At 35.8% G+C, this 115,439-nt stretch overlaps 3 protein-coding genes across 5 annotated transcripts; 2 read left to right on the plus strand and 1 right to left on the minus strand.

Annotated features, from left to right (window-relative positions):
- Positions 1 to 23,952: 23,952 nt before the first annotated feature.
- On the minus strand, positions 23,953 to 47,754 carry LOC130654465 (uncharacterized). 2 transcript variants are annotated; one of them, XM_057457051.1, is made up of 17 exons: positions 47,240 to 47,754; positions 36,077 to 36,136; positions 35,879 to 35,990; positions 32,619 to 32,749; positions 32,241 to 32,286; positions 31,479 to 31,622; positions 31,053 to 31,193; positions 30,770 to 30,922; positions 30,445 to 30,513; positions 30,301 to 30,372; positions 29,390 to 29,428; positions 28,566 to 28,604; positions 28,297 to 28,350; positions 28,003 to 28,213; positions 25,549 to 27,240; positions 24,449 to 24,567; positions 23,953 to 24,281 (listed from the first exon to the last, which is right to left on the minus strand). In XM_057457051.1, the coding sequence occupies exons 4-17, from the start codon at positions 32,699 to 32,701 to the stop codon at positions 24,081 to 24,083; spliced, it is 3,063 nt and encodes a 1,020-aa protein (XP_057313034.1). In that variant the 5' UTR covers positions 32,702 to 32,749; positions 35,879 to 35,990; positions 36,077 to 36,136; positions 47,240 to 47,754; the 3' UTR covers positions 23,953 to 24,080. The 2 variants fall into 2 exon arrangements, with proteins under 2 accessions (XP_057313034.1, XP_057313033.1); XM_057457050.1 differs by lacking the exon at positions 47,240 to 47,754 and adding an exon at positions 44,276 to 44,782 and having other exon boundaries at positions 32,619 to 32,774.
- Positions 47,755 to 82,757: 35,003 nt separating this feature from the next.
- Positions 82,758 to 89,439, plus strand: LOC130653796 (RNA polymerase I-specific transcription initiation factor RRN3-like). 2 transcript variants are annotated; one of them, XM_057456307.1, is made up of 3 exons: positions 82,758 to 83,725; positions 84,838 to 85,763; positions 88,150 to 89,439. In XM_057456307.1, the coding sequence occupies exons 2-3, from the start codon at positions 84,867 to 84,869 to the stop codon at positions 88,897 to 88,899; spliced, it is 1,647 nt and encodes a 548-aa protein (XP_057312290.1). In that variant the 5' UTR covers positions 82,758 to 83,725; positions 84,838 to 84,866; the 3' UTR covers positions 88,900 to 89,439. The 2 variants fall into 2 exon arrangements, with proteins under 2 accessions (XP_057312290.1, XP_057312289.1); XM_057456306.1 differs by having other exon boundaries at positions 82,758 to 85,763.
- A 5,897-nt stretch (positions 89,440 to 95,336) lies between these two features.
- LOC130653797 (26S proteasome non-ATPase regulatory subunit 13-like) lies at positions 95,337 to 109,149 on the plus strand. The gene is made up of 16 exons (XM_057456308.1): positions 95,337 to 96,450; positions 98,820 to 98,898; positions 101,446 to 101,480; positions 101,563 to 101,618; positions 101,696 to 101,739; positions 102,664 to 102,750; positions 105,021 to 105,116; positions 105,199 to 105,274; positions 106,027 to 106,106; positions 106,218 to 106,296; positions 106,508 to 106,554; positions 106,802 to 106,864; positions 107,032 to 107,112; positions 108,104 to 108,149; positions 108,490 to 108,560; positions 108,937 to 109,149. Exons 1-16 carry the CDS (start codon positions 96,359 to 96,361, stop codon positions 109,033 to 109,035), a joined length of 1,131 nt encoding a protein of 376 aa, XP_057312291.1. The 5' UTR covers positions 95,337 to 96,358; the 3' UTR covers positions 109,036 to 109,149.
- The last annotated feature ends 6,290 nt before the right edge of the window (positions 109,150 to 115,439 follow it).

Here is a 115,439-nt window from a genome sequence, read left to right on the forward strand (position 1 = left end):
AAATTGACAGTAATGAGATCCACCACATGGATTGGCATTATAGGGCGGAACTTCAATAGAATTGAGGCCATATTTCCGAAAAACAACACTGTTAGGCATGCTCTCAAAAGACACTTTGTGATTGTGTAAAAAATTGACAATAATGGGGACAAACCACATGGATTGGCAGTATAAGGCGCAACGTCAATAGAATTGAGGTCATATTTCAGCAAACAAACATTGCTGGGCAGGCCCTCAAAAGATATTTTTTGTTTGTGTGAAGAATTGACATTAATGTGACTAACCACATGTTTGGAATTATGGGGCGGCACTTCAATAGAATTATAGCCATATTTCCGCAAACAAACACTGTTAGGCATGTCCTCATCAGGTACTTTGTGATTGTGTAAAAAATTGACAATAATGGGACCAGTCACATGAATTGGCTTTATAGGGCGGCACTTCAATAGAATTGGGGTCATACTTCCAAAAAAAAACACCGTTTGGCATGCCCTCATCAGGTACTCTTTGATTGTGTAAAAAATTGACAATAATGGGACCAACCTCATGGATTGCCATTGTAGGGCGGCACTTCAATAGAATTAACGCCATATTTCCGCAAACAAACACTGTTAGGCATGTCCTCATCAGGTACTTTGTGATTGTGTAAAAAATTGACAATAATGGGACCAGTCACATGAATTGGCATTATAGGGCGGCACTTCAATGGAATTGAGGTGATATTACCGAAAAAAAGCACTGTTAGGCATGCCCTCAAAAGATATTCTTCGTTTGTGTGAAAAATTGACAATAATGGGACCAACCACATGGATTGGCATTATAGGGCGGCAATTCATTAGAATTGAGGCCATATTTCCACAAACAAACACTGTTAGGCATGCTCTCATCAGATACTTTGTGATTGTGTAAAAAATTGACAGTAATGAGATCCACCACATGGATTGGCATTATAGGGCGGAACTTCAATAGAATTGAGGCCATATTTCCGAAAAACAACACTGTTAGGCATGCTCTCAAAAGACACTTTGTGATTGTGTAAAAAATTGACAGTAATGAGATCAACCACATGGATTTGCATTATAGGGCGGTACTTCAATAGAATTAAGGCCATATTTTCGTAAAAAAACACTGTTAGGCATGCTCTTAAAAGACACTTTGTGATTGTGTGAAAAAGTGAGAATAATGGGACCAACCACATGAATTGACATTATAAGGCGGCACTTCAATAGAATTAAGGCCAGATTTCCGCTAACAAAACTGTTAGGCATGCCCTCATCAGATACTTTGTGATTGTGTAAAAAATTGACAATAATGGGGACCAACCACATGGATTGACAGTATAAGGCGGAACGTCAATAGAATTGAGGTCCTATTTCAGCAAACAAACATTGCTGGGCATGCCCTCAAAAGATATTTTTTGTTTTGTGAAGAATTGACATTATTGGGAGCAACCACATCGATTGGCATTATAGGGCGTCACTTCAATAGAATTAAGGCCATATTTCCGCAAAACAAACACTGTTAGGCTTGCCCTCAAAAGACACTTTGTGATTGTGTGAAAAATTGAGAATAATGGGACCAACCACATAAATTGGCATTATAGGGCGGCACTTCAATAGAATTAAGGCCATATTTCCGCAAACAAAACTGTTAGGCATGCCCTCATCAGATACTTTGTGATTGTGTAAAAAATGGACAATAATGGGTCCAACCACATGAATTGGCATTATAGGGCGCCACTTCAATAAAAATACGGCCATATTTTCGATAACAAACACTGTTGGGCATGCCCTCATCAGATACTTTGTGATTGTGTAAAATATTGATAATAATGGGTCCAGTCACATTAATTGGCATTATAGGGCAGCACTTCAATAGAATTGAGGTCATACTTCCGCAAAACAAACACTGTTAGGCATGCCCTCATCAGGTACTTTTTGATTGTGTAAAAAATTGACAGTAATGAGATCCACCACATGGATTGGCATTATAGGGCGGAACTTCAATAGAATTGAGGCCATGTTTCCGAAAAACAACACTGTTAGGCATGCTCTCAAAAGACACTTTGTGATTGTGTAAAAAATTGACAGTAATGAGATCAACCACATGGATTTGCATTATAGGGCGGAACTTCAATAGAATTGAGGACATATTTCCGTAAAAAAACACTGTTAGGCATGCTCTTAAAAGACACTTTGTGATTGTGTGAAAAAATGAGAATAATGGGACCAACCACATGAATTCGCATTATAAGGCGGCACTTCAATAGAATTAAGGCCATATTTCCGCAAACAAAACTGTTAGGCATGCCCTCATCAGATACTTTGTGATTGTGTAAAATATTGACAATAATGGGGACCAACCACATGCATTGGCAGTATAAGGCGGAACGTCAATAGAATTGACGTCCTATTTCAGCAAACAAACATTGCTGGGCATGCCCTCAAAAGATATTTTTTGTTTTGTGAAGAATTGACATTATTGGGAGCAACCACATCGATTGGCATTATAGGGCGGCACTTCAATAGAATTAAGGCCATATTTCCGCAAAACAAACACTGTTAGGCTTGCCCTCATCAGATACTTTGTGATTGTATAAAAAATTGACAATAATGGGACCAACCACATTGATTGGGATTATAGGGCGGCACTTGAAAAGAATTGAGGTCATATTTCCGAAAACAAACACTGTTAGGCATGCCCTCATCAGATACTTTTTGATTGTGTAAAAAATGGACAATAATGGGTCCAACCACATGAATTGGCATTATAGGGCGCCACTTCAATAAAAATACGGCCATATTTTCGATAACAAACACTGTTGGGCATGCCCTCATCAGATACTTTGTGATTGTGTAAAATATTGATAATAATGGGTCCAGTCACATAAATTGGCATTATAGGGCGGCACTTCAATAGAATTGAGGTCATACTTCCGCAAAACAAACACTGTTAGGCATGCCCTCATCAGGTACTTTTTGATTGTGTAAAATATTGACAATAATGGGACCAACCACATTGATTGGCATTATAGGGCGGCACTTCAATAGAATTGAGGTCATACTTCCGCAAAACAAACACTGTTAGGCATGCCCTCATCAGGTACTTTTTGATTGTGTAAAATATTGACAATAATGGGACCAACCACATTGATTGGCATTATAGGGCGGCACTTCAATAGAATTGAGGTCATATTTACGAAAAAACACACTGTTAGGCATGCCCTCAAAAGATAGCTTTTGATTGTGTGAAAAATTGACAATAATGGGACCAACCACATGGATTGGCATTATAGGGCGGTTGTTCAATAGAATTAAGGCCATATTTCCACAAACAAACACTGTTAGGCATGCTCTCAAAAGATACTTTGTGATTGTGTAAAAAATTGACAACAATGGGACCAACCACATGGATTGGCATTATAGGGCGGCACTTCAATAGAATTAAGGCGATATTTCTGCAAACAGACACAGTTGGTATGCCTTCGAAAGATACTTTGTGATTGTGTGAAAAATTGACAATAATAGGACCAACCTCATGGTTTGGCATTATAGGGCGGCACTTCAATAGAATTGAGGTCATATTTCCACAAACAAACACTTTTAGGCATGCTTTCAAAAGATACTTTGTGATTGTGAAAAGAGTGGCAATAATGGGTCCAGTCACATAAATTGGCATTATAGCGCGGCCTTAAATAGAATTGAGGTCATATTTCCAAAAAAAAAAAAAAACTGTTAGCCATGCCCTCATCAGATACTTTGTGATTGTGTAAAATATGGAAATAATGGGACCAACCACATGAATTGGGATTATAGGGCGGCACTTCAATAGAATTGAGGTCATATTTCCGCAAACAAACACTGTTAGGCATGCTCTCATCAGATGCTTTGTGATTGTGTAAAAATTGACAGTAATGAGACCTACCACATGAATTGGCAGTATAGGGCGAAACTTCAATAAAATTGAGGCCACATTTCCGAAAAAAAACACTGTTTGGCTTGCTCTCAAAAGACACTTTGTGATTCTGTGAAAAATTGAGAATAATGGGACCAACCACATGAATTGGCATTATAGGGTGGCACTTCAATAGAATTAAGGCTATATTTCCGCAAACAAAACTGTTAGGCATGCTCTCATCAGATGCTTTGTGATTGTGTATCTTATCAGATACTTTGTGATTGTGTAAAAAATTGACAATAATGGGGACCAACCACATGGATTGGCAGTATAGGGCGGAACGTCAATAGAATTGAGGTCCTATTTCAGCAAACAAACACTGCTGGGCATGCCCTCAAAAGATACTTTTTGTTTGAGTGAGGAATTGACATTAATGTGACTAACCACATGGATTGGAATTATGGGGCGGCACTTCAATAGAATTAAGGCCATATTTCCGAAAAAAAACACTGTTACGCATGCTCTCAAAAGACACTTTGTGATTGTGTGAAAAATTGAGAATAATGGGACCAACCACATGAATTGGCATTATAGGGCGGCACTTCAATAGAATTGAGGTCATACTTCCGAAAAAAGACACCGTTAGGCATGCCCTCATCAGGTACTTTTTGATTGTGTAAAAAATTTACAATAATGGGACAAACCACATGGATTGGCATTATAAGGCGGAACGTCAATAGAATTGAGGTCATATTTCAGCAAACAAACATTGCTAGGCATGCCCTCAAAAGATATTTTTTGTTTGTGTGAAGAATTGACATTAATGTGAATAACCACATGTTTGGAATTATGGGGCGGCACTTCAATAGAATTAAGGCCATATTTCCGCAAACAAACACTGTTAGGCATGTCCTCATCAGGTACTTTGTGATTGTGTAAAAAATTGACAATAATGGGACCAGTCACATGAATTGGCTTTATAGGGCGGCACTTCAATAGAATTAACGCCATATTTCCGCAAACAAACACTGTTAGGCATGTCCTCATCAGGTACTTTGTGATTGTGTAAAAAATTGACAATAATGGGACCAGTCACATGAATTGGCATTATAGGGCGGCACTTCAATAGAATTGAGGTGATATTATCGAAAAAAAGCACTGTTAGGCATGCCCTCAAAAGATATTCTTCGTTTGTGTGAAAAATTGACAGTAATGGGACCAACCACATGGATTGGCATTATAGGACGGCAATTCATTAGAATTGAGGCCATATTTCCACAAACAAACACTGTTAGGCATGCTCTCATCAGATACTTTGTAATTGTGTAAAAAATTGACAGTAATGAGATCCACCACATGGATTGGCATTATAGGGCGGAACTTCAATAGAATTGAGGCCATATTTCCGAAAAACAACACTGTTAGGCATGCTCTCAAAAGACACTTTGTGATTGTGTAAAAAATTGACAGTAATGAGATCAACCACATGAATTCGCATTATAAGGCGGCACTTCAATAGAATTAAGGCCATATTTCCGCAAACAAAACTGTTAGGCATGCCCTCATCAGATACTTTGTGATTGTGTAAAATATTGACAATAATGGGGACCAACCACATGCATTGGCAGTATAAGGCGGAACGTCAATAGAATTGACGTCCTATTTCAGCAAACAAACATTGCTGGGCATGCCCTCAAAAGATATTTTTTGTTTTGTGAAGAATTGACATTATTGGGAGCAACCACATCGATTGGCATTATAGGGCGGCACTTCAATAGAATTAAGGCCATATTTCCGCAAAACAAACACTGTTAGGCTTGCCCTCATCAGATACTTTGTGATTGTATAAAAAATTGACAATAATGGGACCAACCACATTGATTGGGATTATAGGGCGGCACTTCAAAAGAATTGAGGTCATATTTCCGAAAACAAACACTGTTAGGCATGCCCTCATCAGATACTTTTTGATTGTGTAAAAAATGGACAATAATGGGTCCAACCACATGAATTGGCATTATAGGGCGCCACTTCAATAAAAATACGGCCATATTTTCGATAACAAACACTGTTGGGCATGCCCTCATCAGATACTTTGTGATTGTGTAAAATATTGATAATAATGGGTCCAGTCACATAAATTGGCATTATAGGGCGGCACTTCAATAGAATTGAGGTCATACTTCCGCAAAACAAACACTGTTAGGCATGCCCTCATCAGGTACTTTTTGATTGTGTAAAATATTGACAATAATGGGACCAACCACATTGATTGGCATTATAGGGCGGCACTTCAATAGAATTGAGGTCATACTTCCGCAAAACAAACACTGTTAGGCATGCCCTCATCAGGTACTTTTTGATTGTGTAAAATATTGACAATAATGGGACCAACCACATTGATTGGCATTATAGGGCGGCACTTCAATAGAATTGAGGTCATATTTACGAAAAAACACACTGTTAGGCATGCCCTCAAAAGATAGCTTTTGATTGTGTGAAAAATTGACAATAATGGGACCAACCACATGGATTGGCATTATAGGGCGGTTGTTCAATAGAATTAAGGCCATATTTCCACAAACAAACACTGTTAGGCATGCTCTCAAAAGATACTTTGTGATTGTGTAAAAAATTGACAACAATGGGACCAACCACATGGATTGGCATTATAGGGCGGCACTTCAATAGAATTAAGGCGATATTTCTGCAAACAGACACAGTTGGTATGCCTTCGAAAGATACTTTGTGATTGTGTGAAAAATTGACAATAATAGGACCAACCTCATGGTTTGACATTATAGGGCGGCACTTCAATAGAATTAAGGCCATATTTCCGCAAAACAAACACTGTTACGCATGCTCTCAAAAGATACTTTATGATTGTGTAAAAAATGGCAATAATGGGTCCAGTCACATGAATCGGCATTATAAGGCGGCACTTCAATAGAATTGATGTCATATTTCCAAAAAAAAACAAAACTGTTAGGCATGCCCTCATCAGATACTTTGTGATTGTGTAAAAAATGGAAATAATGGCACTAACCACATGAATTGGCATTATAAGGCGGCTGTTCAATAGAATTAAGGTCATATTTCCGCAAACAAACACTGTTAGGCACGCTCTCAAAAGACACTTTGTGATTGTGTAAAAAATTGACAATAATGCGACCAACCACATGGATCGGAATTATAGGGCGGCACTTCAATAGAATTGAGGTCATATTTCCACAAACAAACACTTTTAGGCATGCTTTCAAAAGATACTTTGTGATTGTGAAAAGAGTGGCAATAATGGGTCCAGTCACATAAATTGGCATTATAGCGCGGCCTTAAATAGAATTGAGGTCATATTTCCAAAAAAAAAAAGAAACTGTTAGCCATGCCCTCATCAGATACTTTGTGATTGTGTAAAATATGGAAATAATGGGACCAACCACATGAATTGGGATTATAGGGCGGCACTTCAATAGAATTGAGGTCATATTTCCGCAAACAAACACTGTTAGGCATGCTCTCATCAGATGCTTTGTGATTGTGTAAAAAATTGACAGTAATGAGACCTACCACATGAATTGGCAGTATAGGGCGGAACTTCAATAAAATTGAGGCCACATTTCCGAAAAAAAACACTGTTTGGCTTGCTCTCAAAAGACACTTTGTGATTCTGTGAAAAATTGAGAATAATGGGACCAACCACATGAATTGGCATTATAGGGTGGCACTTCAATAGAATTAAGGCTATATTTCCGCAAACAAAACTGTTAGGCATGCTCTCATCAGATGCTTTGTGATTGTGTATCTTATCAGATACTTTGTGATTGTGTAAAAAATTGACAATAATGGGGACCAACCACATGGATTGGCAGTATAGGGCGGAACGTCAATAGAATTGAGGTCCTATTTCAGCAAACAAACACTGCTGGGCATGCCCTCAAAAGATACTTTTTGTTTGAGTGAGGAATTGACATTAATGTGACTAACCACATGGATTGGAATTATGGGGCGGCACTTCAATAGAATTAAGGCCATATTTCCGAAAAAAAACACTGTTACGCATGCTCTCAAAAGACACTTTGTGATTGTGTGAAAAATTGAGAATAATGGGACCAACCACATGAATTGGCATTATAGGGCGGCACTTCAATAGAATTGAGGTCATACTTCCGAAAAAAGACACCGTTAGGCATGCCCTCATCAGGTACTTTTTGATTGTGTAAAAAATTTACAATAATGGGACCAACCTCATGGATTGGCATGATAGGGCGGCTGTTCAATAGAATTAAGGTCATATTTCCGCAAACAAACACTGTTAGGCACGCTCTCAAAAGACACTTTGTGATTGTGTAAAAAATTGACAATAATGGGACCAACCACATGGATCGGAATTATAGGGCGGCACTTCAATAGAATTAAGGCCATATTTCCGCAAACAAAACTGTTAGGCATGCCCTCATCAGATACTTTGTGATTGTGTATCTTATCAGATACTTTGTGATTGTGTAAAAAATTGACAATAATGGGGACAAACCACATGGATTGGCATTATAAGGCGGAACGTCAATAGAATTGAGGTCATATTTCAGCAAACAAACATTGCTAGGCATGCCCTCAAAAGATATTTTTTGTTTGTGTGAAGAATTGACATTAATGTGACTAACCACATGTTTGGAATTATGGGGCGGCACTTCAATAGAATTAAGGCCATATTTCCGCAAACAAACACTGTTAGGCATGTCCTCATCAGGTACTTTGTGATTGTGTAAAAAATTGACAATAATGGGACCAGTCACATGAATTGGCTTTATAGGGCGGCACTTCAAAAGAATTAACGCCATATTTCCGCAAACAAACACTGTTAGGCATGTCCTCATCAGGTACTTTGTGATTGTGTAAAAAATTGACAATAATGGGACCAGTCACATGAATTGGGATTATAGGGCGGCACTTCAATAGAATTGAGGTCCTATTTCAGCAAACAAACACTGCTGGGCATGCCCTCAAAAGATACTTTTTGTTTGAGTGAGGAATTGACATTAATGTGACTAACCACATGGATTGGAATTATGGGGCGGCACTTCAATAGAATTAAGGCCATATTTCCGAAAAAAAACACTGTTACGCATGCTCTCAAAAGACACTTTGTGATTGTGTGAAAAATTGAGAATAATGGGACCAACCACATGAATTGGCATTATAGGGCGGCACTTCAATAGAATTGAGGTCATACTTCCGAAAAAAGACACCGTTAGGCATGCCCTCATCAGGTACTTTTTGATTGTGTAAAAAATTTACAATAATGGGACCAACCTCATGGATTGGCATGATAGGGCGGCTGTTCAATAGAATTAAGGTCATATTTCCGCAAACAAACACTGTTAGGCACGCTCTCAAAAGACACTTTGTGATTGTGTAAAAAATTGACAATAATGGGACCAACCACATGGATCGGAATTATAGGGCGGCACTTCAATAGAATTAAGGCCATATTTCCGCAAACAAAACTGTTAGGCATGCCCTCATCAGATACTTTGTGATTGTGTATCTTATCAGATACTTTGTGATTGTGTAAAAAATTGACAATAATGGGGACAAACCACATGGATTGGCATTATAAGGCGGAACGTCAATAGAATTGAGGTCATATTTCAGCAAACAAACATTGCTAGGCATGCCCTCAAAAGATATTTTTTGTTTGTGTGAAGAATTGACATTAATGTGACTAACCACATGTTTGGAATTATGGGGCGGCACTTCAATAGAATTAAGGCCATATTTCCGCAAACAAACACTGTTAGGCATGTCCTCATCAGGTACTTTGTGATTGTGTAAAAAATTGACAATAATGGGACCAGTCACATGAATTGGCTTTATAGGGCGGCACTTCAAAAGAATTAACGCCATATTTCCGCAAACAAACACTGTTAGGCATGTCCTCATCAGGTACTTTGTGATTGTGTAAAAAATTGACAATAATGGGACCAGTCACATGAATTGGCATTATAGGGCGGCACTTCAATAGAATTGAGGTGATATTATCTAAAAAAAGCACTGTTAGGCATGCCCTCAAAAGATATTCTTCGTTTGTGTGAAAAATTGACAGTAATGGGACCAACCACATGGATTGGCATTATAGGGCGGCAATTCATTAGAATTGAGGCCATATTTCCACAAACAAACACTGTTAGGCATGCTCTCATCAGATACTTTGTAATTGTGTAAAAAATTGACAGTAATGAGATCCACCACATGGATTGGCATTATAGGGCGGAACTTCAATAGAATTGAGGCCATATTTCCGAAAAACAACACTGTTAGGCATGCTCTCAAAAGACACTTTGTGATTGTGTAAAAAATTGACAGTAATGAGATCAACCACATGGATTTGCATTATAGGGCGGAACTTCAATAGAATTGAGGACATATTTCCGTAAAAAAACACTGTTAGGCATGCTCTTAAAAGACACTTTGTGATTGTGTGAAAAAATGAGAATAATGGGACCAACCACATGAATTCGCATTATAAGGCGGCACTTCAATAGAATTAAGGCCATATTTCCGCAAACAAAACTGTTAGGCATGCCCTCATCAGATACTTTGTGATTGTGTAAAATATTGACAATAATGGGGACCAACCACATGCATTGGCAGTATAAGGCGGAACGTCAATAGAATTGACGTCCTATTTCAGCAAACAAACATTGCTGGGCATGCCCTCAAAAGATATTTTTTGTTTTGTGAAGAATTGACATTATTGGGAGCAACCACATCGATTGGCATTATAGGGCGGCACTTCAATAGAATTAAGGCCATATTTCCGCAAAACAAACACTGTTAGGCTTGCCCTCATCAGATACTTTGTGATTGTATAAAAAATTGACAATAATGGGACCAACCACATTGATTGGGATTATAGGGCGGCACTTCAAAAGAATTGAGGTCATATTTCCGAAAACAAACACTGTTAGGCATGCCCTCATCAGATACTTTTTGATTGTGTAAAAAATGGACAATAATGGGTCCAACCACATGAATTGGCATTATAGGGCGCCACTTCAATAAAAATACGGCCATATTTTCGATAACAAACACTGTTGGGCATGCCCTCATCAGATACTTTGTGATTGTGTAAAATATTGATAATAATGGGTCCAGTCACATAAATTGGCATTATAGGGCGGCACTTCAATAGAATTGAGGTCATACTTCCGCAAAACAAACACTGTTAGGCATGCCCTCATCAGGTACTTTTTGATTGTGTAAAATATTGACAATAATGGGACCAACCACATTGATTGGCATTATAGGGCGGCACTTCAATAGAATTGAGGTCATACTTCCGCAAAACAAACACTGTTAGGCATGCCCTCATCAGGTACTTTTTGATTGTGTAAAATATTGACAATAATGGGACCAACCACATTGATTGGCATTATAGGGCGGCACTTCAATAGAATTGAGGTCATATTTACGAAAAAACACACTGTTAGGCATGCCCTCAAAAGATAGCTTTTGATTGTGTGAAAAATTGACAATAATGGGACCAACCACATGGATTGGCATTATAGGGCGGTTGTTCAATAGAATTAAGGCCATATTTCCACAAACAAACACTGTTAGGCATGCTCTCAAAAGATACTTTGTGATTGTGTAAAAAATTGACAACAATGGGACCAACCACATGGATTGGCATTATAGGGCGGCACTTCAATAGAATTAAGGCGATATTTCTGCAAACAGACACAGTTGGTATGCCTTCGAAAGATACTTTGTGATTGTGTGAAAAATTGACAATAATAGGACCAACCTCATGGTTTGGCATTATAGGGCGGCACTTCAATAGAATTAAGGCCATATTTCCGCAAAACAAACACTGTTACGCATGCTCTCAAAAGATACTTTATGATTGTGTAAAAAATGGCAATAATGGGTCCAGTCACATGAATCGGCATTATAAGGCGGCACTTCAATAGAATTAAGGCCATATTTCCGCAAACAAAACTGTTAGGCATGCCCTCATCAGGTACTTTTTGATTGTGTGAAAAATTTACAATAATGGGACCAACCTCATGGATTGGCATGATAGGGCGGCTGTTCAATAGAATTAAGGTCATATTTCCGCAAACAAACACTGTTAGGCACGCTCTCAAAAGACACTTTGTGATTGTGTAAAAAATTGACAATAATGGGACCAACCACATGGATCGGAATTATAGGGCGGCACTTCAATAGAATTAAGGCCATATTTCCGCAAACAAAACTGTTAGGCATGCCCTCATCAGATACTTTGTGATTGTGTATCTTATCAGATACTTTGTGATTGTGTAAAAAATTGACAATAATGGGGACAAACCACATGGATTGGCATTATAAGGCGGAACGTCAATAGAATTGAGGTCATATTTCAGCAAACAAACATTGCTAGGCATGCCCTCAAAAGATATTTTTTGTTTGTGTGAAGAATTGACATTAATGTGACTAACCACATGTTTGGAATTATGGGGCGGCACTTCAATAGAATTAAGGCCATATTTCCGCAAACAAACACTGTTAGGCATGTCCTCATCAGGTACTTTGTGATTGTGTAAAAAATTGACAATAATGGGACCAGTCACATGAATTGGCTTTATAGGGCGGCACTTCAATAGAATTAACGCCATATTTCCGCAAACAAACACTGTTAGGCATGTCCTCATCAGGTACTTTGTGATTGTGTAAAAAATTGACAATAATGGGACCAGTCACATGAATTGGCATTATAGGGCGGCACTTCAATAGAATTGAGGTGATATTATCGAAAAAAAGCACTGTTAGGCATGCCCTCAAAAGATATTCTTCGTTTGTGTGAAAAATTGACAGTAGTGGGACCAACCACATGGATTGGCATTATAGGGCGGCAATTCATTAGAATTGAGGCCATATTTCCACAAACAAACACTGTTAGGCATGCTCTCATCAGATACTTTGTAATTGTGTAAAAAATTGACAGTAATGAGATCCACCACATGGATTGGCATTATAGGGCGGAACTTCAATAGAATTGAGGCCATATTTCCGAAAAACAACACTGTTAGGCATGCTCTCAAAAGACACTTTGTGATTGTGTAAAAAATTGACAGTAATGAGATCAACCACATGGATTTGCATTATAGGGCGGAACTTCAATAGAATTGAGGACATATTTCCGTAAAAAAACACTGTTAGGCATGCTCTTAAAAGACACTTTGTGATTGTGTGAAAAAATGAGAATAATGGGACCAACCACATGAATTCGCATTATAAGGCGGCACTTCAATAGAATTAAGGCCATATTTCCGCAAACAAAACTGTTAGGCATGCCCTCATCAGATACTTTGTGATTGTGTAAAATATTGACAATAATGGGGACCAACCACATGCATTGGCAGTATAAGGCGGAACGTCAATAGAATTGACGTCCTATTTCAGCAAACAAACATTGCTGGGCATGCCCTCAAAAGATATTTTTTGTTTTGTGAAGAATTGACATTATTGGGAGCAACCACATCGATTGGCATTATAGGGCGGCACTTCAATAGAATTAAGGCCATATTTCCGCAAAACAAACACTGTTAGGCTTGCCCTCATCAGATACTTTGTGATTGTATAAAAAATTGACAATAATGGGACCAACCACATTGATTGGGATTATAGGGCGGCACTTCAAAAGAATTGAGGTCATATTTCCGAAAACAAACACTGTTAGGCATGCCCTCATCAGATACTTTTTGATTGTGTAAAAAATGGACAATAATGGGTCCAACCACATGAATTGGCATTATAGGGCGCCACTTCAATAAAAATACGGCCATATTTTCGATAACAAACACTGTTGGGCATGCCCTCATCAGATACTTTGTGATTGTGTAAAATATTGATAATAATGGGTCCAGTCACATAAATTGGCATTATAGGGCGGCACTTCAATAGAATTGAGGTCATACTTCCGCAAAACAAACACTGTTAGGCATGCCCTCATCAGGTACTTTTTGATTGTGTAAAATATTGACAATAATGGGACCAACCACATTGATTGGCATTATAAAGCGGCACTTCAATAGAATTGAGGTCATACTTCCGCAAAACAAACACTGTTAGGCATGCCCTCATCAGGTACTTTTTGATTGTGTAAAATATTGACAATAATGGGACCAACCACATTGATTGGCATTATAGGGCGGCACTTCAATAGAATTGAGGTCATATTTACGAAAAAACACACTGTTAGGCATGCCCTCAAAAGATAGCTTTTGATTGTGTGAAAAATTGACAATAATGGGACCAACCACATGGATTGGCATTATAGGGCGGTTGTTCAATAGAATTAAGGCCATATTTCCACAAACAAACACTGTTAGGCATGCTCTCAAAAGATACTTTGTGATTGTGTAAAAAATTGACAACAATGGGACCAACCACATGGATTGGCATTATAGGGCGGCACTTCAATAGAATTAAGGCGATATTTCTGCAAACAGACACAGTTGGTATGCCTTCGAAAGATACTTTGTGATTGTGTGAAAAATTGACAATAATAGGACCAACCTCATGGTTTGGCATTATAGGGCGGCACTTCAATAGAATTAAGGCCATATTTCCGCAAAACAAACACTGTTACGCATGCTCTCAAAAGATACTTTATGATTGTGTAAAAAATGGCAATAATGGGTCCAGTCACATGAATCGGCATTATAAGGCGGCACTTCAATAGAATTGATGTCATATTTCCAAAAAAAAACAAAACTGTTAGGCATGCCCTCATCAGATACTTTGTGATTGTGTAAAAAATGGAAATAATGGCACCAACCACATGAATTGGCATTATAAGGCGGCTGTTCAATAGAATTAAGGTCATATTTCCGCAAACAAACACTGTTAGGCACGCTCTCAAAAGACACTTTGTGATTGTGTAAAAAATTGACAATAATGCGACCAACCACATGGATCGGAATTATAGGGCGGCACTTCAATAGAATTGAGGTCATATTTCCACAAACAAACACTTTTAGGCATGCTTTCAAAAGATACTTTGTGATTGTGAAAAGAGTGGCAATAATGGGTCCAGTCACATAAATTGGCATTATAGCGCGGCCTTAAATAGAATTGAGGTCATATTTCCAAAAAAAAAAAAAAACTGTTAGCCATGCCCTCATCAGATACTTTGTGATTGTGTAAAATATGGAAATAATGGGACCAACCACATGAATTGGGATTATAGGGCGGCACTTCAATAGAATTGAGGTCATATTTCCGCAAACAAACACTGTTAGGCATGCTCTCATCAGATGCTTTGTGATTGTGTAAAAAATTGACAGTAATGAGACCTACCACATGAATTGGCAGTATAGGGCGGAACTTCAATAAAATTGAGGCCACATTTCCGAAAAAAAACACTGTTTGGCTTGCTCTCAAAAGACACTTTGTGATTCTGTGAAAAATTGAGAATAATGGGACCAACCACATGAATTGGCATTATAGGGTGGCACTTCAATAGAATTAAGGCTATATTTCCGCAAACAAAACTGTTAGGCATGCTCTCATCAGATGCTTTGTGATTGTGTATCTTATCAGATACTTTGTGATTGTGTAAAAAATTGACAATAATGGGGACCAACCACATGGATTGGCAGTATAGGGCGGAACGTCAATAGAATTGAGGTCCTATTTCAGCAAACAAACACTGCTGGGCATGCCCTCAAAAGATACTTTTTGTTTGAGTGAGGAATTGACATTAATGTGACTAACCACATGGATTGGAATTATGGGGCGGCACTTCAATAGAATTAAGGCCATATTTCCGAAAAAAAACACTGTTACGCATGCTCTCAAAAGACACTTTGTGATTGTGTGAAAAATGGAGAATAATGGGACCAACCACATGAATTGGCATTATAGGGCGGCACTTCAATAGAATTGAGGTCATACTTCCGAAAAAAGACACCGTTAGGCATGCCCTCATCAGGTACTTTTTGATTGTGTAAAAAATTTACAATAATGGGACCAACCTCATGGATTGGCATGATAGGGCGGCTGTTCAATAGAATTAAGGTCATATTTCCGCAAACAAACACTGTTAGGCACGCTCTCAAAAGACACTTTGTGATTGTGTAAAAAATTGACAATAATGGGACCAACCACATGGATCGGAATTATAGGGCGGCACTTCAATAGAATTAAGGCCATATTTCCGCAAACAAAACTGTTAGGCATGCCCTCATCAGATACTTTGTGATTGTGTATCTTATCAGATACTTTGTGATTGTGTAAAAAATTGACAATAATGGGGACAAACCACATGAATTGGCATTATAGGGCGCCACTTCAATAAAAATACGGCCATATTTTCGATAACAAACACTGTTGGGCATGCCCTCATCAGATACTTTGTGATTGTGTAAAATATTGATAATAATGGGTCCAGTCACATAAATTGGCATTATAGGGCGGCACTTCAATAGAATTGAGGTCATACTTCCGCAAAACAAACACTGTTAGGCATGCCCTCATCAGGTACTTTTTGATTGTGTAAAATATTGACAATAATGGGACCAACCACATTGATTGGCATTATAGGGCGGCACTTCAATAGAATTGAGGTCATACTTCCGCAAAACAAACACTGTTAGGCATGCCCTCATCAGGTACTTTTTGATTGTGTAAAATATTGACAATAATGGGACCAACCACATTGATTGGCATTATAGGGCGGCACTTCAATAGAATTGAGGTCATATTTACGAAAAAACACACTGTTAGGCATGCCCTCAAAAGATAGCTTTTGATTGTGTGAAAAATTGACAATAATGGGACCAACCACATGGATTGGCATTATAGGGCGGTTGTTCAATAGAATTAAGGCCATATTTCCACAAACAAACACTGTTAGGCATGCTCTCAAAAGATACTTTGTGATTGTGTAAAAAATTGACAACAATGGGACCAACCACATGGATTGGCATTATAGGGCGGCACTTCAATAGAATTAAGGCAATATTTCTGCAAACAGACACAGTTGGTATGCCTTCGAAAGATACTTTGTGATTGTGTGAAAAATTGACAATAATAGGACCAACCTCATGGTTTGGCATTATAGGGCGGCACTTCAATAGAATTAAGGCCATATTTCCGCAAAACAAACACTGTTACGCATGCTCTCAAAAGATACTTTATGATTGTGTAAAAAATGGCAATAATGGGTCCAGTCACATGAATCGGCATTATAAGGCGGCACTTCAATAGAATTGATGTCATATTTCCAAAAAAAAACAAAACTGTTAGGCATGCCCTCATCAGATACTTTGTGATTGTGTAAAAAATGGAAATAATGGCACCAACCACATGAATTGGCATTATAAGGCGGCTGTTCAATAGAATTAAGGTCATATTTCCGCAAACAAACACTGTTAGGCACGCTCTCAAAAGACACTTTGTGATTGTGTAAAAAATTGACAATAATGCGACCAACCACATGGATCGGAATTATAGGGCGGCACTTCAATAGAATTGAGGTCATATTTCCACAAACAAACACTTTTAGGCATGCTTTCAAAAGATACTTTGTGATTGTGAAAAGAGTGGCAATAATGGGTCCAGTCACATAAATTGGCATTATAGCGCGGCCTTAAATAGAATTGAGGTCATATTTCCAAAAAAAAAAAAAAACTGTTAGCCATGCCCTCATCAGATACTTTGTGATTGTGTAAAATATGGAAATAATGGGACCAACCACATGAATTGGGATTATAGGGCGGCACTTCAATAGAATTGAGGTCATATTTCCGCAAACAAACACTGTTAGGCATGCTCTCATCAGATGCTTTGTGATTGTGTAAAAAATTGACAGTAATGAGACCTACCACATGAATTGGCAGTATAGGGCGGAACTTCAATAAAATTGAGGCCACATTTCCGAAAAAAAACACTGTTTGGCTTGCTCTCAAAAGACACTTTGTGATTCTGTGAAAAATTGAGAATAATGGGACCAACCACATGAATTGGCATTATAGGGTGGCACTTCAATAGAATTAAGGCTATATTTCCGCAAACAAAACTGTTAGGCATGCTCTCATCAGATGCTTTGTGATTGTGTATCTTATCAGATACTTTGTGATTGTGTAAAAAATTGACAATAATGGGGACCAACCACATGGATTGGCAGTATAGGGCGGAACGTCAATAGAATTGAGGTCCTATTTCAGCAAACAAACACTGCTGGGCATGCCCTCAAAAGATACTTTTTGTTTGAGTGAGGAATTGACATTAATGTGACTAACCACATGGATTGGAATTATGGGGCGGCACTTCAATAGAATTAAGGCCATATTTCCGCAAACAAACACTGTTAGGCATGTCCTCATCAGGTACTTTGTGATTGTGTAAAAAATTGACAATAATGGGACCAGTCACATGAATTGGCTTTATAGGGCGGCACTTCAATAGAATTGAGGTCATATTACCGAAAAAAAGCACTGTTAGGCATGCCCTCAAAAGATATTCTTCGTTTGTGTGAAAAATTGAGAATAATGGGACCAACCACATGAATTGGCATTATAGGGCGGCAATTCATTAGAATTGAGGCCATATTTCCACAAACAAACACTGTTAGGCATGCTCTCATCAGATACTTTGTGATTGTATAAAAAATTGACAGTAATGAGATCCACCACATGGATTGGCATTATAGGGCGGCACTTCAATAGAATTGAGGCCATATTTCCGAAAAACAACACTGTAAGGCATGCTCTTAAAAGACACTTTGTGATTGTGTGAAAAATTGAGAATAATGGGACCAACCACATGAATTGGCATTATAGGGCGGCACTTCAATAGAATTAAGGCCATATTTCCGCAAACAAAACTGTTAGGCATGCCCTCATCAGATACTTTGTGATTGCGTAAAAAATTGGCAATAATGGGGACAAACCACATGGATTGGCAGGATAAGGCGGAACGTCAATAAAATTGAGGTCATATTTCAGCAAACAAACATTGCTGGGCATGCCCTCAAAAGATATTTTTTGTTTGTGTGAAGAATTGACATTAATGGGACCAACCACATGGATTGGAATTATGGGGCGGCCCTTCAATAGAATTAAGGCCATATTTCTGCAAACAGACACAGTTGGTATGCCGTCGAAAGATACTTTGTGATTGTGTAAAAAATTGACAATAATGGGTCCAGTCACATGAATTGGCATTATAGAGCGGCACTTCAATAGAATTGAGGTCATATTTCTGCAAACAGACACTAGTTGGTATGCCCTCGAAAGATACTTTGTGATTTTGTACGAAATCAGCAATAATGAGAACAAGCTCATCGTTTCACATGGGAGGTTATGTTTCATTAGAATCAAGGCCACCAGCTGTGATCAACCACTATCGGGACACTGCTGCTGAAAGTTACCTTTATTGCATGTACTGACGTGATAGATTGTCACCCAGAAAATAAGTTGAAGAAGAAGCTCTGGGAACTATATTGTTTTCTCCCGTGTCTTTCCTTCCAGTTCTATGCGCAACTTTGTACACAACGATTTTAAACTTTTTTCATTAGGACGACGTTTTATGTGGTCTCATATTAATAATATCATATCACTCATATTCAATATTATATCACTCATCTTAATATAGTCTTAAATTACACATTTAGGACAATATGCAAAATATAGACAACAAGGGGAAAGTTTAAATTTCTATATTTTGCATCATTTTATATTTTTCTTTTCACAAATTTACTTTAGTTTTATCTGTTTATTTATTCTGAACCATTCACATTCAATTATATTTCCATGGTTTAAAAAATTTTTCCTTTAATTTTCTATGTGTAAAAACAGGGCTTAGGGGAATGCCGGGCTGCCCTTCAATGTTGTTATACTATGTACATTTATATAATTTATTTTTTCAAAAGACTTAAACAGGTATTTGCTTTGCTTAATTATAATATCAATCAAGTCCTGTTTTATAAAAGGATAAATCTTTAAAAAATGCTGCAATAGATAAGTTAGTTTGGGAGCAAATCTACATATTCATAAAACAACTAATCCCAATCTGCTTGAATAAAATGCATTTTGCTGCGTGTTATGTTACAATAATAACTTTTATACATACACTAACAATAAAATAACTTTTATTTCTAGAAGCAAAATTGTTCAACATTTACACTAACATTTTGACACAGGTTAACGCTTAAAAAACCAAATTGTTATCCTTTATCTCTTCCACAGACTAATATTTTAACACAGTATATCGTAAAAAAGCAAAATTATTCCCCTTTATCTCTTTCTTGAGACTAATATTTTGAAAATTTCCACATAACAAATCATACTTCGTTAAAGTGCACCATTTCTATCTCCTCCCTCCTCTCTTCTTCCTCCTCTTCAACGCAGGCTCCTCTAAATTGTATAATTAAAGATAGTAGGAGCGTACAACTTATTTGTGTACAAAACAACATAAAACCTTGACCATATGAAAAATGACGCAGATTTACGTGATGCCATCTGTTTCGCTGCGAAGCCATTAATGACGCAGATACTGTATGAGCTGCAGCTAAACGAAAATATTGTTTTATCATTTATGGCTGGTTTGCAAGAAAAAAAATTGCGCCTTTAATCACAACAGGGATTGGAAAAATGAGGTATATGTTGGATAAGGCAAAAAGTAATTTATATCCGGAGTGGTTTACTTCCCCCCTGGGTGTGAAATTATTTAAAGAATGGATCATTTTTTGCGGGAACCAGCAACGAGAGTGAGCTGAAAGTGAGGAAATAACACAAAACATAATGCTATGAAAAAGGTGGGGGAGTTTGTGGGATACAATGTGACTTTTTAAGCTCGTTAACATTGAACTGAAAGCCCGTGAGCGTTTCTTACCTGCAAATACCATACATAGGAAGGCACAGGGAATCGATTTAAATTCTTTGCCTGTGATATAGAGCATGGTGGAAACCACTGTTGCAAAACATCCAACTACAACTCCAATTTGTGTGATGACGTGAACTAAAATACCAGAAAGAGAAAAGTTATAATATATCGAACTTTATAAACGTTGAAAAACACATCCGCGGGAGTTGTTGCCTGATGTAACAGCCGATATCGCTTATTTAACGGCTGATAAATTTCAAAACCCTGAGAATAAGGTTGTGCAAAACATATAGAAGTCATACCAGCTTTTACACCGCCGATTCTCGTGATACATTGACCTTCTGCACAAATTTCAAATATACCAAAATATATGTAACCAGAAAAGTTATGATTAGTGATAATTTCGTATAGCATCCAGCGTTTATCAAGTATTGATACGATTTGAAATGTTATCACCATCATGCACATTATAGATATTGTTATTTTCAAAAACTTTTTTACAGCGTTAGAAACCATGATTTAACTTGGTAGAAAGTTTCTTCTGCATGCTGTGTTTTTCGCGTTAAATTTTTGTATTTTAGAAATTAAATCAACAGGTAGACTGTTGTTCTTACACAATAAAGACATCAAAGTTTTATCATACTTGCAGCACAATTTTTACAGTGGAAACCAGAAAAACAAAACATTGTACGTACGGCATGATCATTTTTTCTAGCCTAGTTAGCTAAGCTTTGTTCGTGGATATCAAAATTCAGTTTCCTCATACGAAAGCTTACATGCAAAAGATGTGTCAGAGCAAATTCCAATTTCTCAGATCAGATCAAACCCCGAATTAAAATAATTACAATAAATACAAAGCCAGCGTGGTCACATCTTACCCTCTGAAATAGTACAAGAATACATGGAATCACAGTCCTGATTTTACTTGCGCACGCATCTAAGTGATTACATAATGCCCGATGCGCGCGCAGAAATGGAGATAAAAATGTAAACAAACTAAGCGGAAAAGTTACCTCCATTTCTGCGCGCGCATGAAAAACACGGCACTATGATTGAGTGTATTAGTTGTATTTGTTTGGACACGTTCAAAACAAAATATAATTTTCGATAATGGTCACGTGAGTTAAGAACAATAGAAATAACCAATCAAGAACCGCGGTCATATGCCGAACGAACCACTGGCTCCCTGTCATTTGTTGGGTCCCTGTTCTTTTGGTGTGGTTGATTCCATCCACCTTGGAATCCAAGTCAAATTCAAGCACGGATTTGGAGAAAGGTGGAACCTTTTTCGCTGTTGGTTGATATTTCCGCCCCTGGCTCGTTTTGTTGATAGTCGCGGCCCCAGTTCTATTCGTTTTTATCGCTTTGGTTGTGAGTAGTAATGATAAACCTTTTTGCTCTTAATATTCCGTATCGGCTTGTTTGGTTGGCATTCGCGGCAACGGCCAAAATTCGCGGCCGCAACGCTAAAATATGCCAAAACTTAGCATGAAACCTTCCGTCGACCCCCGAGCCTAGAATCCGCGCTACGAAGGAGGTCGGTTCCCTGCACCCTAGAATCCAAGCTTGGTAAGCTTTACAGGGAAAGCAGAAAATAACAGCCTAGGCAGGGTTAGGGTTAAGATTAAGTTCAGGTTAAGAACAGTTACGCAAAATGAAAATGAAACAACTCTGGAGGACGTGCAAAGAACTTTACCACTTGGCTTTTTGTAAAGAACCGAACCGTTCTCTTGTTTGAAAAAAGTCGCTGCGGACTGGGATTTAAGTTGTCTTCGACACATGAAATACTGATCCATGTAAAAAGTAAATAAATGAAATAGGAAACAAAAATAAGCAAACTAAGTGACCGTAAATTACCGAATAAGTACTTAATTAAAAATTTCATCTGTTTTTTTCAGGGGGGCGACGCTTATTTTAGCGAAGGGGGCTTATTCGGTCATTTGCAGTTCAGTCAAACCTTGTTCCGAGGGCTTCCAGCCTTTACACGAGAGAACGCAACTATCGCTGGGATCGAGGTTGGGAGAAGGGATAGGTTTCGGACGGTTCGATTCTAAATCAAATAAACTTGAATTATAGGCAAAAAATAAAATAAATAAGCAAACTTAGCCTATCAATAAACCATTTCTCTGCGTTCTCATGGTCTATCAACTTTCGTGGCGGTAAAGCGTATTGCGTGATCCAGACAGAGGAACTAGAACGACAACAATTGTGCTCATTGTTCAGGGAAAGGGTTGCTATTGCACATGCTCCTTATTAGGTCGAGCGCGCAAGAGAAATGCGACAAAAGTGAATAGACCCAGGGGGAACGCAGTAAGTTTGGGGTCGATGAAATAGACTAAAGCAATCTACGGTTAGCGCAATGCATCATGGTCAAAACAACTTTTCCGAGAGGGGAGGAGGGTGCCCCACTTCTCCGCTATCGTTTTCATACCGAAAATTTGCGTCACTAATTTCAAAAGTTAAAAACTTTATTTTCAAAACAAAAAAATTATAGTAGTCAGCATGAATGAACGAATTTCGGAATGTCCTCGTTCTAGAAGAGGGGTGGGGACAAGCTCACCCGTAAATGAAAAAAGCTCTAGGCACGAGTTTGGTAGGGAGCATCTTCGTCTCATTCAGCTAGCATAGGCGACACGGCGACCGGTGAAAAGGTATGTCAATATGTTTATTTATATTGTAATAAATACTCCAAACATTGCACTTGCTTAGGTTTAAAATTAAAACACTTTAAAATTGGAATCTTCATTAAATAATTACCTTTATTACATATGTTTATCGTTACGTTTTGTTTAGCACATGGAAGGTCTACTAGAAGATTTTCTAACTCACGCATTGATTTTCTGTGACCTGATATCCTCTTGATGGCTTTAGTAATATTGCGGTTAAACCAGACAAATTAAAATGCCCACATATAATGGGCATTTTCAGTCTGCGTTGCTAGGGCTATTTCTTCTCGCCGTCCGAGATTGAAATTGACAAATTTTGGAGTTAGCGACAAAGTAGTGAAGCGTTGAAATTTCAACGGTTTTTTTATATTGATACACAGTGTGAACAATACTTTAGGAAACCAGCGTGAATGCTTATTTGGTGCAAGATACATCACTGAAATTAGTCCATACATTGTCCGCAGGGAAGCAAGAATATCGGTACAGTCCGCAGGCAAGCAAGAATATCGGTACAGATAGTAAAAGCAACTAGATGGCAAATAACACAACTAAAATAAAACATAACACAACTAGGATAAAACATAACACAAATAGGATAAAACCGTCCGGGGAAAAAAATTATTAGCAGATTAAAAATAATTTCTATTTTTTTTTTAAATTCCGGATCATGTTGACCACTTTGCATCGAACATTTTTTTCGCCCCTGTCTTGTAAGTGTGGAAATTTTGTAATAGCCGTCAACACGTCATGCTGCGCTGGGTTTGTTAACGATTTTAAATTCTTCTCGAATGCTATTTTAACATCTCTGGTTTCTTGCGCTGACCATAAATTCCATGACTTTGGCTAAAATATATAGCAGATTGTTTTCGTCATAACACAGAAAAAGGCTAAAACGGCATTAATGACGTGGTAGCAAGTTTGTATCGTATGATACGTGTGGAACCAGAAAAAAATAGGAAATTTGAAAACATCTTATCAATCTTATCAAAAGTAACATCAACATTTGTTACCTTTTTCCGTGGTGGAGGCTCAAATAAATCACCGTCTGTAACCATTTCTCCATCTACAACACTTTTGTTACTTCCGGAAGAATCTTTGTTATCATCTGACTCAGACCCTGACTCTGAACCTAAGGCATATTTACGAACATAAATAGACAGAGATTTAGGTAATGGGTAATAAATTTCACGAGTAATTACACGAAATCATGGTAAAAGAGAATTTTTGCGCTTTTAGAATTTCTGTTGTATATTCTATCACATTGACAGGCAATTTCAAGGTATATTTTCTGATGTTTTGGGACACTTTTAACAAACGACCCTTAGATAATTTCACGGAAGAAGCTTGCTGGTCTGCAAATGTTTTTCTGAAAGAGTGTGATTTTAGTTTTAATCACAACAAATAACGACTAACACACCCATTCATTTTAAAAAATACTGCTATAAAAAAAGATCATTTAGTTTAATAAAACGCAAAATATTTCGGTTTTAATAAGAGAGGCACAACTCTAACTGGCTTAAATTTATGAACAACATAGCCTTTGCAGAAATATATAAAAGATTTTACTGTTAAAACGGTGAATTGGTTTTTGCAAAGACGAAAAAAGGTTGTAAAATGATCGAATATCAAAGAAAATGGCAAATTTTACCCGAATTTTTTAGAAAGAACTTTGCAGGCACTTTAAAAACGTGGAATTTTACATTGAAACGATTTTGAAATCTCATCTTCAAAGTTTTGGCTAGTGCCAGTGTGTTAGCCAGAAATGACGATTTTAAATTTCGAGTAAAACAGGGATTATTATTAATTTATTTTAAAACCAGTGGATTACCCTCTTAAAAATATTGGACAGAGCGCAATCTAAAGCTCGATTAATATACAGAAGTTAGAAACAGTCACAGCTTGATTTCTTTTACGAAATAAGAATAATCAATAATTTTCTCACAACTAATTTATATCGCAGAATATCATTGTATTTTACATTTTTCATTACCTGCATTGTAACTGTATTAAAAAGGGGGAAATCAGAGCAAGACAGCTTGTCTTGCTCTGATTTCCCCTTTTTTAATAAAGTTACAAAAAAATTAACAAAAAATTAACAATAATTACTGACCTTTTCGTGGCAATTCTTCAAGTACTCGGTCAATTTTCTTGTTTTTAATTGATTTACCAGTATCAACGGCAGTCAATACCTTAGCTACTTTTGTCAATTCGATAGTGGAGTCTTCTTTTCTATACCACTGAAGATGTGTAGCGTTAGTATGACCCATATGATTAGTCAGCCATGTGAGTTCTCCATCGGTCATGTCTAACAGCTGTAACACTGTGGCCAAATATTTTCTGGTCCTGGTTGGTGTAATTAATTTTGGGTTCACAAGCCCTTTAATTTCTTTGGTAACAGCTTGCAGGGTGTCCCAACCCCGCAAGAAGCTATTCCCACAAGCGAAAAGGTAGTCGTTTTCAGGAGCAATGTTACCAACTTCACGCTTTTCTACTAATATTGTTATTGCCCCATACACTTCTTCAGTAAAAAGCACAGGTACAAGTGCATTTTTAACCTTTTTTTTTCGCTTTCCTTCGATATAACAAAGCTGCAAACGTTCAGCCAGCTTTCTTTCCAATGGATCATCCAATTGTTTAATGTCAGTCGCTCGTTTCCACCGCCCGTCAACTACCGATTGCCAGTGCTTCAATTTCAACTTCGAAACTTCACCGCCTCGTCTCGCATTAAAAGTCATTATTCTTGCTTTGGTAACCCTTACAAGTTTGCGGTAATCACCACCATCAAGCTTTCCAATGTCACTCAAATCGCACAATCTTTTTATTTCTAAGATGCAATGTTCACGAAAGAGCTTTATATCACTTTCTAATGGCAATTCCTCTGGTGCATTTCCCTTAGCAGATTCATAAACCGCCTTGGCATTATTTGAGTATATATTCCAATCTGATTCATACAATTCCAGAAAACGCCTATATTCCTCCAAACGAGTATCACTACCCTCCTTTAATGCCAAGGCCCGTGCCGCCATACATAGTCCTTTTAGGCGATAGCCCAAATGGCAAAAAACATTTGGCTGAGCAACATTTCTTGGTCCTTTGTATCCGGCTAGTTCCTTTGCACATTCTAGTACCTGGTCATAATGCGCAGGTATAATTAAATCACACGATCTCTTGTCTGAGCAACCTACTAGTGACCTGTATTTCAACAGTAATCTTCCAAGTAGGCGTAAGTTGTATCTAATGTCATGATATCTTTCTGATTGTTTAATTTGCAACTGGATGTTGGCATACAGCATCAGTAACTGATCATTTCTAATAACCAGGTGTAACTCATCACGTCTCATAGAAGCCAAAATAATCTGGTGCACGTTAGTGTAAATACCATTGCTCACTTCAGCTGCTAAAAGAGCCCTACTAGAATGAAGCGAGAACTTAACATCGCCACGGCCTCCTTTCATAAAGCAGTTTTTTTCGTGAATGCGAATATACTTCGATGAAAAGAATCCTTTACAATGAATGCAAGGTACATAATCTTGATCCTTGTTGTTACTTTTCTGCCTTACAACCACAATATCTGTTTTGTTTTCTCGTAACGACTCAATATTATGCTCATGATCTCCCTTCCTAATCAACTGAGTCCATGTCTCCTTCCTGGTTTTGTTTTTTGGCGATAATGCCATTGCCGCTTTCACTTCCTCCTCCATTTTATGTACTCTCATAAAGTGTCTAGTAATTTTGTTGGCAATGAGCTGACCACAAAAACAGCAATAGTGCATGATATGATTATCTTTAGTTCGATTGTTACCTAAAAAATACACATATGGTGTAGAACGATAATTATGCGTACTATACCGATTTCAAAGAATTCAGGCAATATTTTCTAATAAAGCCAGAATCTAACGAATTTTTCTCCATAAAACTTTGGCAAATAAAAATATTCAACAGAATCGCTCGATTTTGTCATGCAAAGACTAATCAAGCAATTCTGAGTAATCATGTTTTTTCTTACACGACAACTTCATAATGTAGCGAATTTTTAAAAACTCTGAATGAACAATTTCGTTTTCATTCTACCAAAATAGTGGAAATCCCGAAATGTGAAGGCACTGTAACAACAAATCTTAAAAGAGCTTTTTTGCCCAAAAATCTTATGAGATTAATCTCTTATAATTAATCGAATAGTGTAAACGTTGCTAGCAACTTTTTTTGTCATTGTTTTAAGGTAATGGTACAAGCTTGTTACGGCATATATTATATTCATATATTATTGAGTCGGCAAAATGTTTGCATGATTTAAAAAATAGTACAGGGTCAATATAGCTTGTAACAAATTTAAAATTGTTCTTCACAATAAGTATATACGATTTAGTTACAAATTAACGAGATGCCTAAATATGGACAAACAAAATTTATGAACTTCTTCGCCACCTTACACAAATTATATTTTCACGAAACTAAGTCATCGTTACTAATAATTTGCTAAATTTCCCGAACGAATTTTTTTCACAAAACAAATTTTTGGCCTCCATACATAATGAACTAAGTAGCAGAATCTAATCTAACATACTTTTTTCTTCTAACTCATTTGTCGCTTGTGTTGTAGTAGGCTCTTGAAGGAAGTCACTCTTAACATCATTAACAGCTTCGTGCTCTTGGAGGGAGTCATTAAGAATTTTATTCACTGCCATGTTGATGTTTATTTCGTCGTCACTGTCAGAAAAATTTGGTTGAAAATCTGAATCTTCTGTGTGAGAATAGTCTGAAGATTCCTCATCTTTCTATAAAAGGTTAAGAACAAAGGACACCCAGCTACAAATCTTGTTTTAAAAATTTAATAACGCACGACAAAAGTAAAACTCACTTCAGCAACAGAAACATCAAATCTACTGTCTGCACTTGAATTTTGGATAACGGCCTATAACAATAGAATAGCATATAAATGTGATACCATTTCCAATAACATCCAAACAAATGATAGATATAACCTGTTTAACGAAACAGTGCAACACTGCTCCCTTTTTGTCCCTTTAAAGTTCAAGTTATTGGCGGCAGACTAGAGCATAGGCAGAATATTGCTGTAGTCAAATATGCTTGGTTGTGAAAATATCTGTCAGCACTACCAAAACATACCTGTGCATCGACTTCATGCGGGTCGAAAAATTGTCGGGTCTATAGAAATATAAGCAAAAATTTCAAACAGAGACATAACATCCTGCATAAAAAGAAAATTTCACATTAAATAGAAGATCCAGAGTTTTCAAGTGTCACATATATGGCCTCGCTATAACTGTATATTAATTCCTTTGTGTCTTCAATTCTCAGGTTTCACACAAACTTATCAGGTTTCATAATTAAAGAATTTTTGCAGTGTGGCCTAACCCTAAATTTGATGTATATTATTGTGAATGTCATTGCGCATGCTCACATATATACAAAATAAAAATAGGACATCATACATAAAAATTAAAGAGATCCTACTGTGTCCGAACAAGAGATTGAGAAACCAAAAGCCTCGGTACTAAAAGTATGATACTAAATTTTTTTTGGATATATTTAGCTGCATTTAACCAACTCCGGAAGAAAAAGACAAAGAGTTTGTGCAGTAATTATTAATACTTTAATATTTTTTTCATTTCTTATAATTAAAAACTAATAATTTCCTCGGATTTACCTGTCTGACCAAAAAGCACTCCACTACAAACTATTGTTTTACAAAATTTGAAAACATAAAATGTCAACGTGAGTGCTAAAAAACTTATAAAACATCTATCTTTCTTGTGAGAATCTCTTTTATGGCTGACAACTTATAATAAATACATTATATGGGAATAAACTGTTGGTAAAATTTCACGAAGGATTAAACTTTTACAAATTCGTCTGAAAACGACGACAGTTTCTCACGCAAACACTTTCCTCAATAAATATCTGAAAAATAAAAAAATAAAAATACATACCCTTAAGCGCAACCGATATGTTTTTTTCGGCGGGGAAGGCTAAAAAAAATGCAAAGTCTTTATCAGCTACATGCGTGTATAGATATACTGCAAGACATTTTATCGACAAGAACTATTAATACCTTGTTTGGAGTGCTAGCAAAATCCGAACCCTGGGTTTGGGGGGGGGGGGGGGGTGAAATAAATGCAGGGCTGGAAAAAAATAATTCCCTTTCATTTGTCGAAGGTATAGAATTTGAGCAGTTTTATTTCTTTTCGCTTTTTCTGAACTTAATACACGGTTCAAAAGAAGAAATTTTCACGAGTCAAAAAAATCATGAAATCAAGAACAATAACTTTCACGAATAGCTTCTTTTAAATTTTTTAACAAGAAATAACTTTCGCAAATGATCTTAATAATTTTAAATAAATTTAAAATAAACTTTTGCTATCAAGCTTTTTCAAAAATATTCACAGGGCCTACCTTTCACGATTTTCGCCAAAAGTCGCTAACTTTACATTTGTGAAAGTTTTTTCCCTTAACAAGAAACTTTCTTGAATTTTTCACGATTTTACGATTTCGGCCCAAATCGCGTAAGTTGGGCCCCGGAAAATTTTTTGACAAAGCTTGATAGCGGAAGTTTATTCCTGCGAATATTTATTCATTATACAGCAATTTATTTTGTGGGATAAAAAATTCCTTTTTATCACTTTTATCCTTATTGTTAAACGCTTTGTGTGATAATAGTTAACCAACTCTTTAAATCGATCCAAAATTATGTGGATTTTTATCGTCGTGGACATTTTATGGTAACTTCATATATTATTTCAAAACTCCCTCCCTGAGTATAAAATAATCAACAACAATTGATTGACTTTAGCGTATTCTTTTCCTTAAAAGGTTTCTTCATTTTGAAGTATGTGAAAAATACCTGTTTACAAAGACATCCGTTCAAAACTTCATCGTTTTTATCAATATCAGCATCATTATCTGACATAGCAACCTGAAAAAAAAATTGCTTTTTTTGCAAATTAAAAATTTCAGCACTGTATTGTAATATATTTTGAAAAATTACCTGGTCACCAGTGCCTGGATCCAATTCAATTACAGAATTTTGCACTTGGTAAACAATATGAAAATCCGGCTAAAAACAGTTAACATGTAGGCTGACATAGATACACGATGTTCATAACAATGCAAGGAACTGTTAAGTTCATATTTTAGACTGTATACACATTGCACACAGGGCTTACATGACTACAACAAAGAATCCTGAAATTCTAGAATTAATTTATCTTGCGTTTTTCTTCTTTTGTGATACTCTCTTTGAATGGTATAAAATCTTGAGGATACTACTTGTAAAACTTAAAACAAAAAGAGGAAAGAGGAAAAAAGTATACCTCATCAGTAGACTTCTCGAAATTTGATGAAAATTCTTTTATCTTCACGTCTTTGTGCGCTCGTTTACTGGCGCACATGGCTTTTGTTTTTTGGGTAATCTTTGGTAATTTTGGCACCACTTTATTAACGGTCAATGGTTTGAGAAAGTGAGTCTAACATGAAATTTAGAAAATATGACAAAACAAAAATATGAAAAGGATAATTTTATATTCCCAAAATGCCACTTCAAAATTAACTTTTCAAATATACAACAATGAAAAGATACAAGGTGAAAAAGTATACCTCATCAGTAGACATTTTACAATCTGATGGAAATTCTGTTATCTTTACATCTCTCTGTTCAAGATCTTCTGTACCACTTTCGGTACGTTTTGATAATTTTTGCACAACTTTATTGATGTTCAATGGTTTGAGAAAGTGAGTCTAACAAAAGATGTCGAAAATATGACAAAACGAAAATATGAAAAGGATAACTTTATATATGAATCTCTCTGTACTTGTTCATACTTTTCTTTAGTATTTTCAGTAGGTTTTAGTGTTTTTTCCACAACTTCGTTGGTTATCAATGGTTTAAAAGATACCGTCTAGCATAAGATGTAAAAAATATGACACCTCAAAATTCTTTGATGTTTAATAGCGCAAATGTTCTAATGATTTTATCAGCTCACAAATTCATAAAAATGAAGATATAAGGTGACGAAAGTATACCTTATTAGTTGAATTTTTGAAATCTGATGGAAATTCTGTTATCTTTGCATCTCTCTGTTCCTTAGTCATTTCTTTAGTTATTTTACTACCTTTTGGTGTTTTTTCCACAACTTCATTGATGTTCAATGGTTTGAGACATTCAGCCTAACATAAAATGAAGAACAAAAATGAATAACACATGATAACATAATAAACAGCAAAAAGAGCAAAGAGTTAGGAAATATGTAATGTAAATTCATCACAAAAATGACGTATGCATTAATGCTAGGAGAGTTTTTTCTGTTTTTAAAATACCTTATTCAGTTGGAGTAGAATTATAATATCAGGCTTTGCTTGGATAATAGGCCTTGGATCTGTAAATAATTGGACAACTATTCAACCAACTGTGTTGATGGTGGCAGCCTTAGGATTCAGGGGCCCTAAGTGGAAACACTTCAAACCCTTCAACACATCAGTAAGTTTGAGAAAATAAGTGTATAGTGTCTGCATTTATCTGGCCACTTCAGTGAATAAGCATTGCACACAGGAAATGTATATTAGTAAAGACTTGTGGGCAAAAAATTGCGTGGGTTTGCCATCAATCAGTGTTGTTATCGAGAAAGAAACTGGAATTGTATATTAGGAAAGAGGCCTTCCTACCACTTGCATGGTTAAACCCCACCAGACATCAAATTGGTGTTTAAAAACCACAGGACCAGCATGTATGAACACATATGGTACAAATGGCCGGACAATATAATGGAATTATATTTTGCACTGTACCTTTTTGCGCCAGGGCATATCATCTGGATTTTCTCCATAATCATATCTAAAGTAATACAAATTTCTATGAACTCATTTTCACGCATTTTATGACATTCCTAATTCAAATTTTTATCAATTGCAAGTTTCTGTTTCACATTAGTAATTCAAATTTAGCCTTCAAGTCACTAGTTACAAAATGAACTAAATGCAAAAATTTAAACAGATTTCAAATAGTAAAGGTTGGATTTGATAGCCTGCTAAAAAGCAGAAACTGTGCTCATAGGCAGGCAATTCATTGGGATTTTTATTGGGATTCCAGGCAACAAAAGAAGCAAAACTTCAACTTTTCCAACACACAGTGCTGCCAAAACATCAAAACAAGAATGAAATATATACCTTAACTCGGTGTCTTGTTTTATATCTACTAACGCATACAACGCTATAAAGACTTCCATTTTTTTATTTGTGTATTTCTTCATCACACAATTAGCATACTTAGTAGGTGCATCATTCACAATTCTTCCAATCTGCACAGAATTTGTTGCATCAATACTAAGATAATACATACTAACAAAATTATTCTAATGAAAAAGCCATTCCCTTGCTATATCAAGGAGTAAACTAATTTAGTAAGGAGATTCCCTGCATCAGCTAATTCAATATTTACTGTCTACATTAAGCATGAGGCAATCCCCCACTTCCTGATAGCAAAAACGTTAAACATTGACATTGGCAAAACACTAAATTCTACAATTGTTGCTAACAGGAAATACAACCTATTATTTACGATGAAAGTGAAGCAATTGAAAAATTTATTATAATAATTAAAAGCAACTAAAAGGGGGCCCAAGACCAAATTTTAAAAAAATAATTTGAGGAATAATTTTTGCAAACAGAAAGGAAAGCCTGTCCAAGTGGAAAATCACACTGTCACTATAAGAACAAACTATACGAAAGAACATTCGGCTTGAGAGGACCAAAACTTTAGAAAATGTTAGGAATATTTATGGATTTGTCAATATCAACCTTTAAAAATGACTTGATTCAGAACATATAAAGGCACTTTTTAAATTGAGTGTTCTTTAAAAAAAAACTGTGTTTTCCCTAGTGAGCTTAATATAATGTAAAAAATTGATTTTTTTTTCAGTCTAAAAATAATATGGAAAAATATTGTTAACTTACACAAAGACAAGATAGATAGCCTTAACACAAGAACTTAACATTAACACTCACAAAAAGAAGACGTTTTATTATTTTAATTTATTAAATATTACTGGGACCTTAAAAAATAATAGTAATATATACCAAGATGAATTAATAATGTATATTTGATAATTTGCAAAGTGTATTTTTTACCAGGACCACATAAAAAAATAGGGAAATGGATTTGTCTGGAAATTAATAAAGGATAAGGACAGCTTGTGAAGAAGATGGTTACTGGGACTTTGTAAAATAATAGGTATATATAACGAGATGAATTAATAAAATAAAGTGACAATTTGCAAGGCAAAGATTTTAATGGGACCACATAAAAATAGGCAATGGATTTTTTTAAAAATTGATATAGTATAAGAATAGGTTGTGAAGAAGATGGTGTACTGGGACCTTGTAAAAAGTTTGTATTATATACCAAGATAAATTAATAAAATAAATTGTAAATTAATAGATATATAGCAAGGAGAATTAATAAAGCGAATTGATAATTTGTAAAGTGAATGGTTTAATGGGACCACATAAAAAGAATAGGGAAATGGATTTTTTTTTACAATTGATATAGTATAAGGACAAGCTTTGAAGGTGATGAACTAGAACCTTGTAAACTAATAGTAATATATAACAAAATGAATTAATAACGTGATGTAATACCTTGCAAAGCAAATGGTGTAGTGTGACCCCAAAAAAAGAATAGGGAAATGGATTCGTTAAAAATAGATATAGTTTAAGGAAAAGCTAGAAAAAAGCTAGTGTACTGGGACCTTGTAAAATAATAGTAATATATACCAAGATAAAATAATAGAGTACAGTTATAACTTGCAAAGCGAATGGTGTAACAGAAGCAATAAAAATAATATAGAAATGGATTCGTTCAAAAATTGATTTTACAGCTTGTGAAGAAAATGTTGTAACCTAGCTGGTGAAAAAAGTAGTTTAATTCTAACTTGTCATGTGCTAAAAACACCTATAGCACTATACAGTGGCGTATATCCAGAGGTTAATTCAGGCACATTGCGAGCGAGAAGTGCACAAGTGTTTGAAAATCAGCTGGGGGTGTAGGGGCCGCTGCAAGCTCCCTATCAGGTACAGGGCAAAGCCCCGTTGGGGGACGATTTTTTGGCTAAAATCACATTCTTGTGAGCGACTTTAAGATCCTAAACAACGTCACTAAATTAACGTGTTTAACATTGGATGTATATTACAAGGTTTATATGACAGACACGTATTAGAGTCAGTATCGATGCTAAATGCTATCTCTCCAAACTCTGCCGTATTTTGTTGGATTGCGATTAAACTGACTCATTTGGTACTTTGCCACAGGAAGGCTGACACCCCAAGGGGCCAGCGCAATGCTAAACAAGTGCGCATAATCCAACTCAACTACGAGGGAGTGCACACCCATGTAAGCTAATAAAATTGGCAAAACATGGGAGAGCTTCGACCACCAAGAAACACAGTTTCTCCTTACAGACAAACTAGTATTCCTTTGTCTCTTATATATAAAATAAATCGCAATAATTTTAAGACATTAGCATGCCTAAAAGAGTTTATTCAGGCTTAATGTGATTTGTTATACGGCATTAAATGATTACGGTAAAGGTTTTTTCTTTTATCGATTAAATAAGAAAAACTTTTTTCAACCACTTTTCAATAACCACACCGGTATACCAGCGTCAAAAACCCTATGGATATGCCACTGCTATATATTTGTCAAAAATTCATGCTTTGATAAGATCCCTGAAAGTTTTGTAACAACTGAAAATTACAGAAACGTTAATAAAATGTACAGTACAGTCTGAATGAAAGTCTTTCAGAGAAAATATTTAAACGGCCAAAAATTGAAAAGATCAGGAAACTTATTGTTTAAATAACAATAACCTGCGTGTGACGATGTTAAGAAATACTTTTGTGCCAAGTCTATAGAATTTGTGAACAACAGCAATTAAAAATATAAAATAAAATTTACTGTACATCTTCATTTTTATTTTGAACAAATATATTTTATATTTTAAGAACACAATTAAAATACATTGTTTATTACATACATTGCTTTAAAACAATCTATTTTTGTAAAACTGTAACTTGTGTAAGTAATTGTGATACCAATCTGAAAAGACTAAGGAAAAAAATCAAGATGCACGTTATTGTGGTAACTCCCTCCTTCGTTATGATTATGATACATATCATATATTATATGATGTGAATAATAACTTATTATTTCAATCAATTAAATTATTGTACATAATTTTATTTTCCATTACAACCATATAATACCACCCTTCATGGAAAAAATATTTGTTGAAACACTAATGTTTCTGAAAATGTGAGAAAATTTGTGTCAGTAGAAGTCAAGAAAATGTACTCCCAGTTTCCTAATAGTCGACAACACTTCCCTCGTGTCTCAATATTCCCAGCAACAAAATAAAACAAAGCAGACTCACCAGAATGTTGTATTGTTGGAACTTATTATATTGAAATAAATGTAACACCCAGTTCCGTTTTTAGCATACTCTGCTTCCCTTTTATCAGCCTCATCATTGGATATTCTTTCCCCTGCAAGAAAAACAAAGGAATATACACAGGCTTCCGGTGAGGAATGTCAGGCTCTTCTACAGTAAGTGGATTCAGATATTTTATACCTGCATATTCCAGAATGAAATCACCTTTATGCAGATCTTTTGTAGTAAATACACCAGAACCTAAACAAAATTTTTAATAGTTATAAGAAAGTTAATTATGTGGAATTGTATTGGAACAAGAAGTCGCTCAGCATTCCAACAGGGAGATATTGGCTATTAAATAAAATAAAATAAAACATTTTTTAAAATGAAGAGGTTTGCAGAAAAAGAAGATTTTTAACCTATGCTTCAAGCTTTGTGCATGTTTCTGAATTTTTTTAAACATTTCCGAAAGGGTCCTTTTTGAAAAACAGCCACATGCTTGTTGAATAATAAATCAAAAATGCCTTTGGAAAACATATTTTAATACATTTCTTGTGGTATACACATAAGTACATGCTTTTTTGTAAAAGTAAATAAAATCGATTTAAAAAGATTTAAGAAGAAAATAATGTGAGATTTAATTGACAAAATATATTTTGCACAAATGTAGCCCTTTGGGAAAGTAAGGCCTGGGTCAAATTAAAAATTATTTATTCTGTCACAGAAGGACATCAGAGCATATTTTAAGTTATATCTCAAAATTACTAGGTTATTTAGGTAATTTTTTATGTTGAAACGAATGTAGCTTTTCAAATCCTTTATTTTTCACCACGGTTGTTTTGTGGTTTCGTGTTCTGTACTAATATTGGGTACTAGAATGCTGTGTTATACTGTTTTGGAAACGTTGAGGTTTACACTTGAATTCCTGAGAAATACTGATCCTGATAAATTAAAAACACTTTGGAATTACTCACTGATCCCAGTAGCTTATAAATTAAGAAAAGCTTTTTTAAAAGCTGCCCTTGTGTTAGTATTATCTTAGTTTTATTCATAATGGTCATAGTCAGGTAATCTTCAAAAATTTCATATTAGGCAAATGGAAAAAGTATTTTATTTTGTTTGTCCTTCCATGACAAAGTAACATTTTTAACTGAATTCCTTATGAGAATCTCCGGTAAACAGGTCTGATCATTGCAGTCTTTGACATGAAAATGGAAGAAACAACCATTCAGGTCAAAGAAAATCTAAGCAACTTATTTGATATTTGACTTTTTAATTTTCATTATTTGGTTGACCCATTTTCAATTTGACCCACCTTTGTGACAAAACATAAAAACGATGGTAAATGTGGTTTCTTTAAATTACCCTTTATAGAGACCTTTTCCAAATGCACACAAGTTAAACTTAATAGTCTTGTAAAAACGTATTTTAAAGATAATATATCCATTAAATTGTGTTTTACCACTTGCAAACTGGCATCCATGTTCTCTGTTAAGGATAAAATAAGTAATGCTCTGAAATCCTTTGTTGTCTATACATTTGTACATGTGCTAACTGTAATGTTAGTTATGTGGGTGAAACTTCAAGACACCTGGCAACAAGGACGAAGGAGCATTTAGGCCGTGATAAACAGTCACCTATCTACAAACATTTAATGACTGCAGATGAGTGTAAAAGAGCATGTGATGAAAACTGTTTTTCCATTTTAGATTCCGCTTCATCTAAATATGGTTTGCGTCTGAAAGAAGCTTTACACATCAGATGGGAGAAAACAGTCCTCAACAAACAGGTTAGGAGCCTGGTTACTACAATTTGTGTGTAAACAGGTAAGTATAATTTGATATCAGTCAGAATAATGTATTCAGGCCACTTCCTAAGTCTTTGTTATTCACACTTTTTACTTAATTTATTTTAAATTATTTTATTCACTTAGACATTTTGTTTTACCCTTGGGATACTTAGTTTTTCTATACTGTCATTATTTTAATTGTTGCCATAGTAACATTTTAATGCTATTTTATTGTAATAAAAGCTTATATAAAACAGACTTGTATATATTTTAAATTAACTGAAGATGTCTTGATGGTCAAGACGAAACATGTCTACCAAACTAAAAAAAGTTTGCCTTTTTTTTTTCAAAATAATAATTTCACTGATAGTCATCAGAAATTATGGTTAAAACATAAAAAGCTTTGTACCTGATGAAATACATATACATATAAGCTTTTCTGTTTGTTGCTTTATAAAAAATCGATGTTTATCAGCTACAGTAAAGTCTGAATGTAACCTTCCGTGTACGCGCAACTCGCATAAATAATTACTTTCATAATAGACCATTGTCTTTGAGAGAAAATAATTACACTGCGAGAAATTGAAAAGATTAGGGAAACTTATTGTATAAATAACAATAATCTGCATGTGACGATGTTGAGAATACTGTTGGCGCGAAGTCTATAGAATTTGTAAACAAAGGCAATTAAAAATATAAAAATAAAATTTACTGTAATATCTCAATTTTATCTTGAAGAAGATTTAATTATCTTATATTTTCAGAACACGAATTAAATATATTTATTATATACGTTGCTTTAAAATAATCTATTTATGTCACACTGTAACTTGTGCAAGTAATCGTGACGCTGATCTGAAAAAAACAAGATGTGCGTTATCGTAACTCCATCCATCGTTATCATTATTATAATATATCATATATTATATAATGGTGAAATACATTTGCTAGCTAAAATGTAATGCACCTGAACTATCGCTTAAAAAGTCCGCTTTATGGAAAAATAATAATAACAAATACAAATAATACGAACAAAATAAAACGAACAAAGTAGTTCTTCTTCAATATGACTTACACGCATCAGAGTGAAGCATTCTCTGTTGAGAATGAAATACGGATGTGCTATGATAAATATTCACCTATATATAAACACCATCCGGATAAACCATCTGAGTTCGTCACTAACATATTGCTGCACGTAGTGTAGTGGGTTTGTCTGTGGCTCCCAGTTCTGGGGACCACGGATCAAATCCCGCTCACTGCCAGGCAGTATGTTAGTGACGAACAAAGTAGTTCTTCTTCAATATGACACACATTATACTCGCCCGTCATGATCAGAGGTCTGATCGGGGTGAAGCATTCTCTGTTGAGAATGAAATACGGATGTGCTATGATAAATATTCACCTATAAATAAAAAAATACTTCGCAAAATATGTTTGTTGTAACACCCTCCTCTGAAATGATTATCATAATATATCATATATTATATAGCTAATGGTGAAATACGTTTGCTAGCTAAAATATAATACTGCTGACTATCGCTTAAATAGTCCGCTTTATAGAAAAAAATATAGAAAAAATACATAGCAGAATATATGTTTGTCATAACACCCTCCTCCGTTAAGATATAGATAATTTTTGCCTACATTATATTTCTTTAAAAAAATTGCACATGAGGGAAATTATAAGACTGCACAAAAAAGCAATAACCAAATTTTAATTAAATATTTTTTAGTTTTTTTTAAAGTGAAAGGAGAATAACTTGCTGTATAAATTTCGAAACAAAACAATCTTAGCCTGCCAACCTTAACCTGTTGTATAACTTTCGAAACAACACCATATTCTGTATAACTTATAAAACAGCAAAATATAATTCTTGCCCCAAAATTTTTAAAACAGCACTTCTTGCTGCATAACTACTTATTTTCCCAATTCAAAACAAGAAAACAAATTTATTCTTTTTTAAGGAAGGCTAATTATTTATTTTTTTCGCAAAAAAAAATTATTAATTATCTGTGCGTGTGATGTCAAAATACACACAATTTGCTTGTTGTAACACCCTCCTCCGTTGTAGATACTGCTACTAAAGTTATTCCTAAAGTTTTGTTAACCCTTTCTCTCCTATGGGCCTGCAGAGCGGGTCCTAAAAAACCCCTTTAATTTCCTGAGGTCTGCAGAGCAGGTCCTTTAAATTATGCCATTTTACGGGCGGTAAAATAGCGTGTTCTTTACGGCAATGGAAAATAGACAAATTTGTTGAACGGGAACTGAAAACCGCATCAAATTATGAATAATTTTACTGGGGCTATTGTATTTTGAAAATTGCTAGAAAACATCTGACAAAAAACGCCCAAAGAAAAATTTCACAAACATGGATGACATTTTAAACTTTGTTTTGGATAACGATGATCCAGATAGCGATGTAGACATTGATTTAGGAGAGGGAACCAGTGACTAGGACCCAGTCAGTGACTTGGACTATGAAATAGAACACACAATCCCTGACGTTCTCTGCCACCATGGCTCTGATAGTGATGCAGGAGATGTCGTTCTCCCAGAAATTGGAACTTGTTATGAATCTTCTGAAACTTTATTTGTTGCTGTTGCCCGTCCAACCTGGGCTTCATCCAGACAAGTGTTTTGAACTGTATCATACTGTGTTGGACTACTCGAAGGAGTAACTTTGTTGTGGAAAGATATTTATATATCATATCATCCTGTATTTCATTTCCTTTTTTACACTTAGTTTTTACTTTTTAATTATTTCATAACATGTTTTATGGAAACCAGACTTCTGACCTAAAGAATGAGTCAAAAATTCTAAAAGGAAATTGCCAACTGTCTAAAATTGTTCTAGACATCTAACATGTAGCTATAAGATTATAGAAACATTAATACTATTAGCTTTGAGTTAAATTTTTTATTCTTATCACGCTTTCTTTTCGTTACAGTTAATCTGACCGTTTCCATGGAATCGCTCAAAATCTTTGATATGTGCGGAACAGCTTTAGCTATTGCCATCAAATTTTCAGAGAATGTCCCTAATATATAGACTAGTTATATGCAGTTGTATTATATTGAAATATGCTTTCAAAGGTATAATTATTTTCTTTCAAAAATTGAAAAAAAGAAATTTTTTTTTTCAATCCTGCATTTTTTGGTCAAGTGATGTATGTACATATTTTCTGAACTTACTATGACAAAAAAGGATGAAAATGTAACACAATTTGACCCAGGGGTCAGGTTTTTATTAGGCCTTGAGTGTTGATGGTCAATAATGCCGTTTTTTACCTGAGAAAATATGAGGGATTTCTGTAGGTTAAGAAAAAAGATCGCAATAAAATTTTTAAAAGGAAATAGCACTCGAAAATAGCATAGCACTCGAAAAGATCATTAAAGTAGTTACGATAAACAAAAGATTAAAGGGCTTCCGACTTGCAGGAAAATGTGTTATATAGCGAGTATGCAGAAGGTTACATTCAGACTGTACTGCAGCTATTAGAAATTTCACTAATTTATGAAATAAACCAAGCGAATAAGATATGTATATTTTATGCTTTTCCTCACTGCAATATGCAAGAAATACGAGGAATAATAACCTTTTAAAAAGTGTGCTAATGCTGCAATGCAAAAATACAAATTGCGAGAAATTAGTCATGGATGAATTGGATCGCAAAAGGATTAATAGTTTCAGAGGGACACCAGCTATTGCAAGGATATCTCCCAGTAACAACAGTGTAATATAACTGCACATAGGCTTTGAAAAATTGAAAATTACATTCATATTCTCTATTAGTATTACAGTTTAAATCAACAAAAATGACATTCAATATCTTGAGAACCAATAGTTATTTTTAAAAGATATAAAGTTTCCTGGACAAATTTCATGGTATTTTATACGTGCTTCTGTTATTTTGAGTTGGGAGGAGAGCTTTAAACCTTTGAAGAACATGTTGCTGAGTGGTTAAGAAGCTCACTTCACAATTATAAAGTTATGCATTGGAACCCTATAAAGGGGCTTGGAAAAATTTTTCATGCACACTTAGCAGAGTTTGGTCTGCTAAGGAAGGGGGGGAGTCAGATGCTGCAAAAATTATGTAAAGAATTTCAGGGGTGAAGATTTTCGTTGCAAACTTTTGTGTAGCTTAAATCTTTGATTAGTATATAGATACTAGTCCATAAAGCCCGTGGAAAAATCCACTTAAATGTATAGGAGATGTACTTTTGAAAAACTGTTGCAGAGATATTAGTGTTTTTTTGTTTTGTGATGACGTCATCAACCCGTCCATTCGAAACGAATTAGGGGACCCAGGTTTGGGAAAATTACCCAAATTGGTTCTAGGTGGTCCGTAGTTACCCACGCGGTGACGTCACCACCTTGTTTCCCAGTTATTTGGCCTCAAAGTTTTAAGTGCACTGTAATGGCTTCATTAATTTAATATATAAGATATTGACGTTAAAAGATATTGACAAAAAAACTGGAAAAACTCCCCCATTGAGTGGTAAAAAATATCGTCTTTGCAAAAGTCACAGACAGACAGAACTGGCGTATTATTATATAGATATTAGTTAATGATACGGTATTACTTAAAGCTTACTTCCCACTTTAAAAAAAGTAAAGAAAATCTTTTATACTTATTTTGACTTGCTCGCAAGATATTCGTCGTTAAAGTTAATATTAGCTAGAGAAGAAGCTTCATGCCATCGCGGGAGGGCTTGTGATGTCAACTCCAAGATGATAATTTCGCTGACTCTGCAGTGGCCCAGGTTGTTATATTTTTACAAAGCAGTGTTTTATATACAAAGCGGTTGTTGTTTTGTTTTTCATTATTTGTAACGGGTACTGAAGATGAGTTTGTAACAGGTATGTACTGAAGATAAGTAAACACTTGTTTTTTCCTTCCCTTTTTAAAAGTTGAGTTCCTGTGAAAAATCAACTTAATTAGTTGTTGTTCCCTTGGAACAACTAATTAAGTTGGAGTCACCTTAATACGCTTTATATTGGAATTAACAATTTTATGTTTTCACATGTAAAGAATAATATTTTATAACGTTTTTTAGCCATGTATAAATCATACAATTTTAAGATTTTGGCTACAAACGTACATCATGACATGATCGAAGTAGCTACCTATAGCTAGCGTTTCTGTTTAGTTTAGTATAAATATATATACATTTTACTTTAGCGAACTTTCTTTTTGTGTTATCTTCACCTACCAGCTAACTAGCTTTGTGTATCTAACTACCTAATAGCTAGAAATTGAATGCAGCAGACAGACTTGTAAATAAGAAAAGTTTTAAAAACACATGTTAAAATTTTATTTATAAAGTAGCACGAAGCTTTTCGTAACTGAGTTACATTTTCAAGTGATCACTTAAAAATGTAACTCAGTTACGAAAAGCTTCGTGCTACTTTATAAATAAAATTTTAACATGTGTTTTTAAAACTTTTCTTATTTATTTGTTGGCTGATTTATCATAATGAAGACAGACTTGTGTTTCTAACATGAACAAACTGCCACAATGTTTTTTATTATCTTTTTAAATTTAGCTGGGTTAGCTGTACTTTTGAGTGTTGACGCAACAACAGTCTATAATAACCATAATATTTAATTATGGCTTGGTGATAAACCTATTGATTGGAAGAACCCATGCCAGCATGGAAAACGGACGTTAAGCCGAGAATGATGATGATGATGATGATGATGATAAACAAAATTATTTTGCTTGTTAAAAATTTTAAGCATTATAATACGCTGAGGCTTATATTGAGGTTTTTATTTGAATCAAAGTTTTAATTCAATTTCGGCACTTTTAGGAAAACTTATTCCGCTAATTAGAATCTGTTGGGTGACTCTTTTTGGTGTGACATGGTTTATGATAGGTTGTATCCTGTGTTTTTATTTCAACTGCTGGAAAGTTCTATTCTAAAAAATAATACGGCAGTGTATTATGCAGGGTATTAACCCTATTTAAGCGTGGGATATAAAAATGTGGCCTAAAAATATAATTACAAGCTCAGTTTCCGCCTCCTTTGATCACATCATTTTGCTAAAAAAATTTGTATTATATATTCGGTCCAAATCTGTTATCCGAAAATGGCTAAATTCTAGAACCCAGCAAGTATAACTTATCAACCCTAACCCTAACTGGTTAAAAAATAAAAATGCAAAAATCTAAGGCTGCTTGGAGAAAAAGGAAAATCTTCCGTATTCAGAAATACCCTCAATCATAGTGCGCATCGGGCGTTACATAATCACTTAGATGCGCGCGCAAGTTAATATAGAGACTGTGATTCTATATATTGTTTCCCGATCTGTATATATACCTTATTCCCAAACTGTCAGGCCATGCTTGGGGAAAATTGTGGGATGCCTAACGATTGCAATGTTTATCGTCAAATGTGGCAGATCTGGGAAGCATACGAATCCTCAAATGGATCTGTGGTTTAAAAAAGGCTTAAATAAATACTTCAGAATTATCCATCTCAAATGTGGCCCCTGCCCTAGCTAACGTTGTTAAAAATAACATATTATATATTATTCAAATCTGGATGCTGCATTGATTGACGAAGTATATACTAACAAAACACAAACTATTTCCTTACCAATGAATGGATTGATATACTTAATGACCAAATCATCTGGATCTTTTCCCAATCCACAATACAAATCTTCTATTTTTTGTCTTCTTCTTCTTGTCATACTTAATCGCTGGTCGCAATACTACTTGCACACTAACGATACAGCCCGCTGCCCGTACTTTTACGAAGTGCAAACTGGGACCAAAATTGGTCCCAGGTCAGGGGGACGGTTAAATATATACAAACAAAGGTTAAACTATATATAAACATGCAAATCTCTTTTTTTAACACATGGCCATCTATCTCGCACGAGTAGTGATGGCAAGCAAGGTAAGAAATTGTTGGTTGCTGATCAAACATCGTCCCATTCAGTCGTAAGGAAGCTAATGTCGTCCCCTGGGCTTTTTTTCCCGCTTCTAGGAAAAAGGCGCCTTCCTATCCCTATTATCTATAACGTATCGAAAATTTATCAGTTGGTTTTAAAAGTGTGTCACCTCTGTGAGTTTCGAGAGGACAGGGTGTGTGTGCGTTTTTTTTTTGTGGGGGTCTCACGGTGGAAATGCGCTTAGTTCGGCATTTTGGAACAATCAGCGATAGTAAACTTCAGCTTCAACGCATGTCAAAATATTAAATTACTGGAACCAACTATGTTTTTATATTACGTCTTTATTACAAATTTAAACAGTAGTTTTCATGCACATTTCTTAGGACTCTTTGTCTTCTTTTTATCACGACAGTTGTTAGGGATGACTTTCAAATCAAAAACGCCAATATCCGATATTTAGATTTTACTCACATACGCAGAAAAAAATAGAAGCAGGATTGAGCATATAAGAATATGACCTAAATAATACAAAAATGTGTTACGATTATATTAGTACCGGAGGTTTTTTTAATCATGACGTCAAAAATAATAAAATTAAACAATGAAATAAGTATGATTTTTAAAGGAAAATATTTGGAACCAATTTACTGTTTTCTTAGCTCCGGTTTGCATTGCTCCTCAGGGTTTCAGTACCTTGTATGACTTCCTCTAATCTTGAGGAAGAAGCTCTAATACATATACCCAGTGACTGTATTAGAGGGAAGGAGAGTTTCCTGCGAGTGCACGACATGGTCTTCTTTTCGGTGATTACTTTAGCGGCTCGACGGTAGAATTTGGAAGCCTTTCGACCCATGCCACCCGTTCCTGAAAATACAAGAGGTGTAAAGTTTCCGTGCTCGATTTGCATTACCCGATCATTGTATCGACGTTTCTTCTCCACCTTGTTACTTTGGTAGGAATTTTTGAGGGTTTAGCTTGCGTATCTGTCGGCCATTGGGTTAAATCATTGCTTATTTGGTTGAGGAGGTTGCATGTGACGTTTCTGAGATGATTGTGTTTAAGCGATACAAAACTTCCTTTTTTGCATGACAGGGCGTGTTCGATGCAGAAGTTGGATCCGCAATCACATCTTGTTGAAATTTGCTTCAGGTTCCATCCATAACGAAGTCGGCTAGGGTCCCAGATGCAGTGCAAAAAAATAAATTCTATAACCCTTCGAACAAGACAAAAGCTGTCCACGGTTCGTGCATAATGACGAAAAATCTCAAAGTAAAACTAAAACGGAAAAAGTACTTTTACCTAGCTCTTGTGTAAAAGTCCTAGGTGTCTATTTGGTTGAGCCTGGAGTCTCATAAAATTTCGATAATTTGAGCGTGAAATGTTTTTCTAATTTTCCTTATTTGAGCCTGAAAGGTTTCTTAAAAAAATCTTTTTATTTACAATGCTTTTTTCAGGTATGGGCTTAAATTATTCCTCTTTTGTTAAGTTTGTTACGTCAAAATTTCACTCATTCTATTCGAAGTAAACATGGAAGCAGCAGTGGAAGGAGTTTTAGCGTGTACAATTATTGCTTCCTCGGGTGTCGTCTGGAGTGAATAATTTAATCCGGAGAAAAGGAAAAACAAGCAGTGATTGAAAGATTATTTTCGTGAGCGGGGACAATTTCGGTGCACACGAGCTCTCACTTCAAGAATTGAGATTAAAAAGATCAAAGTATCCGTTTTGCATGCTCCTTCAGAGTCTGTTTTTGTCATAAAAAGCATGCCAGTCCAATCATAATCGAAACAAGGAATTTTTTCATAAAACCACCCGGTCCAAAAAAACCAGCAAAGTACGAGAAAAAGAAGCATAGTAAGAAAAGGAAAAATCGACGTTAAGTGGGACCAACTTAGAAAGCCTTGTGGGCATTGTCAATGATGAGAAATGCATTTTTAAAGTCTAAATTCTAAGTGGGACCGAAAACGGTCCACATTAGAATTTTGGTCCCACTACTCACTGAAGTAAAGCCAAAATGGTCCCAATAAAGTTGAATGTGTTCTTTCAATACACTTTTAACTATTACGTTAAGTATTCTATTTTAGTAAACTTGATGTATAATTTATCGAATAGTTTACCGTCCAAAAGGGCCTTAATGTTGACTTCAAAATATTAAGACACCTTCACTTGTTTTCCTGCGAAATTCACAAGTGTTTTCTCTGTACCAGATGGTTGTGCCAGGAAATTTACGCACGAAATATGTTTTAGAAACACTAAAAAAAGGAGAGTGCATTGAGTCTTAAAAAAATGTAATTTATATAGACCAAATTTACATAACCATCCGCCCCAAAAAAGAAAAGTCGGGGGATAAATCGTTAAAAATTAAAAAGAATAAAATGTCGTTTTTATAAAAACATCCGATGGTGTGACATATATACATGAGATATCGTCAGATTTATTTAACTTGTTCAGGGCCTAAAAGCAAATACTAAGGAGGATCACAGGGACTTTTGGTCGAAATCTATTTTTATGGTGCTATAGAAACCTGATAACTGATATTTGACTGATAAATTAAAAAACGTAAGTAAAGTAGTAAATAAAAAGAGCAGTAAATATAGTATATATATATATACAATGCGCAGGTGAATATTATTAGTAAAGTGAATAACTTTATTCAATTTACATACCACATATATAGTATTATAAGAGATGCAACCAATAGAGCCAATAGAAGATACCACCTCCCATGACGATGAAAACATCGATCAAAATGATGATGCCCGAGGGAAGTCAGCGGACGCCAAAGTTGAAAAAATAACAACAAAATTTCCAAAACGATAAGAAGCTGGATGTTGGATGTGGATAATCATGACCATCAACGCCACTTAAAGATAAAAAACACAACAAACTGGCGCAATACCTGCGATGAGTAAATTAGTGATGGTGTTGTATACACGCTTTTTTTATAAGAATAGTGTTTTTCGTATCAGCCGCAGTCTTTTTGACAAATCTCAACCTCAAATATTCTTAAAAATAATTAAAAGCAATTACCCTTATTACGCCCAAGATGATACTCTTGAGGTCATTTTGCTAATTGACGAACGAACTACTAATTTAAAACACCAAAAGAAATGACAACTGAAGGAACCACTTTTTCTTCTAAACACATTAAAAACAATTTTGACCTCAATTTTTTTAGAAAATCCACTACATAAAGTCTTGTACCTCAAGTCTCTCTCTCAACGTCCGATTTCCCTTCCGGCGAACAACGATGAACTGCTTCGTGTCTTCGGTATAGTAGACCGTCGTCTTGGGGCAACACGGTAGTTCCCCTTGTGCTCGAACAACAATACAAGCCCCAAGGCATTTAGCGGGACACGAAACCTGGCGTTTACAAAAGTCACTTAGCGGGACACGTCTTCTGGTTGACGTAAACAAATAAGATTCATGTCAGCATCTAACTATCACGAACAACACTGTTTAACATTATAATGGTTGACATATTTTGTTGTTGTATTGTGTCCCGTTATTTTTTCAACCGTTCCAATTTTTTGGTTGTTGTTATGGTTTCTTAAGCTTTAAATTTCCCGCCACAAACTATGTGCTTTTTAAACGCGTTGTTATACTATATAGCTTAATTGTAAATATATTATTTTTCTTGTCCCGCTAAGTGACATTTAAACATGCTTGTTGCAAAGATGGTTATGTGTGATGAACACATAGCGGGACATAGGTTAAAAAATTTATTCCACATCATTCTTAACATTCTGAACAATAAAGTTTCGCGTTGAAAAAGATAAAGTTCTTTTTCGTTAGTTGGAAGCTTTTTTTTTTATTTTCTTAGCAGGAGTAGGTGATTTTTGTTACGTTTTTTGTATTTAAATTTTACCCTTCCCGAATTTCATAAACGATAACAATTATGACGTCATCCAACATTTGATAATGGTTCTATGCCCTTCAAATAAGGATATTAAGATAGAATATCAAATTATCACGACAAAACTGAAGTTTATAGAGCAAAATAATATTCCGGTTGGATTTTATTTAGATTTGAAGAAAATAATTATTTTGAAAACCAGGCTATTCCTAGAAAGCTCGGCTATATGAAGGGTTTGACCGTAACTTTCAGTTCGCAATTGAGACACTTAACAAAAATATTTAGCTACAAAATTAGGTAATTTGTTCTACCTTTTGTTAAAGAACTTAGAGATAAGAATCATTTTTAGTATCGACCTCTTTAATTAAATTTGGCATAATTAGGAAATTCGAGAAAGGTCTATTGAATAAAAATATTTTTATTTTTATTAGCTATGAAGGCTTAAAATACATACAAAAAGTTCCACCCAGCGTACAGTGCAGTACTTTTTTGGATTAAATGATCGTATGCTTTGTGCTTTGCTGTTTATGTATCTATCTAAGAATAATGCTGAGGCTCGATCAGTCAGCAAATTTTTTGTGTGCGAAATTCAAATAATCGGACACGTTTATTTCTACAACATTCTTCTTAAAAACAACTTTCGTGTTATACATTAGTTCTTTTATTGTAAATCAGCCTTGTTTACCAGATTAGTAAAGCATCGATGTTTCAATAAATATTTAAGAATTACTTTAAGAATTACTTAGGCTCAAAATGTCGATTTTTTTAAAAATCATAAGGCTCAAACAAAAAAGTATGTTTCTTATAAAGTAAAGTAAGCTTACAGGGCTTAATAACCCTTTGTGTATTGAGCCTTATAAGTTTTCTTTTCGATAATAATTTATTGTTTATAACTAAATTTTGCAATTTTGAGGAGTTTCCTTTTCTTCTTATCTTTATAGCACATGACAAGACAACAAAGAGCGCACTTTTAAGACAGTAAATCAACATAGAATGCGCAATTGTTATTAGAACCAGTGACTGCATTATTGTACAGCGTGTGGTCAAACAAAAAAGTAGAAACAGGTCCTATTTGGGCGATCGTAAAAATTATATTGTTAATTATTAGCCAATCATGGTCCTAAAAAATGTAAACAAAACTCTATCAATGCTGAAGCAGAGCACGAAGGATTTCTTTTTTAAAGAAAGACACGAGGAATAAAACGCTCGACGCACAAGGTAGACCTAAATCTTTTTATCGCTTCTTTTAGTATCTTTGTCGGTTTTAATTTAAATATAAAATTTTTTAGAAAAAATATATATTTAACGAAAGATCTTCCCGTCTTTAAGCACTTCGTAAAAGTTATTTCTTAAAAGAATTGTTTTTTTATGAAGTTTCAGTAACGTATTATTTTACTTCTGTTTAGAATCATGACGAAGTTGGAAGAAACTACGTTATTTTTTCTTATTTTAATGTCAATAATATTGACGTTATTGGGAGTGGCAGTAAGTTTGACGCAGAAAGGTTGGCGAAGGCGGGACGGAATTCTACCATTTAATACCTTCATTATAGATATTTGTTTTTCTATTATTGCTGTATGCACATCCGTTGGCACGGAAAGCAAAAGAATTTTCTCCAATCTGTATATGTTTATGTTTTTATTATCATGGGCCAATCAGGCTTTAGTGACGATTAACAGATACTTGGTAATAACTTTTCCATTTAAATATAAAATCATACTTAATCGATCCAAATTGACTGTGTTAGTTGTCACCATCTGGTCTGGAGTTTGTTCATTTATTGTGTTGTCATGTATCTTTCACTCTTCATATTCCAAACCAAGTTTACTTGTTGTTTACGTTTTAGAATTCTTATTATGGCGAACAGCCAAAGATCATCAAAATAGATACCGTTCGATAACGCATACCGTCAGAATAAAGGAACAGAACATAGAACATCCTAAAAAACTAAGTGTGACTCTAACACTGGCAAGGTGTTTCAGTTTGCCTCAAAATCAGGGTATGGCGATTAAAAAACGCCCATGTTGCTTTTAGGGGCACACCTTGTATTAATTATACCGCATTTTGTAGTTTGTATCCTATTTGTGGTTAATGGTGAAGCTGTGTTAGAGGAACAATATTTTCCTAGACTATGTTTTATGTCTAAAATCTGCATATTGTTCCGACCGTTAGTCAATGTTTCAAACCACTTATCAAAAGCCACCGTAAGGAGAATTAAATCACTTTTTATTCGGACTTGTTTGAATAACTCATCCAGCGAATTCTACACGGAGTACTATATGGAAAATCGAAAGGCGGTGGAGAGTTTAAAATAACATCAAGAGTCTGCCCAATCTACGGTCACAGAAGTCAGTGCTGTATAACCTTTTCTTAATTTTTAGTTTAATTTTTAAATTTCAAATAGATTTCCACTTTTTAGAATTAATTTTTTTTGAGAATTAAATTTAATTTTAGAATTAAAGTTTACACTTTACTCACCACCTTTTTATTAGAGTAATAAGTTTTGCTCAACTGGTGTTCTTAATGTTTTAATCTTTCGAGCCTTGAATAAAACAGTGCAAAAACAGCGTAAGAATAACATCAACTAATAATAATTAATGAGTAGGTTAGTGTAATATATAAAAATAAGTCCTACTAATTTAATAAAAAAAAAAACGGGGGTTCAGGCTGGGCAATACTTTTTATTCGGAAAAAAAAAGACTCAATTGAAAAACTTTAAAGGTTGAGGACGACATCTTAGTTAGAAAGGGTATGAGAGAACATAGACTAAACCAAAGAGAATTGTAGGCATTTTAAGTTTTTAAATGCATAAAATTAACATGGGAATGCTTTTTCCAATCTTCATTTTTATTATAATTTTTCTCACTTTCGTATTATCTAGTGTCGTGTTTTTGGTTTTGTTTTTGTTTTGATTTTTAATTTATATACGTCTTTTTTTAAACTTTATACGTCTTTTTTTAAACTTTATACGTCTTTTTTTAAACTTTATACGTCCTTTTTAAACTTTATACGTCTTTTTTTAAACTTTATACGTCCTTTTTAAACTTTATACGTCCTTTTTAAACTTTATACGTCTTTTTTTAAACTTTATACGTCCTTTTTAAACTTTATACGTCTTTTTTTAAACTTTATACGTCCTTTTTAAACGTTATACGTCTTTTTTAAACTTTATACGTCTTTTTTAAACTTTATACGTCTTTTTTTAAACTTTATACGTCTTCATACATATATGTAAATAATTGTATGGAGATTATTTTTGGTGGAAAAAAACTTGTATATACCAGACATGTTTTATACTCTTACACAATCAAATTTTATACGCTTTTTCATATACCTGTATTTGCACGTGGTTCAAAGTTCACTCCATTCTTTTAGTACGCCGGTTCAAGGCGCAAGCATCAAAGTGATCAATATTTAAGAGCCCTCAGGCCACAAATTTTAGTGGTGAAGTTCCTTCCGTTAACTTTTAAATTGCGTCAAAATTTGTTGATACAAAGTTCACGTTTTTTTTTTTTTGATATAAGGAAACATCAAAGGAATAAAGGAATACCGATATTTTTATGCAAATATGAGTTGCGGAACTTACAATGTGAAAACTTGTGAGCTACATACGCTTCAAAAAAATGCTTTTAAGATTTATAAAATAACTTTTTATATTATAAATATATTTGGTTTTATTTGATCGGTTTAAATACGCCATCTGAAACATGATTTCTACCTCATTTCAATTTTAAAAAAGTCCATGTTACTTTCCTTTGATTTTATGCTTTTGACGCTATTTCACGCTCTTCTCTCTAGGCCCGGAGATTTCGAATTTTTACAAATCCGCAAGACTAAAGAATGCTTTGGCCCTTTTACAACGCGCATTGTTAATTCGGAATAACCTTCACAATCATATTACAAACTCTATTTCTATCGTGGTTCTACACGAGTTATTGTGTTTATCTGTTTTCGTAGATCACGGAGTTATAAAAACATGCCCAATAGACTCTCCATAAGGGGAATAATATTAATAATAATAATAATAATAATAATAATAATAATAATAATAATAATAATATTAAATCGGAAATGTAGTTTCGTTTTGGCTCTGCGAGGGGGGGGTATAGGGGGCATGCGCAGTAGGTTTAACTCGCATGTACATCAGTACGGTAAATTTTACCTTGGTGTAAAAATTGACTGACTCTTTACCAATAATCTTTATAATTTTTATTTTCTTCATGTAATTGTCCGAAATGGTACACAAGACATGGTAAACAAAAAAAAAGACCACGACAAAACAAAGACGCAAGACAACAGATTAATCTAATATAAATCCTTAGTATATATAATTGCAAGGTTTTTCCATCTGGAAAATAGCTGCGAAGACAGCATTCCGTTTTGGTCTGAGAAAAACTGTTGGTTTTTTAACCCAGACATAATATATATTAATATAAATTAGGCACATCACACAAGTTAGATATATCACGGCTAATTGTACTGTACTGCTGTGCTTAAGAATTTAATGTAACCAACCAATATCTCCAATATTTGTTGTTTTGTATTACCCGACTGTAAAAACAAAAAAGAACTCGACTTTCTATAAACTCCCATTAAGAACTCTCTCTTACTCATACCTCCATAATTCGAATTACACCACCAATCACATATTAAGTCTGCGGAGTTATTTTGCTGAAATGAATGACTCTCAATAATTATTGCAGGATAAAAAATCGTGTCCCGCTAAGTGATATTTCAACATGCCTGTTGCTAAGATGGTTATGTGTTATTGGCACATAGCGGGACATATTTAAAAGACCGCCAATCACATACTAAGAACAGTTTTTCTTTATTCTTGAAATAAATGACTATCACTGATGCAGAATGAAAAAAAAATCTGTTTAAGAATAATGTGAAAGTTGCTCCAAGGCCTGCGAGGGCTATATACGTAAAGTGTAACAATAAACGTAAGACAAAAGGAGCAAGAAAAAAATTTAATGCGCCCCATTAAATACTTTTTCTTTTATTTTCGTAAATTTTGCCAAGCTTAAAAAGACAATTGAGACTTCGAATAGTGTTAATATGTTCTCAGCCTAATGTCAGCCTAAATTTTTTAATAAACTAGGTTCTAATAAAAATAAAAACATGAATGATTTTATTACTTGCCCATAAGTAGATCTTTTCAGGGGCCATATGACCATAGAGTAATTACATGTTTGTTTGATTGAGTGTCCCTACTCTCCAGTGGAGGATTTGAAGTATCGTATGTAGAGAAAGGATGTTGCGTGGGTAAAGGGAAGACCTAAGAAACAAAGGCTTCATCAGACGCACAGGCCTCGTTTCTTATACCGCTTTTTGCTCGAGAGTAGAGGCACCCAATCTAAGAACATGTTATAAATCAGTCCCGAGCTCCGCACGCAGAGCAAATCCGTGATCATTGGATCACCCCTCTTATGTATTTACTTTGGCTATTTTAATTTCAGTTTTCTCGGCCCTTTTTTGTGCATTTAGCCCTGAACAGATCCTACTCGCCGGGTAGCTCAACAAGCCCATGTGCGTTTACCAACAAAAATTTTGTACTCCAGCAAATACAGCCAGCTTTGCAGTATACACGCGTTTCGTGAGTCAGTATACACGAGAGGGAAGGGTATATGAGTAGCTTCATCATTTCCTTTACCCCTTTATAGTCAAGACTCTACCCTTGTGCACATTTCATCGACTGATTGCGCTGTACATACACGCTAGCTCGTTCGTTAGCCTAGTTTTCTATTCATCCAGATAACCCCTAGGCGCGCGTGTTCCACGCCTCCAGCACGGCCTCTCTGGCTTGTTTTACATTCGCTACTCACCAACTGTACATAATGTCACTTACCCGAGGCGCAGTGGCGCTCTCAACCAATTAAAATCTCACCATTACAGGTGCCTTCCACCTACCAATTATATTTACCCATAAAATCACGTGACTTAGTCTTCTTTAGCAACAAGACAACACATTTCTTCCTTTCCTTTTTCACCTCGCTAATAAACGCACGTGGTTTGTTATCAATCACTAACCAAACCTGTTAAGCATGGCCAAAACCAAATCGAGAAAGAATTATATAGAGGTAACCATTTCGTTATAAACAGACCCTTGATAATGACCGACCACTTACGCCAGTTCGGGTGGTTGATTCTATCATGGATCAATTTCACTACCCGAGCAGAAAGCGGTATAAGAAACAAAGCCTGTGCGTCTGATGAAGCCCTTGTTTCTTAGTTCATCCCTTTACCCACACAACACCTTTCTCTACATACGATACTTTGAATCCTCCACTGGAGAGTAGGGACACCCAATCAAAAAACAAAGCAGAAATGAGGAAAATAAATGAGCAAACTTCTTCGTGAAAAAGTTTTAATCCAGGCGTTTTTTTGTCGCTGACGTCAACTGTTAAACTCGTTCCCAGTGCTTTTTAAGTTTTTTCATTGGGACGGAGACTAATATCGGCACGACAGGTTTTGAAAAGAGAGGCAGTACAGCGCTAAGGTTAAGGTTGGTCTATCATATTCTTCATTTTTGAACAAAAATCAAATAGACAAAACTGTCACAGAAAAAGAAGAACTCAATTGTACATCAGGTGCCTGTCCGCTCAGTCACGAAGTAGAGGGGTAAAATGACATATAGAGAAACTTAGAACTTAGAATCTTGGCTACTGCACATATTTAAAAAAAAACTCGCGTGAATAGCAGTGAGGGGTGCTAGAAATAGGGTACATCAGACCCACGTTTTATAGTATAAAACATTGTGAAAAGATCATTAAATTCTATATATAGATCATAAACTGCTAAAACTAGCCTGAGGTACCTCAATTGTGTTCAATTATTGGTATCTCATGTCTCACGAGCCGCATCGTTTGTTATTTTGCTATCTTTAAGACACTCTCATGTCTCACGAGCCGCATCGTTTGTTATTTTGCTATCTTTAAGACACTCGAAGAACTATTGTTTGTTTTGGAAGCAATAAATCAGAGCTGTTTGTCAAAATACTTTACTTTGATGAATGTCTTTCTAGAAAAATAAGTTAAAGATTATAAAGATACTCGTCTTTGTGAAAAAATTGTAACGGGGTGCTCAATAGCAAATTTCTGGGTTCAAAAATACAACGCTGATTTTTGCAAAAAATCCATATTTTTAGTCCTTTTTACGCCGGACCTTTTAACGTCACCTAGCAAAAATTAACGCCACTCTAGGCCGGCGTAAAAAGGGACGACAAAATACTACTAAGCAGTAAAAACGAAAAATAAGCAATAGAAAACAATCCAATGTCTTTGCACATTGTAAATAAAATATAGCGAAATATTGTTTTATGTCTCTGATACATATTTCAAGAGCCTTTATTTTATCTGAATAAGTAAAAATTGCACTCGTTTCTCAACAGGTAAGCAAAATATAGCATATTTCTTGTAGATTAGCCAATTAAGTTGCGAGAAAAACCTAAGTACAAAATGGGGGAAGATAATAAAAGGACTAATTCTCACAGTAACTTAATGACTCACTTGGAACAGGCTCCTCATACTTGTCTGAACTTCCATCTAGAATTTAATATATACCATTTTATAAATGCAAATACAAGTTTTGGCTTGATTAAACAAACCCCATATCTTCTATCATATAGCATAGAATCCACGCAAGCAGTATAATCTCCCAGGATAAGCGAGATTTTTGCTAAGTGGGACAAATCTCCCCTGTCCCTTAAATTCCTTATTAAACTCTATTAAACGCAAAAACTTTCCTTGAGTGGGACCCTGTATAAGTGGAACATTCGCTAAGTGGGGCATAATTGCTCAATCCCTTGACCTAAAACTTTGCTTATCTGGGACTTCTAAAATAATAATTGCTATCCTTTAAAAAAAACCTGCATTACGGAAGTGTAATCAACTAAAAGTGCCTTAAAGAAAAAAAATACATTTTAAGAGGATTAAAATAAAAAAAAACATAAGAAGGATATGTTCAAAATGTATTCTTTTAAAGATATTAGACTTTCAAGTTTGTGTAAAATGCAGACCAGGAATTTATTGACCACAAACAAAAATAGTATTAAGTATGTCAAATATATTGCCTTTGACTTAAAATTTGGCACAGTAATAAATGATCTGATGCCCTTCTCTTAATTCAAAAATGAATGCTTGCGTCACACCATTGGATAAAATACATACCTATAATCTTAACTATAATCTTAAACAGCCAGAAAAAATAACTTGGAACTTAAGGTAGACAAAAAAATAATTATTTGAGGAAACATAACAGAACAAATTTACACAAAATTGTGCACATATAGCATAACCAAAAAAACTCAACTACTCACTTATAATTTGTTTTTAAAGGCGCCGTAGATTTGAAGCCACCGTAGCTTAGTGGTTATAACAACCGTACTTTGTGCAGAAGACCATATGCTTGATATTCGAATCTATATCCTCAATTGATTCGCCATAATATCCTGACTGGTTTTTATCCACAAAATCGTCAATGTCATCAGCTAGTATTGATTCATCGATTGATAATAACTGAGTCTGAGTTTTTGCTGATACTAGTGTCTTCGGATGCCATTACCACAATTTTTCCATCTACTGGAGTATCTTGAACGTGAGAAGAATTTTGATTTATAGCTCCAGTAGCATGTAATAATAGTCAATACGAACTTTATCGGCGATCCTTTCATTACGCCTCATTAGCAAACATTTGCCTGCTGTTTGAATGTAGGGTTACCCAAAAAAAGACAAGTTTTGCTCACAGTTTTGATGCTTGTAACGATGTGGTCAAACTACAATATATACAAAAATGTATGTAGTGAATATTCAAAAGAATGACTAAGGAAATATAACAAATATTTGTAAACTATATAATGCTTAACAGCTTGCCAAGTGTGACGCTTTGAAAAATAAACTTGATTAGAATACTTTTCTTGACTTTGATTTTATGACTTTAATAACATTGAAAAAGTTGTGATCACCTCAGTGACTTCTAGTGAACAAATGAACTGAAAAAATGTGCTTTTAAATAAATAAGTATAAATTCCCTAAAGAGTTTACTATACAATTAAATTTCATAACTGACACAAATTGCCATACAATTCACATAAACAGGATTAAATTTTTTACACCTAATATACACTTGGGTAACTACACTTGACAACACGATAGCTATAAACAACTACAGAACAAGCATGGCACACAAAACATAAAGACAAATTTTAACATAGAGCTGACTCAACAATCTCAATAAATGTTTTTAAAAGGTTTACAAAAAGTCACTTTACATAAAATATTATCTACATAAAATTTATTTTGGCGCTCCATCTGCCTAGCTGCAACAAACTTGGCATTTGATTAGTAGCTGGTACTCTCTTACTTTCTAAAGGCTCATCTCCACTCCACCAGGCGAAATATTCCGAGCGGAACGAATTTGATCATTTTTATAGGAAAATTTCACCAGTAAAAAGTAAAATGGGTTTCTAGTGGATATGAGCCTTACGAAAAAAGAGAAAGTAGCTGCAGTGTGATGTTCTTTGCCGTTTATCTAAAATAAGTTGTCACCACAAGCATTAAGAAATATCCATAAGTTTTAGTCACCTCATTAATGGGACCAGCAGTAAGCAGTAAGAACAATGAAGTGTTAATGGGACCTAGAAGTAAATAAGTAAATTACGCACTGCTCATTCAGAGATTGTTTTTGTCATAAAAAGCATGCTTGTCCAATCAGAATTGAAAGAAGAAGCAAACTTTATAGAAAATTATCTGGTCCCAAAAAAGCATAAAAGTACGGGACGAAGAAGTATAGTAAGAAAAGGAAAAATCGAAGTTAAGTGGGACCAACTTAGAAAGACTTGTGGGCATTGTCAATGATGAGAAATGCATTTTTAAAGTTTAAATTCTAAGTGGGACCGAAAACGGTCCCACTTAGAATTTTGGTCCCACTACTCACTGAAGTAAAGCCAAAATGGTCCCAATAAAGTGAAATTTGTACTTACTAAAAGTAGGAACCAACAGTAACCAACAGTAACCAGCAGTATTTCGAAGTAACCACCAGAGAACCACCAGTATTATGAAGTAACCGCCAGAGAACCACCAGTATTTTGAAGTAACCACCAGAGAACCAGCTGTTTTTTTTAAGTAACCACAAGAGAACGAGCAGTTATTATTAATTTACTCCAGATAAGGCAGCAACAGCAACGCAAAGGTGTTGTGATTTTTAAGCACAACACTTCATGACCTTAAACTACCAAATATAAATAAAAGGGCACCTAGTTCCCAGGCCTTTTTTTATACTTTGCTCTTACTAACCAGCTACTTTTAAGTTGTTTTTACGAGGTTCAATAAATGGATTCCGCGAAGATTAATCTTCGAAAGTATGAATAAAATTCGCAGAATTAACCAACTTTTATTAAACGGACCGCCCGGTCCATATAATAATAGTTGTGGCTTTTTGACACAACTTTTATTCCTACTTTAATTGACTCAAAATAACTCAAGAACAAGAAGGAACTAGATGCATTGGGCGCACGCTATGTAGGTGTGCCGTGGACACAAAACTGTGTTTTGGTTATTTTCGCTGCTTTGATGGACCGTAACATGACCAACAATCTCGGACTTCACAAAATTTGCGAAGAGAATTTTTGAATGGATTATTGATTTTGTAGGGCCGCAATTTCACAACATAGCGCTTTTAGACTCCGACTTTCTTTTCAAAGGGCAGTGTTTTGGTCTTACTACCAGATCTGAGCAAAACCAGTTTGTTGAAGTTGCTTGTGACGCAGCTGGGCGGGCCTGTAAAACGCCCGTGGCTATACCGTATATATACGGGATCCGCACCACGAGAGTTAATAATGGAAACAAGAAAAACAGAAAAAATAGTGTTTTCAGGATTAAAGTTTATTCTTTGAAATAAAATGTAACACGTTTCAAGGAAAAAACGTTCATATTGAAAGCATAGTTTGTTTGTTTACTTGAACAAAAACCATGTGAGAAAAATAAACGTATATTGTCTGCCGGATGCCACGATGTTTCTCTTTTCTCAAAACATTTATTAATTCATTCGAAATTTACTTTGTCTACCAAAAGAAAAAAATGTCTCGTTATGGACCCTCTTCATTATAGCGTTTTATTTGGTTTACGATACACGACTTGCAAAATGAAAAAGATTAAGCGGAATAATGTTTTAGGAAGCGTTGAAGGCAGTTTGTAATCGCTGCGAAAAATAAACTAAAATTTGACATGGATTCTTCAACAGTGGATACAATGGCAGTAGAGGTATCACCACGTTCGATGACTTCAAACTGTGCAGTTTATTAATTCATTCAATTTATTCGAACTTTAACCTCTACCACAAGAAAGCAATGTCTCGATTTGGACTGTCTTCCGTATAGTGTTTTTCGTTATATTTGGTTTACAATTATTAGTTTGTTATTTAAAATATAATTTTGTTTTTGTTAATTCTCGCGTGTGGTTTTGTCTCAACTGTTGCATAAATCCTTAGTCACACCAGACATAAACATTTCAGAAAAATGGGTCATGAACTGTTGTGTACCTTATAAAATTTTTCACATTCGAAGCGATAGTTGCGTTTATTTCGTTTTATCTATTTAACTGGTCGTTCTCTTGTAACTACTTAAAAAAACTGCTGGTTCTCCGTTGGTTACTTCAAAATACTGGTGGTTCTGTGGTGGTTACTTAGAAGTACTGGTGGTTCTGTGGTGGTTACTTCAAAATACTGCTGGTTACTGCTGGTTCCTACTTTTAGTAAAAGCGGGCTATTAGCATTTTAAAAAATCCGTGTTTCCGTTACGGGAAGCGGCTTTTGCAGATACACAGACAGAATACGGCTATTACTCGTATATAGTTGCAACTATTTGCCGCCCTTGTTTACCATTTTAGGACAGTTGTTCTTTCAAAGCTGATACATATCCACCCCTTATTTTCCAAAGCGATGATTAGCCCCAACACCAACCTTGACCCAAGGGTTGGTTCTCTTTTTATAAACCCTGGGGTTGAGATTGCACCAATACGCGAAGTAGAGATAGAGAACATCGCGCACCGCATGCTCAAACACCAACAAGCCCCTATCATTCAGTACCATGCCGTGTTTATCCATGCATAACGGAGGTAAACTGGGTATTACCCCCATCCGAGATGGACCTATTCGAGAGACAGGAACTGTCAAAAAATCGTTCGGTTGTGTGGGACAAGATGCGGGAATGGTATAATTGGCTGGTGGACGCTGTTCCAAAGCCTATAAAAGAGGGAGTCAAGAGAACCTATACAGCCTTTAAGCGTAAGGTGATGGATCTCTATATGACAGCTAACGCGAGACCTACACTTCACGCTGAGATCGAACAGGAAGCCGAAGAAGACTACCTTGAGGATATCCAAAATCTATATGACCAAACGGAGCAAGATTTTACGCCTCAGGAATAAAAACATGCCCTCCACAGGACCTTTCGAAGTTTTTGCATTCCTGGTATAGGGGGAGCCGACGTAGACGGGCATATGGGGATGGTGGGATTTAATGTGAAAACTTTGATTGAGGAGCAAGTAGAAGATATGGGATCAGCAAAGGTACAGCTGTCCCTCTGGAACACGTGAAAGAAGTCATCAAATATGGAGGAGGTTAACGACGAGTACATTGAGTTGAAGAAGGCCTTCAATAGAACATGACGTCAATCTGCCAGGGTAGCGACATAGACGACATGCTGGATAGGATGTTTGCCAGCATCAGGACGCACGTGGAACATTTGGCACTACCCCGGAGCGGGTAATTCTACACCTTTATGTACACTTTCATAAGCTGAGGCTAACAAGGGGTTCATCCTTTATAGAAGCCCCCAAATGGATAGCTTTGAAAAAGGCAATTATCAACCCAATAAATGATGTCGAGGAGTGTTTTAAATGGGGTGTCATAGCATACCTGCACAATACAGAGATTGAAAAAGATGCACAAAGAATCACTAAGTTGAGACCCTACGTAGACTTCTACCATTGGGAGGGTATAGAGTTCCCTACAATCATCAAGGACATATCCAAGTTTGAGAAGAACAACAAGGACATTGCGGTGAATATCCTATACATAACGGGAAAGAAGATCAATATCCTACGTCGATCGGAACACAACATTAGACGTAACAAGCAGGTGAACCTACTGCTTATCACAGATGACAAAAAGACTACACGGGCGTCAAAAGTAAATCGCGACTCCTGGGTAGTGAGACTTCAAAGAACACAAAATCAATGCATATTTGCCTAAACTGCCAACAGGCTTTCAACACGGTTGAATCGAGGGACAAGCATTATGGCCATTGCAAGGACCACGAGGGTGTATATAGTCTATATATAATTATATATAAATATAAGATACCTAGCCATATACCTGTGATATTCCATAATCTCAGCGGGTACGATGCGCACCTGTTTATCCGGGAATTAGGTGAAAAATATAACTATGACACCCAGGACATTGGTTGTAGTGCTGAATATACCGAAAAGTATATCAGTTTCAATGTAAAAATCAAGGTACCGCTTACAGGCATGGGATATGGGGATGGTGAGATGTATAAGACCATAGAGATTAGGTTTATCGATAGCTGTCGATTCATACCACCAGTCATAGCTGTCGATTCATACCACCAGTCTACAATTTAACCAGCAACCTCATTGGGACAAACGCCGCCGGTATGAAATGTCATCAGTGTGCGGATACCTGTCTTGAATTCCAGAGTATAGACCCCGAGTATATGGCAAAGTTCTGGTGTAAAGATTGCAACTCCAATACCATGAAGCAACTTAATTGAGACCAGGTCAAGGCAAACGTGCCATCCATGGCAAAATTCATCGACAACGACGGCGTATTCCCCCTAATGCTTCGAAAAGGCGTATACCCTTACGAGTATATGGATGACTGGCAACGATTTGAGGAGGTGGAGCTACCTCCAAAGAATGCCTTTTACAGCAGGCTGAATATTAAGGGTATCAGCGACAAGGATTATGAATACGCGATAAAGGTATGTGATTGTATCACCCCAGAGGGTTATGTAGTCACTATGGGAGACTATCACGATATCTATTTGAGTACAGACGTACTACTATTTGCCGACGTATTTGAAACGTTTCGAGACGTGTGCCTGACAAACTACAAACTTGATCCTGCTCATTTCTACTCTGCACACGGCCTACTCTGGAAAACAGCGCTCAAGTTTACTGGAATCAAGCTGGAGCTACTCACAGACCCTGACATGCTCCTGATGTTCGAGAAGGGTATCCGTGTAGGCATAACCCAGGATGTACACTGGTATGCCAAGGCTAATAACAAGCATATGGGAGACCAGTACGATCCAGAGGTTGAATTCTCCTACCTACAGTATTTAGATGCGAAAAACCTATACGGATGGGCGATGCGTCAGGACCTTCCAACAGATGGTTTCAAATGGATCTCAAACATCGAATCATTTACAGAAAAGTGAATCGAGAAGCTTGTTGAAAAGAACAAGTATGGGTACATTTTAGAGGTTGATATCGACTATTCCGAGAGGCTGCACGACAAACATAATGAGCTACCGTTTTTACCGGAACGCATGGTGATTAAAAAAGTCGAAAAACTGGTATCTAATTTGGAAAAGACGCGTAGATATGTGGTACATATCAGAGCTCTCCACGAGGCTATAAAACATGGCCTTGAATTGAGGAGGGTGCACAAGGTCATCCAGTTTAACCAGAAGGATGGTTGAAGGGGTATATAGATCACAACACGAGGTTGAAAACTGCTGCGAAAAACAAGTTTGAGAAGGACTTCTACAAGCTCATGAACCTCTCAGTGTTTGGCAAGACGATGGAAAACATTAGGAACCACCGCAACATTCAGCTGGTCACCAACGAGGAGAAGTATATGAAGTTAGTTATGAAGCCCAACTTTAAAGGCGGAAGCCAGTTCAGTAGACATCTCTTAGGTGTAGAGATTGGCAAAACAAAGGTCAAGATGAACAAGCCTGTGTACATTCAGGGTCGGATCCAGGATTTTTATAAAACTAAGCAAAAAATTTTTTTCGAGATTACCGCCCAGAATGGACGTTAAAGTACGCCTAACGGGCGTATGTATCTAATAGTAACTAAATTTCTCACCGGGTTGAGCTCTGTTCAGGCCTTTTCCAGCGTTAAAAAGAAGAAGAAGTAACAAAATATATAAATAAGATATAAGAGTACAAGAAGTAACAAAATATATAAAAAGTATACAGCTAAAATATATAAAAACATATAAACCATGTTTAAACGAACCTTATCTCTTCGATCATATTTTTCAATTACAAAATGCCCTTTAAGAAGGTCAGAATAAACTAGCCAAGGAAAGCTTTCAAACCAAGCATACTTAAACTTTCTGTTTGTTTTGATGTCTTTCTCGAAGTTATTTTGTGTTATATCTCTATCTATGAGTACCACAGGTACTTCTGTATCCATTTCTAAGGCTGTTGGTGTATATGTAATAGCCATTTCTGAAGATATTGATCGACTTGGTGATGACTGCATCGATACAGAAGAAGTTATAGCATTAAAGGTCACTATAAAAAAAAGATGTGGTATAGAAATACATATTTATAGAAAACCCAGTAGGAACCTAGTAAAAACAATCATGAGCAATAAAAAAAAATCAGGTCTGTATTTAAAAAATATGTTGAACGTAACCAGACCAACCCATGTCTTTACTTTCCTTAAGATCTATCTCTGTGGATTTAGATGAAATTGCAGAGTTTGAAGATAATAATTGACTTGGTGGAGATTGCATTGATGTGTCATCAGAAGAATTGAGGGTATCACAGATCTATATGAAGATTTTGACAATAAAAATCGATTGATACATTAAAAATGACTTTTTACACAAACTCAGATAATAATAAAAAAGTCTGAAAATAATGTGGATAAAAGATTATGCTCACCCATGTCTCTACCTTGCTTGAAGTATGCATTGATTTTCGAACCAGGAAGTTTGTTCAGTACACATGGTGTTGAAATTGTATTGCCTTTTTTTAGTATTGTTATCACATTACTTCTTGGAATTTTACAGGTTCCTATCTCCATCACTGGACAAAAATGATTTGGTCGATCAAAAACCTTTGACTTGGTTCCCATCAATACATTGCGCCCTCCTTTTTTAAACCATATTACCTTCACAGGCACACCAGCAACACCTCTCCTAGGCTCAACAATTGTGTTGAATAAATTGTCCATTCGTTTATCTCCAAAGCTTTGATAGGTAATTTCAATAGGATGCTACAAAACTAAAAATACAGAGAATATATTTATATATATATATATATAGAGTGAGACAAATTTTAAAGGTATTGCCTGCATCACATATGATTTACTCCTGTCAGGAATCGAACCTGAACTATTTACGAAATTGTATCATAAATATCATACCATTTGATCACAGGAGTTTAGACATTTAGTAAAAAAAAAATCAAATGTGCATATTCCATGAAAAACTCATCATACCTCAATAACATTGCAAATTGATAAAACGCACATAAACGATGACCAAATGAAGGATTTTGAAACATGCTTTGCTTCCTCAATTATGGCCAGTTTTCTTGACTTTGTCTTTGTGTACACGTCACAACCAACATCCGATAAACATTGCACAAAATATTGTTAGGAGATTGTTGGAGCATTAGATGTTCAGCATATTATGTTGCATTTTGATACATTTCCAAAGAGGTCAAAATTCTCACAATTGAAGCTAGGGTTTCATCACCGATCAGCAACACGGAAAAAGATCTGTAAAGACAGTTACCATCTCCACTGACACTGATGGGCATAACAAGAAAAAAATACATCAGATCGGAAGGCAGTTATAAAATAAAAGATATTAGTAAGATTACCAGATTAAAACTTTAATGATAGGCTTATGAAAAAAGCATGAACTATTATAGGTATACCTGACTGTCCTCAATGTTGAAAATGAAGCAGCACTTTTTCTAGCCATATTGTTATGTATAACGTATGCCAAGTCGTCTTGGCGGAGAACACCACGATGACTTGGTTTGAAAATTGATGGATACGTTTTCCATCCTTCATACAACTTTTGTTTCCATTCATCATGCTGGCTCAATATTTTATAGAAATCCATCTACTAGTGTATCCTTGCTATTATGTATAAAATAACAAATGAAGCACCATATGAACACTTGAGAATATTTTTGAGTGTATTCTACCTCAACTTTTCATTTGATGTATTTATTTGTGTGGTGGGGAGGTTTGAGTATAACAATAACAAAGCAGTAGCTACACAAACTCATTTTTTCACAAAATATAGCACCAGAAATTTCATAAAGAACAGAACCAGTGGGAAAACTTAGTTTACACACATTCTCAACTAGTGGCGTTGTGAATAATAAATAAGTATCTCATTCACTAGAGATATTTTTGCCGAGAGGAACCTAGCCTAGGTAGCTAACCTAGAATAATCTTCCCGAGTCAAAAACTAAATCTGATATTTTAGGTCAGGGAACTACATACAACTACACACTGGGTACTTAAAATTCATAAGAAATAGTGAAAAAGACATCCAGAAACCTCAAAGTACCACAGTACCTCCGTCCATCTTCGGTTGATTGCTTATATACACGAACAAAGTGGACTTATGTTTGCATTAATATTGTTAAGGTTGAGAAATTCTGTCTACCTTGCCTTTTTTTTGCTTATTTGCTTATACGCGATAGCAAAGTAGTTTTTCATCCCCGCATTCTCTCCATGCAAAAAAGCAAATATATCAACTTTGATACGCTTACTTGCTTATTTTTTAATAAGCGAGAAAGCAAAGTTGCTTTTCGTTTCGCTTCCTCAGAGTACTATCTATCTACTTTGTTTAGGAAACTGAATAAGCGCAATAAGCAAAAACACAACTTTCTTACCAGACTTTTTCTCTACGTTTTTGAAAGTAAGCGCGCGCTTATCTTGCTTATACCTCCATCCGACCCTGACATTGGTCAAGCTATATTGGACATGCCAAAGCTAATCATGTACGAGGTACACTATGACTATATACAGCCCAAATATGGCAGTAACTACAGCTCTGTTACATGGACACGAACAGCTTTGTGTACCACATACGAACAGACGACTTCAACCGCTACATTGCACAGGATGTCGAAACACGCTTTGACACGAGTGCCTATAATCCAGATGATGGGAGGCCTTTTCCTATAGGCAAAAACAAGAAGTTCGTGGGTCTCATGAAGGATGAGTTAAGTTGGAAAATCATGACTGAGTTCATCACCTTGAGAGCAAAACTGTATGCCTACATGAGCCTTACAAAAGAGGGCGGTGGTCGCAAAGCGAAGGGCGTAAGGATATGTGTGACAAAAAAGTCTATAACCTTCGACGACTATCGGCGATCTCTGGAGGAGGGCGTTGATATATACAAAAGCCAAGTCTTGATTCAAAACAAAAAGCATCAGGCCATTACGGTATCGAGGTATCGAAGTTAGCACGTAATAGGGCAGATGACAAGAGGCTTGTGCAGCCTGACCAGATTAAAACACTTGCCCGTGGCCATTACAACCTGTTGTCCGACTGGAAATAAATGGATATATGCCTACTAATCACTATACTTCTACCCTATGCCATGATTGCTTATGTTCTTTTTCGGTACCGTCATACAATGAAGAGAATGTCAGAGCTTGCACAAGTATTCGACGAAGCGTCCGCAGAAACCTATGAGCAGATAGAGAAACCAATTGATGAACGTCAGGCTTTTAAGGAAGCCCTATGCAAAGGCAAGGGGCATCTCCTACCGAAAACATGTACAGTAAGGTTTGTTGATAAGGCTCCTGATAAGGCTATCGACAAGGTACATGCCGAGTACGTACAGCGAGAACTCCATGAAAAGGGTGAAACTACAGAGAAAGCTTTAAGTATCCACGCTGTCCATGTATATACTAATTTGGTGGCCAATTTCGTGGACATCGACTCTGTCGACGATCTTCGCAGGGACATCAACGAGGACCCCGTTATCCAAGATGCCATGGTTGACCTGGATATTTTCGTGTACTGCACACTGGGTAAATGTTTAGGACCCCTCTTGGTATTTGGGCATACAGCCCGGCATATGGGCAAGAAGAAGGAGGAGGAGGTGGAGACCAAGGAAGATCATTGAGGAGCTATGATATATATGAGTGAAGAACCTACGAACATAACCAAGAAGAACGAGGGTCGTGTTGCTGCCGGCTAGAGACTTGCCGAATGGAACCGGAAGAACAAGGCCAACTTACAGAAGAACGTGGGCAAAGGTTCTTCAACAGATGATCAAGAACCTGTTGCAGGTCCTAGCAAGTCAATAGACAATGGGTACATGTATGGAGTCGGTACGCTTGCCATATTGGCGAGAGGAGAGTGCGATTGGTACAGGTTTGGTAGAGGTGAGGACAAGCCAGCCACTCATCCCGAGCCTCAGCAGGGGAAACAGGACAAAGATCAGCCTGAGATCGAAATGTTCAAAATGTTATATTATAAATGACTACCAAAGCTCATATGGATAGCAACGTAACCCCGAAAGAGAAGGAGATCCTGAATATGCTCTGTGAGATAGTTGTAGACCTTGGTTTCACCTTTGCCTATGCCATGGCAGGCAAAAAGTTCCTGGGCATAACGAAGCTCACTACCAAGGTGGATACATATGATGTCCTCAAGATGGTGGCGTAATTCGCGGCAGGTAGGGCGAGTCGTGAAATGGCCGTGAAAAAGGGGTGGTTACCTGCAAGCATAGTTCCCAAGCCAAAATAGAGCGTTGATAAAAACTAGTGTTTGCCCCTAGGTACAAAAACGAGTTATGGAAGGAACTAAGGGCTACCCGAGATGCAAACACTTTTTGTTTATGGGCAATCTCAAGATGAAGCGTAATGGTCAACTAACGAGGAAATGCATCAAATGCCTCGATAAAAAGAAAGTGTCAAAGGAGTGTACAACGAAGTGCCGCCCCGGCATCCAGCTTCTACATGAGCTAATGGCTATCTGTAGAAGTCATATTGAAGCCCAGTTTTCCAAGGGTATGACAAGGGTAAGACTACGAGATTTTGCATATACATCACAAGGTTCCGTTTAAGTATCAGGAAACCGGGAGGTATCCGACGCTTGCCGAGGTTGCTAAGGTATTGCACAAGGCGAGTCTTGGAATAGTAAATGGAGGCCAAATGTTATTCGAAGTACAGACACGTTTTAACCCTGGACAGGTTTAAGATTAGGGGTAATGGTAGAACGAAAAGTTGTATAAGTTGCCTGGATAAAGCGAAACAGCGGCGTACCAAAAACAAAGACATAAAAGACGTTGACTGCGAAGTAGACCCTCCTAATATTAACAGGGAAATTAGAGGGTTTAAACAGGTTGATAACGACATGCTTCTTTACATTCTGCTCACATACAACATCATACCCTGGTACATTGAACTCATCGGAGACTCTGAGTCTGTCGGCCAGGAAAAGGCACTGCTTGTCAAGAGGTACCTCAAAGTACTACAATATCTACAGGGGAAATTACCATATCATGCAGTACTTCTTGAACATTAGACCCAAAATACCAAGCTCTGCACTGCCTGCCGGGGTCGTTGGTGAATAATCATGGCGGTTTGTGGATCTGTCCAACCTGTGCCGCTATATACTTTAAAATCCATAATAGGAAATGGTCCTATTAATAAATTTTGGATGCTTTCAAAAGACTCCCACACGGCAATCTTCACTTGCCCGACAAGCTGCGGGAAAACGAAACGTGTCCTTGACCTACTGGAAAATGAGTATAGGGCACACTATCACAATATTGTAATGTGCCAGACTATACGGTGGAATACGACCTATCTTGAGAGAGCCTCATTAAGGGGGGACGAATATGTGTTCCTAATAGATCCTAAGGATCAATTGTTTGAATGGATAGCAAAATTGTCCTCATTGTTGGCAGGCGAAGAGAGTCTCTTTATAGTCGATGACATGATATCTGACGAGAACCTCGACAAGCGTCGACAACCCCTACTCGAATTGGATTTTTTCGGGAAGGCATCGCAAACACAATCTTTGGCTCTTAACACAGAGCTATACTGCCTTGCCCAAGAACCTAAGGAGTCAGAATAAAGCCTTGTTTGCATGGTACCCCCACGAAAAATCAGACATGAAGCTGCTGGACGAAGAGAAGAATCTCATCTCAAGACTGGGATGAGATTAAAATTGAACTGAGGAAATCCAAGCATGCGTGCCTCCTATATGTGAGGTTGGAACATTCTAGGACTTGGAAGATTCTTGAGTGACCACGGTGAAAATCTTTGGCTTACGTTGATATATTAGAAAGATGTCGTTGCAAGTTATGTTGAACACAGGAGCTATTGAGACCCTGTCCAACAACCAGGATGTGCCAATGTTTAAACGCGCATATTTGGGGACGTTTCTTGGGTATTGAAAAGGTTAAAAATATGACGATGCCTTCAACATTCCCTATCTACCAGGTCTGAATTAGTAGGGTGTAATAGGGCCCCTCCCATGCCACCCCCCTTGGTAAGGCGAAAAATCAGCACGATGTATTCGTCACATTGGACGGACGGCACTGGAGGATTAGGCAGACGCCTGTCTATGTGTACTCAGATCTGAGTACACCCAACCAAACCAAATTTTTACTACTCTTGCGGGTAGTCAAAATTATAGGTAAAAGTGAGGGGGAAGCCACCCTACTCCAGTCGGGCTCGAGAACTATTACCAGTCCTTCACATGTTCCGGCGGTACCTGAACATCCTCTGGAATCAGCATGAGTTCTTCTGACACAAAGCTTCTTCCAGGACCATCCTTTAGGTAGTGTAAAACACGACTACCTACTACCATATGATCTAACCTGCACATTTTCCTACTCCAGAAAGCATCAGTTGCGACTCTTTTCGAGTCGCCATATTCTTCTCCTGGTTGTAGCAAATAGAGGTACAAACCATCCTCAGATAAGGGCTTTTCCTCGGGATATTCTTCGCTTTTCGCAAGTGGTATCTCATCCGGTTTGAACGCAGTCTTGCTGCTGTTTAGGCCTTTCACTATGGTATACAGGTTTTTCACCCATATACTGCTAGTCTCGTTAGAAACAAGCTCCTGCGCATCCTGTAGCTTAAAGAGTCTTTCAGCGAGTACCTTATTGTACGACTCCACAAATGCCGTGAAAGTATGAGGATATTTGGTGGTAGCCCGTTTGATTTCTACCCCCTTGCCTTCTAGCAACTTCGTTACATCTGACTGAAATTCTGAACCATTGTCCAGGTCATACTCCCAACAAACTAGGCCTCAATATAAGCTCGCAACATAGCCATGTCGCAACCGAAGTACTCCTGGGAACTGTGCTCCTTGTTTTCCTTCAGAGTGTTGTGAGATTGGTTTTTTACAACATCAGATGTCCAGTAGGCTTGCAAATGGGGCATTTTGCTCTATGTTTTTTATGGTGGCAGATGCTCCCACTTCCACAGTCCTTACACGTTGATCTCCTTTTTTCATGGTGGCAATACTGACTCTCCTTGCAGTCTTTGCAGTGTGATCTTTCCCTACCATGATCGATGCAGATGTCACTCCCCCCCGCAATCTTTGCAGTAAGTCCTCCGCCTTTGATGAGGGCACTTTGTACGCTCCCGCAAGGCCTTGCTAGCGTCGAGGCATTTTATGCATGTCCTCGTTAGTTGACCGTTTACTTTGGTTCTAAAATTGTCCAAAGATAAAAAGTGTTTACATCTCGAATACTTTCATTTTCCTTCCATTTTGACTCGTGTTTGCCCTTAGGGACAAACACGAGTTGTGGTCATTTAATACTCCACCGAGTAAAACCTACCATCAAGTATGTTAAGCTGAGCATCTTGGAGCAGATAAACATTCCATCTGAAATCCCCAGTTCCGTCAGCTTTTTTTTGGTCATGTGCAACGTGATGCCATCACTAAGCCTTTGTAGGGGTCTACCGGAACCATGGTATCGTCGGAGGAGGCGCTGAAGTCCATAAATAGGGTGTATCGTTCATTGACGAATTAGGTAATTGTCACATAACTATTATGGCTACCGAAAAGGTTCACGACTTGTTCGAGGTGGTCTTTGGGATGGCATGACTATGCAGTTCATTGGGTTCCCTTTCCACAGTGACACTTATCTTCTCAATCTTGGGGTTATAGAACACCTCATTGACACCAGCATAGGGCTTCACCTTCCTGGGGTTTATGAAGAGTAGCAAAACACCCTTCAAGGGCTTTACAGGGGTATCGATTTGAAGTTGTATGAAGTATCGGCTTTTTTCATGGTTACCACCCTACTTCTTAGGATCCGTTCATAAGGCAAAGCAAGACGACTATACCTTGACATCATGGAACTTGCTAGGCCTTCATGAGTGATGTTGTCAAATTCTAGCTTGATGTTGGTGATCTTGTACGCAGCATCGGCCGCCTTGGCTGCCGTAGATCCTAACGCTGCCGTCCCTGCATCGTTGATGACGTCACCATAAGGCGCGAAATGTATCACAAATTGGAGGCGGTGATGGAGGCCTTGCTGATAAGACGGCAAGACCCTTGTCAACTCAAACATCCTTCCTAATGGCACGCAGAAGGTGTTACTATACCCCGCAGCGATGGCCTTTTCTTCATCCGCCCCGAAATGATCACTAGCATTGACCTGTAAGGCCCTGATGGTCCCGTCATTGGGATTGATGCCGTCTAAGATGAGATTGTTGTCCCTGTCGAATTTTGGCAGCCAAAGGTCCCTATAGGCTGCTAAGGTGTTATAATCAGATATATTCTGTACTTCGTTACCATTCAGGGTAATACATAGATCCCTCACTAGAGCAATGTTGCTGACAATAGTACGCTTCGTGTTAGTCCCCGTCAGCGTCAGGTCAAACAGTAGTTTGAGACTGCCTGGAAAAATGACATCATTCTGGGACATGTTTGGGATATCCACGTACAAGTCCTCATTCTGGTTGATTGTTGAAGGTATGTGGCTTATCTGAACCTGTTGTTTCCGACCCTTGATACCCAAGAAGCTGCTTCGTGTCTGCGTATGGGTCTAGGGTAGTTCCGAATACGTTATTCATTTATTTCGGATAAAACTTGTTCAATCCAGTATTTACGCTTGAGGATGATTTAGATGATAAAGATGGGGAGGTGGGTGATGATAAACCCGATGATACTACACAGAAACTTCCATCAACGCAGTAACATGAACGTCGTGACAACAACAGCATAGAGACACCACGACTACGGGTATGGATACGGCCAGGAATCTATTAGTATTAAAGGTCGAAGATCTGTACAGGCAAATTAGTACGGATCCGAGGGTGGGGCCCTTCTATTTGATCCCCTATGATAATTTTCATTTGGAAGGAAACCATCTTTCTTATAAGGGTGTAGATATTACTGATTTAATATATAAGAAGAAGGGTATTGGTTTACTAAGTGTCGGGACCATTTTAACAAATTTTCGGTTGGATTTCGTAGTATTAAAAAATTGAAGGGTGATAATATTAAGTACGAAAATGATATCGGAACAAAGGAGGCCAAGTTAAAAGAACTCGAGAAGCAGAAAGCTGAGGAGCAAAGGGATAGGGATATTGCCAAACTTGAGAAGGATATTGAAAGATTGAAAAAGGATAGGAATATTGTACTGGATAAACAGGTTCTACTTTCCTCTGAGATTTTTAAGCATCTGAAAAATATCAAGGCTAAGTTGATGAAAATCGCCGGAGGTGACATGCCTTTGCTTGAAAAGCTTAAGGTTTTGTTCAGGGAACAAGGTATAACTATAGCGAGCATAGTGTCTCCCATTGGACTGCTTGTTTCCACCATTGTACTCTTCGTTACGGGAGGAAGTGCCGCAACTGGTGCTGCAGAAGGAAGTGCCACGGGTGCAGGAATAGGGTTTGTAGAAAAGCAGCTTGAAAGATTCGGGAAATTTTGAAAGTACTTGGCAGGCAAAGCAGGTGCTGCATAACCTGGGATTATTGGTACGGTTGTCTCCTTCTTTCTGACGATAACGTCAACTATCGGGGAATACGCGGCCAAGCATCTGTAGATGGCAATTACGGCTGCTGCCGGGTTTGTCGTGCTATATGTTGGAAAGAAATAGGTATAATATTAGCTATTTTTTAAGCCATATATAGGCAATGATGAGGCCTACCCCTGTTGTAATCAATGCTGTTTTTGTGTCCTCGTGTTGGTTTTGTGCTGGTTGTTCGGGCGATGTAGTAGACCTTTGAGGTACGACATGCCTGGGAGGTAGTTTGATATTTGCTACATGTCTGATGGTATGCTCGGTATGCCTAAGGAGTGTAGTACGTATAGATGTTTTGGTAATATGCTTAGTATGGTATAGTATGTATAGGTGTTTTGATAGTATTCCTGGTGGGTGCAGCTGCCGCATGCTTCACAATAGGCTTGTTATTCACATCAACTTGGACTCCAACGCTTACATTGGCAGGTTCTATGAGGATGTTGTTGTTATACCACTCAATTTCACCTATACGCAGGTTCATATTGGAAGAAGGCATGTACACGCTGGGCATGACTGAAAAATTGACCGGAGTTCGGGCCTATTAAAACACCTTCTGGAATTCTGTAATACCATGGCCTTCATTCTCCTGACGTTGTACCATGGCTTCAAATTATTGCAATAGGATCTGCCTTGCTGTGTAGGTGTCGGCCCCAGACCCAATTAACGATGCCTTGGCCCCTGCCTGTGATCTACGCAATAAGACCACGTAAGCGCGGATACTTTCACTTAGCTTGGTCAGAGCCTCTAATGTCAAACCTTGACTTGCGGGGATGATGAACTTTGCCCAATCCCCGTCAACTTGAGGCCACCATCTGCCATTGGTAAATGAGGACTTGACAGCCTTGAACTTGTACAGGCTATTTGGGTCTGCAACGTGTTTCCTACATACCTGTGCATATCCAGATGTTAAGTAGGGATTTTTGTACTGGGAAAACTCATGGCCATACGGCATGGGCACCTTCATTCAAGATCGAGTTGACAAGGGGTACGGAACCCGTCATGTGCTTGGCAGAGATGCCTAATGCAGTGCTTGCGCAATGGGTGGCGAAATTACCCTGGATACTCCAATAGTCCAACGCTTGCCCTGTCCAACCCACCCTAACAGGATCATTTAGCAAATTGGTGGGGATTTTTATGGCATATATGGTAAACTCAGGGAATACCACCTTAATGTGCGAGTCTGTAGACACGTACAGCTCCTGATGCTCAAGATTTGTAATACCAAGGGCCCATTCTCCACTGCTGGACTTGTACCTAGCTCTCGGATTATACGAATACATGTTCATCCTTTCTTAGAAGAAAGGATATTTAAAGACTACCTAGAACATGATAGTAGGATTTCCTTGAAATCGATAAGTATTAGACCAGTATGGATGAACCTGTACAGCAACAAAGACTTTACAATCCGTAAAGTGGGGCCTGATCAGAGGGTTACTCGGATTCAGATTATGAATGGTTTGTACAGGATAAAGGATTTGGCGACTATTGTCAACAGTCAGGCAGAGGATAAAATCAAACTGTTTGTCCTGAAAAATGGACTCTGTAGACCCCATGTCAGCGATGGCTATACAGTGGTGATGAAACGACAACTCCAAGAGCTCTCGGGTCTACCCTACGACCCCAGTAAAAAGTATTATACGAAGGGTGATTATAACGCGTACTATAAAACTGACGTCTATATTCCACTACGTCTTATTTGCCCCTAGTTGGATGAGGTCGACTGCTTACTTGACAATAAAAAGCCAAAAATTCTCGCTTTCCTCCCACCAAAAATACGGCCTTGATCGTCATATGACAATATCAAGGGGAGAACCAGAGGGTATAACAACTGTACCCGGCGGGTACAGTTGCTCAGGTACACCGGAAGGTATTAAAAAACGACATGATATATTCGTTACGTTGGATGGGGCGCTTGAAATTACCGTCAGATCAAGAAACCCCAAGGCCGTGGCTTTAACAAAATGGTTAGCCGGGAAGGGGGTGGAAAAATTACAGGATGAACTCAAGGAGCAGCGTCAAGCCCTTTAGGATAAGGAGAATGTCCTTGCATTCCTCAGTGATGAAACCACCAAAGAGTTGAATGCCTGGAGCGACATGCTGACCTGGTCCAGGGACACCCCAATATACCTTCCTTTGAAGGGCTCGACGAATCGTCTCGAGTTCATGTTAACGGACAATGTCATCATGAGAAGAATGTATCCTTTAGCGGCCTGATGATGCATTTGCTCATAGAATAAATGAGCGATATAATCAAGCTGTACCCGAACTTACCAAATTTACCGAGTGACCTGCACAAAGCGTCAATATGCCGGATGAAAGTCAATAATATAGGCTTGGGAAGATCGGAGAAATTGAAAAGTACCTGCGGGATGAGATTAAAGAGCGGAACAGACTCGCAAAGAAGTTTAAAATGCATGGGACCTTGGTGAGGTATTGTGACCATGAACTGCTGAGTATCAGCATTATCACCTAGGGCATTGGGATCGGGGCGTTAGCTACAGGTTTGGGAGCTCCACTCTGTATTGCCATGGGGGTATCACCATTACCTTTGGAATCGGACAGGCCGGTCTCCGGAACGCCAGGAAGAGGCTGGGTGTGAAATCTAAAAAACACGAGACTATAAGGCTGTTGGCGGAGACGAAGCTTAACTCTATAATCAATTTAATGTCAAAAGGCATTGAGAATGGAATCGTCAGCGACTATGAGATCATCCTCATTACACAGGAAAATAAAAAGTATATGCTGCTAAAGGAACAGATACGTCAACGTGTTAAACGGATCGTGAACGCCATCAATGAACAGGAGCGTGCCCAGCTAGTTCCGAAAGGCCGGGAAGAGGGGAGAAATGACGTTTTAAAAAACTTCAGAACTTCAGTCTGTACAGTATGCAAGCGCTACTTAGAGTCTCCACCTGAGTATAAGCCTTAATTTTATATATTTTATAGGTCTTGTAGGCCTATAAAATATATGGTTTTTTAATCCTCACTTAGCAACCATTCCTTCTTGAAGTCCTTATACCGACATTCCACAACATGTACCTGAAGGTAGTAGTTTTTACCTTGCACATACACTGTTGAAATATGGCACTGGCTTGGCATGGCCCATCGTAGGATACTGGCATGCCGTGGAATTTAGTTGTGATTGCATCCTTATAGTATTTAAGCTTGGTGTTCACGTAACGGTCTTTTTTCACAGGCTCTGTTGTCAATTGCTCAGATATCAACTCTTCGATCTTGGACCAGATTTGGCGATACTTTACAACCTGGTCGGGGTACTCTTCGAAATCAAGACTCATTGCCGGTACTGCATTGGCATTGTACCGGGTGACCTCATGTGGGGACCAGATTATTGGTGTTTTTATCCTGAGGGCTACTACGAGGACTTGTGTAATGTACCGATTATCCTTACCTCCATTAGCAGGGATTGGGTCTAACACTGTCAGGTAGTCCACATTGATATCGTTGATGCCGGTAAAAGTAGCAGCAAACGAGTAGAATAATTTAGGGTTGCAAGCTCATTCTCAAATTGTAGCATCCTCTTTATTGAAAATCAAACAAGCTCCGAGGATTGCTGCTCGATTTACATACTCAACTACCCCGTTATACGTGATATATTCCTGATAGCAGTACCAGCACAACATTTTACCCTTTACTGCAAACCTACGTCTACAGCTACATCTGTCGCACACATCCAATATACGTTTGCAGTCTTTGCATTGTTTCACCATTTATCTTATGATTCTAAGGCATCAATACGATCCTCTAGGTCTTGAATCCTCCGTTCATTCTCCTTCTCCTTCTCTGATTCTTGTACCAGGGCCAACGCCATAAGTGGCAGGGAGAGACCAATACCTACTATAAAGGTCATGACTATTGCACTTCCAAATATATTAAATTTTCTCTGACAGTTGATGCACATTTTATTAGTAGTATTCACGCATGTCCTGCGTCTTTAAATGATCCGGAATAAACCAGAATATGTTAGGATCATCCTCAAAAGCCTTATTACACATGTCCTGTGTCTTGAAGTGGTATGGTACCCAAGCTAGCATGTTGGGTATCTTTCCTACAGCCTTGTTGCACATGCTTTGGGTCTTGAATTGATCTGGTACATGCATGAGCGCCCAGGGCATATTCTCAACGGCCTTGTTGCACATCTTGTGGGTCTTAAATTGACTCATCCTCACCCTGCGTATACAATTAAACCTTGAAAGGTGGACGTTTGTTCACCTCTTTACTGCGCATGCGTTGATTTTTGATGACGTCATCACTATGTAGGGAATTCCCCTACTAGGTATGCTAGAACTTTTTTTACTCATTTGCTGGATGATAGGTACTTCACTTCCGTTATGCATGGATAAACACGGCATGGTACTGGATGATAGGGACTTGTTGAGGTTTGACCAAGCGGTGCGCGATGTGCGTGCGCGACCGCGCCAGAACATACATTTCTCTATCTCTAAAGTGCACAATGAAAAGATACGCAGTGCGTTTTGTCTGATCACGTGTGCACATTCCACCTCCGCCAATTTCTATGCTAGGTTAACATAAAGTTACATGCACATTCCACTTTGTTTTCTAGTGGTTTTTTCAAAAGCAGAAAACAGTCTATAATTATTAAGATCCGGAAAGAATAGCAAAATATTTCCAGTTAAGTTTTTTAAACAATTATTTTGCACAGTACTATATACAGTGATATACGGCTGAGTTTTTTGCTACATTCTACCTCACTATAAATTAGATTACATTTATACTGTTTTGCATGCACAATTGATACTTTTAGAATGTTTAAAATGCAGTTTGTTAAGCATTTAAAATAAAATTTTATAAATATTTAATTAAAAAATCCCATCAAAAAATAAGATTTTAGAACAAAATAACACTTTGTTCAGGCACACGCATAAAAAATGTGAAAGTATATATCATACAACATAAAAATATTAAAAAAATCAGACCAACGGTTACCATAATAGACCTACAGCTTTAATATTTTTAAATCAAATTTATAGGTTAAAAAATTTAAAGGCATAATCTATAAAATCTACTAAACAACTACTAAATCTGCAAAAACAAAATCTATTGATATATGCATCAGTTCATGTTAATGGTGGCAAGTTTTTCTGCAACTTCAAGCAAAAAAACCTTGTGGTTTACTGGTTGTAACGTATGAGAAGGACTTTTTCTTTAAACATTTACAAGTACGTCTTTTATTATTCCAGTTAGGATCTCCATCAAATTTGTCCTTTTTTAACTCAAATATATAATTGATCAAATAAGCAATCCAAAAATGAAGTTATAGTTCAAGGATTAACCAGTCACATGCGGGTAAAACAGACAAAAATCATTTGTCAACAACTACTATAATGGGTCTATTTAAAAATGTGTACATACTATAAATCGTCAATCTTATACTCCATTGTATGCTTTGCTTTCTATTTACCCCTTTCTTGAATGTACAGATCACCCCTCCCCAAAAAATCAACTTAATGATTATTAATTATAACACGTTACTTGAAAAAAGGACAATATTGGTAACTACGGCAGGTCTAAGGTATTAAAGTTGAAATAACCAGGCATTTTTTTGCAGAAAAGATACAGAAAAAAACTGCAATAATATTTTAAAACGTAGATATGTAAGCCCTTCGAAGACCCCTTTTCCCTTGTACACTTTGATACGCTTTTAGACTACCTCTCTACCTCCTTTTTCTTTGAGCATGCTAGCTACATTACTTTTTGTAAACAACCCCATAAACCTTTGTTGTGGCAACCTGATTGGAAATTTTTCATGGTGGGTGGGTGGTTTCGTAAAGAATGCCAGGAGCAGCTTTAGAATTTGTATAGAAAAATCTTGGTTATCATAAAAAAGCTGCAAACGCAAATACGCACTTCTAGCTACACACAAAGAATAAGAATTTCCAAGTGGACTCAGTGAGTAAGTGTGTAACTGTGTTGCGGTTTATATCTATATTATAATACCCGTATACGTCTGTCTATCTGTCACGCAAAATGGTAGCTTAGCTGTTCGAGTAGCAAGACGCATGCAATGCTGTACAAAAAGGACGGACGAACCCGTGGATTTTCCACGGTCTAAGGACTAGTTTTATTAAATTTTTTTGTGTACATTTTTTGAAGTTTAGCCGAACGTCAATTGGACGTCTGGAAAAATGCGAGTGCTCTCTCTTTCCCAAATCCAAACTTACACATTCTTTTTGCACAGGTGAATTTCAGGGGTGACTACTTTACAGGACTTTACAGAACTTTACATAAAGAAAAACAATTAAAATACTGCAGCTACTTACTTTACATAGACATATAGCTAGCTACCTCCAGGGTGTAGGCTTTTTAAGCAGTGTTTAAATGATGAGTCCGGCATGGAAATTGATCTAGCTAGCTATCAACATTATCAACAAAGTATTTTTCAAAACTATGTAATGCAAGAATGTATGAAGTTGTCATCATTAAAAGATTCTTCCAGATCACTGTCATCATCGCATCAGTCTCAGTTGCACAGTGATACTCACTCAAACTTTTCTACGGTCGCCGCCATGAGTTTGATTACCCAAGTCTGGCTTTTAAGTACAGCTTCACAATGAAATTTTTCTTAGGTTCTATTCGTTTATTTTAAAGTTTGTGCTACTTCGAAGCTGTACTACTTAAGTAGTTTGTTTACACAAATCAAGTAAAACAGCACGAAATGCAAGGTTTCACTCAGCAAAAAAATATTTTTATTCACGCCTGGCAGACTAAAAGCTTATGGGGCGGCAATTAAAGAGACTAGTCGATAAAGCCCGTGGAAAAATCCACTAAGGCAGAAGAACAATGGAAAAATAGGTTGCTTTAGATATTTTCCTGACGTCAGCAGTGCATATACAATAAGAAAATTGGTGAAATTTAGACATTTCTTGTCTGTAATGTGTAGATGTTGAAACGCTGATCAAAATAATGTATAGTATCGTGTGTTTTTGTCACAAACGCCTAAGGAGATATAAGGGTTTAAAAATTTTGCTGACGTCAGTAAACTCCCTACCAAAACTTCTAAAAATATTTTTTTTCACAAATTCGTACACCCGTTGCATTGTAAATGCAAATGTATAGGAACATGAACTTTTGACAAACGGTTGCAGAGATATTGGGGTTTGTAGGTTTTGTGATGACGTTATCAACCCGTCCATTCCGAAACGGATTCGGGGACCCAGGTTTGGGAAAATTACCCAAATTGGTCCTAGGTGGTCCCTAGTTACCCACGCGGTGAAAAATCATTGACGTCACCACCTCGTTTCCAAGTCATTTGGCCTCAAAGTTTTAAGTGCACTGTAACGGCTTCATTAATTTAATATACTTTTCTTTGACGTTAATATTATTTCAACGTTAAAGTTTGGTAAATTACAGAACAATTTTATGGGTGATGTTTTACAGATTCTATCAAAGAAAATAGTGAAGAATATAATCCACTTTGCAAAAGTCACAGACAGACAGAGCTGGCGTATTATTATAGAGACTAGTCGATAAAGCCCGTGGAAAAATCCACTGAAGCAGGATAAAATTGAAAATTAGCGTCATATGAATTTTGATGATGTCAGCAACCCATCTGCATAAAAATTAGAACCTTGTTTTTACGTTGCCTTTATTGTGTGGACCTTAAAGCGCTGATCAAGAAAATGTATGTAATCACGTGCTTTTGATGAATGGTTAATTAGATTTAAGGGCTTAAAATTGTGCTGACGTCAGCAAAGTCCCTAATATAAGTACAGAAAATTATTTTTTCGAAATTTTTATACCCGTTGCCTTCATGTTATAGCTCTTGAAACGCTGATGAAGAAAATGTATAGGATCATGTACTTTTGACCAACAGTTACGGAAATATTGTGGTTTAAAGGTTTTTTGATGACATCATAAACCCGTTCATTCCAAATCGGATTTGGGGACCCAGGTTTGGAAAATTACCCAAATTGGTCCCAGGTGGTTCCTAGTTACCCACGCGGTGAAAAAACATTGACGTTACCAACTCGTTATTTGGCCTCAAAATTTTAGGTGCGCTGTAATGGCTTCATTAATTTAATATACGATATTGACGTTAAAGTAGTGTTATTTTCGTCGCGCCCTAACGTCAAAAAATTTAACATATTAGACATAACTTTTTCGGCAACATCAAAGGAAAATGAAGACATCCACTTTGCCTGTTACAAACAGACACAGTCTCTGTATTATTATAAGAGACTAGTCGATAAAAACCCGTGGAAAAATCCACTTGTGCAGATTAAAAGCGAAAAAGAAGTTACGGTACGCGGCTCTCACGGACACACAGACAAAATACGGCTATTATTAAAGTACGGAAGCTGATAGGTGAAGAAGATCTTTCCCGAAATAAGTGAAAATGTCTTTCAAAACGGAGAAAATCTTCTTTAAAATGGTGAAAATCTTTTTCAAAATCGTGAAAATCTCTTCCAAAAATGAACAAAATCTTTTTTGAAATGGTAAAAATGTTTCCCGAAAAAAGAGAAAATATTTCTCAAAATAACATGACCCTAACCTCGTTTGCAGGATATTTTATTTACAATATATTTACAATATATACAAGTATCGACCACAAGAACACAGCGAATTGATATTTCGTAGGTGAATTAATAAGAAATTAACTATTTTAGCAAATTTACAGAGTTAGAGACTTGCCCCTTTTTCACCCAGGGCACACAGCCCCACCAAGGCAAACTTTTGTTTGAACAAGTTTTTACTTTTGCGCCGCAGATTCAGCAGGACGCTAATCAATCAGAATACAGAGTTTCAAAATAAACGACCGCTTCGCTACCCATTGGAAAACCGACTTTAACAGAAAAACGATTTCTCGCTCCTTTAAACTTCTACTAGTAGTTATTACTGCAGAAAGTGTCATTAGGGATTCAACATGGGCGAATATGCAATTATCTAATTTTAGAAAAGAAGTAACACAAAGAGAAGTTAATCTTTATTTTAAGGACCGTACATCTGTAACTTTGTACCTGCATTCTCATCAGCGTGATTACGCCGCAAATAACATTGAATAGTAGCTAAAGTTAAATTTTCAGTCCCACAGTGAATCCTCACTTTCTCCACCTATTTCTCAGACGGCATAATTAAAAATAACCGTGCAATCACTTCTGTATTGTTATTCGAATGTACTGCTCTGAGCCATATGATTTTTTGGTTATATCCGTCAATGCAACCATGAATTGGTAATTCACGGCTTCAACTTATCGTTACTATCTACGTGCCAAATATCGCTCGGTCCTCGTACATTATAACGCCTTCTCACTAATCTACGTTTCCAACGTTCTATGTAACCTTGGGGGTCAAGTTGTTTAAGTTTAATCATTACAGCATCTCTTGGGACAAAAAACCATGAAAAATTCTTAGCATGATGCTCCACATAGTCCTGTAACCGTTTGTCCTGCCAGTATTCAGGTTAAGCAGCCATTATGAAATGGTGTACCAATGCCGTAATCGTATTGTTTTTGTGTTGAAACCTTCCTAACTACAATACTGGATTATTCAAGGAATTCTTTTTTTTAGTCCAATCTTTAATATGTTTTAGATACTGCTTAATTTTTGCCATTTTGCGACATTTTAATGCCGTTTTGCTTGTAAATTCTGTGTAATTAAGGTTGCTACTGCGAAGGTTTGACCGTGAAAAGTCCAATTTGTACCCTGTCGGAGAGCAACGAAGGAGAACATTCCGACCGCAAGAATACGATTTCTACACTTTACTGACTTAGCTAGTTACTGAAGGCCTACAAAGTTATTACTGAGAGATACTAGCAAGACAAGAAGTAACATGTCTGTGTCTTAGTTATAGTTAAACACAAAGAGGCTATGTATACTTCACTCTGTTTCTTATATATATAATATACAGTCTGTCTTTAAGCAGTCTCTGGCACTACCATAATAACTCATCTTCCTGTTTACAAGCTCATCTTCGTTCCTGTTACAAGTATTTAACTAACAAAAAAAAACATCATCATAACAATCGCATGGTATGGTAAAACCGCTTTGTTTGTATTTATATAAAATCCTGGGTCGCGACTTCAGTGAAAGTTATCATCCAGGAGTTACCGTCCACAAGCCCTCTTGCAAAGGAATTTATTTACATTCAAGATAAAGATGGCGACCGGCATAAAGCTTCTTCCCTAGCTAATATTTAGCAACTGTGACGTCTCTTGCAAAGGAATCTATTTACATTCAAGATACAAGATGGTGACCCGGCGTAAAGGTTTTATATTTAGCAACTGTGACGTCAGGTATCTTATAAAAAAATCGAAACAAGTATAACATAATATTGTTTTTGCAATAAATACTTGAGTTGATTTTGATTACTTATTTAAATGGGAAGTAAGCTTTAAACACTTACTCATTTTAAAATACTTTGGAAATAAACAAATCGCCCCGTTGGATCTTACCTGGGTAAACAACGACTAAACAATTTTTGGGACGTTTTTACCTAAGTACCTACACAATGTTTGGGGTGAAGTGCAAAAAATCAATTGTTTATAAAAAAAGTGTGTTTACTGATCTCATCAGTAGGGACATTTTTCGATTTCTACAAAAAACGTTATAAAAATGTTTTCTTGGCATTGCCAAATTAGCACTCATATGAGTGCTAAAGCTGCATAAAAAAGTGGCCTGGAATTATCAATGTAGCTCAGCTTTTAGGTTGGCAATGCTGAACACTGATATGATTTCACAGGGCTGTAAAAACGATTCTTCAAAATACAATTTCCAAGGATAAGTAAACACTCAGAATCATTAAAATGGTTATTTATTTGGCATTGATTAAAAAATAAAGGTATACAAAATTCGGTGTTATTTAATATATGCGCTCTAGTGATGAAATTGGCATGACGTATCATGCCAAATCATTAAGTTAATTCAAGCCTCTTGATCTATATACAATATTGTAATTTATGTATTTTTCGGCAGTTGTAATTATTTAATTGGATATTTGTGCAATCTTTTACCAATGTTGTACATAGTGTGTTTTGTAAGGTAATATTTTCCTGCACATAAACTCATTGGAAAACAGGGCACATTACTGGTAGGTATGGCTAGTTCTTAATTTTTCAGTATCAATGAGTAATCCACTAGATAAGTACAAACCTCAGGCACCAAAAGAGAACAAAGTTGGCGAGTTCATGTAAAGAAAGAGGTAAAAAAAATATGTTCATACTGCAGTACAAAAAGTGAACATGCACACACCTGAATGGAAAATTCATGACCAAATGACAAATTATTCATTCACAAAGTAACCTCACTGCAAAGATATCCTCCTAAGGCAGCGAATAATAACTGCTTCTTCTAGAAATCAAGAAAGAATAGAAAAACTTTATGTTGATATATGTCTTTTTTGTTTTAGATCATTAATTGTTTTAATGAAAATTCAACATGACAGATGAGGTTGCAGTAAATGTGTTATGTGCTGTGAAAGGTGTTAGAGAGGGTGACATGAAGGGGTTTAATGCCTTAGCAACCCTTCTTAACAAGGCAGATAAGGATACTCTCTGTAGTTATGTCATTGGTCTGCAAAAATCTATTCAATTCATAAACAAAGATCATGAAACCATTGTTGGGATTATTCTTAATATTGATTGGAGTTTGTTAGAACAGTCAACAGTGAATATTGTGATTGAGTTTTTGGTTGAACTAGTTTCAGCAAAAACATATTTTTTAAAACCATGTGTAAACAGTCTGCTGAAACAGTTTGTATCAAAGTCACAAGTTTGTGAAGACGAATTGATCAGACTAAATGATAAATTTCGTAACATTCATGCAACATTGGAAGCAATTGTTCATTTGATACCCATTGCTAATCAAGTCATTATAGACAATGTCACAATGCTCTTTCCCTATATTGGTAAAGGTTTATTTATCTTAGAGACTTATATTGTAAACATTTTGCAAATAAGTACCTATGCTAAAGATACAAGATATAGAATTTTGTCTCTGATAATTGATAAATTGTTGTCGATAGACGTCCGCATCCCACGACAGAAGCTTGAATCAAACGAAGATGAGGAATTTTTACAATTTGAAGACAAAATAGACACATCAAGAAGCAATGGAATGCCGGTGTTGATGGAAGATATTGCTAAGCTGGATCAATTAATGGTTATAGTATTTACATACATAAATTCCTTGTGCCACCACAATGGCAGTTTAGACATGAACTATGCAGAAGTATTCTTTAAAGAACTATTATTGATATATGATGGTGTAATCTTGCAAACACAGCAAAGTACACATGTACAGTTTGTTTTGTTTTATACTGCTAGTTTTCATCAGGTAAGGTACTTGATAATCCCATTTTTTTCTTAGAATTTTTTCATTATGGATTTAAAGGTTACTTCGCGTCGTATCCTCTGGAGATGTTCTTATTGCTCACTTTTATGTGAAAAATACATCGAAACGTCCGGTGAAGAACTTTTTTAATTAAATTGATATGGCCAAGCTGGAGACCATTTATAAGTGTTTTTATGTTTAGTTCCATTTCGCCAAGATGTAAATTTTTCATGATTGGAAAAAGTTACATTAGATTATATCAAATTTTACACAAAACAACTGGGTCCAGCTTTTCGCGCATATGATACTATTGAATGTAAATACAGAAAATTAATAGGCACGTTATGCTTTAAAACTTTGCGTTGTTCACCTTCTCTTTTCTATCCTAGATATAATTATACAGTAATATGACATGCATAATGGATGTGTGTATGACATGTGTAGTGAATGTACTTTTCCTTTAAATTCTTCAAAAAAATTATGTTTTATTTGTTAACTTTATTAACGCTACATGACGACATGAATGTAGTAGGCTAACGTCAATCTTTTATAATAATATGCTCGGTCTAACGTTCGTTTTCCATGCTAGCATGTGTTGGACATATTGGGTATATTAACGACCCTCTTCCAATCTGATCTAAAATGTGTTTAATCTAAACTCAAATTCCTCTGTATCAAGTCAGTTCTTATTAGACCTTGGTCCTGCCAAGTCTTTCTGGGTCTACCTCTGGCTCTGCCCAGGAGCTATCAAGTCTCTACACTTTCTTTCCCGATTATCCTCTTCCATTCTTTCCAAGTGTCCCAACCAACTCAACCTTCTTATCTGGATAACACCTTTTATGCTACGGATACCTAACCTTCTTATTAGCTCATCTGAACTCTCTCAGACTGGTGGTACACATCCACCTAACCTTTCTCATATAATTCCTTTCTAAACGGCCAAGATCTTCATGCTTCACAGTCCATGTTTCACTACCGTACAACATAGCATTTCTTACACAGGCCTCATACAACCTACATTTTAACTCAATTGACAAGACTCTGCTAGTCAATAAAGGAAGTAACTCTCTGAACTTTTTTCAAACAGAACCTATCCTACAAGTAACACTTCTTGGAAAACCCACTGCTGTATACTGGAAATACTTCATTATATATATATCTATATATATCTATATATACGAAAATATTTTTTCCAGAAATTTGTTTTCTTGTTGCCTCTATTGTGTAAAGCGTGAAGCACTTATCATTAAAATGTATAGCATCATGTGCTTTCGGCGAATTGTTGAAATGATAGGAGGATTTAAATGCATTTTGATGAGGTCAATCCGTCTGTTCCGAAACGGGTCAGTTGACCCAGCTTCAGATAATTGCTCACGTTCTGGTCCCAGTTGGACCCTATTCACCTATGCAGGACATTCCTTTTTATAATTATATCGCTTCTTATGCTTGCAGAGAAAATGTAGAATTCTAGATTTGCGAAAATGATTATTTGCAAAAAATCTGAAAATGGTCCATCGCGAAAAAAATTTTCACTAAATATCTGTAATAGACCGATTCACGAAATTTAGTTTAGAAATATCTTGACATGGCTAATACCCGAAAATTAATTTTAATTAAATGATATTTTTTGACCTAACGAAAAAAGTCTATAAACTCCAGACATAATATAATTGGAAAAAGCGGAATCTCAAAGATCGCAACTAAAAACAATTAAAAACGCCGTTTATATCTTGTGACATGCACTGCGAATTTGTAATAAATCACTTTGTCAATGTTCACATTAGGACTCCAAAATCTTAAATCTTTGCCTGAATGCCCCAACTCAACCATATTTTTGGAGTGGATTGTTTCATCATGTGGACATTATGGAAACTCATTTTCGATGTTGGTTAGAGAGGTTACGCCACTGCTAAAACTTGTGCAGCTGACTGACTGCAGAGCACTGGCCAAATGATGTTGTTTGGCCATTTTGACAAAATCATAAGATCTTCTTCTTGAAATCTTCTTGTTTAAGATTGATACTTTGCTGAAAAGGTTATGCAATATTCCCTAAAAATGTAGAAACAGACTACAGATATTGCTCAAATGCAAAGCATTTAGAAGATAAAAAAGGGGCCTTGAAAATAATTGCGGCTAAACAGAGTTCTGAGATAGAAAAAAACTATATCCGCAATACTATTCCATGCTTTTAATTTTATGATACAGGAGCTACTAGTGGTTGCTTAGCATGCCTCTGAAAAGCACTAATAGCTACAAAAACACGGAAATATTAGAAGTCTTGACGGGCGTTATTACTGTAATTTTTGATTACAAAAGTTAGATTTTAAAATTGGCTCACAGAAAGACAGCGAGTATTATAATATAAATATCTCTGTCCTTGCTTTTACAGAAGTTTTGTGAGGAATTCATTGGCGTTTGTTGGAGCATTCTGGAAAATCCGAATAAAGCCAGTATTACAAGGCGTGCAGCATCAAGTTACCTGTCTAGTTTTATAGCTCGTGCAAATTTCGTTCACAAGCCTGTTATAAAGACACAGATATTTAATTTAGCTCGTTGGATTCACAGGTATTTAGATATTCAAAACAGCACCAATATAATTGCGGATTTTAATAAACATGGACCGTTCTATGGAGTTTGCCAAGCTCTTCTTTACATTTTCATTTATCATCACAAGATATTTATACAATCGGACGCCGACATAGATTTTATAAAGTCGCTAAATTTCGCTAGAATTATAACATCAAAATTAAACCCATTGAAATTTTGCTTAAACACAATTGTTAGCATGTTTGCTAGAGTAACTAGAATATACGAAATAGTTTTCTGCTACAGCGTTATAGAACGGAACAATCGAAGCATGCTTAGTGAATTCACACATACTAACGGGGGTGTCCATAAGCATTTAGAAATCTTTTTCCCGTTTGATCCATATATGCTGCCGAATTCACTCAAATTTATAAAACCAGTATATTTGGAATGGACAGGAACAATAGACGAATCTGACAGCGATGATGATTCGGCAGACGAGGGTAACTTAAACGACGAGTCTGTTGAGCAACGATGGTTAACGCATGCATCTGTTAGCATCGACATGAAGTGTGTTTCACCTGGTTTTAGTTTACTGCATAATGAAATGTAAATAATTGGGACTTTGATATAACGTGAACTTTTTCTTTGTAATAAATCTGTGGAAATCATTAAAATAACTATTTAAACTAAAAAATTGCTTGATTCTAACATGGAGGTAGAAATATAAAATAAAATACATTTTCTAAATTTCAATTGTACTAGGCTCGTCTCTTATGTGATTTTGTTATTATAATTTTAAAGTTTGTCAGTTCCCGCCCAAAATTATTCAAAATTTGAAATACGCTCATTGGTTTTAATAAACAATTAACATCGCACTATGATTGGTTATTGAATTAATTTTTTCAGTAACGTAAATAAATATGGAGCATTCTTAGAACCAAAATTTTAACACATATTTTTTAAAGTATAAAGTCTTGGAATCAAGCTTAATGCTGAGTAAACAGTGCAGCTAGGCTGGACGTACGGGGTTGTGATATTTAGGCTAAAACATTTGCGCGGACCCTGACTATTGTTATTTATTTATTTATTTATTTTTTGATTTTTTGTTATTACCTGAAAAGCCAATAGGAAAGCTTCGTTTCGTTTTCAACTAACAAGCATATAGATTGTAATTATTTTTTAAATCGGTGCGCTCAACCGAAAATAACCTTAGTTATTTCTTATTTCTGCGACCGGGAAGACTCAAAGAACTTCGACTAGTAGTGTGTCATCTTAGTTAGGAACCGTGTACTATCGGTATCATAACACAATATAATACATCTATATCTCCTACGAACTAAATTACAACCAGTAATTTACAATCGAAATGTTTCCGAAATCGTGGCTAAGCCGGATGCGAAAAACCCCAATCTATGGGGAAACATATCCTTGTTTGTGGGAATTCCAGTGTAGTTTGTATTATAGTATACTTGACATGATGTTATCTGTTCAAAATCGTGTAGTTTAATCACCGAGACTAATCAGGTAAGAATTTTTATATTTTGATTAGCTGTAGTTTTTTAGCTGATCTGCACATGTCTTTGTCTAGTCACCAAGCTATTAGTTAAAGCTACCAGAAAAGCAATTCTAGACGTAGGTACCCTTTTTCTTTAGTTTTGCAAGGATTTTATTTTCATTTTTCTGCAGAAAAATATTTTTTATTTCAAAGTTTGGGCACTTTGTTAAACCTGCTTGGTAAATTCCCTAACCCACCAGGAGCATTTACAAAATATTTTTCCAGGCTTCGATTAAATAAAATTAGACTTGAGTTTTTTATAAATCACGTGTCCCTAGCTTCACTTAACCTTATCATATAGTAGCTAGCTAGCTAGACATATTTCATCGTGACAAGGTGGTGTATAAATTTTCAGATCCCAAGCGCAAATTGACAGGTTAAAAAAAAACAGGCCGTAAGCTATGGACGAGTCCAACTTTAGTTCCACGATTTGTGTATGGCCACTTATATGCTATGTTATAATTGTTTTTTTACAACTATATTATAACTGGGATATATATTATCTTTACAAGTTGAACACATACTGTGTTTTTCTGAAAGCTGAAAAAATCCGGACCACATATATACACGTTTAGTCTTTCTAATTCACGTCAACACTCTGCAATTGGCCGAGGCGAATGCTGAGGTTTTAACAAAAAAATTTAATTCACGGCAGCATGTATTTGCCGACATGGCAGTTGGAAATGAATTAAATTTACAAAAGTTTTGTTCTCATTTTCTCATAAATTTCTCTCTAAATTTAACTGGTATTCGTGTATAGGAACATACGATCACAAACAAAATATAAATTGCCGACGTGAAACACAAGTTCGTCAACTTAGAGCAGACAAATGATAGTTCATGTTGGCATTTTTTTTGCCGACAGAAAATAAATCAAATTAGAAAGGCTGACGTCTGACTTTATATAATCAGGCTTTATTCAGATACACGTTCTTTCTTGTAAGAACCTAGTTTCTAAGAACGTTTAGGCTGAGATTTGCCACAAATTAAGAACATATTAGGAACGTACTCAGCCCGAATACCTTCATAGACTATAGGAACAACATAATGAGTCTAAAATTGCTATCTCTTACAGAAAGTGTGTCCGTCTGTCTGTGACAGGCAAAGTTGATTAGTTATTTTTCTTTAAGTCGCCGAAAAATGCATGTTTCAAATGCTAATCGACTGATTAACGTAACGACGTCAATAACGTTAATTTAACGTCAATATCTCAATTTAAATTAATGAAGCCATTACAGTGCAGTTAAGATTTGAGGCCAAAAATAACTTGGGAACGAGGTGGTGAGGTCATTTTTCACCGCGTAGGTAACTAGGGACCACCTGGGACCAAATTTAGGTAAGTTTCCCAAACCTGGATCTCCAAATTCGTTTCGAAATAAACCGGTTGATGACGTTAATAAAAAAACCCTAAACCCCAATATCTCTGCAACCGTTTGTTAAAGATACGTGATCCTATACATTTTTTTGATCAGTGTTTCAAGATCTATGCGATGAAGGCAACGGGTATACAATTTTTTTAAAAAAAAAAATTGTGTTTCGACAGCACTTTGATGACGTCAGCAAAATTTTTAAAACCTTATATCTCCTTAGGCGTTCGTTGAAACCATACGATCCTATACATCATTTTGACCAGCGTTTTAACCTCTACACATTACAGGCAACGAATAAACTAAATTTCGCTAATTTTTTTTGTATCTGCACTGCTGACACGTCAGCAAAAAATCTAAAACAACCTATTTTTCCATTGTCCTTTTGCCCAAGTGGATTTCTCCACGGGCCTTTTATCGACTAGTCTCTTATTTTTAATTTTCTTCAATAAAGTATTTAAAACATCATCTATAAAATTCTTCTGTAATTTACCAAATTTTGTCGCTAAAATAATAACGTCAGAGGAAAGCATATTAACATTAATGAAGCCATTACACAGTGATGCACTTAAAACTTTAAGGGCAAATAACTTGGAAACGAGGTGTTGTTCAGTCATTTTTACCGCGTGGATCTTAGGTTGTTTGGTTAATTTCAAATTCTTTTAACCCATGCTAATATTTGCTGACGTCAGCACACTCCCTTTTCTCGAATTTTAGCACCTTAGCGGGCCGTCGTGTGGATCGTTCCGAAATGCGCACATGGGAAACTGCCAGTAGCGCATTTTCGACGCTATTTACCTGGCCTATACATATCCCAATGCAAAGCTTTTGCAGCCTGCCGGCTGCAGAGTTTTGACAAGGCGATTTCATTTGGCCAGTTCGAGAAATAGCCAAGAGCTTGTGTTCTCGTCAGATCCATTTTCTGAACTGTTTAAACGTTGTGTTGCATTTTTTAAGGCTATAGGCCACGGATAAAAATTGCAGCAAAAACCTGCAGCATTTTTTGCTGCGTGTGGATGGAAAATGTTGCTCGTGGCGCCTGAGCTTTACAGAAAACGGATAAGCAAATTTCCCCTATTTTTTTTATATGCACTGCTGACGTCAGCAAAACACCTAAGAAAACATCTTCAAGCTGGCAGTAACCCTTTTAAAAATCGGAATTTTTTTTTTTCATAATTAGTTACGAAAGGTTATTTTCCGACTATATATCTATATATTTTCTGTTATAACACACTTGTCACGATTTTATGGCTAAAATACTATTATCTTTCACCCCAAAATATTCAGCCTCAACAATTCCTCTTTAAAATAAAATTCATGAATAATTAACTAGTTCTGTTGGCTTGCGAAATTGTACAGAAGGAAATAACGTAATTGTTAAAGAGAAACGTTAATAACAACAAAGATGGCGCATTATGTAGAAATTTAGGACGATCTTCATTATGCTACACTGCACGAGTTTTAACTTTCGATAGCGTTTTCGTTTTACTTTGAAATTTCCAGACATGCTTAGTGAATCATGCAGCCATGATACGGTATGCGGAAATCTTTTCATTCGGAATCTCTTTCTTTTAACAGAGTTCAATGCAGCAGGTGATGCTAACAAAGAATCTTTTGAAAAAAACAAAAGGCTATTTTTAAAAAAATATGAATATAACAAAAAAATCCCTACACAGTTTCAACCCGATGTTCATTTAAAAACAGAAGCTGATGAAAAATAACGAGATCATAAAAAGTTGGAGCTCGTAGAAGCCGATTTTTTTTCTTGTTTATGATACATTTTTAAAAGGAAATCTCTACTGACTCAGCAATTTTAGTGTTACGTTAAAATCATTTTATTATGTATTAAGGCCTATATTTCTAGGCAACGGTAAAAAAATGGTATAAATAAAACACTGAGTAAATAATTCAGCTATTTGGACAGCTAAAAAAGGGTTACTGCCACCTTAAGTGGTTTGTTTGTCCACGGGCCTTTTTAACTAGTTTATCATATTTGCTAGTTTAAGGTCATGAAGTGTTGTGCATAAAAATCACAACACCTTGGGGCTGTTCTGCACAGATTGCGAAAACAACCTGTTTACAATCGGGACAGCAAGATTATGTACGCAAGGTCCGATTATGTTTTTTTGCAGTGGTTATGTCGACCGGATTATGAACGCTGATATAATGGCGGGCCAAGCAGGCCTTAGCCAGGAGACCAAGCATAATTTTTCTTACCACCGGGAAATCGGAGTAGTTAAGGTGTTTGAGAGTCATTTTATCAACTCGAAGAAGAAAGCTTAGTTAACTAGGCTAAGCAGGCCTGTGATTGGCATTTTCTTCTTTGGTGAATTAAACATTCTCTGAAAGATAGAACACCCCTAAAAACTAGACATGGCGAAAGAAAAAAAGTCTCGACGTAATTCTTAGTATAAAGTACTCTTAGTAAATGCATTTCAACATAATATACTATGGAGCAACTAAATTTCACGGAAACTAAATTATTCTTTTAGCGGGAATTATGTTTGGTAAAAATTTATTAAACTTGCGAATCCCAAAATTTAGTATTTGCCACGAAATTTCGTTTCATTTGAGAACAACGACAACTTTGCCACCAGGGCTATTGTCAGAAGTGATGACGAATAACAAAAAGCGGTTGCCCCAATTATATTTGTTCTATAAGTCTCGAATAATATTTGACTGTCATAAGCCGGCCTTCCCCGATTATGTGATTTCTATAATAAGTGAGACATAATATTAGACTGTTGTATATAAACTGGCCTGCCCTGATTATGTTCCTTTTATACGTGTCAAATAATATTTTTTGAGTGCAGGCCTGTCCTGATTATGTTGCCTTGATTATGTATTTTCTGCCCTGTTCTTAACCGGGGCAAGCTGACGTATTTAATCAGGGCAGCGTTTATTATCTGGGCAGAACAGGGCCGCCGCCTTATTTGTAGTAAATTGATAATAACTGCTTGTTCTCTGATAGTAACTGAAAAAACCCCAGCTAGTTCTTTGGTGGTTACTTCATAATATTACGTAAGTAGTAAGTAAGTAGTCATTTATTCGGAATAAGAAATTTACAAGACTTATTCATTTGTAAGGATAACAGTAAAAATAAAATACAATATATATAGCTATAGCTAAATGTAGAAATAATGATATCCACACAACTATAAAAATTATATCTAGGAGACCACGCTATAGCATAGCTAGAAAAATGTGAGGCCACCTTTGATTATTCTGTTATACTGGTGGTTCTCTGATGACTACTTCGAAATACTGTTGATTACTGCTGGTTCCTACTTTTAGTATCTATGTTCTGCCCAATTTTGGAACGTGGCCCGTCTTAGGACTGGCCAGACCAATCTTCTGACAGTGACAAATGGGTAGTCAGTCTTAAGAATGGACTGCACAATCTATCAACATACATGTCCAATCTTAAAACAATTGTGGAAAGCAAAGAGAACAGTGAAAATTTTAGATTGTACCCCTTAAAAGGAACTTTAAATTGAAACATTTCTTGTCAAATCAAAAGGCGAAAAAATTATACCATATATATAAATGTGTATAAAAAAAATTGAAACTATTCAACCATATATGGCTGACTATCGCTAGCTAGCTAGCTAGCCAGCTAGCTAAACTTCTCATTCAAAGTGAAGTTAACAGCTAACGATTTATCTGATTCTTTATAAATAAACCTTTTTTTAAAAAAAATTTGGTTGCTACGAGCTGTATATAAATGCCAAATGTATAATATGTGCTAGCTATAGCTAGCTAGCTGCTACGATTTTTACTTCACCCAAAAACTGGCCTGGTCAATAAGTTTTTTGTTTTTCGTTTTTTGTTTATCATATACCCCAAATATTATGTTTTAATGTGCCTGAGAATGGTTGTTGGGTCTTGCAAACAACAGAGTTTGTGTGGCACATCCCTTCTTTAAAATTTAAAAGGCATCTAAAGATGGGCCTAACATGGCTCCTGCCCAATCTTGTTACCCCTTGCCCAGTCTTAAGACTGGCCGGCCATTCTTAAGACTGGGCATTTTTATGTCCAAAGATTGGGCAGTGTCCACGAGATATAGCCAAATACAGTTTGGCTAGCTAATACAACAAAATTTGTAATAATTCTTATGCTAAATGCGTTAGATGCCTACAACTTTTATTACTGTTATAAAAACTTATGCTGCAAAATAAAATTGCAAGTAATTTTATAACTGCGCAAACGACAGGTGGCTTCCTGAATTTGTTTTTAACCAAAGTTGCGATAAAGTTATTTGGAGAATGGTTATGCCTTTATATTCATATGGGACAAAGTTTACCTGTAAAGCGCTCAGCCTTACTCGATTTGCGATACAGTGCATGCCTGTGCTAAAGCGCTCCACCTGATTGTGTAACACAGCTTGCAGCTCCTATTCAGCCCTTTACAGAGCCTTTAGCAGCAAGTCACACAGTAACACAGTAACTTGTGGCTTAACCGAGCTAGTTGAGTATATTATTGAAAAGTACTGAAATATTGAAAAGTAATGAAATGGCTAACATAACTAACTGGTGGTAACAAACTAAAAAAAAAATGTCTTGTTTGTTATGTGCAGTTTTTTTTTTTTGCTTAGTTAGGGTTTGCAATCTTATTCGAACGACTACGACGAATGACTGTAAACATACTTTTATGAAAAGCCGTTCTTAAAGTGCGGTTATAGCGTTGTTTCCATGTTATTTGATCATTGTAAAGACAACAAGAGAAAGTTGACATAATAACCTTGCAGGGGAAAAGCATCCATTTCAATTTATTTACATTCAATAATAATTGCTAGCGTGGTTTTTATGCTTTTTTGGTCATTGACAAGACAACATTATAACCAGAAGATTTGCTGTGAGAACCTTACATGGGGGAAGCCTTTCTTTCAAGTTGTTTACATGTGAAATTATCACTAATGGAAACCATTAAGTCTGAATCTAATGCAACGGTTTCCATCTGAAAAATTTGTCAGCAGCAAAGGAGAGCACATAATTATCTAATCTGTAAAATAAAACTACCACCCCAAACACTACCCGTATTGGGTATTGTTTGGGGTGGTAGGGTATATTGGGTACCCCATGTTTTCAATTAAGCCTGTTTTATTGTTTCTTTGAGTACAGGAAGAGAAAAAAAATACATAAGTTATCATGAAAGACATTAAAGCTTATTTGGCTCGCGTTTGTTCAGATGGGCCCCTTGCAGATCAGTGGGTGCAGCTGCAACAGTTATATGAAAGCAGGTTTGTTTATCTTAATTTATTTAATTTTTGCTGTATTTTTTATTTTGTTATTGATGTTAGAATTGGTTTTCTTGTTGATAGACTAAAATGTTTAGGGTAAATTATGAAAGCTTTATTTTTTGCATTATTTTGTATTTATGCAGTCCTGTGAATCCAAAGTACTGAAAGTCGGCATAATAGTGCTGAAATTTGGTTGCCGAAAGTTAACAAAATTTTGCAGACCTACAACGAAAATGAGGTCGGCAAAATCGATCTTGAGTCACTTCACATGTTGGCATGTTATATTCTCCCTTAATCTGGGTATTTAAGTGACAAAATTTACCTCAACTAATATCTTTTGCAGACTTATTATTCTTCCTATGCATTGACAACTTTGCCCTTAGAGCAGCAAAATCTATTTTTCAAGGTCTAAAATAACTTAAAATGCGGATTCTACGTAAGATTAAAATTGAGTAAGTGAAGTGGTTTTTTTCTTTGTCTACAAGAAACAAGGCTGCAGGAGTATCAGGTATTGTTGCAGAGATGGTAAAAGCATCTGGATATATTGGAGTTGAGCTTATTACAAGTCTTGCTAACCAGATTATAAAGGATGGTGCTATTCTGAGTGAGTGGCAGTCTAGTGTAATAGTGAATTGTTTCAAGGGCAAGGGTGATGCATTAGAAAGGGGTAACTATAGAGGTTTGAAGTTGGTTGATCAAGTAATGAAAGTTATTGAAAGAGTGATTGATAAGTTACTTAGAGAAAGAATTGATATAGATAAGATGCAATTTGGTTTTGTTCCAGGGCGTGGCACTACAGATGCAATATTTTTACTCAGACAGGCTCAGGAAAAGTTTTTAGGAAAGCGAAAGAATCTCTATTTTGCCTTTGTAGATTTAGAGTGCCACGTAAAGTTATTTGGTGGGCTATGAGAAAATTAGGTGTGGATGAGTGGCTAGTTACGATGGTGCAGTCTATGTACAGCAATGCTAGAAGTCGTGTTAGGATTAACGATTCACTTAGTGATGAATTTAGTGTAAATGTTGGTGTACATCAGGGTTCTGTACTTAGTCCTTTGTTGTTTGTTCTAGTCTTAGAAGCGCTGTCGATGGAGTTCAGAACAGGTTGTCCATGGGAGTTATTGTATGCAGATGATTTGGTTCTCATAGCAGAGTCGAAGAATTAGTTGAAAAGTTTGAGAAGTGGAAGAAAGGACTAGAAGAGAAGGGCTAAAGGTAAACACAGCAAAGTCTAAAGTCATGATTAGTAGCATTGCAGCCATGTGTGACCTTGTAGTTGGAAAGTGGCCTTGTGGAGTTTGCAGGAAAGGGGTTGGTAGTAACTCAATTTTTTGTCAGACTTGCAAGCATTGGGTACATAAAGTGCAGTAGTATTAGTGGAAGGTTAAGAGCTGACATACAGTTTGTATGCAAGCGTTGCAAAGGTGAGATTATAGAGAATGAAGTATTTCCAGCTTTAATGATGTACAACAGTGGCTTGTTAGAGATAGTTGAGAACTTCTGTAGGTGATATGTTGGGCAGTGAAGGAGGTGTTGGAAGAAGTGTTACTTGCAGGATAGGTTCTGCTTGGAAAAAGTTCAGAGAGTTACTTCCTTTGTTGACTAGCAGAGTTCTGTCAATTAAGGTAAAAGGTAGGTTGTATGAGGCCTGTAAGAAGTGTTATGTTGTACGGTAGTGAGACATGGGCAGTGAAGCAGGAAGATCTTGACCGTTTAGAAAGGAATGATATGAGAATGGTTAGGTGGATGTGTAACGCCAGTCTAAGAGACAGAAAGAGTTCAAATGAGCTAAGAAGCAGTCTCCGTAGAATTAAAGATGTTATCCAGATAAGAAGATTGAATTGGCTGGGGCACTTGGAAAGAATGGAGGAGGATAATTGGGTAAGAAAGTGTAGAGACTTGATAGTTGGGGCAAAGCCCAAAGGTAGACCGAGAAAGACTTGGCAGGAGGTTATAAGGACAGACTTGATACAGAGGAAGTTGAGTTTAGATCTAACACAGTCTAGATCAGATTGGAAGAGGGTCATTAATATACCCCGTCCAACCCATGCTAGCATGGAAAACGGACGTTAAGCCGAGAATGATGATGATGATGATGATGAAACAATGTATTAAAAACTGTTAATTTTTTTTCTTGTTGTTATTTCCACGTCCTTTAGAACAAGTCTGGTTCTGCCGGCCTTATAAAAAAGTTTTCTGGGCATGCCAATCTTGCACAGATATAGGGCGGCATTAAAAAGCTGTCCTTAACAACACAATAGATTGTCAAATCATGAGTAGCATAAAATTATCATCATTTGTATCTCCTGCAATGCCAATATCCCTAGAATTAATTTTTAACGAGTTAAAATTAATTATCTGTAACACAGGTTATGGCATGAATTGACATTAGAATTAATAAAGTTCGTAAAAGAAGAACATTTCAAACAGAATGGCGGTTTAACAGATGTAAGTATATATAACATAACTGCAATTGATGAAAACTTCCATTATTCACCAAAGAAATCACCAAAGAAATATAACTTAATTCTTGAATATTGTATTTTCTCTATAAACAAGTTGCTGTTTTGCCTCAAAGAATTGTCTTTTTTTGTTTGTTTAAAAAACAAACATTTGTAAGCTTGATTATATACCGTATTTTCCGGTATATAACCTGCACATCGTATAACCCGCAGCTCAGCTTTTTTAGGGAGTTATAAACTAGATGCTATCAGATAGCCCGCTTCTTCGTATAACCAGCATAAAATTTCAATCAATGTGTTTTAATTACCCGGCACCTTTGCATAACCCACATCATGTTAAGAAAAAAATTCAGCGTATTTGTACTTACCCTAATAATTTTATAAGCATGTCAAGTGTTCTGTTTTTTCATGCTGGAGACAAGTGGGGGACGTTGAAACTTGTAAACACCAAACACAAGAACCGAGTGTCTGAAGTAGCGACTCTCTCAGTTTAAATTGACAAGATCGACTTGACAAATTAATTTGACAAGTCGATCTTCTGCTAATGCCGACAGTACTAAATCAGACAATGCTGTTTTCTATTTATTTGTAGACATTAGTTTCAGCCAATAACAACTCTTGCTTTCTGCGATTAAACAAACAAACAAATAATAAAAACAACAATCATGCTATTAGGTTATAAACCTGAAGTAAAATCTCATTTAAGTTTTTTTAGTATAAAAATAAACAACATAATAATTGTCACGGATTGTCTGTAACAGCGATGTACGGAACGTTCTTCTCCAATATATATAGAATTTTGTTATCTATTTATGTCTCAGCAATCACAGTGTGCATGATAAAGTGAATGGTGGCAATGAGGAGGAGATATTTGCGTGCGTCTTATTAATTGTATTTTATATTTGTTTTTGATATTTTCAGTGGCCACCTGTTGCTCGAAGGTAGCTAAGATAAAAAAAGAAAATTATTATCTGTACTTTAATTTTAACATGTTTCAACATTTTTAACAGGAATTAATAATTAAGTCCTGGGCACTAGGTTGTGAAATCTGTGTCAATTAAACCTAAAAATGATACTTGCTATATTGCTCTTTTACCAGAAGCAAATCATTTCAATGTGCTCAATGTGATTGCAAATATGTAAATAGATTAGAATTACATTCAACACAAAAAAAAAAAATGATCTCCAGAATTGTGTTTCAGAGAGAGCTTGTAATATTAGCACTGGCAAGCAATAGAAAGTTAAAGCAATTTCACTGTGTGAAAAAAATTAATTCACCTAGTTGAATTAAGATTACATAAGGATCGCGCATGCAGTTATATTAATGTACGCATTTTATCCCGTTGGTACTATTTTCTTCATTGAATGTATAAACTTTAAATTTATACATTAAATAAATGACAGAAAATATAAAACTTATCACATAACCCACACCAACAGTGGAAGTAGTAAAAATCAATTTTTAACCCACAGGTTATATACCAGAAAATACGGTAGGTGAAATTATACCCAGTTTTATATGTTATAAAACATACTTGAGATACATATATATTTATTCAATATAATTGACATCAGCGACAACATAACAAGGCTATGTTACAAAGCCATGCAACCAAACTGAATGACACTGGAACAATTAAGGAAAATATAAGCTTTTTGAAATTATATGTTTTTGTTTGGATACAAATGGCTATGCTTTCCTTCTGTCTAAGTTTTTTGCTGCTAAATATTTTAACTTTTTTGAAACAAGCTTGTTTTATTACCACAAGACTTCGAAACAAGCTTGTTTTATTACCACCAGACTAACTTATTTGTGTATTGTTTTTCATCATGCTTTCAAGCTTACATTCAAAATACACACCACAAAATACAAGCAAGAAAATGTTTAAAAACAGGCTGTTTGATAGTATTTTGGGTGCTTGGAGAAACAGAAGAAAGGAAGATGATTCGTTATTAAAATGTCAATCAATTGCGAATTAAAAACATTGCAAAGGAGAGGAAGAAAAATGTGCATACACAACACATAAAAAATAAACAACTCCATTTATACAATATATTTTAAACTTAATGTAAGGATAGAGAAGTTAAAATAAGCACCCAAAACAATCATCATTGCAGTTTTTTCTCCATGGAAACAAATTTCTGAATATATCTAACATCAGCTGTGCTCATTCCAGCTTTTTTTTACTTTCACAGCGGTCAAGATTTTAACTGAATTTTTCAAACACAAAGTAATTTTTTTCCTCTCCAATAACATTACAAACGTTTCTTTAAAAAACAGAAAATGAAATTTTCCTACTGTTTTAATTTTGAACTGTCTTTTTCTATTTTAAAAATGCATTTTTTTCTTCTTTTCCTTCTGAAATTAATGAATGGCTAAGATAGATTGTTGGGCCTGGGAGCCAATTGTGGAGAGCCCACCCTCTAGGCTAAAGTTAAACATAGGCCAGTGGGAGTCAAAAGTTGCAGCACTCCCCCAAAATATTGTTTTCTATCTGATTTATTAAATTATATATATTTTTTTTCTTTTAAGTTATATGAAAATTTTCTCTCGGATTTTGAACACAGGTAGGAGATACTTTCAATGTCACTGCAACAAACAACAATCGTGTTGAAATGTAATATTAAAATTTTGCATCATCATTTTCAGAATAAATCAATTATCACTGGCTGAACTCATGTTAGTTATAGCCGAAGAAATAACTGGTATGTTTGTATCATCTTTTTATAGAGAACAAATTATAAGATTTTGTCTATATCTATGCCATATTTTCTCATATTAGATTATGACAAGGCTGTTGAATTCTTTACTAAAACACAAGAGAAGGTACACTTTTCCTTTAAAAATATTTTTACTACTTGATCAGTCTATATTCACATTATTTTTGTACTATACATATTCAAGTAAAGAAATTAATCTCTATTTCGTCTCAATTTCTTCAAATTGCATTTAGATATTATATTGACTAAATATAATGCACAGATTCCTTGGAAATTCCATAATTCCAAAACTTACATATATTTTTTTTCCGTAATAAAAACGATTTTACATATCCCGTTAACAACATGGCATTCTTTTCATCTCTTTTTAAGTCCAAATTTTGTCCCCCTGAAACGATAATTACATTAACGGTCGTTCCAGTAGGACAACATGGTAGAAAAAATTATTTTTAACAATTTAACAATAAAAGTAGGTAAACAAAAAAAACTTTGAGACTCTTTTGTTTTGTTACACTATAACAAAATCGCTTCCAGTACACTTTTTTGGGTATAATCATTTGAAGTTTTGATTTCAAGTCTATCAAATTAAATGAAGCACCTTTTATCTTTCATGATGTTTTGATATAAAAATAACACAAGAAAAATTTCATGATAAGGTACAGGTAGTACTTATTTTTTTCAAGTGTTAACTCATGTCCAAAACTCCAAAACTATATTTATTACAGTGAAATATTATTTTATTCTGATAAAGATATTTATTGCAAAGAATAATAAATAAAATTAACATATAATGAACATTTTAAGCACAACTTATTATTAATTGTTAGTTCTCCTTTAAGTAATTTTAGGCTGAAACATGAATTTCTTTGTAAAACAACTTGCTATTACTTTTAAAGATTAATTGTGCCACTTCTAAAATGTGGTTGATGTGAATGCCTAAAAAAATTTAAGCCCTCAGAAGGGAAGTAAAGAGACATAATAAGGACACAATATTTTGGTCACCATTTCTCATTGCAAGTTTTATTTTCAGATGAAAAACAGCAAGGAAGGACACATCCTGTGCATGACTGCAATTGGACTGTTACATCTAAAAGCAAAGAAAATGGATGAGGCTAAAGTAAGTTAGTTATAAAGAAAGTTAGTTATAAAGAAAGAATTATGTTCCATAGTTGCTCCATAGGGAAAACCGTGAAATATAAGCTCACTAAACATATTTACAGACATGGTTGATAGCAGTACATGATATGAGGTGATAGAAAAAGCTTCTATCAGAATCTATATAGACACTCGTTTGGTTTACATTTTAACAAGAACAAAATATTGCTTTGCCAATAAAACTGAACTGGAATTAATTTCTCTTGGTGGGTGTTTTTTAATGATGATGATGTTTTTTTGTTTTATTTTTGTCCACCATGTGTAAAATAAGCAAATTGTTGGCGCAATAGCTGAATTAAAAAAGGCTAGATTTAACACGCTGATTGTCAACGTCTCTTTGTGATTCCAGTTATCCATAACATTGGAATTTAATACAAAAGCATAAATTGAAAATGGAAACCAACAGATTGCAAAACATGCTAAACTTCCAGTAAACAAGTGCAGTGTTTCAACTTTTTTTCTGTAATTTGTTTTTCTGTTCTTGTGTTGGTTTGATATATGGATTTTACTGGATTCTTGCCGAGGGTTTTTACAAACATCCACCTTGTTACATCTTTTTGTAAACAATATGTGTTTTTTGCTTTCCATGTGGGATGGTGTTGGTGTCCATTCTTTATCTTTGCGTATTGATAACACCCTCTCTTTTTTATCTTGTTGGGTTTGCCATGTAGTGTTTTCATTGGGTACTTTCGGAGCAATATCCTTTAGCATGAGATAGTAGAAGGGTATCCGACACGCTAATGCTAATGCAAAAAAAACTTGTTAATATCAAGAAAACTTGTTTATAGTTTTTCATTGTAAAATAAAACAAAACTGTGAGAATAACGGAGATTACTCAGCTCATTGCGCAAACAACGATGGTACTTTTTTCGGTCATGCTGCACTATATGAGTGGCTTTTTATATGCTAAATAACGATCCCCAGCCATGATAACAAACGCTAATAGCTGCAGACTAAGCAGGAGATATACAACTTCATTTTGAAAAAGTGTTTCTTCACAACTGGAGTTTTTATTTAACCAACGAAGCTTATTTATGATGATAAAAATACCAACCATTGGATTAATGACACAAAGGCTCAACATGTAAATAAGAGGGTTTTTTTTTCTTTATTGTGATCGTCATTTGAATAGCATTCAAGGTGATTGCGTTAGTGATGAAATGAAAAAAAATGGCTGTCAAATCCATATCAAAAATTCTCTGTTGTTTACATTAAGTATTCTTTTTAAACAACATCATGTACCAGGGGTATTTGTCCCCTTAATAAATATTTTTTGATGTGAATTAGACTAGTGTTGGTCATTATAGTTTTAATTTAACAACATAGAGGTGGAAATGAATAGCACAGCTCATGTTCAGAAGGGCCGTTATAAAAGAGGATTCTCATTAAAATTAGACATTTTTATTGTAAAAAAATGACTGCATTAGTATGTTCTCATATTGCAGTATTCCGACCTGATATTTCATGTAATTTTCTCACACAACAACAAAAATTCAGAATGACGTGTTGTTTTTCTGAGATAATAGCCACCTGCTTTGTTAATTCCCATTGCTACTGCGTTATTGTTTGTGGGAGTCATGTTGTGTGCTAGTGGTTAGGTGAAATTGATATTAAGTATAACTTAAATCAACTTCAGTGCATTTTGTCAATAATACAACATTCTTTTCAGCCTTTCATATATTTTAAAATGACAATAATACCTAGAAACTACATATTGTTTTTGATCTTGCAAGGGTTTGCCAAACTGCACTGAAATACAAGACTTCAAATCCGTTAGCTCTACAAAGAGGAAAAAATAGTTTCGAACTTAGGAAAGTAAAAATTAAAAATTCCTAAACTTTGAGCTGTACATCAAACAAAAAGTCGAGCTAGAAGGGATAATGTTTTTAGGGTATTATATTATCGAGATATTTTACGTATCAAGCCTTCCACCTCACATAATTTTTTAAAAAAATTTGAACGGTGGACAAACCTTGTTCTTGGCATGGTTGTTAAAACTCTCCTATGTGGAAGAGGTTGTAAACTTTCATTCATTTATTCATTTTTTAAGTGGCTTAAAGTTTGGTCTTTTTATAAAAATCTCCTTTTTTTGCACAATGCATTTTAAACACACGATCTTGACTTTTACACATCAACAGTACAAAAACAAGTATTTTTTTTTTGTAAATGTGGATTGTTAGGTACTGCATGTGATATATTTTTCGAAGTATATTATGTTTCAATTTCGTACAGGTGGTCATAAAAGAAGCTCAAACGTTACTGGACACTTTAGATGGAGTAACTACAGTACATGGAAGATTCTACGATCTATCCAGCAATTATAGTAAGGTAAAGAAATTGTTTCTACTAGCAATGTGTGTGAATTGAATTGTGGGTATGGTAGAAGAATGCTTCATTCATTACTGTTTAGATAACTGGTTCTTATAATGAATATTACAGAGATGCTCTAAGATTTCTAGGTTGCATGGACATCTCCACTATTCCAGGTATACTTTCTTTTGTGTAGTAATTTAACTTCATTTAATCAAATTTTGAAGCATTTTTTTATTCCTTTAATTTATTTTTTGGATAGACCTTGTAAGTACGATAATCTTTTTTAGTGATAATATAAAAGAGTTTTGCCACGACCTTACCCTATTCGTGCTGGCCCTCTTAAACTTTTGTTAATAACTTTTTATGTGTTTATAGTTACACCTTTAAATTTTGTGATTTTTCCTAACTTTTATTTAGCTTTATTTCCCCCCCCCCTTTTTGGAATTATGCTGAACTGTTGCCATGGAATTTTATGTTGAATAAAAAATAAGAATAAAAAAGAATAAAAATATTTTTACATGTTTTTAAAAGCTTTATGTGACTTCTTAGGTTATATTATTATCAATTTTGTGCTTCTATTATTATTGTTATTGAATTTATCGCAATTATACAACATTCAACATCGTTAACAAAATCAAAGTTAGTGTTTTTTTCCTATTTGTCACCGAATTTGATGACGTCATCAGCAAAAATGTGGACGTCATCAAATTTTTTTTCACCGAATTGTGTATTAATGCCTGGACAACACTTGTGGTAAGTTTTAAGTCCAACGGACATTAATTGTAGAAATTACACAGGGAGGTCCAATCACCCCCCCCCCCCCACCCCCCCCAGCAGGAATAGGGTTAAGCACTAAGATTTTTCTATCGGAACTATCTGATGACTTTTGTGTCTCACGTCTTATAAATAACGATTTTTTATATAGAGAAGGAACTCCAAGAAAGAGCTTTTAATTTGTCTCTTGCTGCATTACTTGGTAGTGATGTATATAACTTTGGAGAATTGGTATGGATTTTCTACAAATTATTAAATATTAGTGTATTAACAGCGCAGCAAGTGTCTTAGGTAACACAGTGGCAATGTTAATGTAATACATTCAATACATTCCTCCTGTAGCTTGCGCACGAGGTTCTCCAATATCTAAAGAGAACGGAATTTGCATGGCTAATCGATGTTTTATATGCATTTAATAGCGGTAAAAAGCCTATATTTTTATTTTTTAATTTTTGTTCTTTTGTAATATGGACCCATGTTTTCCGTAGTTTTTCGCGAAATACTTCTGTACTGCGTTTTTAACCTTTGTTTGCACCTCGCACAGTAATTTGAAAATAAGGAAGATGTAATAATAATATTTGTTTTTCTTAGCAGTGTTTTGTGACAACTATTCACTATTGTATTGTTTTTAGGTAATATTCAAAAATTTTTGGATTTGAAGCCAAGCTGGAGCAAACAGGTATGGAAACGTAATAGCATGGCAAAAAGATTGGAGGGAGTTGTTAGTAAAAGCAAATTTTAATAAAGAAAGTTTGTTTCCAAATATCGTTAATATCTGTCATATTTATTCAGCCATTTAAAGTTCACCTGTTTCGATAACAAACAAGTCCTTTGCTTTATTGTTTGGAAAACGAATTAGATTAAAAGACTTATTTCTGGCATTATTGTATAAAAGTGGAAATAAATTCTAGTTTTATGGTTTATAGCCCGACTTAGCTGCTAACGAAACCACCATGATGCAAAAGATTACGATTTTGTGTTTGATGGAAGTGAGTAGTTCATATCTTGGCAGCAACTAAATGAACAAGTGTTTATCCCAAGCAAGGGTGCGGATTTTCAAATTCTTAATGGCATGGGAGAAGGGGGAGTATGCGTCACTAGGAAAGTTTCAGATACTCGTTTTGTAACGTTCTCTGATTTTTTTCTTCTTTTTCAGCTGACATTTAAGAGGAAGTCTACTGACAGAAGTTTCCCCTTTCAACTTATTTCTGAACACACTCGACTTCCTGTTCATGAGGTATGCAGTGTAGAATCATTCATGGCTCTTGTTGGTTTATTTTTTGTTCGGAACGTGCGTGTGTCAAAAATCAGTTCACACCTTTCTTTCTCATACGCCGCGTTAAGAAACGAAACAAAGTGATTCCTAATACACGACTGACCGTCAAATGTAACGATTATTAGCGATTCTATTTGAAAAAAGCCGCGCTCGATCGAAGAAGTGAAGCATGATAAAATTCAGTTTGTATAAATTATTTAAGAGGAATTTTTGTTGTTTTCTTTCCGAAATTCATATTTTTGCGCCATGTGTGATATCTCAAAAATTATCCCATTGTTTTCAATTGACAGTACTTTTGATTTTAAAGTAAACGCCGCTACTAATAAATGCGGAACAACTATGTGTCGCAGAATTAAGTCAATGTGGTGTTGTAATGAGGAAATATATATAATACTTTCGTTTTTTAGCTGTAGCATAAGGGTGATCTTAAAATTAAAATCTACGTTAAAGATAATATGTTATGATATATAGCGATGAAGGTTTTAGCATGCTGATGACGGGGATCATATAACTAAAACAATGCTTACAGTCATTTTAGGAAGTTACCTGTTTATATAGAAACTTAAAGTCCTGATAAAATTAGTTTCTTTATGAGCAAATAAAAGGTTTTGTGGACCTTCGCAAAGAACGCTGACCTGCGGTATTGTAAGCCACTTGTGCCTACCATTCTGTTTTTTCTAAAGGGGAATTTTGCAGGAAATTCCCATACAGTTGGCGTCTTGTAAAGAAATATGTGAACATTGCCTGAGAAATACAGCTGAGTCATTTTTTCCTAAGCCGCTATATAATCGCATGTTACCTTTAAGGCCCTTAAATATTGATAATAAAATATTAAAAGGTATGTTCACGGCTGTTCTTTTTTTTTATCACCGTAGCGTTTTATGATAGTTTGAATGTTCAATTAAGTTGTGACTGTATCATTTAACTGTATTAGGTCTTAATCGTTTATTAGGTGGAATTACTCGTTATGAAAGCACTATCACTCGGACTCATTAAAGGTAACCTTTCTATTTGTTGCAATGCCATCGTCGCCCTTTCTTAAACCAAAGACAACTTCAGCGTACAAGTAATATATCCTAACCTCAAAAATCTTTGGGCGTTGAGTGAAAGTTTTTTACCTAGACCAAATTTTTGTACTTTTTCTTATAGTTTCTTATTAAGTTTCTTATTAAAGTAACCATGGATTGCCCTGTCCCAAAAATATCAGTCCCTTTTTTATTTTATTTAAAAGTTCATGAACCCTGTGGGCCAAGATGTCTTCAACTTTGAAATTACTTTGAAAATACTTTCGTTGTTTTCGAGCCTTTTTACACATATATTTTTCCAACAACTGTCTAGGAAGTATAGACGAAGTGAACAAAATGGTGCATATCACGTGGGTACAACCTCGAGTACTGGATAAAGAACAGGTAAGCAGTTTCTCTGTTCATGAAATCCTCGTGCACGCAAAAAAATGTGCCTTCCTTACGAACGTTGCAATTGTCTTTTGCACAAGAAGTGGTTTCGCTATTCGGATGAAAGTAGTTATTTGCAAATATTAAAAAATTGTTGCAGTATTTCTGTATTTTGAAAACGGAGAAGTACCTAAAATGAATTAATTAGAATGTAAATTTTGCCATTTTGTGGCCACTATCTTGTGGCCCCTCCACTTCTGAAACCGTGTCACCTTGTGTAACTAGTAGGCATAAAATTAAAGCTTCCGCTGTTTATGGAATTGTTGTTAAATAGGAAAGATAAAAGTCAATAATTTTTTGCTCCAAGTGGAATAATATATTCTCTTTCTAGATGCAAAATTTACGCGGGTTACTCGGAAACTGGAGCGAAAAAGTGAAATCATCCGTCTATATGGTAGAAGATCAAGTACCAGAATTGATGGTGAAATAAAGTTCGCAGCGACGTGTTTGATCTTTCCAAACATGCTTCGTTACAAAGGACTTGAAGCATTTTACGTTGTTATTGTTTCTTCACCACGAAATACATTTCGTACTCGAAGGTTTATTCGCTGTGACTTTTCTTGTTTGTTGTCTTGCTCAATATAATCGTCAACAAGACGTATGATATACGCAAACAACGTCGCGAATAAAGTTTACAAAAAGCTGTGTATCAAATTGTGATTTCTGTTACGAAGTTAGACACGACATATTTTGCTATTCGGCTAGGCAATAATATTTGTTACGCACTACGCAGTTATTTTTCAAAATTGATTTGCGAGATCTTCTTGAACGGAAAATTCCTCGAAATTTCAATTTTCGTTAGGTCAGTCTGGAGTAAACTGACTGACAGGAAGAAGAAAGACCACTAGCTCCACCTAAAATTTTCGAAAATTAGTAATTCAGTAACCCCCCCCCCCCCCCAAAAAAAAAAAAAAAAAAAAAAAAAGGTATAAGAAAGTCACACAGTGAGAAAAAGCAAAATAAAGAAAAGAAATATAGATCTTAATTGTTCAAAAAGGAAATTCTTTAATGGGAAAAATTTCCGCGAGACAAATTTTTGCGAATTTGCCCCTAATTCGCGAAAATAACTCCCCCAAAAACGACCAATTGTGGCATTCGCGAAAATAAATCCCATAAATCTTTATTATTTTGGTCATTCGCGAAAATAAATCTCGTAATTTTATTTTAAATAAAATGTTGAAAAATGAAAAATAATTCAAAAATTTTCAGATTAAAGAAAATTCACGTTTCATATAGCGTAGGCTTACGTGGATATATGCTCTAAAAGATATCGAATGGATTAAGTCTTAAAAGTTTAAAGGAACGTGTCAACCGGAATAAAAATTCAAAATATTTGGAATAATTTTTGTATACATGTATTTTTGGATTAACTAAATCAATAACAATGATTTTCTCCTTCGAAGAAAATCTGCTTTGTTGGTTGCTTGCTGCTTGTCGAAACATATTTCGAATGTCCAACGTCTTTTCTTTTCTTTTCACGACTTTTAACTGGTTTCTGCGCTTGCGTCTTAGCACTTCTTTCTGCGGGCTGTGAAAAAAGAGTCATTTAAATCTTTCTGCTCTTTGTCACATTGGATCAAGAGAACGCATGTATTGGTCACAACTTGGACGATGAGGAACACGATGAAGAATAAATCTGGTAAAGAGATGGTGATGAAAGAGGAGCATTTGATGTTTTTCAAAACTTTGTTGATGACCAGTAAAGCTAGTTAATCTTGTATACTCTTGTATAATATTTTAGATTTTTATTTTCAAAGAAAATCCTTTCTTCAAAAAAGAGTTAATATTTACGAAAAATCTCACGTTCGCGAAAATTTATTCCACAAAAAATACCGAAATTTCTAATTCGCCAAAATTAATCCCGCGAAATGCTGCATTCGCGAAAATAAAACCAAAAAATTTCGCGAGTTTTTGACCTCGCGAAAATTTGTCTCGCGAAAATTTCTCCCATTAAAGTAGCGTTATTTATTACCAGAACTGTCACAAACAGCAAACTTCGATAAAAAGAATCCTGTACACTTATGGCGCGGAGACAAATAACAAGCAGGGAATCGGAAAATTTACGTTTTTTCGGAGTGTTTCCAAAACAGCTTTTCAACACTTATTTTTAAAAAAATACACAAGATGCAAGCGCTGCTTAAACTATCTCGTAAAAATGCACAACTATGAAACATCGAAAATGCGACCCAATTCTACAATTTCTGCTAACAAAAAATACAGCCTATCATTCATGGTTATAAGTCGCGCGATTGAACAGTTCATGGTCTTAAACGGCATTTAGGTGACAAAAAATTACCATTTTGATGTCACTATCATGTTCAGCATAATTTTTCTGTTAAATGTGTTAAATTTTGTCAAAACTAAAGTTTTAATTTTCGGACCAATTTTGACCTAAAATGACATTTAGGTGACAAAAATCAAAATTATGATGTCACTAATAAGTTCAGCATAATTTTTTTTGTCAACTGTGCCAAATTTTGTCGAAATCAAATACCAATTTTGGCCTGAAATGTCATTTAGATGACTTCTAAGTACTTAGAGAGTTTAGGCACGAAGTTTAAATCTGTGATGTTGCAATTGACCATTTGGTTAGTTAGTTACGAGTTGGAAACACATCCTCGCAGGCGAGGTAAAAAGAAAAAAAAGTAAAAATAGTTACCAAGATGAGATTTGAACACAGGTCTACTCCCGTGTCGGTGCTCAGAGAGGCAAGAGTTTCCATTCTTGTAGGACACATTCGCGTTAAATACAAGCTGACGAACTTGTAATAAAAAGCACTTTGCAGGCAAAAAGATTTCGCATTTTTAGCTTCGTGTTTAACAAGCCTAAAAATTGTAAAATCGCGTTAACACATTTTTATTAATAAGAACAACTTTTTTAAAACTTAATGTTCGTGATTTTTGTTGAAAAGCTATATAATTGCGAACAGCATTCATCACTAAGGCGGGTTTTCACTCAAACGAATGTGGTCGAATCGATCAAATCGATCGATTGCGTTTTTATAAAAATTGATTTCCACTTACATTTGACCATTCCTCGATCGATGGCGATTTATTCAAATTTATTTCAAAACAGTAACACAAATTTGATTGAAATAATCATGTTGAGCATGTAATTAGAATTTCATGACATAAATACGATGAACAAAACTATTTTTGTACCATTCTTTTAAAATTTCTAAGCCATTTCCCTTTAAACTCTTTGCTTCATGAGACTTTCTGTAAAACTTCTTGAGGAAGTGACCCAAGACACCGAAATCCGCAAACTTTTTCTACAAATGCATCTCGAAATCTTCAACATTCATCTGCGAATAATCCCTTATCGGTGATGCATTTTCAGCTGTTATTTGTGTATATATGATCTCATTGGATAAATTTCAATCAATCGACGAAAAAGTAGAAAGCAATCTTACTTTTGAATTCGATCGACTTCGAATGCCAGATCGACGTCGATCGACAAAGATCATGCAATGTTCTATTTTTAGTAACATCGATTCGATCACATTCGTTTGGGAGGAAACCCGCCTTAAAGTTTTGCTAAATTATGCAGGAATTGACATTTAACTTCTAAATAACGTAGTCCTCCCTATGCTATATTAACTTTATTAAAAAGCTTCAAGTAAGAACAACTTATAGTTATCAACTTTTACAAATTCAAACTTGGATGATGGTAAATGTGACTGCATAGGCAGTGAGCATAGACTAAAGTACTTGTTAAAAAATAGATGACACGACCCTATGCGGACTTCAAGTTGCGAATAAGCCGCAGATGTGGCTTACCGACTGGGAAGCTATTTTATAAGAGAGGGGCAACTTGCGATATATGTCATGCGAAATCTACGAAGATTTTAAGCGAAAATTTTATTTCCCGCATGCGATTAAAATACAAATGAAAATGAAATCAGAAAATCGAGCAAAATGGTCGTACATATAATTTCCCTCCTTAAAATAAGTGATGGTGATTACCTTGTCGTGTTTGTACTGCGCCGTTCTGTTATGTAAGTGACATCGTAGCGCATTCGTACAATGTAAATACTTAGTTTGATCTGTGTAACACGTGTTATGAAATACCTTATATGATATGAAACCAACCTCGTTCCCAGGCCATTTTTCCTTGTTGATGAAATATTGTGCATTTTCAATTTGAGGACAACAACAGCAAATCCTTCGCATTAGAAAACAGGAAGTTGGTTTATGTGTTTGGAATTTTAAGTAAAAAACATGGATATATGTACGCAAAAATTGAGACAGAAAATATATCATCAGTGACAATCCGTTGTGAAAAAGGAGGTCTTAAGTTAATCCGGTAATTTGTTGTTAACAAAGATAAAACCTATTTGTTGACATTTTTTTCCGGAGACCAATTGATTGCCTAGCTACAGTAATATTGCCAAAATTTAAGTAGTTGCTGCAATAGGGAGCCTAATAGAACTGTACACAAATTATATCGATTCCTTCTTATTCTTAGTTATAATACACCAAAGAGAAAATATCCATTACATTGTTATACATATTTGTTTATATTTTAAGCAGGCTTAAACATGCAGGCAAATGGAAGCAAGGTCTTTTTTAGACTATTTGGTTGAACAAGGAAACTGTTTTTAAATAAATATCACCAGGTAACAATCTACATTTCATAATAGTTTAAATAAAGCACCCATCTAAAAAAACTACCAGAAAAGAATGTAAGCTCTAACATTTTTTGTCTGATAAGTAAATAAAAATGTAAACAGACAAATAGCTGCACAAAAATTTTCCTAGATGAATTCCAGGAAAAAAGATGGCGGCGCTAGGTGAAGCGAAGTTATTTTCAGTTTATTTCATCACACAAATGCATTGTTAGGGTTTTAAATTAATTCAAATAAATCAAAGCAATAATCCACACTCGAAAATAGTTTAAAACCCCAAACGATGTTTCCGTGAAAAAAAATCCACAGGTAATAATCCACAGGTAAAGACCCGTAGCATTTTTTTTTTTCTGTCTCGCAAATGCCAGAGCCAAAGAACTTACCGCTGAAATGTAAAAAAATAAGGTCACGCTAGAATCCAGCTATAGAAATTTCTATAGCTACCCCTACGTTTTATGTTTTGTTTTTTAATAGGAGTAAGTTTAAATTTAGCGAAATAATAATACCGATTGGGATTCTTACAAACAGCTAAGAAACACTTGTACATACCAAATACGAAAAGCGAGAAATGATTACCTTCAAAATCTTTTAACCGAAAACAGGAACAACCCACAGAAATTTTGGAAAACCATCAAAAAAATATTTCCGAGAAAGAGTACCTGTATACCTTATTCATCTATTCCTTTTATAACAGGAGAACACGTTAAAGAAAGTACTACTTTGAACTCGAACACTCTTTGCAAGTTTTTTGCCACAGTAGCAGGAAAACTAAAGAAAATCGCGTTTCCGTTGAAAGAAGTTGTATGGAGTGTTCCGCGTCCCAGTAATATTAAAACAAAAACTGTTTTTGCCTTTGGTATGTTTCGAATTTATTTGTACAGAAAGAGTTAAAAAACCTGAAACATAAAAAAATTACCGGCATAGATGATTTGCCGAATTGGATGTTAAAGGATTGTATGGAAGAAATAAGAAAACCTTTAACATCATCAACCTTTCCCTCAAAACAGCAACTGTACCCAAAGATTGGAAAACGGCGCAAATAATTCCACTACACAAAAGTGGAAACGTTACTGATGCAAAAAATTATAGACCTATATCTATACTTCCCGTTGTTTCTAAAATACTAGAAAAGGCTGTTCAACACCAACTTATGAACTACCTGGAAGAAAATAACCCCCTTACAGATAAACAGTTCGGTTACAGAAGAAAGCGTTCAACGGAGCTAGCGATTACTTTATTTATTGACACCATCAGAAAAGCAGGCGACAAAGGACTATTATCAGGTGCTGTTTTTATTGATTTATCCAAGGCGTTTGATACGTTGGGTCATGACAACTTATTATGGAAATTAGAAAATCATGGAATAAAAGGACTTGCTCTAAAATGGTTCGTTAACTACCTGTTTGAACGTCATCAGGTAGAAAAATTTCAAAATGAAATATCAGACCAGTTGCCACTGTTATGCGACGTTCCGCAAGGATCAATACTGGGACCAATTTTATTCTTTATATTTTTTAATGACTTTGAAGACTGCCTTATCAATTGCAACGTTATTGAATTTGCTGACGATACTGTAGCTTTTGTTTCTGCAAAAACGACAGAAGAAGTGCAGAAATTGTTAAACGAAGATCTAGAAGGAATTGCATCGTACTTCCAAGCAAACAAATTAGATATAAATTTAAAGAAGAATAAAACAGAATGCGTGCTCCTTGGAACTGCAAAACGTATCGCTAGTGGGTCTAAGAAACTTGATATTTTTACAACAGAAATAAAATTAACTGCACAAATTCATACAAGTATCTCGGCACTTGTATCGACCAATACCTTAACCTTGGAACGAACTTTGATGTTAAACTGAAAAAAGCCACATCTAAACTTTACCTTCTGAAAAGGTTGAGACAGTTATTAACACCAGAAGCTACTGTTGCAATCTACACGAGCATAATTTTATCAGCATTAAGATATAACTTCAATTGAACTTGACATCGACTCAGAAAGAAAACTGAAAAATTTCGAAACACAAGCGGATAAGATCATGGCGATAAAAACGGTTTCTATACAAAATGACTTATATTGGCATGCAATTAAGCTTGTAAGAAAATGCATTGAAGGAAACGTAAGTTCGAATTTTCAAGATTATTTTAAAGTAAACCGTCATAGAAAAATGTCAAGAAACAAAGATATTCTACTTGTTTTGCCTAAGTTCA

The sequence above is a fragment of the Hydractinia symbiolongicarpus genome, chromosome 8 (assembly GCF_029227915.1).
Source record: "Hydractinia symbiolongicarpus strain clone_291-10 chromosome 8, HSymV2.1, whole genome shotgun sequence".
Lineage (NCBI taxonomy): Eukaryota > Metazoa > Cnidaria > Hydrozoa > Anthoathecata > Hydractiniidae > Hydractinia > Hydractinia symbiolongicarpus.

Coding starts and splice junctions, on each gene's coding strand:
- LOC130653796 (XM_057456306.1), top strand. CDS start 84,867: ATGACAGATGAGGTTGCAGTAAATGTGTTATGTGCTGTGAAAGGTGTT. Junction 85,764..88,149: donor ATACTGCTAGTTTTCATCAG/GTAAGGTACTTG, acceptor TTGCTTTTACAG/AAGTTTTGTGAGGAATTCAT.
- LOC130653797 (XM_057456308.1), top strand. CDS start 96,359: ATGAAAGACATTAAAGCTTATTTGGCTCGCGTTTGTTCAGATGGGCCC. Junction 102,751..105,020: donor AGAAAATGGATGAGGCTAAA/GTAAGTTAGTTA, acceptor AATTTCGTACAG/GTGGTCATAAAAGAAGCTCA. Junction 108,150..108,489: donor ATCACTCGGACTCATTAAAG/GTAACCTTTCTA, acceptor ACAACTGTCTAG/GAAGTATAGACGAAGTGAAC.
- LOC130654465 (XM_057457050.1), bottom strand. CDS start 44,372: ATGACAAGAAGAAGAAGACAAAAAATAGAAGATTTGTATTGTGGATTG. Junction 31,194..31,478: donor TCAAAAATTCAACTAATAAG/GTATACTTTCGT, acceptor ATCTTTTGTTAG/ACTCACTTTCTCAAACCATT. Junction 30,373..30,444: donor ATCCAGGCACTGGTGACCAG/GTAATTTTTCAA, acceptor TTTTTTTTTCAG/GTTGCTATGTCAGATAATGA.